Source organism: Phodopus roborovskii, unplaced genomic scaffold, assembly GCF_943737965.1.
Source record: "Phodopus roborovskii unplaced genomic scaffold, PHOROB, whole genome shotgun sequence".
NCBI lineage: Eukaryota > Metazoa > Chordata > Mammalia > Rodentia > Cricetidae > Phodopus > Phodopus roborovskii.
In genome coordinates this window covers 8,173,754-8,317,932 of record NW_026126461.1, presented here as the reverse complement: position 1 = coordinate 8,317,932, position 144,179 = coordinate 8,173,754, and the positions used below count along the sequence as shown (strand labels likewise).

At 37.6% G+C, this 144,179-nt stretch overlaps 1 protein-coding gene and 1 pseudogene across 1 annotated transcript; both read left to right on the top strand.

Moving 5' to 3' along the window:
* The first annotated feature begins 29,281 nt into the window (after positions 1 to 29,281).
* St8sia4 (ST8 alpha-N-acetyl-neuraminide alpha-2,8-sialyltransferase 4) lies at positions 29,282 to 116,102 on the top strand. The gene is made up of 5 exons (XM_051190854.1): positions 29,282 to 29,814; positions 36,038 to 36,169; positions 44,062 to 44,319; positions 71,715 to 72,008; positions 111,904 to 116,102. The coding sequence occupies exons 1-5, from the start codon at positions 29,417 to 29,419 to the stop codon at positions 112,184 to 112,186; spliced, it is 1,365 nt and encodes a 454-aa protein (XP_051046811.1). The 5' UTR covers positions 29,282 to 29,416; the 3' UTR covers positions 112,187 to 116,102.
* Positions 116,103 to 140,383: 24,281 nt separating this feature from the next.
* Positions 140,384 to 141,645, top strand: LOC127226596 (phosphoglycerate kinase 1-like; annotated as a pseudogene).
* The last annotated feature ends 2,534 nt before the right edge of the window (positions 141,646 to 144,179 follow it).

Sequence of the window (144,179 nt, the reverse complement as noted above, 5' to 3'; positions counted from 1 at the left end):
TGATTTTGTTTGTTTATTTTAGGCAGGGTCTCTCTTGGTAGTCCTGGCTGGTAGATAAGGCTGGTATAGAACTGGATCTGCCTGCCTCCTGAGTTTCTTTTTTCTTTTACTTTTTCTTATTCTTTTTTTGGTCTGTTTGTTTGTTTTTGTTTTTGTTTGGTTGGTTGGTTGGCTGGGTTTGTTTGTTTGTTTATTTGTTTTATGAGACAGGGTTTCCCTGTGGCTTTGAAGGCTGTCCAGGAACTAGCTCTTGTAGACCAGGCTGGCCTTGAACTCACAGAGATCCTCCTGCTTCTGCCTCCCCAGTACTGGGATCAAAGGTCACCAACCCCCAGCCCCTTAAGTTTCTTAATATACTAAATAAAATCAAGCAGTGATGCAAAACTGTAGAAGTAAAATGATCAAGCTCCACTCTCAAGAGGATAAGCTATTGTCAAAGGGTGCTGACACCAAAGGACCTGAGGGTTGGAATTTGTTGATAAGGATTTGGACTTCTGCAGCCAGGTGACAGGAAGTTTTACTGGGTGTGATCATGCTAGGGGCTGTTTTTCCTTATCTTTCCAGTGCTGAGCCGAAGGGTGTCTTAAAGGCACAGACACCTACAGCTGCAGCACACACATAGCCTCCTAGTGCCCTTCTTCCTCTCTGACCTGGGTGTCTGTTTCCCTTGTCCCACCCGCTCTCTTTCCTTATAGACCTTCAGAAAACAAATCAGTCACAACCATACCAGAGACTTAATGTTATGTAACCTTGGGATCCCCTCTGCCAAAGAAATTAGGTAATGCCTTTAAATTTAGCCCCAAGCAAGATCTTGAGACTTAGGCCAAAGGTAGCCACATTTTTTTCTTTCCCTTCTTTTCTTTTTTTTTTTTTTTTTTTTTTTTTTTTTCCCACAGGTGTGACTCTTGATCAGTTTCTGGTCAAATCTTTACTTCTCCTATAAACCGCACGAGCCTGGCCTTTACCATCCACATTACTCTCAATACTATGGTCTTTCAGGCTCCTCTAAGAAAGGCCCACTAATCTCTGTAGCATCCAACTGCTTTTCTAGTTCAAAGTGTTTTACATTCTTCCAAAGCCCCACATTGTCAGATCCCTTACTGTAACAGTTCATTCCGGATGCCAACTTCTGTATTAGTTATATTTCTGTTGCTATGAGAAAAATGCCATGACCAAAGGCAACCTAGGGAAGGTTCAGTTTATGTGGCTTGTGGTTCTAGGGGGAGCATCCACCCCGGTGGAGGAGGATGACAGAAGGGGTTAGAGCAGAAGGCGGACTGATCACATAGTCAAAGCCTGCCCCCTTGACTCACTTCTTCTAGAAAGGCTACATAACTTCACATCCAGAAAAACAGATAAAACCTTTGAAAGCTCTGATGTTAAGCTTGGACAAAGACTGGTTATTTGTGGGACTAAAGACATCTTAACAGAAGTTATCAGGCTGCTAAAGCAGCAACAGTCATGAATGTTTTCATCAGCCAGGCTCTGCAGGCACAGCTTTTTCTCAGGAATTCTTGTTCACACTTGCATGTCACCTATTCCTATTTTAAAACCTTAATTAAGTCATGAATTCTACCCAGAGTTGCCTCTAATTTTTCTTTAATGTTTATCAGTAGTGAAGCATAACTTTCTTTGTCTTGAAACAGAGTCTTGCTGTGTTTACCAGTGTGCTTTCAAACATTCTCCTTTTCTAGAAGGCCTTGGCCCCCGTGATGTTTAACTTGAAACAGTGAAGTTATCACAAAAGGAAATCACATTAGCTTGCTTCTTTGTCAAGCCGTGTTAAAAATATAGAAAGAATTTAGTACGGTTCCGTAAATTCGAGTAAAATTTCCAACTTCTGTGGTTCACTAAGAATGTTGTTATGAGCCATTACCTCTAAATACATAGACTTTGGAATCATAAAAACAAAGCTGCAGTAAACATAGATCAATTGATTTACATGGAGAATTTGCATCCCTCCACAGTTCTGTGCAGTATGCTCATTGACTAGCTGGCTTCAGTAATTTTCCAGGAAAGTATGTAGGCTTGTCTGCTAAGCATATATTTCATACTTGGAACTCCCCACTTTCTTCACGGTCCTGCTTTGTTAAGTATGATATCAAGAGACAGATTTCTTTTATCTGAGTTTAAAACTGAAATTGAATTCTGCGTCATATATTGGGTCTCGGCATTTCTTGTGTAATCCAAATAGACCCTCTCTTGCAAGATTAGCTTGAAATGATTCTGTACAGTAATATTGCTTTCTGCGGAGAAAATGGGGATGAGCCGTTAGATTTATACTAAAGAACTATATTGGGCCTTGTTCAGAGGCAGAATATCTGCATGGAAATACAAGAAGCAGTGTGAAGAAGAGAAAGGGAAGAAATTAGAAGAAGTGTGAATGGAAAACATCAAGGAACTCAGTAGAATGTCTAAGGGGCAACAAGGAAATCCCTGCCCTTTGTTTTCTCCAGTTCAACATTAACAATTTTTGGACCATTTTCTAAATTTGGGAGGTGCTATCTGATCATTGGTAGTCCAACTCCTCTTAGCCACAGGCATTTGTATAGGAATGATTCAGATGCTAGCATCTTCATTAGATAAATTTAGTGTCTCCTAGGGTACTCCTAAGAGATCTCATATCCATTTATGAGTAGGCACTGTGCAAAGAAATAATAAGTAAAACTAAAAACAGCGTATTGGCCCTGAAGACAAATAACAAGCCCACACAAAGATGAGGCAGATAGATAGAAGATACTGATAAATAGCAAAGTCTGATCTCAGAAAAAAAATAAATAAATAAAACTAACCAGCTACTGAAAGAAGTTATCACCATTATGACATGTATTGTGATTTATTGGTTTATTTTGATCAATAAATACTTTCATGTTTTTATCAGAATGACCACATAGATTTATAATGGAAAGATTTGAAAATAAGTTCCCATTTTAATCGTGTTACCATGATGTGTTTAATTGATAAGTACTGTTTTGATAAATAGGGAGAATGTTTAAAACACAGTCACTGAACAATAGTTGACAACGCAATTTTGAGTGACATGTTTATATTTGTTCAGTCTGCTCCTCAGTATATAAGGAGGCACTGTGGTAGGACATATCCTAGAACACAATTAACATTAGCACACTAAAATGGGAAATACTTAAACATGTGATTATTTGTACTGTTTATATTTTGGTAAGTTCACTTTTGCATTATTAAAGAAATTCAGCAATTCCTTCAATTTCCACAAAATGGGATATACACTCACTTCCCTAAGACAGATTTCATGTGACTAAATATTGTTAGTTTTTTTTTTTTTTTTGCCTACTTTAAATCTTCCATTTAATGAAAAAAATGAACAATACCACTTAAGTATTTAATTCTGGTTGGCATCTTACCACCATTGATTAAAACTAAAAGTGTATTAACCTAAGGAACTTAAATGCTGAATTTAAATTTAAATGACTCACTAGATGGGAAATGTTTGTATTCTTTTATAGTAAACTCATTCAATATAGTGATAAGCTTTTTTTTTAATTGTAAGAGAACCACCTGGCATGATTAGCATTATGACACTTCTCAGTATTTCAGTAGATCAGTGAAGCCATCACAGTGATATAATTTACATTTCTATTGCTCAAACTAAATGTTAGAACTAATTAGTTCTAAAATAAATTAGTAATTTAATAGACCATCTTGAAGTTAAATAACAAGATTTAAGACAAAAACTTTGATAAGATCGATTTAGAGGTTTATATATCAGTAGTAAGCATTTCAGATAACACATAAGACTTATATAATATAGAAAAAACTTTGAATGTTGTATTAAATATAAGTACAATACAAGGCTCAAGTTAGTACATAATCTATACATTATCTGAGAGTGTGATTATAATATGTAATACATGTATTCTACTTTTACTACTGTAGGTCTTCGAAAGAGGGAAAAAAAAATCTTAAAAGTAAATGTCTGTTAAACAGGCATTCCACATTAGTATTAATTACTATTAATTAACCTTAATAGTAATATTTTATATTACATACGAATAGTATTTTGTAAGATGAGCATAGCATTAGAGTCATTGAATTTAAATCAGCTATGATGCTAGTAAAGTAGATGTCAAGAATACATAAAGTCTGTCTTTTCTGACAAATTAATATCACATTTGTCCAAATGTATTTTAGCCACTTTGAGATATACAAATCCCATTAATCTCAAGAACCCTAAAGAAAAAGGGGTAGTAACATAATATGTCTAAATCTGTAAATTCTTTTCTTAAGCATCCCAGGAACAACTCTAATGGTATTAGCATAAAATTTCCAACGTAATAGAATAAACTGTCATGCACATCAATGAGTGTTTGATTCCAGCATGTAGTTATTTAATCATAATAAAATCATTAGTTTATAAAATAATTTTATTAGTGGCAAAGTATGTTCTTTCATAGAAAGCAATGGAAGATATAATGTCATGAGTGGAAAACTATTGCAAGAACTTAAACAAAATGAAGCGTGCATCAAAGAGATTGGTAAGGGATTTCAGTAACTAATAGATAAAGCAGGACAGATAAGGAGTACTTGTCATGTAAAACTTTTGAAAAGCTAGATCTAAGTATTTTATTCATAAATGAAATAGATAACTGTGGTGACTTGAATGAGAACGCCCCCATAGTTTCATATACTTGAGTGTTTGGTTCCCAATTGGAGGACTGTTTAGGAAGGATTAGGAGGTATGCCTTTTTTAGAGGGAGGCGGTGTGTAACCAGGGGAAGGGTTTAAGGTTCCCAAAGTCCATGCTAAGACCAGTTTCTCCTCTCATAAGAAGCAGCCCCCTACTTTTCACCTTTCCTCAGTTTCTGGAAGAAAGTGTTAATGAACCAAAAATCCCAGACAGCTTGAGAAACTGCAGGCAGGAAAGTTGGCTTACTACTAACACCTGTGAGCTATCAAGATCCCAGATGTGTCAGATAAGATTGCCACACCAATCTTTGTGGTCTCTAACACTTGGAGACCACAGGGTAACTGAGCTGCTAATGGAATCCCCCATCCCCGACCTTACTTTCCTGCCGTATAACATCCCCAAGCCCCTGTTCTGCTTGTACACAGTCTTTCTTCCAACAGAGAGAATGTCACTTTGAATTGTTCAGATTAAAGGACAACTTTCTACTGTTGTTGTTGGCGGCTTTCTTTTATTTTCACATTGCCTTAATCAACCCTGATACAATAGCGCCTACTTCCCCTTCCCATTGTGGGTAGTTTATCTGATTTGAACCTGTGCATGCCTTGGTTGTTCTGTCAGTCACATGAATTTGTATGTGCGTCTTTCTTGCTGTGTCTTGAAGACACTGCTTTCTTGAAGTCATCCACCATTTCTGGCTTTTACAATATTTCTACCTCCCTTTCCCCATAGGTCCCTTAGCATTGAGAGGAGGGGTTTGATAAATATATACATGTTCAGAGATGAGTGCTCCTGGGTTCTCCAAAGTTCTCACTGCCTGCTCATATTCCAGTTGTAGACCTCCTTGTTAATCACCATTCTCTTCAAGAGAAAGCTTCTTTGATTAGGATGGAGCGATGCTCTCTTCTATGGGTAGAGTTATTAGGATTCATTTAATTGCTATGTCCCTTTAGCAGAATAATTGTAGTAGGTTTTTACTTAGGTCTCTCTGTTAGTGTTCATGTGTGTAATAAAGTTGTTATACATCATTTGCAAGGACATGGGAGCACCCAAGGCACTCTTTGAGGTGCAGGGTTTTGTGTACAGGAAAGTTATTCCTTTCCTCATTTTCTTCTTTGCATGTCCTAAATTGAATTTGACTTTGATGTGAAAATTAATGTTCAGCTGAAGATGCCATGATCTCCCTATGAAGATTTGTGATAGGCCCTCAGATATGCCCTCCCCCAATACAGTATCTTCATGTGTGAAATTATATAATCTCAAGTCGAAACATTTATCCCAGCTCTTTTTCAGTGCTCATCCCTCTGCTCTGGAATTTAGAGCATTCTTGAAGAAAATGTTTTCCCTTCTTTATATAATCTGCCATTGGCCAGTACCTAAAGAAAACTCTGGTCTCCATTTCGAATTAATAATGAAACAATATAAGGCTTTATCTAAAAGTCCAAGTCCCCTATGTAATTTTAAAGATGAAACATTTTCTTATGAAACTAATTTTATATACAGTTTTTCCTCAGGAAAATTTTTAGATACAGCTAAAACATTAGCGTATTTCATTGTACCATTTACAAAGTGGCGATGGCATATGAAAATTTTGGTGTTTTTAAGATTACGGTGGTCTACTTTTGAAGGAATCTTAATAATTCTTTAATTAAATGGTATCTATTTGTCTTTACTCATTAGAGATTAAAACCATATTAAAAAGAGTTGCTAAATTCAAAATTGTATTGCATATTTAATTCTCCAGCTGAACAACATTAAGTAGATTTTTTTGGCAGGGGAAAGTCAAGTTTTGGCTGAGATTCCTGAGGTTTTGCCTTATTCAGACATTCCATAATCATATATGTTCACCTTCTCCTAAAAAGGTACTATTACTTATCATTTTAGTCATCTTTTTATCCCATTTTCCAGTTGATAGTTTTATATTCTGGGATTTCAAATATAAAGCAAATTGATTTTGTTGTCCTGTTTTTTGAGAACTATAACCCGTGTATAATAATACTCCTCTCCTGGCAAGGAAAGAAGAGTCTTGGTCTTTCCATTACAAAATATCTTCTCTCTGCAAAGGACCTAGGAAACAGGCAAAGATATGAGACAACAATCTGATCATAGACAGATTTCTGATTAAATGTGAACATCAAAGCTTTCTATGATAGCTCTCTTACAATTTCCAGGGGGGAAAGACAAATAATTGTATATTGAGGGATAAAATAGGTCTACCTACCATTCGACATTGGTTCATGTGGTTATTATTGAAGGTGCTAAGCTTAAAATTTTCAGTGTGAACTAGGAGTGTTGAGACCTAATGAGACAATAATATAGCTCCAGTCAAACGTCAGCAAAATAGAAATCCTTGAGACCCAGGAAGTACAGGGCAAAGGCTCCCACTGCAGAATCCTTTCTGCTCACGGGGCCTGGATTCAGTTACGTTCAGATATCCAGCTCTCCCGATGAGGTTCACTACACTAGACATGGCACTCTATGCTCCCCAAGGTATAACTTCAATGCTATCCCTATAAAAAGTCACATTTTAAGCAATAACATTTGTATTCCTTTGTTAAAAATTATAAATTATATGACTGGCAAACCAAAAAAAAAAAGAAGGCTAATTGAAGAAGTGAGGGTAATAATGAAGAAGGAAAATATTAGATGAAGTGCAATAAAATGTGAAATATTGCAGAGCCTGGGAGAATTGAAACAAGGATGCTATTCCTGTGTTCTGTTGGTGAACCTCTGAAGTGCTTGCTGTTGTCCCAAAGGCCTTTTACCAGTGAGAACTTAAGTGTCAGGAACACAAATTCTTGATGTTTCAAAGAAAAATGAGTGGAGGCCTTATGATGCATGTGATAACTTACTAGCAGTTATGATCATATATAAGAATAAGAAAAAAATCTAACACACTTTGATATAAACATCACACTAAAGAAAGTAAAAAGATACACAATAGTAATTAAACAATTATACTCTATTAATTACAGTCCTGTCTTACCCAAAGCTGCCTACATTTCTACATTTTATTTACTTATTCTTTATCCTGAAACTCTTTTATTCGTTTATCAATATGTGCTTTTTCTTAAGGGTGAGGAGGGTTTTGAAGACCATTTACTGTGTAGTCTTGGCTTTCCTGGAACTAGCTATGTAGATCAGACTGGGTTTGAACTCAGAGATCCACCAGACTCTGCTTCCCAAGTACTTTTTAAAACATTTATGTGACCCCAACTAACAATTTGAGCAACAGTGGAAAGGCTACCATAAATGTCCTTCCCTGACAATGAGATCAACGACTAACTTATCCACCATCATAGGGCCCTCATCTAGTAGCTGATGGAAACAGAAATAGATACCCACAGCTAAACACTGAGCCGAACTGGAATCCAGACACAGAGAGGGAGGATAAGACCAGGCTACAGAAACTCACAGAGACAGCTGACCTGAAAAGGGAGGAGCTAACGGCCCCCAGACTGATAGCTGGGAAACCAGCATTGGACTAACTCAGACCCCCTGAACATGGGTCTCAGTTAGAAGGCCTGGGCAGTCTAAGGGACCTCAAACAGTAGAACCAGGATGTAATCCTGGTGCACAAAAGGACTTTGGGAGCACATTCTCCATGGAGGGATAACTGCCTTATCCTAGAGGCAGGAGGGAGGGCCTGGTCCCTACTCCAAATGACTTGACAAATTTAGATGACCCCTCCTGGAAAGCATCACCCTCCCTGTGGAGTAGGGGGGGGTGGAGTGGAATGGGAGAGTGGTTGGGTACATGGGAGGGTGGGAAGGAGGGAGGGAGGGAGAGAGGGAAAGGGAACTGGGATTGATAATGTAAAATAAGAAAAATAAATGAATTAAATAAAAAAACAACCTAGAAGTACTTTAAAGGAATTATGTGTATATGTGAATGCTTGCAAGTATGTTATATGTATCACATGTGTGCAGCTGACCACAGAGGCCGGGCGAGGTCATAAGAACCCTTGGAGCTGGAGTTTGAGGAGACTATGGAAGTGTGTGAGTGCTGTAAGCTGAACCAGAGTCCTCTGTGAAGTCAGAAGTTACCTTAGCCACCGGACATCACTGTCAACACTGACATTCATCATTAGAGTAATGCATCGATGACAAATCAGGTTCTTATATAAAAGTTTGCTTCTTGCCTTTTGTTACTATATTATATGACTTTCTTATGTATTTGGGAAAAATTACTTCTCACAAATGCATTCTCATTCACACCTGACTTTTTTCCTTTTTTTTTTTTTTTTTTTTTTTTTTTTTTACTATAGTTATCCATCTTATACTATACAAAAGCCTGCTTGCTTGAAGGAAATCTCACCAGCTTTTATTGCTAGTATTTTTAGCATTGTCACACACACGCGCAAAAAAAAATCATTGCCCAAAACAATTTCAAAGTGATTTCCCCAATTTTATTTTAATTGTTGGATGCTTTGCAAAGCACACACCACTTAAGTCTGTTGTCTGTTTTGTGTTGATTTCCACATGTAATAAAATATAGGTGCATAATTTTCTTCTACCTATTAAAATTTCTCCAACTTTTATTGAACAGGTTATCATTATCCCAAGTGTTTTGTTATTTTAAAGGCAGAGAGACAACCTTAGCGATATCCCTTGGCAATAGAAGTGTTTTTGAATACTCGGTTTTTTTCTTTTTTTCTTTTTCATTGTTTTATGTATCTGTTTAAAACTAATTTTAAGTTTTGTTTTACTTTATGTCCATTAGTGCTTTTCCTGGTGTCCACAGAGCAATAGATGGTTGTGAGCTACCATGTGGGTGCTGGAAACTGAACCTGGGTCCTCTCCCAGAGGCAACAAGTGCTCTTAACTGCTGACTCATCTTTCCAGCATGTTCTTTCTGTTTTAAATGATAGCACTTTATTGTTGTAATTATATTTGTCATCATGGAATGTGAAGGAATGGATAAAGAACTCGAACAGATGTTTCTTTCTTTTTTAATTAATTTTTATTTAAATTAAAAACAATGTTATTTTATATATCAAATCCCAGTTTCCTCTCCCTCCAGTCATCCCATGTCCCCCACCATCCCCCCTTCCCACCCCCCACCCACTCCTCAGGGAGGATGAGGCTTTCCATAGGGGATCATCAAAGTCTGTCACATCATTTGGGGCAGGGCCTAGGCCCTTCCCTGTGTATCTAGGCTAAGAGAGTATCCCTACATGCGGAATGGACTCCCAAAGCCCATTTATGGAGTAGGGATAAATACTGGTTCCACTGCCGCACAGACGGCCCAAGACCCCCAACTGACATCCACATTCAGAGGGCCTGGTTCAGTCCTATGCTGGCTCCTCAGCTGTCAGTTTTGAATTGCTGAGCTCCCACTTGCTCAGGTCAGCTGTTTCATTGGGTTTCCCCAGCATGGTCTTGGCCCCTTTGATTGTCACTCCTTTCCCTCTACAACTGGATTGCAAAGTTTGGCTCAATGCTTAGCTGTAAATCTCTGCTTCTGCTTCCATCAGCTACTGGATGAATACTCTATGATGGGATTTATGGACATCATCAATCTCATTATCAGGGAAAGGCATTTAAGATAATCTTTCCACTATTGCTTAGATTCTTAGTTGGTGTCATCCTTGTGGATCCCTGGAGCTTTTGCTAGTGTCAGATTTCTCCTTAAGCCCATAATGGCTCCCTCTGTTAAGATATCTCCTTCCTTGTTGTCTTTCTCTGTTCTTCCCAAATCTAGACCTTCCTGGGTCCTCCTGTTCTCCTCTCCCCTCCCCTACTCCCCTCCTCTTTTTCCTACCTCCCTCCCAAGCCCCACTCCCATGCTCCCAATTTACTCAGGAGATCTTTTCCCTTTCCTCTTCTCTGGGGTGGGGGGTCTGTGTATGTCTTTCTTAGGTTCCTCCTTGTTTTCTAGCTTCTCTGGGGTTGTGGATTGTAGGCTGCTGATCATTTGCTCAATGTCTAATATCCACTTATGAGTGAGCACATGCCATTGTTTGTCTTGCTGTGTCTGGGTTACCTCATTCAGGATGGTTTCTTCTAATTCCATCCATTTGCTTGTGAATTTCAAGATTTCATTGTTTTTTTTTTTTTTATGTTGTTGTTTTGTTTTGTTTTGTTTTCACGATGAGTAGTGCTCCATTGTGTATATGTACCACATTTTCTTTATTCATTCTTTGGTTGAGGGCTATCTAGGCTGCTTTCAGGTTCGGGCTCTTACAAATAATGTTGTTATGAAGAAGTTGAACCTATGTCCTTGTGGTATGAATGTGCATCCTTTGGGTATTATGGCTAACAGGGTCTTGAGGTAGACTGATTTCCAAAATAGCCATATGAGTTTGCACTCTCACCAGCAATGGAGAAGTGTTCCCATTTCTCCACATTCTCTCCACCATAACACAATATACAAAGAACTCAAGAAGCTAGTCACCAAAACACCAAATAATCCAATTAAAAAATGGGATACAAATCTAAATAGAGAATTCTCAATAGAGGAATCTCAAATGGCAGAAAGGCACTTAAGAAAATGCTCAATATCCTTAGCCACCAGGGAAATGCAAATCAAAACAATACTGAGATACCATCTTATACCTGTCAAATGTTTCTTAAAAGAATGCATACAATGACCAAGTATATGGAAAAATGTTCAGTGTCATCAGAGAAATTAAAGTAAAACCAGAGGAGGCATCACCTCACACCTTTCAGAATGGCTTTATAATCAAAATGGACAAAAGATAAGGAATGTTGGTGAAGACACAGACAAAAAGGAATTCTTGCATGCTGTTGATGGAAATAGAAGTTGGTACCCCCCCATAAACAATAAGAGGAGTTTTCTTATATTGCCAGGTGATTCAGAAACCACCATTTTAGATGTATATCTGGAGGGTGAAAACAGTGTGATAAAGAGATATGCAATGCTTCCCAAAGTACAAGATCATTCCCTGTTTTCAAGATACAGAAAAATCTGCCTGTTTGTTGATGACTGGACATGAAGAAAATGTGCTATGTGAAATCAATGTGAGTGCATGTGAGTGTGCATGGTGTAGCACTGTTGATCTCCATAACTCATGCAAAGTCAAACATGCAAAGTCATAGAGGCAGTGAATTGAGTGGTAGGTGCGATTTAAAGGTACAGTGCATTAGCTGCAAAAGAATGTGTTCTGGTGGTAAAATATACAGCATTTTACTAGTAGTTGAATGAATTTTACACTTCCAATTTGTTAAAAATGGCTGTTCACAAGTGCCCTTACACACACACACACACAATAAACACATGAGACGATGAACATGTTAACTTGATCACTTATGGACTTGAATAACGAATAAAGCTGAAATAAAGCAAAGAATGGTGCTATCATTTATTTACTTATTTATTTATTTTGAGGAATTCATTTTTCCCAGCAGGATTCTGTGCTCTTTTGGTTCTAGCCCCCTTCACCAAAGCACCTGAGTGTTTTAATCAACAACAGGTGGTGCTCAGCCCAAGTAGGAGGTTACATGGGTGGAACGGAAGGGAACAAAGAGCCAGAATTTGTATTTCATGCCAAGCACAGCACATAGTCAGCCATCCCCAGACACTTCAAGGTAAATGAGTCATATCTGTTTCCACAAATTTTTAAAGCATTAAATGAAAGTCCGTCATTATAAAGTTCATTGCACTATGAAAAAATACTAAAATGACTACTGAATCTCTTGTTGTACTATTGTGTCATAAATCATTAGGAAAGACCCATAAAGTATTCTTAAAACTCTCATTTCACATTTTGGTTTTTTTAAAAGGCAATCAGAGTTACCCACACAAAGTTACACAGGCAGATGATCCTGGAGTACTATTTACATTTCAGAACCTATTTACATTTCTCTTAGATTCCAATGTGTGCTTTGAGGCTTGCTGTATGAATGTGTCTCAGAGCAATGTGGAGACATTCAGGTAAGTGCCACTGAATGCTATTATGTGCAGCCATGTGATTGCTTGTGAACATTTATATGAATTCCTCATTGCTCATGCAAATAAATGCCATATTGAACATTTAATATGTCTCCGTGTGCAATATCTCACTAAAAGTATTCCTTTTTCCAATCATAACATTATACATTAACTTACTATGGAGCTATTAAATATTTCTATTACTGTGAGATTCTGCACATCATCCCCGGTATAGTGTGCTATAAGCAATGTGATGCCTTTACATCCTGGTGCTTTGATCAGTGGAGCTAGGCTTTATTACCCATTGCATAGAAATTAGTAGAACAGAGATGCTCGCTATGAAGACAACTGTTCTTACTTAGATTGTTCCATCCAGACAGTAAATATCACAGACATTCATGGAGATCTTAATGTTAAATTCCATAACAAGTCCAAAATGAACAGTGACTTCTTCCAAACAACAAAGTAAACAAAATTCACTTCAAATTGCTATTGTAAGATATCTAAAATAATTTTGAATAATACATGAATTGCTGGAGATATTGTCATCCAATCCCCAAGTTGCACTAACACTAGTGAGTTACAGTAACAAAACAGCATGGTATTTGTATAAATCAAACATATTAATCAATAAAATTGAATTAAAGACATCAATATAATTTAAAATATACCTAAGGTCACTTTTATTATTTTTTTTAAAATAAAGATGTCAAAAGTACCAACTGGATGAAACATAGCATTTTCAACAAATGGTGCTTCTCAAAGTGGATGGCCACATGTAGAAGAATCAGACTAGATCTGTGTTCATCACTCTCCACAAAACTGAAGTTTAATGCATCAAGGACATTGGTGTAAGGCCACACACCCCGAATCTAACACAAGAGAGTAATCTTTAACTCATAGCAGTAGGAAAACTCTGAATAGGACATCAATAGCACACATACTTAAACAACTACTAATAATAACTAGTGGAACTGAAATTTTTATGTATGGCAAAGGACACCATCATTCAGTCAGGCTACAGAATGGGAAACTATCTTTACCTAGTATATACATGTGATAGAGGGTTAATATCCAAAATGTATAAGGAACTAAAAAGCTGGACATTAAGCAAACAAATAACCCAATTAAAAACTGGGCAAAGAGCTAAACAGAGACTTCTCAAAAGATGGAACCCAAATGGATGAGAAAACAGCAACAACAACAACAACAAAAACGTTAAACATCCTTAATCAGCAGGGAAATGCAAATCAAAACTAATTTAAAATTTCATCTTATTCCGGTTAGAATGGCCAAGATCAATAAAAGAAATAGCTCATGCTGGCAAGGGTGTGGGAAAAGAGGAACACTCATTCATTGCTGGTGGGAGTACAAACTTTTACAGCCATTATGTAAATCAGTGTCACAGTTCCTCAGGAAACTGGGAATAGATCTAGTTTAAGATACAACTATACCATTCTTGAGCATATATCTAAAGGACTCTAGATCCTTCTAAAGACCAGCCTGGTCTTTAGAGCTAGTTCAGGACAGCCTCCAAAGCCACAGAGAAACCCTGTCTTGAGAAAGAAAAAAAAAAGCCACATTGCAGAGCCATTTTGTTATAAACAGTTTTTCCTGCCAGCCCCAAATAACACAGGGATGCTGTATTAGATATAATTCTGTTGGCCTGTTACTAGCATGTCTTATTAGCTCTGTCTTAAATATTAACCTATTTCTATTAATCTAAATATTTCCATGTGGTCTTATTTTACTGGAGAGAGGGCACAGCATTGTTCTCTCTCAGTCATACATTTTGAATCACCTCCCTACTACTTCCTGCATCCTCCTTGTCTCCTAGTCCCACCTATCTTGCTTTCCTATTGGCCAACAGTGTTTTATTCATTAACCAATACAAGAAACATAATTACAGAATGACATCTCCCATCACAGAGTAAGAGCACAGGGGGCAGGAGAGGATCTCCCAGGAAGTGACAAGCAAAATATATAGTTTTGGAGAGACATGGGAAGACTAGAACAGGAGGATGAAATGGGAGGAAGATGAAAGATGGGGCAAGCAGGGAATACATGGAGGGACAACTAACACTAAGGGCCATTTGAGTGATCATATAAAAAACCTACTACTGTAGAAGCCTCTTAAATAATATATATATGAAAGAAATCTAAATGGGGTCACCAAATAATGCAGAAGGTAATGCCCCAACAGGACATCTTTCAATACTAAATGAAACCTCCAGTGCCAAGAATGGGCTTCATATAGTTGAGTCACTGGATGAAGGGGCCTCCTAGGAACTACTCAACATCTCAGGCTACAGTTTGCTCTCTACAAATTTGCATAAGGCCTTGTCCCTGAGGACACCACACTGAATGTGGAAAAATTCAACTGGTTCATACCTAGAGGCCTCAGCCCTATGGACCTGTGTTCATGGTACTGGAAGCTACTCTGCAGACTACCAGAGGAGAAAGGTGAACCAACCCAGCTTCACAATCCTGTGGTCTATAATGTTGGACTTCCTGAATGATACACTGATGAAATAATGGCACAGGCATTGTGGGAGTAACCAACTACTCTTTGACTGGATTTAAAGCCTACTTCATGAGAAGGGACATATATATGTCTGATACTGCTTGGGTGGCCAAGAACCTACAACTAGATAGGCCATGGACCCAAGGGAAAATCAAATAATGCTGTTCTGATAAAAGAACATAGATAAAAAGTGAGAACCAGTCCAATGACATTCTGCTATACCTATAGATTGCCTCATTCAGCCATAATCAGAGAAGCTTCCTCTCACAGTAGGTGAGAGCTAACACAGAGACCCCTAACTGCACAAAATAGAGAAAGTAAGAGACCTTGTAACACTCAGTCATAAATAGTATCTCTCCAACAAATACCACCCTTCAGAGTTCAAGAAACTATGTGAAAGAGAAGCTAGAAATAGTGTAAGAACCAGAAGGGATGTACGACATCAAGGAAATGGTGTCTTCCAGACAAAACAGGACTGACACGCATATGAACTCAGAGAGACTATTACAGTATGCATAAGGCTTACTCAGGTTCAAGCCAGCTGTTGTCCCAGTACTGAGAGGGGATGTGGAAGTTATCTCCAATTGGCATCTGCTTGCAAAGAAAAACTTAGTTTCTCTTCCAATAGTGTATCACTGGATAAATTAACCACATTTAAGAGTAGGCCCTATGCCCACCAGTAGATGGCCAACACAAAATGAACTCAATGGTATTTTTGTATATTTATTTTTGATTTTATATTGCTGTACATGGGCATTTTAAATCTAACTGATATTTTGCTTGTATATTGTTTTCCAATTTTGTGTTTCTGTGGTGTCTGTGGGAACACACATGCATGTGTTCTTTGCTTTTCCTCAATTTTTATTCTGGTGTATTTGCTTGTTTGTTTATTTTTAAGGGAAGAGGGAAAGTAAGAGTATGTAGTTCTACAGGTGGGGAGTCAGGGAGGATCAGGGTATTGGTATAGGGGATACTGTGATAAGATACATTGTATAAAATAATTTATAATAAAAATTCTTAGTGATTCTTATTTTTCTTCTAGTTCATTTTATTTTCCTACAAGCCTCCAAGAATCAACCCAGCATATTTATTTTCCTAAAGCCTTCAGTGATGTATAATAAACCGAAGCTAGGTGTTGGAAATTTGACTGAAATTCTTTTTGTCATAGAATAGTGACTTTCTTAAATGTATCTCTCAAAGACATGAAAATAACGAAATCCTATATTTTGTCTGAAAATATCCATTGTATGTGTCACCATTAATGACAATGGAGAGTAAATTTTAGGAGTGGCTTGGTCCACATCCTAACAACAGTTATATGGAGAATGTGAAATAGAAGACCCTAAAACTGTCCCAAGCATGACTTTGAGACATAAGCAATATTGTATTGTTTACAATACTTCCATATTATGGATAATAAGGTATACAAACCAATCTCCTCCCATTGATAAACTCTTCTGCCTGCCCTTAGGGACTGTCAGGAGTTCAGTTCCTGTCTTGATATTTTCTTTAACTTAAAAAAAAATCAGTGCTTGGATCAAAGTCCCTCCAATTATGAAAGCCTACTCATTGTGTGCATTTGAGTTTACCAGTATAACTTAAGACTATGAAGAGTCATCTCAGCAGCAACACATGCTATGTCACTACAGGAACCATCATTGTGACTGCTTTAAGGCTAAGCCTTTTATATATCCCTAATCTAGGAACTAAGATCTAAAAATGTTGCCATTGAAAGCACTGATAAACATTCTTTTAACTATCACGTCACCAGTGAAGAGAGAATTGATGAATTTTACTACCCCATTGGCGTAATAATACTCAAAGTTATCAGGTATTTTGTGTGTGTGGGTGCGATTAGAAGCATGGTTTGCTGACAAGGAGAATGCTGTAACTAATAAAAGGTGAAATATTGAATTTATAAGAGAGCAATTATTAAATTCTCACTTATTTTGAGTTAGGACGGTATGCTGGTACAAGTGAGAAAACTCCAGACTCAGTGTCTTTCAGTAGCTAAGGGGAATCAGATTATGTATTGTTACTGAGTGGCATCAGAGATGATTATTAAAAAGTGTATGTGATTAATCACCAATGGAGCTAAAGTGCAAAATTACAAAAGCATCTATGGCCTCTTACAATATTCATGACCTAAAATTCCAGGGGAAAAGTTAGTTTCTATTTCAGGAATCAGTTTCTAGAGAAGGTTGATGTGGTGGTTTGAAAGAAAATGACCCCAAAGGGGGTGGAAATAGTGGTAGGTGTGGCCTTACTGGAGGAAGTGTGTCACCGTGAAGGCGGGCTTTCAGGTCTCACATGTCTTCAAGGCACACCAAGTGAGAATGTGTGCTTCCCATTGCCCGCATACCTTGTAGAATTCTCTGCTACATCTTCAGCACCATGTCTGAAGAGCACTTTGACATCAGACACGGAGATGCAGAGGTTGGTTGCCCAGGTGGCTTTCAGTCTTGCTTTGGTCCAGTATTTCCTCTCTATGTTCCTCTCGCTGCAGTTTGGAATGTAATGTATATTCTGTGCCATTATGTGTTGGAAGTATGTGATCTGCTTTTTGATTTTGATTTTACAGGGGATTACAGCTGAGAGATTGCATGCATCTTAGAAGAGACTTTGAACTTTAGCCTTTTAAATAAATTTGAGACTGTTATATGAAACTATAGGGACTTTTGAAGTTGGATTGAATTAATTCTTGCATTGTGATATGTCTACAAGTCTTTGGGGGCCAGGGAGTGGAATGTAGTTGTTTGAAAGAAAGTGGCTCTTGAAGAGAGTAGCACTCTTAGGAGGTGTGGCCTTCTTAGAGTGGGTGTGGCCTTATTTGAGAAAGTACTATGCAGACAGCCTCTGAGGTCTTATGCATGCTCAAACCATAGTTAAAGAAAAAGTGTCCATGAATTTGAAAGAAACATGGGTGGAATTAGAGGAAGGAAAGTAAAGGAGAAAGATTATGTTATTGTATTATACATATATACATACATACCTACATACAAACACACACACACACACACACACACACACATATATAGTAAAAAATCTGGTAAAAGTTTATAATTCCCGAGCATGTCATTTTTCTTTTAGTATCATATCAGGTGACATATTTTCACAAATATCAATCATGTGCTCATAATTCTCTTGGAACAAGCACTATTTTAAGTATCTTAGTCTACTATGTTATTCTAATAAGAAGGCTGTGGAATAAATAGCAAATATCTGTTTCTGAAGATTTTGGCACGTAGGGATTTCAGAGTCAAGGCACTGGCAAAATCATGTCTAGTGAGGACACACTGTTCTGTCCAGAGGTATCCCTTCTTCTATGCCCTCATAAGGCACACACAGTAGGAGAGGTTAGTTAGCTCCACGGGCTACTCTCCTTAGGAAACTGATACCCTTACTTCCAGAGGCTGCAATCTCTAACATTATCATGATCCTGGCTTAAACTTTTACTATATGAAGGTAAGGTTGTTGTTGAAGAGGTGCACGCACATTCAAATCATAGAAAGATTTCAAATAAAGTCCTGCCACTCCAGAATTCATCATGGTTTGCTGTGGGTTGACCCTTCCGTATGCTGTGGATATATGTTGTTCATATTGGTTGCTAATAAAAGTTGCTTTGGCTGATAGCAAGGCAGAATATAGCTAGACTGGAAAACTAAACTGAATACAGAGAGAAAGAAGGGCAGAGTTTGGAGAGATGCCTGCCACCCCCTTTCCCCAAGAAACGATGTTGTAGAATATTATTTTAAGGTGTGTTACTTTTATTTATGCTCTGGAACATTTGTTTAATGATGCAAGGATGTGGTTTAATTAAATAAAGTTCACCTGCTCTCAGGAGGCTACATCAGCCACTAGCTGACAGGAAGTTGTAGGGAGGAGCCAGATGGAGAAGGGTTTATAAGGAGGGGAGAGAAAAAGCACAAGTACTTTTGGGGAGACAAGAGGAGGTGAACTAGGTGAGCTACTTGCTGTTCAGCCTCTCTGGGAAGCAGGATTCCACCTCAGCCCTTAGAATATTGACTTCATTCCTGGGACAGAGATTTAAATAAGTTCCCTTAGAAGCTTTGAAAGAGCCAGTGCCCCCAGGGAATTCTGTGTTTGCAGCCTAGCCACTACAGAGTTGCAGTTGCTGAGTAGGACAGTTGTAGCTTAAAAGGAAAAAAAAAAAAAATGATTTAAAAAATAAAAGAACAAAACAAGATGACAGCACACCGGTGAAAGTCATGGCCACATGGCAATGCACAGATTAATAGAAATAGGCTGATTTAAATCTAGAAGCTAGTTAGTAAGAGTTTGAACTACAGGCCAAACAATTTGTAATTCATATTAAGCTTCTGAATGATTACTAAGAAGCTGCCTCAGCATGGGATGGAACAGAGAAGCTTCCAATTACAATGGTTTGGCATTGGGTTGGGTCCAAGTAGACCACTCTGTGCTCCTCACTACTGTGATGAACTAAACCGGTACCATCTCGTTATTACCACTGTCTTAGTGAAAGATATCAAGATAAGATGAAATGAATGAGGTAATTATCGGACGAGACAATTAAAAAGAAAACTAGTGGGGGATGATGGTACACACTTTTAATCTTAGCACCTGAGAGGCAGAGGGAGATGGCTCTTTGTGAATTCCAAGCAATCCTGATTTACATAGTGAGTGCCAGACCAGCCAGGATTGCATAATGAGACCTGGTATAAAAGGAGAGACGAAAAAAGAGGAGGTGGAGTGGGGGAGAAGGAAGATGAAGAGGAGGGGACAGGAGGAAATAAGTGTAATAATAATAATAAGAAGAAAACAACAACAAAATTAGCCAAAGCAAAATGCATGATCTTCCTGTGAAGAAGAAATAGTTCCGACTCTCAGCATGGATTCTAAACAGAAGGAGGAAAAAGTAAGGAAGTGTATGGGTTACTGCAAAAGTACATTAGTTTCCCACTCTGTCCACTGTAATGATGATTTCTCAAAATAATGACATGTCATCATGTACACTTTTATTCAAAGTCATGAAAAAAAAAAAACCCACAGATACTAGACTGGCAGGTTCCAATTTCCAGCCATAAGTGAAATATCAAACTCGTCCCAAATTCATAAAAGTAAAATTTATCAAAACATATCAAATAATTGTATGCAGGCATTCAAATCCAGAAAATGTTACTGCACTAGCCAGCAGATATATTGCTTCAGGTGCCATGAATGATTGACAGTCCTGGATGTTGTGGGCAGAGTCGAATGCCCAGTTCATGCTGAGGCCATCCTTCTCACTACTTTTGTAAATGACTAGACAGTCACAGTAAGACAAAAGACAAAGAAGGCAACATAACTCAAATATTCCTCCGAACATCAATGAAATCTCATCAGAACAGCTTTGCCTGAATCACGCTTCTCCAAATCTTCTATCTCTCTTCTTTTCCTTACTGGGATCCCTCATGCCTCCTGTCTGTTTTCCTTTCTTTCTGCCTTTGTCATGAGAACTTTTCTTCAACATACATTTATAAGGTCAAATCTTGCCTTATTGTCTACCTCTAGATAATGTGAACTAATATAAGTGGTACTAGAGTTTATCTGAATGAAAAGACACCAAGAACAATATTTGGAACAAATATTTAACTATAAAATAAGAAAGGATGTGTCTGAATAGAAAGTTGGATCAAGGTAAGGTCCAACTCTTTAATATTGCACAATAGAAAAAAATACTTTTAAAATAATAATTAAAATAATGCACTTGAATAATGCACTAGAGACAGGGACGTTTACATGCCAGCTTGTGTGATCCATTTTGATATCTCCTTTTACTCATTTTCTGTAATCTACTGATGAGCAGACATATGCATTTACCTGTTCTCAGATGCACATGACTGTAAGTGTATGGTTTTTTCCGCCCGCCGCCTGGTCTTGTCCCGCCGCCGCGCCAGCCCCGATTAACAAACTGAGACTCTGTATTTGATACAATGCTGTTGGCCCGGTTACTTGTTTCTTATCGGCTAGCTCTGTCTTAATTATTAACCCATTTCTATGTATTTCCACGTGGTCTTACCAGCGAGAGGCGGCTGGCGGTTCTATTCTCTCCAGATTCTCCATCTTGACTCTCCTTACTACTTCCTCTTTCCTCCTTGTCTCCTAGTCCCTCCTTTCTCCTTTCCTATTGGCCAACAGTGCTTTATTCATTAACCAGTATGAGAAACATATACAGAATGACATCTCCCATCATCTCCTCTTTTCTGTCTAAATAAAAAGAAGGGTTTTAAGCTTAACATAGAAAAATATATAACACAACAGTTATCAAGTAAGAATCACAGTTAACAATATTTAGTCCATTAACATTTAGCAAGATTAAAAGAAACTATTCTATCATCTATCCTATATTTGTGAGTCTAAAATCCTATATGTAACTTATCTTTAAGCTTAACTAAGGAAAACTATAACCATAATTATCTGTCTATATATCCCAGGTAAGCATTCATATTATGATCCCCTAGCTTCAATCCCTTAAGTGCTGACTTTATAGGTGTCTAGATCAATTCCAGATCCATGTCAAACCAACCCAAGAAACGAAACAGCTCAATGCAATCAACAATAAACCAAGTTAAGCAAAACTAAAAACAGACACATAAAAAAATATCACACACAATGCAATGCATAAAAAGAAATTTAAAGTTTTAGATGCCTAAGTACTGCAATTAGCCAATAAATTAATTGGGATGCCAACAAAAGGCTTGCAGGCAGTAAGAACATAAATAAAACTTTGTCATAATAACAAAATTAACAAATCTTTTCAAAATAAAACAGAGGCAAAAAAAAATCAAACATATACAACAAAATACAAACAAAATTGGCTGTGGCTCCATAAAATGATTAATTTTGAAAAATTTATACAAGCAAATTGGTGAATTATACAAAAAAAAAAAAAACCTTTGTCTAATTGTTTTCTTAAAATCAGAGGGGTATTTTGAAACTTATTTTATGATTCTACTTACATCCAACCTTAAAACTTATTTCAGGAAGGACAACATTTAAAAAAACGTTCTTCCAAATCATACACTTAAAGTAAAAAAAAAAAAAAAAAAAAAAAAAAAAAAAATCAATGATGTATTGCAAAATTAAGTATTTCACAAGTTCCTGTGGTTTGCTCATGTAGTAGTCAGTTTTGCTGTAGCCTTCACAACGCTGTAATTTCTAGTCCCAGGAGCTCTGTTGTCCTCTTCATGTGCCTGGCAGGTAATGTACATGCATGCAAAGAAAGCACTCACACACATAAATAAATATACTTCTGCCTTAGTGACTCTTCTGTTGCTGTGATAACATACCATGGCCAAGGCACCTTATGAAAGGAAGTGTGGCCTATGGTTCCAGAGTCCATGAAGGCTGAATGAAGAAGCAATGGAGGCCTCACATCTTGATCCACACCACAGGACAAAAAGAAAGTGCTAAAAAAGTGTTGCTCCCTTGTGGCCCCCACAGCCTGCCCACTTATCTTCCAGCAAGGCCACACCCTCGAGTCCTTTGCAAATATGCATTATATACATTATGTAAGCCTCCAAACATATCAAAGATTAATGTTTTGCAAATATCCACTAAATGTGAGTTATGTAAGTCAAAGCAAAGGTTGTTAGCTCCCTCTCTGAGAAGACAGGTGAGAGTAAGTTTGTTCTTCTGCCCTTTGAACAACTGGGGGCCCACAGTTAATTTCTCTCCGTTTAAGTCTTTCTACTTGATTGGTAAAGTATTTTGTGTCCTTCACTTGTTGTTCCATGACTTCGGAAGAATATTTCCCAGACAAAATATTGTTTATTTCTAGAGGACATGTGACTAAGGACTCAGGGAGTGCCTCTGTGCTGTGTTTGTTCTCTCAAAGCCCTGGGAAGGAAACACTCATATCTAGAAAACAGTGCAATAATGGTTGTTTCCACAAATAAACACTTCAAATAAGAACAAAGAGACCAAGAGATATGAAAGAGTCAAGACAGCTGCATATAACCTGTACACATAGATTAGTCTAAAGAATAGACATGCTGATGAGAAAGGATTAGAATTAAAACACAAACTCTGGGTCATTGATTCTCAACCTGTTGGTTGTGACTCTTTGGGTTCACATATCAGATATCCTGCATATCACATATTTACATTATGGTTCATAACAGCAGTAACATTACAGTAAATTAGTAACAATGAAATAATCCTATAGTTGGGGGGATCACTATAACAAGCAGCTGTATTAAAGTGTAGCAGCATTAGGAAGATTGGGAACCACTGCTTTAGAGCAAAGAAACAAAAATCTTGTTTGCTTCTCACCCAGCCATCTCTGTGAGAAGAGGGGTTAGACTGTAGCCTTCAAGGAGATCATATGACCTGCATTTGTACCTACATGCTGTGGGCAACAAGAAGAGCTGTTCACTGTATGCATTAATAACACAAGCTTCTTGGATATGTAGAGTACTTGTCAGTGATGACAAAATGGTATGATTTAGTCCACAGATACGCTGGTGATATACTAAATTATGAACACTTGCCACTGTTTTAATCCTATTGTTTTTCTGGACAGGGGAAGCTAAAACCACAAAACAACTGGTCTTCCTTTCCAGTGGTGATATTCCCATTCTATTTGCTGTTTTATATTTTCTAAAGGGTTTGCAAACCAGTTTTGTCCTCTGAAATCCTGCATCTCAATGAGTAGTGTAGACTTGATCTGCAGTTTGATGCTTCTCTAGCAGATATCCTTATCATGCTTCTTATCCTTATTTCACTGTGTCTTTTTATTTTTGAATATCTATTTCTATCTAATGTGGAGAATTTATTGTACTGTGCTTTTCAGGGTTAAATCTGGAATTTCTTACTTTCTTTTCCCCCCTGTCTTTTCTCTCTTTTCCTGACTCATTTATCGATATGTGGGGAACCAAGAAATTCCTGAATGATCTCTTGTTTTACTATTTTACTGACTTTAAGCTTGACCACATGGCAAACTTTGGTAAACCTGTGCTAGGGAACATAATGTGTAGATACATTGGAGGAGAAAGCTGAGTGTTGCATAAAGAGTCTCTGCTATGACTTTTGCTGATGGTTCAGATGGAGTGCTCTGTATGTCTGGACTCTGGAATGAGGAGACAAGTAGTACAAAGACATAGGTAATAGCTGGTGACAGGTCATGAAGAAATTAGTAAATGTTATTACCTTCCTGGCTGGAGGGTTGTCTGTTAAATCAAAACCAAACAATAAAGCTCATATGATAGCTTGGGAAATAATCAAAATAAAGTATTTTAGTTTGACTTAATCTTGAATTGATGTCTTGGGTGCCATCTACACAAACAAAAATAAAGAAATAAAATAGCTCAAATATCACAGTAATAAAAGTGGAGGAAGCAAAGCTCTACAATCCATGCATGGTTACTAATGAAATAAGGTAAGGACACAATACTCTACAATCCATGGTGACGAAATGAGTATCTTTGCTCCTGTGTTGTGATATTGAAGATCAATCAACTAGTTCTGTCAACATTCATTTGCAGAGTCTTTCCTTTCCCAGCAGGCCCTCAACTCTGACCTTGTTGGTGGATCAAGCGGGTGACAGCCAGGCATAGAGAAAGCATCCTTTTGGATTTTCCATGGCAGTGCCACCCGGGATATTCCCCTGCACACCCTGTCCTGCTGTCACCTACTTACCCGTTTCCTCTTCGTAACTAACTGTCCTTTGCGCCGTCTGTACTTGCTCTTGTCCTCGTTTCTGGTGGCCTGAAATATCTCTGTGCTGCTTTCCTTTCTTACCTGTAGGAAGGTTGGTTCCTCTTCAGTTTGTCTCCCCATTTGTTCCTGAGCCACAGAGATCCAGGTTGTATCTCCTCACTTTCTCTAGTCTCCTGCTCAAATTGACGCCTTCCTTACTCCACTGAATTTTTTATTTTATGAATGAAGTCCTCTGTTTCCCACTTTTCTGCTTTAAACTTGGTGTTTTGTCTTTTATTTTCAAGAGTTTTATTGTACTTTTAAGGAACATATTCACTCCTTTTTTCCTTTTTTTCAAAGTTAACTGGTAGTATCAACACTGTTCCCAATATATAAGCTTTCTGTGACTAGGACCTGTTGAAATGAATGCTCTGTTCATATACCTATAGTGGGAGCTGACTTTAAAATCAAGGTTAGGCTCCAAAGATACACAGAAAGCTACATGTCTTAAGCTATTGTTTCTCAGATTTTACAAAAATATCTCAGGAATTTTTCATGCCAATCCATTTTTACACAAAATGCTGTGCTTCTTTTAGTCTAGAGAGCATCTTGCTCATATTTCTGACATTGATGTCATTTTCAAGGAGACTTCAGTATGTATTAAGAACCTTCATTCGCAAAACAGCATGTGACCAAGTTGTAGGCTTCTCAACAATGAGCATACACACTCTGAAATCTTCAAACATTCTAGTACTGTACATGTAATGCTACAATAAGTGTTCATTTCTGAGAGGTCACTGTAGATGTACTCTCTTGTCAAGAAGATTAAAAGGGGATAAATAAATCCACTATATATTCTTCATATTTTAAATCATATTTTGAAGAAATAATACTTCTACCTTTAAGAGACATTGAAAATTCTGCTATTTTTATCTTCCTTGTATATTGAGTCAAGTTTCACAATGCTCGTTTTAATGGGATTGTAATGGCAGCTAATATAAGTCATCACAATTGCATGAATGATGGATATGAGAATGTTGTGTTTAATGATAATGCATGTGATATCTGTAGGTGTTGACAGATTTTCAAGTGGGATATAGGGAATCACGATTGTGGCAATAGAGAGGAAAGATCAATTATTTATTTTATGTAGAGGAGTTACAGGTCAGATGTGAAATAGACTCATTATTTTTCTCTTATTCCCAAAGGCTTGTTCCAATAAGTGTCTATTGATCCATCGTCCCCAGCGGTATTCTCCTACTGATGGATTAGGCATTTTTTGTGCTTGAGATTCATGCTTCTTTTGTAAGAAGGTTAATTTTTTATTTGTTCAATTACTTACTTTTCAAAAATTTGGATTTTAGATAATCTTAGTATAGTAACAGGAAAAATAAAAAGTCTGTAACTTTTTAAAGAATTGTTTACTTTATACATTTAAATGCAAACTGATCCATCCTCAGTAGATAAAAGTAGGAAATAAAAATTCTGGAATAAGCAAAATGTATAAAAATTGAGACAGGACAGTTGTTAGTTGTTACTTATCTCCAAGATGTTGTCCAACTTCATTGTTTTCTAATTGTAAGCATGTGTGTGTGTGTGTGAGAGAGAATGTATATATTTAATTTCAACACACTTTTCAGAACAGCAAGTCTTTTGCATACTGTATTTACCAATAGTATGCCAGCTAATAATGACGATAGTATTATTTTTCTTAGCATATACAAATAATATTGTAAAATCATTTAAAATGTATTTTTGCTTATAAAATTTAATTCACAAAGAACACTGTCATGTAATTTTACAAGATATATTCTTTGAGGCAATGTTTTCCAAAGCTACTCATTATGAATTGTTAAAAGTAGATATAATATATATATGTATGTATGTATATATGTGTGTGTATGCACGTACACATATGAACATATCTGCAGTTTTCAAAAGAAACATGTACAAAGAAGTTCTTTTTGCCTTGAAATTTTATGCTATAATTTCTTCTTTTTGATATACTGTATTGAGAATAAAGGGGAAGTAAGATATGTAAGGAAAGACAATAATTCTGTCATTTAGTTGGAAAATGTGAGGGAAAAGGGTTATAAATGAAGAAACAAAAAGTAGACTAGGCCAGAACCAAGAAAGAAGAATGAAAAGCTATGCTGAGGAAATTACAACCGTAAATAATATTCCTCTTGGAGTTAGTGACTCAGACAATCACCCAGTGAACTGCAGCTAGTCACAGAGAAAGCTGGGTTGAAAAACATTAGTGTAACACTTACTATTTTCCTACCAGGCAGAAGCAGTCATCACGTTCCATCAGAGAAACACGGCAGAATAAAAAAGAAACAAAAACTAGGTAATAGGTAAGATTTACCAAACCTGAGTAAGGTAGTGCTTCTGTGTATTTTTAACATCTCAAACTGCTATGTAGTAAGAAATAGTAAGAACTAGAATCACACAACTCCAAGGCTCAAACAAGGGTTTACAAACAATAAAATTATTATTAAATGCCGAGGTGTTTCTGAACTGCACACTTTAAACAATTATTTATTACAAATTGCTAGTTCTTGTGTTGCCTATTGTAAAAGCCATTCATGCTTGGCTACAAGCCATGACAGTGTATGCAAAAGAATATGAATATGAATTACCCAAGCCAAACAATGATGAAGAACTGGAAATAACAATGATATATTTTTGTTGATTTCTGAGAAATTACTCTCAATGTATGAATGTGCATTCTAGCAAAAGTCAAGGTCTTTCTTGATTGGACATATTATATTTGGTTCCTATGTATGGAAACAACAAAAGGGAAACACATAAATAACAAAAATTAAGAGATTTTCAATGTGTCCTTATTGGGAAAAAAAGAATTAATGTAGAAATATTTTGGATGATATATTCTACATGTAAAACCAATTTGCCCTTCAATAAATAAAGTATTTTTTTAACTTTATAGTTACTATATTTCTTTTGAATTGACACATAGACACTCTCCTACAAATGTCATTTCCCTTTAACTCAAATAAGAAACTGTCTTATTCTTCTCCCTGCTGCTAGTTGAGAAGCCTGTTAACAAAAAATGCATTAAGGCAAGCAGGATTTGCGTAGACATCAATACATTGGAAAGGCTCCCAGCAGGCCACTTGTAGTGTCAATAAAAGCTCATCATGACTTGCTCCTTGGTGCATTTTAGACTCAGCCCTTTGCTTGACTGTGCTGCAGAGATTAGGCTCTTGAAACTTGGGAGATTTTTAATTTAGTAAACCTCAAGTAGAGATTGGCATGCATCAGCAAGGAAACCGGGTCTCACAATAAGGTTTGTTGTGTTATTTTTAGAGACATTAGCAGCTAAGCAAACTCCATCCCTGAACTTCTGGAACTCCAGATTTTAAGCAAGAGTGATGTCTTTTCATTTCATGCTGCTCTAGGAGTTATGTAGCAGAAGAATCCCTTCGCAGGTCTCAGGATGGCCAAGTTCTGGTGGTGACTTAAATGGTTTGAGGCAATGCTCAGCCTGAAGGAGCAGGAATCCAGACATCAGAGCCTAGGGCATCTTGGGGCTCAGTCATAGATAGGAAGGAGCCTGGCTTCCAGGCTCTGTCTCCTGCTGTGGAAGACTGCAGATGGTAAGTGTGATAAGCCTCAGCAGTCAGCTCTCTTGGATGTGCCGGAAACTAGGAATGGAGAGGTGCTCACACACACAACTCAGAAAGCGCGCCAGCTGCACAATACAATAGGAGCAAGGAAAATGGTAGGAGGGAGGAGGGGGCGGGAAATCAGAGGCCAAAACACTTGAGTTAGATTTTCAAGAGGTGGCTGCCTGTCCTGCTTTCTTTCTTCTTTCCTTGGACTGTGACTGTGTTTGTGGGTGTGCCGGAGTCCAGTCCGGAGGTCGCTTCTTTTTCTCAGAACCCTGTTTCTCTGCTGTTAAGTTTAAATGGCAGTGCACTTCCCTTCACTTCTTCGTGAGAGGTTTCCAAATGACAACTGGAGGGTCACATAAATATCCATAACGTTCACAACGCCACCTCTGACTTAACATGCTTACCGCAACCTTCAAGCTGGGATCCTCAGTACCCACCCATCCTGACCGAGACCAGCTCATTGTCTCCTGTGAATATTTGCGTTTTCCAGACAGAGTTGTGCAATGGAGTAATGAGCGTCCTCTTTCCACTTCCCCGCTGGATGCCACTCTACATCGGATGGGTTTATTCGCTAGTTGGATCATGTATGTTTAGCAAACACGCTTCCAATAGCAGGCTCCTTTCTCATCGCACCCCTAACCCTGTGCATTGCATTCCTCCGGTGGGATGAGTCTCTCCCCTTTCTCAGAGCACTCCTCACATTGATGTAGTCAGATGGTCTGGACGCCCGCGGATCGGGAGCTTTGGCGTTTGGGCGTCCTAGGAGACGCGAGGAGCGTATCTGTGGTGTGTGTCTCTGGTTTTTGGAGTATGTGCGCGAGAACGCGCGCGCGTGCGACAGTGAGCTTCCTCCCCCTGCATAGTGCAGACCATGCCCACAACGTTACTCTCCTCCTAGCAGCCACCAGCAACGCAAGGCAACAGCAGCCTCCGCCCCCTCAGCCCGGTGATTGGCTGGCCTTGCTTATCATTTCCCTGCTACAGTGAGGAAAGGGCCAGTGACGCCCCCGAGCCCAGCTGCAGAAGCGACCGCCACCTCCAATGCACAAGGTGTCACGTTTGAAAAGAAACCTGAGCCCCGGGGAGAAGGCGCCCAGCGACCCTGGCCTGGCTAGTGCAAACTGCGCGGCTGGGCGCTGGGCAGCGCTGGAGAACCCGGAGAGCTTCACCGCAGAACATCCTAGCGACCTGATTCTGGGATCTCGGCTCCACGCTCCCTTCGCAGTCTTCAGATTTCTCCCCCTCGATTATTTCCCCAAAACGGAACCTTTATACCAAGAGAAGGTGCCGGAGCTGGGGCAACCAGGACTTTCTCGGGCACCCAAGATGCGCTCCATTAGAAAACGGTGGACCATCTGCACTATAAGTCTACTTCTGATCTTTTATAAGACAAAAGAAATAGCGAGAACTGAGGAGCACCAAGAGACGCAACTCATCGGGTAAATGCATGTTTAGGATGTGACACAAAGTCAAGCTGTAGTGAAGTGTGCAGAGTGACGTCTGGGGAGTGCTGTGTGTGTTGCTTTTGAGCCTGCCTGTGTGACTAGTGTCATGAATTCAATAACAAAGGCTCTTTGGAGGCGTGTGTGTGTGTGTGTGTGTGTGTGTGTGTGTGTGTGTGTGTGTGTGTGTGTGTGTTTTTCCCAGGCTGTTTCCAGTGTGAGTTTAACTTGCCCTGTGCGGTGGAGATGGTGGTGATGACAGATGTACTGGCAAGGGTGCTGCTGCTCACTGAAAAAAGTCACTGCAGAAGTGTCAACCAAGAGCGGGTGTCCTTGTCATTTCAGTGCTTGAGCACAACTCCAGAGATGTTTTACTCATGGAGTCCTTGTCTTTCCCTTCCTTCTGTGCCCTGCCAGTGTAGCAGGACACTATAAAAAGCGGCTTGCTCGAAAGGCAGAAGTTTAAGTTCACGGAAGAGGAAATGGGTCTCTTTACTCTTTCTTGTTTGTTTGTTTATGATTTGGGTGGTGGTGGGAGGCGCCTGTGGGGTCCGTTTTCTTTCTTTTCTAATTAGAAAATACAGTGTCGATAAGGATAGCTCCCTATGTACTCCTCCGTGGAAAAAAAACTCCTGGCTTTTACGCTTACAGTTTTAGAAGGGAACTGTGCCTACAGACCATATATCATTGCTTCTTCTTGAGTTTATCAAGATGTGTTCAAAATCTCCGCCCCGTTAAGTTCTGTGAATACCACACTTCCTTCCTCTCTCCGCTGGCTTCTCTGCCTTTGAAGTCTGTTCAGAGCACAGCTCCTTGTAACTTCGTGCCTCTGACTGGCTTGGAAGCGTTTTGTTCTAAGGATATGGTCCTGCTTGTCAACTCTGTTAAAAGTCCTGTTTCGGAAATCCTTCCAAGCCCGGAGGTTTCCGCAGTCGGAAGCTGCCCTGGCTGAGATTTCCTTCTGTTCTTAAATTGTCTCTGACATTTTTAAAAAGAAAAGGGATGCTTGCCGTTTTTTATGTGTGCGCGGATTGTGTGGGGGCGGGGGCACGGGGCTGCTAAAATACACACTGTGAAACTTTATGCAGCTCTTTTCTTAATGCCTACCCCTGCTCCTCTCTGAGTAATCAGTCGCATTTAAGTAAGCCAGAGGCAGGTGTATCCTTGCAGCAGGACCTGCGAATCTGTTCAAAGCTAGCCTCACAGTACCACATTCAAGGGGGACTGTGGGAGAAGAGAAAGCGAATAAGGAGGGGGCTGAATGGTCCTTATGCTTCAACAAACCTATTCAGGGTCTGTATCAGAGAAAATACATACATACATACATACATACATACATACATACATACAATAATTATGTGAGGTCGTTCACACAGAAGTGGGTGGTTTGAAAATCCATGTCAATGGTGGAAAAGAAAAAATTGGGAGGGGTGTGGGCGTCCCTAGCAGACCTGTTTTTTTTTTTTTTTTTTTTTTTTTTTTGCCAGGCAGACAAAGGGGTCTTGAAGGTGGTGAACCCGTGCGTGGGAATTCCTGGGAGAGGCGGAGGATGGGGCTTGTGAGTAGAGGCTCTTTGTTCCCTTCTGAACTGATGGGTTTGGAAGATGAGCCTGAGCCTAGACAAAGCAGCCAAGCCTCTACAGGACTCCAGTGGTGTGGGACCCTGGTGAGCAGGAGTGGGCGTGGCCATGAGCACGGTCTCTAAATACTGGAAAGGAATCCGTTCCTAACCTGCCTAAACTGCCCTCAGAGAAGAGGCATACACCCCAGGGCCCCAGAGGGAAATAACAGATCCAGGACACTCCACGTTTCACAGCGACGTTTCCTCTGTGGCCTTTTTCTGGAAATCTTTGGAGGGTGGGAGCCGCCGTGGGAGATGGGGAACGGCTAGCAGCGCCACGGTGGCTGGGTAGCTCTGCTAAGCTGTGGCCTGCACCCTTTGCGCCCCCCCCCCATCCCCGAAACGCCTTTCCTTTCGTCCCAGTTCATTTGGGGAGGCTTGAGGCAGTCGCTTGAGGTGATACAACAGGAAGAGAGGTGTGCCCGGTGTATCCTCTCCTGTCAGAGAACTAGCTGCCAGAGCAGGATAAAGAGGAGACCGGGTAGAGGGCCCATCGCTTCTGAAAGGCATCACTTTTTGTAACAAACACAAAATTCACGTTCAGAGCTCCTCCTCTTGAATTAAAATCTCTCTAATTACAACTGCAGTCCTTTCGGGCAAAACAGGGACCTGGCTGTGGAGTCAGCCCTTGTACACGTGCTGGTGGAATTCTGACTGCCCTAAGCTTTCTGACTCAGTAGTGCAAGGTCGAAACAGCGTTGCTAGGAGCAGTGCAGGGTAGCTGTTGTCTGGACCTTCACTTCCTTTCCTTCAGAAGGAGAGATTTGGGAGAAAAGCCTGTGGCCTGAGCACGTGGCTTTCTTTCAACTCCCCCCCCCCGTGCAAGTCCTCCCCACCCCACCCCCGCCCAACACACACACACACACACACACACACACACACACACACACACACACACACACACGCCTCTGGCCGAGCAGCTGACTCATCAGCTAACTCATCTCCCTTCTCCTTGAAAGCTTATGTGGAGAGGCCAGTTTTGAGACGACTCACGGAGTATATACATAGGGGCTCTGGAGCCCAGAGCAAAGCTACGCTTAAAAGTGAAGTAACAGAGGCAGTCTACAGCCTTTGGGGGGCACTGCATGCCTTGCGGGTGGGCAGTAGTTTCAACCTAGTCCTTTACTCTTAACATTCCTCCCGGTTCATAGTCTACATTCCCGCTCCCATGAGCATTTCTCACTAGGTAGGCGGTGGCTCTATTCAACCCTTCTTCGGTTAGCAGAGTCCCCAGGAAAAGCCCCTGTGCAGCACCATTCTCCAGTATTAAACAGTCATGCTATGCAGAGAGGAAAACACTAGCTGAGAAACTTTGCAGCCCATCAGCAGTGTGTTCAACAGGCCCAAGGGATCATTCCCAATAATTCTAGCACTAGTCCGTGAGCACCTGGAACTGCCATTTCCATTTTCTTCTGTACAGACTTTGCTGATTGTTAGAATGACTTTCTTAAGTTTACCTCAGATGATCGGGAGCATTAAGTGGGTCACTCTTGACATTTTTCTTTTCTTTTTTTCTTTTCTCTTTTTCTTTCTTTTTTTTTTTTTTTTTTTTTTTTTTTTTTTGGTCTGTGCCTCACATTTGTCCCACTTCCCCACCCTTCCTGTATTCATCAGCAAAAAATACTGGAAATAGGTTTGAAGATTCCCACGTGCAGTATACCAACACGCCTATCTAATAAGAAAGGAATTAGAAAGTGTGACAAAGTTAAGTGATGTATTCTGTGTTCGTTAGATTCTCCGAAACTTTCTTGGCAGAGTGAAATGAGACTTAAACATACTTGTCTTAAACATACCTTTTTTTCCCCCGTATGTTACCAAATGAACAACAGTTATGAGTTCTGGCATTCATAAAGTTGACAGTGAAGCTAAACACTGACTGTGCATAGGATACCTTAGTTTTACTTTGTTTCAAGGCAGTTTGAGGAAACCAGCGCCCCATGGTTCCCACTTCATAGATTATCTTTGAAATTACACTACACTGTAGCTGATCTTTGTTTGTTTGGCACTTTGGGAATAAAATATAGAATCGCCCCCTCCTGCTTGGGTTCAAACTTTTTTTTTTTTTTTTTTTTTGATTCAAGTACTTTTGTCGATATGATTTTTAAAAGTTTAAATTAGTGAGGAAGTTTAGTGTGGTCACATTCATCCCAATGCCAAGTAGCCATTGGGAGCTTCAGTGGGATGGATTTAGCTGCTGAGACATAGCATCCAAAGGCATGCTTAGTAACCTTTGTTATGGATATCAGAACTGGTGAAATAAGGTTCTGCAAAGACTGGAAACTCATATCAAAGAGGAAACAGCAACAAAAGATTTGTAGATGTTAGGTGACAAAGTAAGACTATTCCCTTTTTTGATCGATTTTCACAGCACCATGTAAGCAGGAACACTGGGAGGTTGCCTTCTTTAGTGCCCAGTGATTTCTGTTATGTCTTTAGACTCTTCCCTCTTAAAATTGCATGCTGAATGTTTTGTAGGTATCTCCACTCGAGGAAAAAAAAAAGCTTTAGGTGCAGCTGTACAGGTGTCATGTTCAAGCTAGAAACACACAGTGGGTGGCAATGTCCTTCATGCCTTGAGATCATGGGAAGGGAGTCTAGGGAGTCTGTGTTAAGACAGAGGGAAAGCAAGATCATGAGCAAAAATATCCCCGGGGACCTGTTTAACTTTGCAGAAAAGAAAAGGAAAAAAGTATGCTCGCTAGTCTACACGATTTCCTTTTGTGTGAAGGAGAAGTTTGAGTGCCTGCACCCACCCTCTCCCACTCAAGGGTCTTTCCAGTGACAGAAGCCTGATGTGTGGCCAATCGCCAGTTTAAAAAGAAGCAGTTCAAACAGTGAAGGGCTATGTTGGCACAGTGTTCACAGAAAATGGATTGGGACTTTCTCAATTTTAATTTTAGAAGTTCTGACGAGGCTCTGTAGAGCCGAATATAGTGCTATAAAAACCACAGTGCCATAATACAATATAAATTTGAAAAGTTGGAGCTCATGTATAGTTCTTCTTCTGTGAAAATATATCGGTTGTGAAAATTACTATTCTAATCTTTGCAATCTGTGGCAGAAGAATGATATGAAGTGAATGAATGGAGGAAAGATAGAAATCTCCTTGCCTCCTGCCATGAGAATAGTGATAATTGACGCCGGCTTAAAGGTCTATTCCAGCGTGTGAAGGTTAACTTTTGTGCACAGCCACACTTTCACTCACATGTAATTATTACCGTTAAATGTATTATATGAAAATTGATGACTAGCTCACTGCTTGGTACAATGTACCCTGTTTCCTAACATCCTAAATGACCTATCTAAATGGTTATCATTAGCCTTGCACGGACATGCAAGTGTGTCACTCTAGTCAGCAGAACTGTGTAAAATACTAATTTGTACAGAGTTCCAAATTTCACAGGGAGTGCCTTTCATATGATTTCACAAGCAGCACAGAGAGCTGCTTCAAATTAAAACTACATATTAAAAAAAAAATGTAAAGCAAGAAGCAAACAACAAGCCTCCAGTTTTAGAATCCTCCAAGAGCTGTTAAAGGGCAGTGTTTCTGTTGGTGGAGAACATTTCCTAGGTAATACACACACATTCAAACTTTGATTTTGAACACGAATTTTACTTTTTAGTAGTGCTATTGAGAGGCAAAAAATTAAAAGGTTGCATGTAAATAATCAGTACAAATATTGAAAGCTAAGCTTTTTCTTTCTCTGCTACAGTGAATGAACTTCTATTTCTCTGAATCCTTCACCAGAAATCAGAATGACAAACATCTATCCAATAATGAACTGCTTAGCCCTACAGATCCTCATGGTTTAAAGAAAAAAAAAATAGATGTCTCTCTTCATCATGACAATACCAAACTCCTAAAATTACCAGTTCATATTAGAGAATATTGATAGAAAAAGGTAGTTGCAAAAGCATTAGACATGTGAGCTGAATGAATCTTCCTCTCTGCCTCCTGGTAATCTCACCCTTATTGTGTTAGAAAACAATTCTTCTTAAATTGGTACTTCAACAATGCTTGAAAAATTACTTTGTTATAGAGAAAACCCATAATCTTTGAAGTCATTGCATATTAAATAGCGCTACTGCTCTTTGTCAAGGCTAAGGTATGACCACAGTGACGTAGTGAACTCTCGTGCCCAAGCATACAGAGCATGCCATGAACTCAAGAGCATGCACAGATCTATTATGCACTAGATTTTCTTAATAGTCCTCAGCCAAACCTGTATTCAGTACTTTTATATGTCTTCTCTGACACAAAATCAATCGTGGTCCCCAAAGTTATAGGCTGGCAGAAGAACTGAGCAAACATCGTGCAGTGTAAACAGTGGGGGTGGGGTGGGGTTAGTTAGCTAGTTAGCATTGTAGCTTTGATGAGAGTTATTTTTCTTCAAATACTAATGGCGGATTCTGGTCTAAAAAATATGTAAAAGTTTGCTGTGATAACATCCACCACTTAACTCCTAAAATACCTGCCATGTTGCTTCTCTTTCCTTCTAACTTGCAAAAATAACATCCAACTTTTGCTCACTGATGTAAATGGAACTTGTGCCAAGCGTGTCTGATGTTCACATGGCTGGCCTGCTTGTTTTGTTTCAGAGATGGTGAACTGTGTTTGAGTAGATCACTTGTCAACAGCTCTGATAAAATCATTCGGAAGGCTGGCTCAACCATCTTCCAACATTCTGTACAAGGCTGGAGAATCAATTCTTCTTTAGTACTGGAGATACGGTGAGTTCCTTCAATAAGCGCCTGAAATTTCACATCATGTTTCTTAAACATGTTGGGTTTGGCAAACTTATATTGAACATTTGATTTATGGCTTGAGTGTGAATGTTTAATGAAAAAGTGAATCGGCTGTATTTAATGTTCCTCGTGGAAGAATGTAGAACAAAGAAGTAAAACCGTTCCTTAGTCAAAATTTCAAGGATGATGGAATTTTGAATATACTATCTTATTATCAGTGGAATAAAGTATTGAGCCAAGTACTGACCTTTCACATAGTTTTTTTTTACTCAATTATTCAGGATGAACATTCATTTTCAGAATCATTTTCTTAATCTTTCCTTATCGAGACTTTGTTTTGACCTGACATTTAACTGTATAGACCAGAGGTTCCTCAATTCCTGTTGTTTTAAGTATGGATTGGTTTGATTTAGTCAAGGTTATGCCTGTATAAGCTCATGCGAAAGAGGGAACAAAACGTCAGAAAATAAACTTTCTAAAGTTCTGGCTTATTCTTTGTCAGGCAGACATTTTATACTGGAATGAATTATTGGAGGAAAATCCAGTGACTCCTGTCCATTACAATGCTGTCTTCTATTTCAATCCTAAAGTTAATGAAAAAAAAAATGGGCTATACATTCCTAAGCATGGAGAGGGCAAGAACCACATTTTTCCTTATATATCCATTACGCCACTGCTTTGGTTGGTATGCCTAAACTAAAACATTTTGGTAATTCAGAACTAAAGAAGTTTGAGAGAATATATCCCACATACATACACACATACACATATACTCATTTCTTTTTTAGTTTTTTTGCATAATGCTAATTATTTATTGATGAGATATTGACATTGAAATTTTATAATAGCAGCCGACTGATTAAAAAGCTGAGGGTCACATCTATTTGTCAGCTTGATATTGTTGTCCTCTTGTGTTACCTGTAGAATATCTTCTTCTGAGTGTCCCTTAACTAGCTCTTTCTTTGAATCTAAAATAAGTTACCAATGAATTAATTATTAGGAATGAGTTGATAAAAGAGCATAACATTAGATCTCAGAAGTTGATTGGAAGGGAAAAGAGAAAAAGGTGATAAAAAGAAAAGAAGTTATTTACAATCATGACTTCAAAGAAAAATGATCTGGCAAAAAAGGAGTCATGGCTGCATGAATAGTGTAAAGGAAAGTGGTGGAGAGTCATACAAAAGAAAATTACAACAGTTTAACATATGTAGTCATGCTTAAAATGTGCCATGTATTTGAAAATCAAAAGAGTATACTAAATGAATAATATAACTCCATAATTAATACATCAGTCCATGCATTCCTGATGTCGTTTCAAAAATGAATGCTATATATATTCATGAGGCTTGAAATTTACATTTGCTTTGTTACTAAGGTAGCCAGTCTAAAGGTGTTAAGTATAAACTGACTCGAGTCCTTTGTTGGAACTTTATCAACTAATGAAGGCTGCAATTGTAGTTTTGAAGGTGAGCGTTTCCAGTTAACAACTGTTAATATGGATGAGATGTTAGTACTAGCTATGTTTATATTGTTCCCTTAACAAAGAGGTAAACAACGAAACAGTGAACAAATATTGAATAATACATACAAAGTTGTCATTTGTAAGGAAAGAATAATTTGTAAGTTCATTATTGCACAATGTGCAAACAGTTCATAAAAATTACAATTGCTTCTAGCAGCAATGACTACTGAGTATTAATCAGTTTGACACCTGTAATAAAAGATGTAGGATATGAAAACATCTTGCTGTTTGGCTTAGGTTTTACAAGTCTGTTGTTAACCACATGTGTGAATGGGTGGCTGGATACTGTTCAAGTTTTTGAATGCTTTGATTGGGCCATTATCTATAATTGTTATTTTGTTTTGTTTTGTTTCTCTCTTAAATAGTTGAATTGTGCTTTAAGGTTTTCTGGGTTTTTTTAAAAATTACCATTATACATTATATTTATAATTTTCTAATGATATACATAACAAATAATTTGTTAATATACATTAACATGTGTGATGGTTGTATAGGAAACTTCCCTTTTATTTTTGGACATGAATTTTGATTCTTGCCCTCAGTCTTTCAGCCCGTTGATCTGCATTTTTCATAAACACATCAGGTGTTGACTTAATAAACAATTGTCTGAGGATATTTATCCATTGTGCTTTGAAGACTCCGCAAGGTTTGAGGTGTTAATACACATTACAAGTAAATTCACAATCGAAGTGATTACCTTGTTCTGAGGTTTTGTTGTATTGACACTAGTTTTCTTCAGAAATGGTACATTTCAGTTTCACTAATTGTGAACAAACCTTGAATGTTGTCCGTTTCTGCCCAGCATCTGTCTCTTGACCTATTTCCTATTATTTTGGTTCTTTTTTTCTTTTCTCACTTTTCACATATTAAAAAGAAACAGAACCCTAAGACGTACAAATGCCAAATAAGGGTACAGAAATATATAAACTCAGCTACATTCCCCAAATAGATTGAATAGCGAACTATTTCAATCTCTCATATGTCTTAAATCTATGTGCTTAACTTAACATGAGTGCACATTTGTGTGTTTAGTTGTGTGAGAGAACTTGCTGTTACATTTATAGATTATTTTTTCCAAAATACACCATATACAATTCTTACAGTCTTATAGCTTCTGTGATCAGCTAGTGACAATAATGTTAATTGTGGCCTAAGAAGCTTATTTAGCCAAAGAGTCCACATTCCCATTTAGTGTTTTGCTGAGCTAGTTTTTTAAAGGAACAAATTGTAGAAGATTATATTTTGGTCCTGAATATGGATGGTTCTTTTATGGAGCATAGGATATTTATTTGATATGAAAATAAAAGATTACAAGTTTTTGTCATCCAGTTTCATGAAATTTATAGCCAAATGTGAAATGCTGACATGTAAAAAAAAACAGTGTTCTTCACATATTTTGGAACAATTTTAGTTTTCATGTGGTGTGATTGTTTAGCATTTTCCTCTTGATACTAAAATATCCTTCCTGTAACATGTTCCTCAGTTCTGAATTACTAAGTAATGAAAAGACTTTGTTCTTTTAGACCTTTGAGGCAAAATGCTTCAGAAGATAATCTTTTAGACAAAAAAAAAAAAAAAAAAAAAAAAAAAGAAAAAAAAAAAAAAAAACCAAAAACAAAAAAACAGTCATGTAGGGATATTTTTTTTTCATTTTACAGGCACAAGGCATAACAATGCAATTTCAAATTCTTTCCTTTTCACTTTAGTAAACTGTGTCATTATCAATCAGTTTTTTTGTTTTTGTTTTTGTTTTTTTATTTTTTTAAAACACAATGTTGGCTGAGCTCCTGAGGTTCAGTTGAAGAGAGGGAGAAGGGATCATAGGAACAAAGAAGTATAAGATCATGATGAGGAAAACCACAGAGACAGCTGACCCAAGCTAGTGGAAACTCACAGACTGTGGACTGACCCATAGTACCTGCATGGGAATAAACTAGGCCCTGTGAATGTAGGTCAGTTATGTGGCATCATCTGTTGGGGTGGGGGGTGGGGGGACTGGCAGTGCCACTGGGACCTATCCCAGGCGTTTGAATTGGCTTTTTGGATCCAATTTCCTATGGTGGAATATCTTGCTCAGCCTTGTTACAATAGGGAGAGGCTTGGTCCTTCCTCAACTTGCTATTCCCTGAGAAAGTTCTAAACCCCTCAGAGGAGTGGATGGGGTGGAAAGTGGGGAGGGGGGCAGAAGGAGGGGACAGAGAGGGAACTGGAGTTTGTATGTGAAATGAAAAATGAATGTGTAGAATAAAAACCTGAAGTTTGCAAACACTGATTCGCTTCCTTATCTTTTCTGTTTATTTACTGTGATACATTTACATGAATTTCATTATGAATATGTATATATGCATATACATATGTGTGTATTTATATAAATAACCTAATTTGATTTGCTACTTTTAATGTATCCCTGTTATAAAGTATGTTACTTGGTGCTTTCTGGTAGGACAAATGCACTTTCAATGAAATTTCAGTTGCTACAACACATACTGTTAACACAACATGTGCAGAGAAGACAGACTGGCATGTGGTGGTGGGTTAGCTATATTTAACATTTCACAGACAAAAACAATATGTAGTAAATTAGTTCTCTGGGTCTCGGCAGCTGCTGTTACCACTGCTGGCTGGTGTTCAAAGGGAAGCTCTCCTTGAAACTTCAGTTGAGAAGTTTCTGTATAGAATCTTTTCTGTCAGTTTAACAGTCCACCAACCTTTGGGCTTAAGCCAACTTAGTCTTTAAAAAAAGAATGGTTTTTGTGACTAAGAGTTTTCAATCTCACTGAAAATGAAACATGTTTTCAATCACCATTAACTGTAAGTAGCTGTTGGCTTAACTAAAGCTGCCGGAAGGTCTGAATTAGCATGACCTAAATGACAGTTGGGATCTGAGTAGTCTCCTACCTTTGTTCTTTGGAGTTAGACACAATCCCGGACTTTAACTCTCTCTTTAGTGGCTTGACCACATACCAAGAAAGCCTGCACAGTTACAGCTCGTGTCCAAAACTAGTTTTTGCTGACTTGTGAGTCTGTAAGCTCGGGCGTTAAGCTGCTGTTGACGTCTTTCTGATGAAACCTAAAAGTTTTTCAATTTACTCTAAGAAAAGGGACATCTCATGTTTTCAGTGACACTTGGCTAATTATATTTAAGTACCATTTTTTCCTCTCCCTCCATTTACATATAGTCTAAGTGACAAGAGTATTTAGGAAATCCATGGAATTTCTTGTGTTCCATTGCATCTATAATTGCATAAGGATGCTTTTAGCCTTCTAAAGTGAGAAGAAACCAGTTCCTCGCTGGTTACAAAGGAACTTTGTGCTTCTGAATCACAATATTCTTCACTCATAACAATAATTGTAGGGATGTTATTATGCACGTCTACCAACAATATTATCTCCGGTAACATTCCATGCATAAATTCCAGCCTTAAAATAGGAATCAAATGTTTGGCTAAGTATAAGAAATAAAACACACACAAATCATTTAAAGTCATTCAAAGGCTTTTCCTTTTAACCTTCCGGTTTAAAATAGCACATTCTACATTTAAAAAGTTTAAAATCTTCTCATAAAGCTTTTTCTAATTTTAATTTTCATTAGTCTATATGATTTGAATTTTTTATTGTCTTTAAAGGTACTTTTATTTTGTTTGGTTTTTAAAACTTCTTCTTTGTAAAGAAGAATAAATGACGGCTAAGCCTCATAAGCCAGCATTAGGATACATGACATTGACCTGTACCCTACTGCACTTGAGACTGTTTATTTCATTAGCTACTATTTTCTCCCTAAAGTTAACCAGCCTGTGCACCTTACAATTTGTTTCAACTTCTCAAACACCTTTTAAATTTTTTCCCTAAGTGTGTTTAAAATACATGTGTTCCTCTTACTTGGGTTTCAGATAACGCACTTTGAAATGATTTTGCTTCTAATTTTCTATTAACCAGAAAAGGCGTTACTTTTGGAAAGCCCCTCTTGTCGGTCTGCAGGCACATAAGTGTAACATTTTGATGATGTGAAAGGGGGTTTCCCTTTTTGGATTTCTAAACTACAGAAACTTCCATCATAGCTGCAGCTCTGATCGTCTCCTCTGAAGCTGCCAAACATGCTACTCCTTTTGAGCCCAATCTTTAAATGCATCTACGGCCGCCCATTTCAGGACTCTTCAAAGGGAAATGGCAAGATCACCCACCTCGATGATTTAACCACATCCGTGCACTCTTTTACTTCCACGACAGCCTTGGCATCTTCACAGCTAATGAAAATTTGTGTTAATATACACACATCATCACGCCCTTCCTATGTCCCTCCAGGCAATCAAGTGGTAGTTAATAAATGCGGAGGCAAGATTATTTGTGGCGTCACTTTTGATAGTTGGGGGTCACTTTTGGGGAGAAGAACTAGATCCTTATAATGTTTTGTCCTTATTAATGAAACTGACATTACCCAGTGTCACACAGCATAGACGGCATTAGCACAAAGGGAAACTACATCTCTGTATCTGACATATTACTACCCGGCGCTCACTTTTACCCCTGTGAAGACAGAAGCTTGCCTTGAGAGCTCACTGGTGAATAACATCTGCTTAGCAGCCTTTACTGTGGCTTTTCACACACTGCCTTTCGCTACTCCGTTTGGTAGCTGTTGGATTAGGTACTCATGGGCTTTTGGAGGCCACGTTCCTGAGTTGTTGTCAATATCATTTCATCACAAGCTAGTAGATCTTGTCATATTTCTTTGACATTAGTTACAAATGTGAACGAATCCTTCTGAAGTCCCCTTGTTATGTTTTAAAATGATCCTAACCTTGCCCTCCATCCCATAATTTGATCACAGATACCCCTTTGTATCATTGAAATCTGTGGATTTACATAGAAAGATAATTGTATCACTCTTGTGTGGCTAGCCATCATTTATATCCCCATTCCTCACTGATCAGGGTACGGTAAAAAGTGAGAGCTACAAAGCGCAGAGCCTCAGTTTGGATTACAGACCCTTTCGAGAGAGAGACACGTCCCTTGCTTCACTGCTTACCTCTTGGCTGTCGCATGTCTGATTCTACTACTTTACACCTTAAATAATCAACAGTTAAATACTTTTAAGCCAGTTTCCCACAAGAAATCAATTCGTTGTGTACAATATTCAGCTTCCAAGGTTTGAAAGGCCAACCACTTTTTTTTGGCCAACCGCTTTATTGGGTGCGTTTTCTCTTATGCCTCATCTCACCTGTGTATTTTCCCATTTTCTGCCATCTATTTGGAATACGCAGATATTAGTATTTGCACAGTATCCTATATCTTATGATTAACTTGCACAATAGCTGTAGAATGGGATAGGCTCAAAAATTAAAATATGGGATTGATATGTAAAATAAGATGTTATTAATTTAAATAAAAATTTATAAAGTTGAGAAAAATTACAGGCTTTAAAATCTAATCATACATAAGATGCATACACATCCGATTTGAAAAGATCAACACGACAACCAAAACAACTAGAGTTATGTTTAAATACTAAGAAATGTTCTGATTATCCAAGGGCATGGGTGTGCACACATACACGCACACAAATATGCTCACATGCACACACAACACACAAGTGCACAAACAGGCACACACACGCACACTCGTATACACACATGAACACACACAAACACACGTGCACACACACATACACACAAACACACGTGTACATACATGCATACGCATGCACACACACGCACAAACACACACACGTGCACACACATACAATTGCTATTTAAATATAATGGTGTATCTGCACAGCTCTCTTCATGGAAACCATCTTACTTCTTGAACTCTTAATCCTAAAGAAGACTTATAGACAGCTTTAATGAACCATTTGGGTATATATATTTTGGGAAGATCCTCACTAATTTAATGTTTCTGTCTATGGTCTAATTCAAAATAACTTCAAGTTATTGTTATCCATTTTAATGGACAATATTAAATAGAAGCAATGACTCCAGAATATTAAAAACACTAGGCAAGTATCTACTGGTACAAAACCCATCTATTACATAATGATTACATATATTTAAGTACATTTTGACAAATGGATTGATTTCCTCATATTAGATTATATATGTATGTGTATACACACACACACACACACACACACACACATATATATATATATATGACACCTACTTATAAAATTATTCTAAACTTACATGATAGGATTTTTAAAAAAATATATTTTGTATGACATTTACTTGATTTAAATATCACCTGAAACTTTAAGAGTAGGAGTTGCCAATTGACACTGTGTGTGCAAAATGTAAACAACCCCATGGGTTCTTAGATATGCAGGTCTTAATGTAAAGCTTTGCTTGCATTCCAAATATAGGAAGAACATTCTCCGTTTCTTAGATGCGGAACGGGATGTCTCTGTGGTGAAGAGCAGCTTTAAGCCTGGTGATGTCATCCACTATGTTCTGGACAGACGCCGGACACTAAATATTTCCCATGATCTGCACAGCCTCCTGCCTGAAGTTTCACCAATGAAAAACCGCAGGTTTAAGACCTGTGCTGTTGTTGGAAATTCTGGCATTCTGCTGGACAGTGAATGTGGCAAAGAGATTGACAGTCACAACTTTGTAATCAGGTGAGCATCCTTCTGTGCTTTTGAGACGCAAGCAAGTCAACAATATTTTAGTTAGAATGCTGTAAGGAATGTTTGAGATTCATATTAACATTAGGAATTGCTGATTACTGTTTATGTGTGATGTCCTTTTCAGTGCTTTATTTTTGGGCTAGAAACTTAATTACTGTATCATTGGAAGAACAGTTGATTTTCTTGTAGAATTTCACAACAGATTTTAAAGATGGGGTAATGAATATGTTAATTATATTAGTATGTACAGAGACAAACCATAGTTTCCCATACCTTATCTTTTAGTCACTCATTTCATATAACTTAATTCGTGGAAGGAAGATTATTATTTAGTGCTGTCACAGACATAAATTAATTTTACTACTTTATTAATAATAGCAGCTACAAAAAGAAGTTAAGTTAGTTGGTTTGTATCAACTATTTTGGGTCAAATTGCCTTTATTACTCTTTATTTGTGCTCTTGAAATTGTAGTTTTGTAAGTTTAGTTTCCTCATAGAATTGAACTTACTCATTTGTTATTTATTAGTGATCAATATATGTGATGAATCATGAGTTTGGTTAACTATTTATTAACTTAAAGGAGTAAGCAATGGGTCATATCTGAGAATTTAAGGAATTTTTAATGTCCAATTCTAGCATCTGTACAGCAACTTTTGTTGTCTTAGATCCTTAGGAAGCATGCTAAATGAATGAAATGGTTGTGCCAATGTGTGAAAAATAGATAATGTGACAGCAAAGGGTGTCCACAGCGAGCTCTAAACACTGCTGTCTAGGTGGAATATGGCTGTGAAGACTATGCAAGGATTCTGAACTCCCTCACACTCACACAACCACAGGGCAGGTAAAATAAGGCTGTGCAAGTGTCAGCGTGTGTTGGAAAGCATTGCGACATGAAGAAGTCGGTTTCACAGTGTGATTGACTCTGAAGGTAGTTGCTCCAAACAGGACTCACTTCTTCATCCTTCTCTGGCCGTAAACATTACATTACAGGCTGACTAAGCTGATACATTCGGCCCTATTTTGGATGCTGATAATAATACTGTTTTCTGTGTGACAGATTGCCTCCTATGGGTTAATTGGTGTCACTTTCTTTTCTGGCTTTGTTACCCCCTTTTACCGATTATTACTTTAAAAGTATCATTATTCTAATGAAAAATTCTGGTATCTTAAATTGCATTATTCCTTGGTAAGTGGGTCCCTTCCTCCTTTCATCGTTTGGTGACTGCCATCACTACGAATCACAGTCTTTCATTTTCGTTTTTCTTGCATTCATTTCCTAGAAGCTGTCCGTCTTTGTCCTGGTCTCATTCCCTTGAAACAGCCTATACGTTTGCAGACCCCTAGGACCTGATCCACTAACGATTATAGTTTTCAGTCTATGAATCTTAATGTCTGTCTTTATAAATGTCTTTGAAAAGACATTTATATAATGTCTTATATAATGTCTTTATAAAGATAAATTCCTCTTTTCTTGGTCTAGCAAGAACAGTAGGCCACACCAATCCATACACTGTCCTACTATGGACTAGCAGAACTTAGGTCACGTTGCTACCCTGCCTAACCTCTAGTTATACGCTGAGAAACTGGGGATTTGACTAATGCTGTCTTTTCTTTTTCCTTTAATGACTTGAGCACTTAATTTTGTGTCTAACTTTTAGACTTACAATTCATACATTCTGTTTCAGATTGTTAATGTCCCAGTGTAACCATTACAGACATTTTGATCATTTCTAAGGAAAGCAAAATTTGGTAATCTCCGGTACAATATTTTCATGTTTGAACTCTACACTCTTTGTCAAGTATATTTGGAGACATATTCTGTGTTCTGGAACAGAGTTGCCTCTCACCTGAAAAACAAACAATGAGAGGAATATGGTTATACATCCCAAGTAGGTGTCCGTCTTAATCCAGTTATATTTTACCCTCAGACTGTGGATGTAGCAGATGAGTATTTTGTCTAGTTTATGGATTCATGAGTACCCTGCTTTCACATAAAAGGTTAAATGTCACCATTCACTGCTTCAGTAGCTAACAATAATAATTAGTGTAGAAAACCACTTTGAAAACTCTGAGAATGAGATTGAAACAACTCACTGGCTGATGGAGGTTTCCAGTTGCTTTCTCTTCCAGATAAAGGACCTAGATGGACTATATTGCAAATTATTATATGTACATATGTGCTACAGAAGGGAAACACAGAAAGTTGCTGCACTATCAATTATTATATGTTACACACACACACAGGCACACACACAATTATTATTTAAGCCTCAAATTCCTTTTCATGGCAAATGTACATGAGGGAAATTATAGTTGTCGTAACGTGGCCCTATTCCTTCCCTGTCCTTAGGACTGCACGGTCAACATATCAGCAATTTCCCTGCATGACATCTTCAAGTTGAAAACTTTGGAATTATCACCCCACTAACATGCTCTCTTCACTAGAGCTTAGTCCATAACTTGTTTTCCTCTATTGCGAAGCTAGACTCCACCTTGATTGCAGCATCTGAGACACTATTGCTTTTCTAATCGGTCTCTGTATCTTTGCCTCCGACTTTTAAAAAAATTTAAATATATATATCTATATGTATTTGTCTTTTTGGTTCTTGCTAAATTTACTTTTTATTTATTCTTTTGAAGTTGTAATTTTTTGTTGTTGTTTTGGTTTTTGTTTGCTTATTTGATGGCAGGATTGTTTTTCAAGACAGGGTTTCTCTGTCTAGCTCTGGCTTTCCTGGAACTTATTCTGTAAGCCCTGCTAGCCTCAAACTCAGAGATCTTTCCGCCTTTGCCTCCCAAGTGCTGATATGTTCAGCTTTATAATCTTTTAACTAAATTGACTCCCTTTTTTCCTTCTAAGCCCTACGATGTCTCTGTCTTTTTCCATGCCTCCCATGCCCTCGGAAATTGATGGCCTCTTGCTGTTACTGTTACATATAAATGTATAGATATAAATACCACCCACTGAGTCCATTTTTATTGCTTGTGTGCATATGTTTTCAGGGCTGACCACTTGGTTTTAGATAACCAATTAAGGATTCATACTTAAAGGAGGCTAATTTTCTCTTTCAGTAGTCATTAGTTGCCTGTAGTCTTTTTTCTAATGTGATTTCCCCTTTTTAATGTTAGTGTGTAGATTACTATTGTCAATGTGCAGGTCTTATGTAGTTAGCCACACTGTTGAGGTGTTGGGATGTAGCACCCTTGTCATTTCTAGCAGACAAACTAACCACAGCCTTTTGGTCCTCTGACTCTTACATACTCTCTGCCTGCGTTGTGAATGTATCCACTGGAGCTGGGCTCCCTCCCCACAACCCAGTGATCTCTGCGATATGATAGATTGGTATTTCTGATATAGAGAACCACCAGTTGTGGTTTTCTGTAAGGCTACTCTTTGATGAGGGATGTGAACTTCTGCTGGACTAAGCCGGTGATGCTACAGGTTCTCTTTTGAGACCCATAACTTCACCAGCCTGAGGTAGTTAGCTAAGTTTCTAGTTTCAGGCATGATTTTCCTATGGTTGATGTGCCATAAGTCCAGTTAGATAGCTGTTGGTTCCCATCTAATATGAATACCACTACTGCACCTGTAGAGGTATCTTGTCATGGTCATCATTATCTTGATCCACATGGGTAGGACTACTGATTCCTTGCCTTTCCTGGGAGCTTGCATTGTACTTTCTGGTACTAAGAAAGCTAGACTGCAGGAAGGGGGCTTTCAGGTTATATCCAGCCAAATCTCCTGAGTCGTATGTCTCACGTCTGGGGTGTCAGCAGGCAATAGGGACTGCCGAGAGACAGTCCAAAGACGAGAAACATGCACACAAACACACACACACACACACACACACACACACACACACATGTGTGTGTGTGTGAGTGTACATATATACATAGATATATGAGTATAAACTTAAATGAAGTTATGTCACTTGGGCTGACAGTACTCCCTATAAACACAGAATATATATAAAACCTATTATCAGGCAAATTTACCCCTTCATTGATTGTCTTCTCATGCACATGCAAGAGAGAACCTCTCTGTGTAAGTTGTGTCTTCCTAAAAGGATCCTAGGACTTGTACCTCTTGTAATTCCTTATTCGCAAAGAAACACATGAAAATCTCTGTCAGCTGGTTCTTCCTTCTTATGATAGCCCTTTCAAACTTACAGTAAAATAGTTACTTGCTTGTAATTTCTAAAGAATGAATTATGAAACAATATTTATAAAGTTAAGTTCACATAAATCTAGTGTTCTCCAGCCTAGAGCTAGTCTAGAGGAAAGACACTAATGGGTATATGAATATTTGAAGTCTTTTCATAGCTAATTCATTTTCCTAAGTTGCTTTCATCTCTGTTGTATTACTCCCTTCAGGTCACAAAATTTTTAAAAATAATAATAAAACTAGGCAAAATCTATTGGGATGTACAAGTCAACTGCATATTAGGTTAACATTGAACAAAAGATTTTAAGCAGGTTTTCAACATTGAAATAATTGACAGCTCTTTGGGCATTTGAAGCTGGTTAAGACCCTTCACTCTAGAACTTTACATGCTTGTCTGTACTTTGTCAACATATGGCCATTTAATGTTTAATAAGAATTTAATAATGATAAGCTGTTGTAACACGAAAAAATAGAAGGGCTCAAGCTGAAGGTCAGAAAAGGAAAGAAGCAGGCTAGTAGCTTTTCCCACTGCCTCAGGCTGAATGGGCTGATCTGCTGCCTCTCCTCAAGTATGGCTGGAGAATCCTGAGACTGAATGTCTTCCTATCCCCAGTATGGCTGGAAAAGGAATGCATGAAACTGAGACCTTGTTCCTGTTTTATATACCTCCCTAATGTTGAGATTAAAGGCGTGTGATCGCAGGTCCTGAGATTATCTTTGTGTGAGAAGTTTCTCTTTAGTACTGCATCAATTTTGGGTGGCCTTGAACTCACAGAGATCCGTCTATCACTTAATCTTGAGTCCTAGGATTAAAGGTTTGTACTTGGCTTCTATCGCTTGTGGCTAACTTTGCTTTCTGAATCCTCAGGCAAGTTTTAATCAATCATAAGTAATTTATCACCACAAGCTGTACAAGCTCTTATTTGTGTTATGTAGGAAACAAACATATTTAAATTGACCACTTCCCAGTTTTGCACATTTTTTTGTTTGTTTGTTTTGTTTTTGTTTTTCCAGACAGGGTTTCTCTGTATAGTTTCATAGAGCAGGATGGCCTCAAATTCATAGAGATCCACCTGCCTCTGCCTCCTGTGTGTTGACACTAAAGGTGTGAGCCACCACCTTCTGGCTATTGGGAATTTTCTTTACTTTGGGAAATCAGCATAGGATAGACCCAGATCCCCTGAACATGGGTCTCAGTTAGAAGGCCTGGGCAGTCTAAGGGACCTCAGACAGTGGAACCAGGATGTATTCCTGGTGCATGAAAGGAACTTAGGGAACACATTCCCCATGGAGGGATACTGCCTTAACCTAGAGGCAGGAGGGAGGGCCTAGGCCCTACTCCAAATGAATTGACAGATTTTGATGATCCCTCATGGAAGGCATCACCCTCCCTGGGGAGTGGGTGGGGAATGGGATGAGAGGGGGTGGGGGGCATGGGAGGGAGAGGGAACTGGGATCGAAATGTAAAATAAGAAAAAATAATAATAAAAAAATAAAATAAAATTTAAAAACCTAGAAGTTGGTGTGCTCCAATCCAGTGAATTTTATGGAACTGTTGGCAGGATTTTCTGTTTTCCCAAGAGAACCAGAAGCACGTTATTTCTCAAGACACAATGAAGTATGTCCATTTTAGAAAGTATCTGCATTAGCTGAAGTGAGGCTTTTTATTTAATAGCAGTTCTGTTCATCCCTTTGTCTTTTAATTCATTAAGGATTTGGGGGGTAACAGTTTACTATACTGTACAAGAGAGTTGAAAAGACGTATTTGGGACTTGTCTTAAGCACTCAGGGAATGGAAGTAGTCATTTATTGGATGAAACAGTAAGCAGGATATTAGCATTTGGTTACCATTAAATACCACCTGCTTTTGCCAAATTTCAATTATCAGTTAAAATGTATTTTTCTGAACAAGAAAAAAAAAGAATGAGAGAAAAGCAAGCAAGAATAGTATATAAGAAGAAGAAACTCTTTGACACTTGCGAATAAAGGCTGTCACCAAGGGGGTTTGAATGAGAACAATTCTCATGCTAGTAATATCGTTCAGACCAGTGTAATTCTACTGTGTCTGGTCCTGTGGATGAAGAAGAAGGTTCTCCTAGTGTCCACACTAGTTCTTTGTTGATTGCTTCAAACTATCTGGGAAAATGAAAATAAGCAGCTGTGACAGAAGTAAGATGACCAAATGTTACCACATTTCCCTCCTAGAAGATAAAAACAAATTGAATGCAGCCCAAAGATAGCGATTATAGTGGGCAGGTGGAGGACCGTTCTTTAAATACAGGCTGAAGATTGAGATGGGGACAGTTTTAGCAATAAAAGGAACTACTCTATTACTCTACCCCTTTGGAAGGGTAGAGTCTATACATATTTTGGTTAGTTTTTACATTTCTGTGTTTCATTTAGTATATTTACTTCCTTTTTTTCTTTTCTTTTTTTTTTTTTTTATTCCAGTCATATTGTGGTAACTCATAGATACCCTGATGCTGGGAATAATCACTGGAAAAACAAAATTCTATTTTGATCCTTGAACACCAACCAATCACTTGATAAGGATATGTGCTCCTCTCTGAAATACTTCCCCAGAATCTTATCCCCGCCCTAGAATGATTACATTCAAGTGCACAATCATCTTTTGTTTCTGCAAATACCTGGGAACTTCTTCTGTTCCTGTATCTTTGTGCAATAGTGACATTATTTCCATTAAAGGTGAAGAATGAAATAGTCGTTTAGAGTTTATTGAAAATGCAATTCCTCCTTGAAATGTGTCCCCATTTATTTACAGCTGGCTAGAACATTCAGAACAGTTGTCTGACCCACTTGGAGATGGGCTGAACCTACACAGATGCACAGCTGTTTGAATGGTTTCTTGAGTAGCCTGTTTCCAGTTTGTTTGGTTGTTTCCCAGGTGCCTCAGTAGATAATAGGTTTGTTGAGGGAGAGATGAATTGTGTCTAGTCTGCTCTCATCAGCACTGATTAGTTAGTGAATTCACGAGATGGGATGTGTCTAAGTATTATGTTTAACCTGACCTCTGACTTCAAAGACAATAACCCTTTTTGAAGATTGGATCTTTATTCGGCATCACCCAGATTTTATTGCTTTTTTTTACAGTTACATTTAGAAATGAGCTGACATCTATCTTAGCAATGCACTAGTGTGTACAGTATGGCAAGCAAACAGCAGCAATCTTTCACTACAAGTAGTTTACTTCTGGGAGTGGGGATGGAGAAATGTAAATGGTATAAGTTTCTTGTCTTTGCTGTTTACTTGTAAGAACTACAAATATTAAGATCCCCGTGAAGCTTAAGATAAGCACAAGAAAATGCCCAAATATTTTATAAGCATAGAACACATTGAAACACACTTTTTTTTTCTGAAAAGGACACTCACAGTATCAATTTGAACAATTAATAAGTCACTTGAAATAACAATAGTTAACTATTGGACAAAAGGGACCTACGATCATATCAGTACAAGACGCTTGCGGTGTAAAAACAAAGATTAAAATGTAAGAATAGGAAAACCTATTGAGAGATTCCCTCTACTTTGACCGTAGTCAATCCTCCCTATCTCTTCCCAGGCCCACCCAACTCTGTGTCTTTCTAAAAATCCTTTAGGACTAATTTGTCCTGCCCAGATATTCTTGGATGTGTGCCCTTCTACTAGCACACACTGACTTACCAGAGACTGCACTCTTAGAGAAAACTGCCTCTCCTTCTCCTAGCATCTAACAATTGCCAACAACTTTAGAGGTGGGGGTAGAATTGTGAGTTCAACTTTCCTTTCCATCCTGGAATTTTTCTGTCTTGGGCTTGAACCAGCCTTTTGCATGCGTGCAGAGCCACAGTGAATTCATATGTATGGCTTCACTGATGTAGAAGATAATGCTTCATTGGACTCATCCACCAGTCTGGCTTTCACAGTCTTTATATTCCCTCATCCACAATGAACCCTGAGACTTTCTGGGGTGGGGTGTTACATGTGTTTCCTTTGGGGTGAAGCATTGGGCAGTCTCTCACTTTCAGCCCTTTGCCCGGCTGTGGGTTAACTGCATTACTCACCATTTACTACAAGTAGAGCTATCTCAGATGAGGGTTGAGAGATGTATGGGTCTATGTATCTATGGGACAACAATAATTTATTAGGATTCAGTTTAACACTATATCCATTTTGAACCATAATATCTGTGAGTTCCTCCAAGTGCTTTCAATACTTCTTAACCCAATAATACACTTTTATACTTATGAGTGACTAAATATTCAACCAATTTCTATACTAAAGCTTCCACACTCATGCATTTAAATAAAAAGAAAGAGAAAATATTTAATAAGCATTTCTAAAACTATAAATCAAGCAATGCTGTCAAGTGGATTATGATTAATGTCTCATCACGTATATGCCTCATGATACCTAGTCTATGATTCCTTAGTGAGACAATCTTAAGTTTCATTAAAGAAATCTTAAGACAATAACAAAGTCAGTCTCTGCTTCAAATTGGAAGTGTCGTGGCCTGTTATCTCTCCTGATGGAGATGGGGGATGAAATGATGAGGGCCCCTTGGCATTAACTATTCTGTCATTTTGGCCAGGAAGAAAATGGATTATTTTAATCTGGAACTGATACGTCAGTTATGTGCCTAATCCACCTCTTATCTGCTTAATAATATGAGCAAATAAAAGCATAACATGAAATATTACTTCAGATATACTTCTCAGAATCTAATTCTTGAAAGATTCATAGAAATTTTGCTTGCTTTAGATGTACTTTATTAAAACTTCAGGAAGCTGTGATTTCTGTCTTTCAGATTCTTTACTGGCATTGTAGGCACAGAATGAGTTCTATACAAAAGAATTTAGTTCTATTTATGATTTCATATCTAATATTTTCATTTCCTCTTGAGGATAAGTACTTCTATTGTTCAAGAAGCATTTGTTTCTCTGATATTGTTAAGTATAGCAAGGTTTAATTTGTGGCCTTACAGCTTTTTTTTATTAACTAATAAAAGAAACATCACAAATATTGACTTTTCTGAGACTACCTACAGTGATAGAACCAAGAGTAGCACTGTGTGCAAACAGGAAGAAGGAATGGGGAACTTTTAAATGTAAAATATTGAAATAGTTCTTTCTTTTAAATTTATCATATCAGTATATTTGTCAAGGCTAGAAATAACTTTTTTTTTTTTAAATTTTATAAAACTGGGGTTCTCTGTATAACAGTCATTGCTATCCTGGGAAAGTGCACTGTAGACCAGGCTGTCCCTCAGCTCACAGAGATCTGCCTCTTCTGCCTCCCAAAGGTGTGCTTCACCATACCTGGCAGCTAGAAATCACTTTGTAAAACTTGTGTTAAAGCATCCCTCACATTACCTAAAGAAATGGTGTTGATTAGAACAAATCAATTTTATATTATTCCTGTAGCCATTCAAAATAAATCTGTCAAACAGGAAAACACTAGTATATTTTAGGAAAACATTAGTAGGTCATGATATTAATTAATCACAAAGTAACACATGATATGTGATACCATGGCCCAGTAGATAGCAGATCTGATTAGAATACTGAGAGCATCTATGAACCCTTTCTATGGGAGACTGAGGCTCCATAGGCCAGGTTTAGTCAATGAAATAAAACCTCTGAAGACATAGTAAAGAAGCTCCACATGGAGTTTGAGTTCTTTGTGGTAAAGATAAGCATTGGACAACCTGAAGGACTGGACCGCCTTGCCTTGGCAAGGTTTGTAGTCACTCCTTTTGGTGTCCTGTACGTCCAGTTTGAACAGTGACAGCACACTGTCAGCAGTTGAGGCAAGGGCATGTTATTGCCCAATGGGTTCACAGAATGTCTGTCAGATGTGCCAGGCCTATTGGCTGAAGATGGATGCCCCAATGTTGCAGAGCAATCTTGGGTGACTGTCCAGGCAGCCAGCTGTTTCTGTCATTTTCATTCTTTGGAAGTTGATTGCTTGTACTTCCTTTACTTAGTTAATGTTATTTCCTTCTTGGGTCTCTGAGGGAGTGGAAGACTAAATAGTATAGTTATAGTTTCCCCTGTTTACCACAATAAGTAGAGAAACTCGCTACAGATGGATTAAGTGTAATAGGTTTAAAAGGCATTAAAAGATAATTTGTGAAGCATATTAGAACAGAAAGTAAATTATGTACAAGACTTTGAACTCATCAAGAAAGAATAGATGATGGGATATTTCTCAGAATTTGTCATATGCTTATGGACTAGACATTGTACTTGTTGCCATTTATATATTATATATAGTTATTGTTCTTATCGTATGTAGTTTTTCTCATATTGGTTATAAATTTTTAAAAACTTTAGACATGAAAGGGGGGATATGTGGTGATATCTTTCTTGCACAAATAAAACCTGTCTGGGAGTCAGAGAATGGAGCTTGTCACTAGCTAACCATTAGCTGTCTGGCATTCCCTGGTAAGATAAGATCATGTGGAAATGCAAAGATTAGTAGTTATGGGTTAATATTTCAGTTCCCTCTGCCCCCCCAACCCCCCACTTTCTAACCATGAGCTTCATACATTCATGCAGATTAAGTGGTGAAAGTTATTTTGAGGTTTTCATTAAAAAAATACTCTCATAAAAATCTTCAAAGTTATTTGAAGTTTTCAGAAGCCATACACATCTTCTGTTAGGTGCTTTACCTCTCTATGTATCTACACAAAGTGTATTGTAATATAAAAACACTCCAAATGTGGTGTCCCTGATGTATGTAAGAGAGTCTTAGTTTTGTGCAGAAGCACGCTTTTTATAGATCAGTGTGGATTTCTGTTTAATTATGTTAATTTGTTCCTCACTAAGCTTCCTTTTATCCTTCCTTCCTTCCTTCCTTCCTTCCTTTCTTTCTTTCTTCTCTGTAGCCTAAATCACTTTCTGTTAATGTCACCGTTTCCCCCCAACCCCCCCCCCCCAAGTTACTTCTGTCCTCACCACGTGCCTTGAATTGCATTGTAAGGAATAGTTTACTTTAAAAAACAAGGAAGTCTCAGATATACAACAAGATGCTTCATCCTACACTGAAGTTCATGATTCCAGTGCCAACTGGATGCTCCTTACAAATGTGAACTCTTAGAACTAAGCCATCCCTGCTGATTCAGAATGTGTGTATAATTAAGTGTCTGGGTATAGATGCCCTGGGGGATCTGAAGCAATGTGGCAAAGATGATCCATCTTTCCATGGAGAGGGATGCTTCACCGAGGAAAGAGATGGGGGATGAAAGAATAGGATGCTCTAGAGAATAAAATCATGTGGACTTTCCACTGGTATATAGATTATGACAAACTTTACATCACACCGCTGACCTTTACTGCATGTTGTCATTTATAGAAATAAAATTTGCTAGAAGAAACAAAACAAAGTTTCCTTGTAATTGCAAAGGATATCTTCAGTCCTTTCACACATGCACATACATTTCTTAATGGCAAATAGAAAACTATGAAGTGTGTGACAGAAATGAGGAGGGTGCTTAGTATTTATAGGGATTCAAAAAACAACTTGTGTTTCAGAGACAGGACCATGGCAAACATAACTTTTGCCATTCAATTTTAGATTAATTTTTTTTTGCTTAATGTATTTTCATATTTATTTTTGCTCGGTAGACTTTTACAGCCTTAAAATAATTATCTATATGTTTTTATCTACTGAGTTTAATGATAACATCCATGTCCTATGCACAACTCAGAATTTAATTTTATTACAATCAAACATTTTAAATTTTAACAATGCCAAATAGGAAGGTTATTGTGGATTGTTGTGTGATACACATAGATTAGTTTTGAAATTATGTTAGTCCCAAAAGAAAGGGACTTTTAAAATAAGACATAGTAATGAAAATGGACATGGAAAATACTGCAACTATTTAAAACATGTTAACTAATTTCTAAAAATAAAGATTATGTACATGTAATGTTAAAAATTAATGTGAGCTGGGGGTTGGTGGCACATGCCTTTAATCCCAACATTCGGAAGGCAGAGGCAGATGAATCTCTATGAGTTCAAGACCAGCCTGGTCTACAGAGCTAGTCCAGGATAGGCTCCAAAGCAATGCAGAGAAATCCTGTCTAGAAAAACACAAAACAATAACAAAAACAAAAATTAGTATGTAGAAAAGCTTCACTGATACTCATTTCTCAGTAAAACACATTCAGAAATGTAAGTAGATAGAACTTTCCCAAAAATCAAGTTGATGATGTCTTCCAAGAACCCTAAAGATATTCATATTTATTTACATGTCATTTTGAGTTGTAGAAATCCTGCCATGGAAGCAATTGTTTAACCATAAAACATTGTTACAGTGCATAAAAAACAACATAGAAATTGCTGGAAACTCAGATGATTAGTCCTTCTCAGGGCGGAGAAGTGAATTGGAGGTAGTAGAACAAAATGCAAGTGTTTTTCAACATCATCAGATAACATAAGAGTTTGGGTTGCCTTCCTTTTGGGTCCATAATGGAAACTACATGCAAAAGGCAATGTCAAGTTTGGACATATATATTGAAGAAGAATCATGTGGTATTAATTGTTTTCATGGCATTTTGAAATATCTGAAGACATACCCTTCTAGTTCTTTGGAGGTTTTGGTTTATTTAATTTTGTTTGATTTGTAATTGCTATAAATGAAAGGGATACATCCAGAATTCTAGAAATAAGTATCTATAAGTGAAATTAAAACAGTATAAAATGGTTATGAAAAAAACATCTCTCAATAAGGGTATCTAGAGGAAGCAAATTTGAATTTCATGTCAGAGTAGAAAAGAAGAGAGAAAATTGTGCTGGCACAGCATGATTCACGATGGCACAGAGTTTCTTCTCTAACCCAAAGTGCCACCAAATGCCCAGTTTATTAGTCTTTCCATACATTTCAAAATATGGTGACAGTCTTTATTTGAAATTAAACACCCACCTATTAATCCTTTTGCACCTGGGTGCTATATTTAATTTTTGGGGGGTCCAAAGTCAAAAACAAAAATTTCAGTACACAGTAGCTTTGGATTTCTTCTTTGTAATAATTTTTCTTCAATCAGTCACCTAGGTATGGAAAAGTTATCTGGAAGTAGCTCAGAGCAGACATCTCTACTTTTGAAGCTGCCGGAGTGTAGGGAAGGGTGTAAGCTCATGAAGTAACAGTGAAAGTTGAAGTGTAAGTGGGTCCTCACAGAACGCTATGATGAGAAGGAGAGGGGGTGCAAACTGTCCAGTTGGAAAGGCTTGCTGAAGCTGCTTGTGTCCGGCTTTAATTGTAAAGGGGCAGCAGGTGAATACAGAAGGGGAACAAGCTAAACGATGTGGTCCTTTTCAATGTCCTTGGGCATGGATAATAGTTTTGGGGTGTGTCAATGCAAGAGCACACTGGTTAATGAGATCTAGTAAGACTGGAAAGGGAGGTGAAAGGGTCTAAGAAGCTTGAGATTAATTGTGCACATGTTCTGGGAAGGCATTCAACAAAACAGTTGTAGGAGTAAATGTGAGACACATTAAGATGTTTAAGCCAATTGATTAATGCAAAGGAAATAAAATTGATTCAGGGTGCATATGCATATCATACAATAATGATTAATACAGAGCCTGCAATGGCATTCAGTTTTTCCTCTAATTTAAGGATATTTGTACATATACAATGAGGTGTTTTCAGCGATGGATCCTTGTCTGAGCATAGATGCTTATGTCGCCCTTACATTTTTTAGATATTCTCTGAGGGTATTTTTAGTGAATTAATAGGGCATACCATTTTGACTGTGACTCATCATTTACAACATCATGATAATGTCAAAAAGCTTCCAGATATTAGAGCATTTAGGCTTTGTATTTTCTCATAAGAGCTCTTCAAATTAGAACTCTGAAAACAGTCTGAAAGTTACCAAGATGAGGGAAAAATTGAGAGACAGATATAGGGAGGAGAAACTGAGGGCAAGGAAAAAATAAAAATCATAACAATGCTGTGAATTTGCATAATGAGGAAAATAGACATAGCAAGATGAGTATGCAACTCTGAGGACAGGTTAGATGCTTTTATAATATAGTGAACCCAGTCAGGGACAATTTGAATTAATTCTAGCCTAGTGTTCTAAGGCTCTTTGTACATAGGTTAATCCTCTCTACATTTCCTCTCGAAGTTTAGGGCCTCCTTGTAGCTACTCAGTGAGTGGACAAAAGAACAACACAGCCTTCTTTCAATTCAAATTCCAACAATATTCATTTTTTTCATGGTTTTTCAAGACAGGGTTTCTCGGTGTAACAGTCCCAGATGTCTTGGAAATCACTTTGTAGACCAGGGTGGTCTCAAAGTCACTGAGATACCCCTACCTCTGCCTCTCAAGTGTTGGAATTAAAGGCCTGCGTCGCCATCACCTGGCTCAACAATGTTCCTAATGCAGAATAAAATCACTGAGAACTCACACTGGTAAAGATATGTCAGGGCTGTTACAGACTGAGTAGCATTAACTGAATGTACTATGAAACTAAGGCCCTTTCTAAATTATATTCTTACTTTCAGGGACACTGTGAAGGACACATGAGAGAATCCCATTTTAATGTCTGATATTTTCCAAAGTTACCAGGAAATCTCTAATTGTAATTATGACTGCAAACTTTCTTTTTAAAGCAATGAAATCCAAAGTCAAAACCATCAATTGAAATTTATGTGGTTGAATAGTTTTTTCCCTTTATGATGTATAACATGAGATCTTCTTTCCATTAAGTTCTTATTATGAACAAAAGATGTATTTGAATATTTTTTTGATAATTTTTTAATTTAAATTTGAATCAAGTTTGTTTGACATGTCAATCCCAGTTCCCCCAATCCTCCCATCCTCCCCTCCCCCCCCAACCCCTATCATATCACCTTTCTGCTCCCCAGGGAGGGTGAGGCCTTTCATGGAGAGTCTTCAAAGTCTGTCTTATCATTTGGAGCAGGGTTTAGGCCCTCCCCTATGGGTCTAGGATGATGGAGTATCCCTCTATGTGGAATGGGCTCTCAAAGTCCATAACTACCTTGTATGCCATCCTAGAGCCTTCATCGAGTAGCTGATGGAAGCAGAAGCAGACACCCAAAGCTAAACACTGAGCCAAACTCCTGCAATCCAGTTGTTGCAGAGAGGGAGGACTGATGAGCAAAGGGGTCAAGACCATGCTACAGAAACAGCTGACCTGAACAAGGGGGAGCTCATGGACTCCAGTCTGAGAGCTGAGAGAGCAGCATAGGACCGACCCAGACTCCCTGAATGTGGGTGTTGGATAGGAGTACTTGGCAGTCTATGAGGCCTCTTGTAGTGGATCAGTATTGATCCCTAGAATACACATTTGAATATCTTTAAAGCAAGTAACCAGGGAATTTGTGAGCTTCTGCTTAAGTTAGCATCTTAATCAAAATGATACAAACTTTTAAATCAGGTATTCATGTACTACCTCTTCAATTTAACATTCATTCAAACCAAATCACAGATGTTTTCAAGTATGTTGAAGAAATAATTTGTGTCTAGTAATTCTGTCTGGATTTAGAAGCAAAATAAAGGTTTCTAGTGTAAATGTAGCACACTGTGGTTATTAAACACAGTTATTCAATAAACAAATAATATCCTTCTGATGACTCACAGTTAATATGCAGTACAGCTGCATACTACGGCTTATGCACACAAAAAATGCCAGGAAATGTCCCTTTGTGCTTTGTTGAATGCCCAATCCCAGGAAGTAACAGTTGAAAGGATAATCATTTGACAATACGGAACCTGGATTCTACTGCTGGCATGGCTGTTAAATGCCATGCAACTTTGAGCAAATGATACCAACTCTGTGGGCCTCATTTTCTCCAGCTGATTTGTGTAATGGGGAAAGTGAACTCAATGGTCTCTTGGGCTTCTTTCTGTGCCTGTATTTCCCATGATTCAATGGGAACAAGGCCAGTGGGCTTACCTTGTTTGGAATTTCTACCCTCTAGTCACTACAGTTTATAGACAAAATTCTTTTCATCTCTGAACTTAGGGAACTGGTATATATTGCTGTGCTGTGGTATTTGGTTCAGAATTGTTGCCTTCCTTCTGATGAATGCCATCAGCTGGGTAAGAGACAAAATCAAGAGATGAGCACATTTTTTATTTTTTTAAGGAAAAAAAAAAAAAAAAAAAAAACAACCTTGTGTAACATTCAGTGATTCAGACAGAGGTCTGTAAGTGTGACCAGATCAGGTTCCAGGGAGTTGATAGATTATAGGAAAGGGGTAAAGAAGAACCAAGTAACACTAGAATAACCAAAGAAAGAGAAGTAGCTCTGCATCACCACTCCGGGTAGCTCCGGGGAAAAGACTTTCACTTTTCTCGGGGTATATCCTAGTTCCTGTATCTTCCACTTTACAGGCAGCCATCAACATTCCTGGAATATAGAATGCAAATACCAATTGACTCATCTGTTACTAGAAACATAAAATTATGAATTAATTGTCAGCATGATGCCAACTATTAACAGTAATCATGTTTAAGAGGACTTACAAGAATTATGTTTGAAAAACAAAATGTCTTTCTTTTTAGGTAGAATGTTTTCAATGCTTCATGTGTGTGTCCCCCTCTCTCTGTGCATGTGCATGTAAAATTAATACATGGACCTCCATGCAGTGCATATGGATTCAGTTTTAAAAACTGCAAGAATACTAATTTTTAACTGAAAAGTTCAAATAGAAGCTTGGACTATCTGAGGGGCCCCCAGCAGTAGGACCATGATACAAACCTGGTACATGAGCTAGCCTGTTGGAGCCCATTCCCTTTGGAGGGATACCATGCTCAGCCTTAATGCATGGAAGAGGGGCTTGGCCCTGCCCCAACCTACTGTGCCGGACTTAGTTGATTCCCCATGGGAGCCCATACCCTTGAGGAGGAGTGGATGCACTAAAGGTGGGCCGGGGGAGAGGTGAGGGACATGGGAGGAGCGTTGAGAGGGAGACCTGTGGTGGAAATGTAAAATAAAATTTACAAGAATAAATAAACTATTTTTTAAAAAGTCAGAAAAAAATGAATAGTGCACATAGGCTCGATGTGCATACAGAGTAAGTTTACATTTGAGTTTCTACACAGAGATTGGGCACTTTTTAATTTTGCTAAAAGTTATTTTTAATCTAAATATATGCTTATGTGGGAGTGGGGAGTGTGTGGGCTGGGGTGGAGGCAGAGGTTAGAAACATGGACCCTCTTGGAATTAGTATTACAGGCCCTTGTGAGCCACCTAGTATGGGTGATAGGAACTGGACTTGGGGCCTTGCCAAGAATATCACAGTTCTTAATTGCAGAGCCATCGTTCCAGCCCAAAGAACTTCGTTTTAATTAAATATTGAACTTTTGAGATTTCATGAACTATAGTTTTATGTACTCATCCTTGGGTTTTAGCACTGCTGTGGATACTATTTTGATTATTTTTATTTGTTTTTGTGAGGTAGAATATATTATTAAAGGACTGAACACCATTGAAAATTGTAATGTTGAGAGTGAAGTTTTGGGTTCAGTGCTTTTAATTCAGTACATAGCTTACACCCCAGCTTCCAAGATTTGCAAATCAGTGGGACATCTCTTCTCATTAATAGAACATGACTACTAATTCTTAGTCATATTTGTAATTCTTATGATCTGGGCAATTCACACAGGTACCATCTTGTATGGGAAGATAGTAACTGATACCTTTGTGATAAGCAATTTATTTCTCACTATGACTATCATATTAAAATACTTATTTGAGTTTAAAATATAAGCAATTATTTCATTAATTTAATTCATGTATTTAGCTAGTGTTTTACTCATTCCTCAAGGTTTCCAGTTCTGGACCACATCACAAGTATCACACATATAAAGACAAAACTGTATTTGGAGTTCGGAGTTTAAAGGAGGAGTCATATAAGTATAATAATAAATAAATAATAAATGATAAAATCACACATTGACAGGAATAATTGAAGTAGGAATAGCAGATTACTGGAAATGAGACATAGGAATCCATTATAAAAATGAGAGTTCCATATTGATGATGATTCTGATAAAAAAGGAAAACAAGTGTCATTTAAACAAATGTCTTACATTTCAAGAACTACTTGCTTCCATTTTAATTAATGACATTAATTTTACAAACTAAGAGTTCCTGTAGCTTGCTCTACTCCATACATGCATGTTAATGAAGAATTGTATGAGTACATTTACATTGTATGTTTTTGTTTTGGTTATTAAAATCACTAATTTTCAAATACATTTTATTTTCTTACACTCCTCAGATATAATGCTTTATATGCAACTTAGGAGAGCTCTTCCTATTTGGAATGCTTAACTTTGTGCCCTTTATATTAAGTAGTTTCTCACCTCTTTACTCATATAAAGAACTTTTTACCATATTTCAAGATCCAATGTATTCTTCCACACAGCGCAGGGCTTAGTAAATGAGCATTTGTACTTTCACCTTTTAAAAGAACAAATTTTACCTGTTACAATCTAATTAAGAGGGAATCCTAAAACTTAGAATTACTTTCAACACTACAGTTTTTTTTTTTTTTTTTTTTTTTTTTTTAACCTTATCATCACATCTAGACCATGCTTGGCAATACTTGAGGCCGACTTTTATTAAGAATGATTTTTGGTTTAGGGTTTTGTTTTGTTTTGATTTCTTTTGTTTTGAGGGAGAGCCTTCACTAATCCTCAGTATCTGTCCAGTTTCTCCAACTTGCTTTGAATGACCTTGAACACACCTACAGAAACAACTGGTCACTTGAAGTAGGTGCATTGGTGTGCCAGACTGTGTTTCTTATTTTAAGATAGATAATTCCTGCTTCAAGGTTCTTTTTCAAGCATGTTGAACTAAGTTTACACAAATTCTGAGACCATTAAAAGCTACTTTTCAAATTAAAGAGACAATTCATCAGCTCTCTGTGCTACCCTTGGTTCCAAATGCATGGCACAAAAATACACCGTGGGGACAAAGTGAGTGTCGGGCTGGAGAGATGGCAGTGTGCTGAACAGCATTTGCCTCTCTTCCGGGAACTCTGAGTTCATATCCTAACACCCGCATCAGGTTGCACATTGCTATCTGTAGCTGCACCCCCAGGAGCTCTGGGCCCCCTGGCCTCTGCCAGACCCCTGCACTCATCTGCCTGTAACCACATGTAGACATATACACCTACGTGTTATTAAAATTAATAAGAATAATCTTAAAAATGTGAAGCAATTATGCATACAATGAGAAGTGTCGATATAGGGTTTACAAAATGAAATTCTAGGGACTCCAACAAGGTGATAGCATTGTTTTCTTTGGTTATTCTCAACACAGGTCTAAAGATATGTATTTTTATTAAATGAGGAGTCTAGGAAAAAACTGTGTTTTATAAGAGGTATGTTATCATACCAGTAGAACTTATGTTTTGAAGATATGGCTTGGAACATAGGTAGTGCCTCTGAAAATTCAAGAGGAGTGTTTGTGGATTGTTCAATGAACACATTCACATATGAAATACATTTGATGATAGCTATCCATCATTTCTTTTGTTTTATAATTCATTAAGTATATTTCTTCCACATAACTTGTTGTATTTATAGCTATAAATGAATACTTTAGAGTAAGCCAGTAAATTAATGCTATCAGTCTTCTCTAAAACACCATAAAGAACAAAACATATATTAACACTTATTAAAAACAGGATATTTTCAAGTTAACAGGTAATGTACACATTGACATGCATAGAGTGGTATAAACTGCATAGCACATGGATCAGGCTTCTGCCATTAGACTATAATGTAAGGAGTACGGTTTTTCCTCCCGCCGCCTAGTCTTGTCCCGCCGCCGCGCCAGCCCCAAATAACACACTGAGACTCTGTATTTGATATAATTCTGTTGGCCAGTTATTGGCTAGCTCTGTCTTAAGTATTAACCCATTTCTATGATCTATGTATTTCTCTTACCAGGGAGCCGGCTGGCATTCTGCTTTCTCCAGACTCTCCATCTTGACCCCTCCTTACTACTTCCTATTTCCTCCTTGTCTCCTAGTCCCTCCTATCTTCCTTTCCTATTGGCCAACAGTGCTTTATTCATTAATCAGTATGAGAAACATATACAGAATGACATCCCCCATCACTATAAGATATAGAAAGTACATATAAAAGAAAACTTTGGGAACTATGTGGTCTGCAATGAAAACCACCATTAGTCTTGTCTGCAGTACCTGACAATTTTGAGGTATGAGAAGAGCATGGCAAAATGTGCATTTTACTAATAGAATTACTGCTAGCTAGAGTGATGACTTTGAATATTTTTTAAAATTATGAATAATAAATAATGTATTTTACATCATTATCTGCCCCTGCTGTAACTCTTACTACCACAACTCATGTATTTGGACACAGGAATGGTAATTAAAATGATTACACCAAATTTTCACAAAGCATATGAAGGGAATACTCTCATTTCTATCCTAATCTACTGTATTCTTTCATTTTCCAAACGTGTTCATTCATGACCCCAAATTAACTCATGATCCACCACTGGATCTAGCCAATTTAATGAAATTAATAGAAAACTAATTGAAGTAATAGTTCAAAGATATGTGGTAGTACCTTACCCAAAAATATCAATAGGGCTAAAGATGACAATATATTCAGGGAAAAATTTTTGCAAAGGATTTTCAGAATTTTATAAACAATAAGATAGGGAGAGTAAAAACAGTATCACCCTACAAGGGGAGGGGGGTGGGAGGGGAGGGTGATCAGGGGCATGGGAGGAAGGGAGGGGGAGGGAGGGAGAGGGAACTGGGATCAATATGTAGAATAAATTAAAAAAAGAAAACAATATGGGAAGGGATAAAGGCCTTTAAGCCATGTTAACATGTGACTATTGACAATGCCTACACCACATGTTGTTGAAAAAAAAAATGATGTAAGTGATGAAGTCAAAATATCCATGCTTGTAAACTAATGACCTCAGAGTGTCCTGGAGGCTTAGATAGTATGGGAATGTCTGATTCTTCTAATAATTATAGTGACTTTCTAGGACCCAGTGGTTAAAAAAAGTCACATATATCATGTTAGAACACATCCCACTTTCTGCTCCCCAGGGAGGGTGAGGCCTTCTATGGGGAGTCTTCAAAGTCTGCCTTATCATTTGGAGGAGGGCCTAGGCCCTCCCCCATGTGTTTAGGCTGAGGGAGTATCCCTCTATATGGAATGGGCTCCCAAAGTCCATTCATATACTAGGGATAAATACTGATCCACTACCAGAGGCCCCCCACAGTCCTCCTAACTAACACCACATTCAAGGAATCTGGGTTGTTCCTATGCTGGTTTCCCAGCTAACAGAATGGAGTCCATGAGCTCCTCCTTGTTCATGTCAGCAGTTTCTATGGGTTTCTTCAGCCTGGTCTTGACATCTTTGCTCATCACTCCACCCTGACTACAACTGGATTTCAAGAGTTCAGCTCAGTGTTTAGCTGTGGGTGTCTGCTTCCGCTTCCATCAGCTACTAGATGAAGGCTTTAGGATGGCATATAAGGTAGTCATCAATCTCATTATCAGCAGAGGGCATTTAAGGTAGCCATTCCACTATTGCTTAGATTGTCTTTGTAGATCTCTGGACAACCTATAATGGCTCCCTCTATTATGGTATGTCTTTTCTTGCTCTCCTCTATTCTTTCCTGGACTCAATCTTCTATTGTACTTGCAACACACACACACACACACACACACACACACACACACACACAAATGTATATACACAGAGGGAAACAAATGTTTATCAAATTGCAGGTCAAGAGAATGTTCAATTTTAAAGTTTTTTAAATAAGCAACTTAAATGTCAAAGCAATGTGGTTGTGATGAGTTTTATTTTCTACTCACTAAAAGCCAGAGAACTCTGAGGTACACTTCCTATAAGCTCTCTAATGACCTTAAAGGACATAATTTATTAACACTGACTTGCAAAAGGAAAAATTATGAATTTTCTAGCATAAGTGATTAGAGTAGCAACTGAAATATTTCATGAATGTTCTCCTCCATTTAGTACAGAACATATTTTTTAATGGCATAAATTTCATGATTAGCCAGACACCCTTCTATCAAAGTATAGTGACTTCCCAAAGGCTGATATCAGGGGAGAAGTTCAATTCCCAGATAATCATGGACAGAATACAAGCAACACTTCCTGAGAATTCCTGCCTAGTTCCCAGCCCCAAATTTGAAATGCATCAATCATGACTTAAAAAGATCCAAACTGTTATAAGTTTGTTCTTTGTCAGACAAAAAGAATTAAAGTTCTATACCACACATGAATCCCACACATTCTTTTTAAAGTAAATATATACTTTATATGTGTGCAAAATGAATGTACAGACTAGGACATTATAAGTATTGTAAGTAGAGGGCTGAAAGAAAAATGGAGGACAGGCATGCATTCATGCCATTTTAAAGTCATCTCAGTGTGGAGGAGCAGGGTGACCTTTAATTGTTCAGGAGCACAGCATTTGAGAATGAGCCAAAAGTCTGCATTCAGTGTTCTAGACTATACTAATTATGACTTTTTCAGGGAAAATGAATGAACCTCTAGAATTTTCCTGTACCCCTTACACACACACACACACACACACACACACATACACACACACACACGATGATCATTTTCATGAAAAAAGAATGAATTTAGCAGATAAGCTTGATTTTTAAGGCTATATGTAATTTCAGAGAACATGATGTTTACAATGAATCAAGTAAAAACCCCTGTGTTCATGTTTGTGAAAAGTCAAGTTAGTCATGTGATAGATTTTGGAGATCCATGACAAATGGTGGAATTAAAAGGTAATTTTTAACATATTTGTCAGTTCAATAGCATAATGGTAGATTTCTACAGCGATAATGAGGGACATAAAATTGAAGATTAAATCTGAAACATATATTTTTAAAGCCATGTATTTAATTAATTCTTTCATATCTTAAACATGTTTAAGCATAGATTCAGTACTTGGACAGCTCCATTGCTCTGGATCTAAGATGAATGCCCCAGGACTTCTCAAATCCCCTGTGTGCCTCAGGCTACTCAGCAGTGTAGTATATTAACGACTCTGCTACTTTATCACTTTATTGCATGGATGACAAAATTAAATGTTTACAGTTTTGTTGATGTGTGTGTTTGTGCTTATTTTATGAATGTATACAACGATCTTTTAGTATCCATGGATACTGAATATTTCCATCTATTTAGTCAAATATATTTATATGAACATATGTTCATATAGGCACACTTATGTGTGTGTGTAAGAAAATCAGAAAATAAACTTAGATGCCATCCTCAAAAATACTATTACTTTTTTTTTATTTTTTAGACAGGGTTTCTCATTGGCCTTAGGCACACTGAGTTAGCTAGACTGAATGGCTTGTAAGTCCCAGAGATCCTATGTTTCTGCCTCCATGTCACACAGTGATGTATGTGTTCTATTACGCTTGGTAGTTTTTGGGAGTCTGGGAATGAAACTCAGAATCTCATACTCCCAAAGCAAGTGATTGAACTAGCTTCCCTTTTTAGCAAATTATTTACCTTATTATTAGTGTGTGTTGGATTTTGAACTGGTATGCATGAGTGACACAAAGAATAAAGTTAGATATGAACTAAGGAATACATAGTCTAATGCTAAAACTAATAGCAATAATGTGATAGCAATGTAGCAATGATACACACAAACACACACACACACAGATTGAGAGAGAAGGAGAGAGAGAGAGAGAGAGAGAGAGAGAGAGAGAGAGAGAGAGAGAGAGAGAGAGAGGTTGTTGTCATTGTCTCACATGAAAGCAAGATAGCTCCTGGTCAAAGCTTGATAATTTACCTAATCTAGGATTTGAGACTTCTGACCTTCTTGCCAATGAATGCTCAATAGTAACTAGTCCGTTTGTCATTTGTAAAGAATTCTGAGATAAAGTTGGGAATGTAAGTATTTCAATCTCACTGATGTGAAGTCTTGTGGATGGGAATTCTCACTGGTAGCAAATGTTAACCAAAGATAGGAATGTGAGATTAGAAATTACAAACTCACTAAAGTTATAGCAAACATTTAGGCAAGATGTAGCTGAGGTAGAACAGTGCTGAGTAAAAGGGCAGGGTATGGAGGAATGTGAGGCAGAGCGCCGTCCAAGAGTGTAAAAAGAGGGCCGGCTATAAGAAGGCTCTCAGAGTTTTTCCTATTGTAGGGGCAGCAGAGGTGACAGTGGCAGTGTTAGGGTATGGAAAATGGCTCAGAAGAGTGAAGAGGACTCTGTAGACAGTGTCTTCCTGTATAACTGCATATCTGAGAGGCGTTCAGAGACAGCTCATATCAGTAGGCATCATTATGGGGAGATTTATCTCTCTGTGTTAATTGAAAGGCTAGAACTCATCATTAAGCTTACTCAAGAGGCAAGGCACGTACTGACAATGAGGGCGCCTGGTACTGATTCTCTAAAAATGGCAGCACTGCAAATGAATGCTAAGTGACCAATTGAACCTATGTTGTTCTCTGTAACAGCTTGAAATCTGACTCGTTATCCGGGATAAACCCACTCCCATAGTAGAGGGCCTGTTGCCAATTGCAAAATGGAAACAAAGGTATCACGTTAATTCTGTACCTGGCAACAAAGGAAGGGTAACGTGACTAAAAGTTATCTAAAGAGATGTTCCTAGGCATGGCCTTAAACAATGAGTGGAAGCCTGGAAGACAGTGAGATTTCCAAAGACCTGCCAGTGCCCTGGTGGTAGGGAATCAAGGGTACCACTGGAGACTTAACAGATCTAAGGAGCTTTGGAAATGTTACCATCTTTTCAAGAAAGAACTCTCCATCTAAGTTACTCAGGGTTGGCTTGTAGTGATCTTCCACAAACAGAAAAGTGTTGAGTAAAAGCAGGGAAAAAAAAAAAAAAAAAGAGCCCTGAATTAGAAAACATCAGGGGAAGTCCATTTTACTAAAATATAGTTCAGGCATTGCTTACTTTCTTAGGAACACTCTTCTAACAGTTTTTGTTGATTTACATTTTCTTGAAGCTATTTGTCCTTATGACTATTGACAAGTGAAGAAAGATAGCCTGAACAGTCCCCGAGTTCATGCAATGAGACTCTCAGGCAATGAGGACTATGTATTGAACCAGGGAAGTAGTGTCCGACTCTGAGTCCAACCGTTTGTTGACATTTGAGAATTTTCTTCTACAACTATAAAAAGACACAGAGAGAACGGCAGTGTATATCCTTGACTCCAATACTGCTTACTACACAATCTTTGATTACTAAATAATCAGTTAGATTGTATTTGAGGAAAATAGCCATTGCTAGTCATTGTCCATGTGGCGTCTACGCCTCCTGTTTTGTTCCTGTTTGCGTCTCCATTGAGGGTTGAGAGTTGCACTAATCTACGGGGTCTAAGGTTAAGATTTTACAAGTTACTTAAATTTATGTCCATTTATCAGGCACATGACCACATAATTGTGTGCCAGAACTATGTTAAGTTCATGTTAATGTAGTGCTTTCAGGGAAATTATGGAATGGGATGGGAGCCTCTATGGGACAAGGAAATAAAAGCATGGAGTAATCTTTACTCTTTCTCCCTAGTAGATGATTTAACAGTACAAAATTTCTCTCTCTTTAGCAGATTGTTTCTGATTATTTTTATGTTCTTGATATTGGGAAGTATAGATGCTATCTACAATGAGAAAGCACTCGCTGAAATTTTGTTGGTTTCCTTCCTTCCTTTCTACCTTCCTTCCTTCTTTCCTTCCTGTCTCTCTTTCTTTTGCAGTAAGATATGTACAGTGCCATCTGTCCTGACAGCATCATGTCAGTTTTACTGTTAATGTGAGTTTTCGGATGTTGCTTGAGGTAGTATCTATAATAATAACCCTTAGAATACCCCTTTCCATACAGGATCCCAATTAATATTAATATCAGATTAAGATTTTTTTTAAAACATTGGTGTGATGCAGTTAGAATTTCTGATGCTTCTGTAGACACTTGCAGTTGAGAGGTGTGGGTAGAAGGATCTGGAGTCCCAGGCTAGCCTTTACAATATAGACATTTAAGGCTAAAACTGTCCATATGAGTTTGAGAACAAATTGGGCCTATGGAAATTCTGTTATGTAATCAGTTCAAACAAAATAATAATCAGATATCAGATCCTCAGTATGCCATGAAGTATTAGGTGAAATATACTTTCTATTCATTTGTATACCATCCTGGAGTTTCCTCCTTTCCTGAGAATAGCAGCCGTTCAGGGCTGTCCTCAGCTGACCGTCTTCATTAGAAAGGAAATTATTTGTAGTCCACCTGAATTTGTGACATGGACTAAGGAAAGCTAATATCTCTGCTTGCATAAAGATATGTATTAAAATATAACCTCTAATTAATATGCAACCAATGCGTTAATATTTTCCTTTCCCCTCTTTAATAGCTCATTCTGGAGAGTAAAGACTTTACCTAATAGTGTGAGGTAGAAAAGATTTATTATTAGAGGTAAAGTTGTAAGAGACCTATGAATTAAATATATGCTAATTACGAGAGATACAGGATTATATCTAAGACAACGTTTCTACAACTAGATGCATATGTTCTTTTATAATTTAAATTTAAGTTGTTTGAGAGTGTAATTAATGTGGCAAAAACACAGGAAGAGAAATATAAAGAATGAACTATAAGATCTATTTTCATTCTTCTGAGAGATAGACAAAAAAAAGGGGAAAGCTATACTTTATAAATAGGTAGGTATGTTTTCATGAAAGCATGAATTGAATACATTTGAAAGACATTTTTCTTTTGCATATCAGAAAGTCTAGTTTGAAGAAATCTAAATGATCTTAGATCTTTTGCAAACTGATTAAAACATGCATTTCAGCAAGCTCCTATTGTATGCATTGTGAAGGTGAAGACTATATATATATATATATATATATATATATACATACATACATACATATATAAATACATACATACATACATATCAGACTGGCTAAACTGGAGCCCTACTGGGAATAAAAATCTTTATTGAAAGCATTGTTTCTAACATTTTGCTGATTTATTGAGCATGTAATTTTTGCCAGGCATGTTATTTGGGGAGGTTTTTGTTTTTGTTTTGTTATGCTTATTGATAAAAACATGCTAGCTCCTCATTCTTTTCTTTTGCACCATTTTAAGAGTGAATTTTTCATATTTATTTTTCATTTTTTCCACTAATTTTTCCTCAGGTGTAATCTAGCCCCTGTGGTGGAGTTCGCTGCGGATGTGGGGACTAAATCAGATTTTATTACCATGAACCCATCAGTTGTGCAAAGAGCATTTGGAGGCTTTCGGAATGAGAGTGACAGAGAAAAATTTGTGCATAGACTTTCCATGCTGAATGACAGTGTCCTTTGGATCCCCGCTTTCATGGTCAAAGGAGGAGAGAAGCACGTGGAATGGGTTAATGCGTTGATCCTTAAGAATAAGCTGAAAGTGCGAACTGCCTATCCATCATTGAGGCTTATTCATGCTGTCAGAGGGTAAGTGGCTGGAAAGGACCACGCTGTCCTTGGCACAATGAAACACATAACTAAAGATTTTCTCTAGCCAGGAAAGAACATTGGGTAGACCGCCACAACAAACATATTTTCACTATTTTATAATGCTTTCCATATTTTCAGATATTAATTTATATGCATACTTAGTCTTTTCACTCACCCACTTTGGAAAAGAGAATTGTGGAATTTGACATCGATGCCTGCTCATGAACAAAATACTGATTTTAATTTCTTTCTGTGACTCAGGGTAATAAGAGTTTGCGATAACACTGATGGCGTTTCAATGACAGGTGGCAACAGAAATGCTAAAGGTCTTGTAGGCGATGTGATGGGCACACAAGTGCTAGATTGTTAAAGGAGCAATTAAGGTCTATCTACAGCTCAGAGGTCAACCAGTAAAACAGAAGGCTAGCTTCATGCTTCAGACCAATGTCACACTCGATACTTTTACATATAAGACACTTGTTTAAGAAAACAAGTTAGTAACTAAAATTACATAAGGAATAATCTATTATATAATTATATACTTTAATATGTAATCCATTATGTATATTACTTCTATAAAGAATAATCTATAAACTCCTTTCCTTATATTAGTTACTTATAATACATTTTTGAATGCTAGTGTACCTTTCATAATACATTATACTAAGTAGTATATTTAAGAATTACTTTTTACTTTTTTCTTTAATTTTGATCAAAAATATAAAAACTAATATTGTATTTGGAAAAATACATAATATTTAAAAGTTAATATAATCACACAAGAAATGTTTAGATAAAAGACAAACTGGTAATAGCATAGACATATATAATCTATGTGATCATATATATATATGTATATTTACATATATATTGACATTGCATACTTGGTATACTAGTATTTGCACATATAGTAACAAGTACACATGATTTGCTAATATTTCATACATTAGTTGTATTTTATGTAACAGATAGTAATTATCTGTATTACTCCATTAATATTGTTTTGTTATCTATTGGCACACAAAACAGTGCCAGGGTTTATTATGGCCTGTAAGCACAACACTGGGAAAGCTGAGCTTAAGGGATCTTCAGCTCCAGGAAAGATTGTGCTACAAAACAAGGTTGTACAGGATACAAAGTTAGATTTCACCTAAACAAATATATACACAAACTATGGTGTGAACATACAGTGAATTTCCACAGTCTCGCTACATTACCGACTTAGATGCAACCTGGAATATCTTGCAGTTCTCAAAAATTCATTTTGTCATTGTCAGATATGCAGCAAAAATTCCCTACTTTGTAATTATGTTGTGGCTACTTGATATGTTTTATGAACTTACTTTATCTTTTGTTGAAAACATATTCTTTTGCATTGGTTACTTCAAGTGACTACATTTTCCACTATTTGTCTCACTCAGCATAGTTATCTAACTCATCTACATTTGAATAGACAGCATCATCACTTCTTGCTTTATATTTTTTAAAATAAACTTATGTTGAAGAAGACAGTTTTGACCTGAAGTTTCCAGGAATTTGCCGAGCAATTGCTATAATCTCTTGTCATTCTTTCTTTAAAGGGCCTGTATTGCCAGGCATTGGTGGCTACAGAGAAACCCTGTCTCAAAAAAGGGGGGATGTGCTGTATTAGTACCTTACAAATGTCACAGGGACATAATTCTTTACTAAGGTCCAAGACAGTCATTAAGTTAGAAGGAACTGAACATGGACCATTTCTGCCCCCATCTCTCTGCAGGAGGTATCTGTGTGTAGCAGACTGTTATCTTGTCAGGGTCATTTTTCTATAAATAAAAAAATAAAACACACAGAACTTGGTGTGATAGACCTTGTGGCACTTATAAGTCTTGACAAAAACAACAAAAATTTCCTCATGCCTTATAGAATCAAACACTTCTTTTTTCAATTTTATTAATGACACAATATCGATTTCAAATTTCAGTTTTTGAGTTTGTCACTCAGATGTGGAAATCTGCCCATTTAAGCATGTGCAAAGATAGGTAAGGTATTTCTCTCCAGGAAAATTTCATGTGTGCATTTCTAGCCTTCAGAAGTGTGAATCCCAGCAGAGTGTCCAATCAAACATAGGCAAAATATCTCCTAGGTACCCTTGAGGATATTGAGTTTGTTGTAGTCATTGTTTTGGAGTATTGAATCAACTCAAGTCATGTAAAGAAAAGACAAGATGATAAGACTTTGGAAAAGGAAAATAGTCACCACAAGTAATTTCTGAAAATGGCTTATTTGTTTTAATTTTAGCTTGTTCTAAAACATTCCCATATGGTTTCTCTTTTGACCTATGTGCAATACAGCTAAAGTATTTCTCTATAAAACATGTGGCCTAGTTTAACCTTTTTGACTAACAATACAATGCATAGTAGTTGTTTTAAACTACAGGCAATTTTTTAGGAAAGAACATTTCTCTCCATTTCTCTAAGAATATTTATACCCGAGGCAGCATCATTTTGCCAATTAATTAATCTTTAGTCACAAATAATTTCCTTGCAGCTTCCATTATTTACACTACACTAGAAAATATGACAATGTAGATGGGTTGTATCTAAAAAAGACATTTGTAAGTGGGTAGGTTTAATATGATCACAATGTCAATGACACATTTTCAAAATTATTGACTTCTGGGACCAAAAGGTTTTTCAAATTTTATTTAGACAAAGAGGAATTTATTTATGACATTTATTTTAGAAAGCGAAACCTCCAACACACATCTTTGTCATGAGCATATCCTGGGTCACTTCATGGACATGCATATTCCCTCTGGTCTGTGTACAGTCTGTGATTTCTTTCTTGATCTCAGTTTAAAAGTCCCAGTTACAAACAAGTTGTTTCCTTCTTCCAAGAGTGGAGACTTCCGTTTCTCTATGTCCTTTTCACAAGTTGTATGTGTCTCTATTGTAAGTCTTTAAAATGTGTTCCTACTTTACATGAGAGCTAGGATCAATGTATTAATATCTCCTTATACATAATAGAAAACAGCAAGTTCTCTTAACATGTTCTGTTTGATGGTGGCACAAATGAGCAGAGAACAAGATGTTGTCTTGCAAGAGACAACATATATATATATATGTGTGTGTGTGTGTGTGTGTGTGTGTGTGTGTGTGTGTGTGTGTGCGCGCGCGCATAGCTGAGGGTCATCTGCAGAGCTATTAAGGATACAATGGAATTAATAAAAGTGAAGGAATGGTTTACTAATTAGGAATTATATTCTCTTTGGAGAATTATGATGGAGAGAAAACCTGTCCCTCAAAGTCTTAAATGCAAATAATGAGAGCAGAACTTTATAGCATCCTCTGTCGATAAAGTAATAAAGCTGATATGTATTAGTTGATTCACAGTATCTACTAAGTTACAAAGTTGATACTTAACTAAGTTATACCTTCTTATGGCAGTATAATGATAAAATTTAATAGCAAATTGTGATTAAAAAGTGACTGAGTGTATCAATTGGGAGTGGGCGCCACAATATCTCCTAGGAATGGGAAAAACTACACCATTGAAGTCTTAGAAATATATACATGTAAACATGACCTGAGCAATTATGATAACAGTAAACAAGCTAGCATGGAAGACACAATGCACATAAGTCCTAACTCCTAGACAAATAACTACAGCCATCTAAGGTAGGTTGAAAGAGGGAGAAATAGCCCTCCTCAGCAAATAGCACAATCGGTTTTCCAACAACAAATGGTCATCCTGGAAAAAATACACACAGGTAAAACTTCACAGATGGAGAGGTTGTACTTGTGTGTTGAGGAACATTCACATGCAGGTACATGTACACAAACACACACACACAGAGCAACAATCGTAGAAAAAGAGGCCATAAATTATAAGATAACAAGAGACATAGATAGGAGAGTTTGAAGTGAGTAAAGAAAGGGGTAAACTATGTCATTATATTGTAATTTCAAAACCATATATATATATATATACATATATATATATATATGAGAAAAGCAATTGAGCAATATAATTTAATAATTTACTTTTCTTTTGCACATTATCTGCTAATATCCATTAAACATTTTATTTTTAAGCAATTTATTTAATCCATTCATTTTAATTTAATAATTTAGAATGTATTGTATGATTGTGATACTTTTTGGAATTATTGCAAACATTTTAGTCTTGGGGGAGAAAAACTGATTTTATTACATTTTTTTTTCAGATTACATGTCTGAAATTTAGTAATCACAGCAGAAGTTCATACTATATATGTAACTATATATTTTAAGTGCTACAGGAAACAGATGCCCTTTCTTCATAAAGTATATTCATTACAATGGATTTTATCCTGCTTTCTACTTGTTTGACTTTTTTGCTCTTTTGTCTTTTTTAAATGAATAAATTATTAAATACCTAGTGATATGTTTTCCCATCCCCCAACTCCTCCTAGATCTTTTTCATGTAACTCAAAGATCTTCCTTTCTCTCTCTTTCTTTAGAAAGCAAACAAATCTACCTTTCTTCTTTAAGATTGACTCCAGCTATCGGTACCAAGTTCACAGCTAACACCAGAAATGCCGTTGTTTCTGTCAAGTCTTAGGAAGAAAGAGGAACAATAAACATGCAGTTTGAATTAATCTGCACTAATCTAGTCTAATTTATATACCAGAAAATGGCTGTCTAGTCTATTTGGATCATTCACAATGCACATTAAATTATCAGTTATGGACTTCAAGCAAACAGCAAATGTGTCTAATGAGCTTACACAGTGAGTATAAGTACACACTGCCTAAGTGTATTCAAAAAAGATTATTGAATCAAACATCCAATAAATCTTTTAAAAGTGTCAGTGTAGCTGGTGGTTCAGTGACAGAGTCCTTGTCTCCCATGTGCAAGACCCTGGTTTGTCTTCCATTGTGAAGAAGGCCTGTAGTGAGATAGTCCTTCTGTGGCACTGACCACACCCATTGGGGGGTGGAGCCATGGGCGGAAGTGACCTGTGGATGGAAGTTGGAGGGAGAGCCGGGAAAAGCTCTCTTGCTGGGGTGAGTCAGACAGGAGAGGATCGGGTTGAATTTCCTGGTGTTCATCTGTCTAGGTTGTGAGTTACTTCTCCCTGAATAAACATCTATTCGGCCTATTTGTTTATCCTGATCCTTATTTAACCATGATAACAGCCTTGTCATTTGCCTTGTTTCTGAAGTAGTTTAGCTGCAGCTGAATATGATACTAGTAGTTTCAGAGGCTTTCCTGGGAGGATGACCATATGCAATCGGCTCACTGGTGCTGCTAAGTGGTCCATACCATGGTCAGATCCTCAAGCCGAATGTCAAAATTATAGAGATAGTTATTGGTAATGCAAGATCTATAAAATCAGTAACGATAATAATGAAAACATGTGAGGTGAGGTGTCTTGACCATGAGATTAGCCATGTAGAAAATTCATTCTGATAGATTCCGTTTGTTTCTCAGACCATTGAGAGAGTACAGCGTGGGTGGTCCATGTATGTGAGAGATGTCCAGAGAAGTCTGCTTTCTTGCTACTCCTACTGTCTAATCCTACCAACCTCCCTATCTACCCAAATCCACATCCGTATGGTTTTCTCATTAGAAAACAAACGGGGAGGGGGGGGCGGACTGAGGCTGGCATGTAAAATGAATAGAAAAATAAACAACAAAAACAAAAAACCAGGCATCTTAAAACACAGAAAAGAAAAATAGTAAAATTTTTTGTCTTCTGTCATTACCTTGTGAATATTTGTAAGTTAAAAAAAAATGTACAACATGGGAGAATTTATTTTTGCCTGAAATGATATTCTAACCCTAAAAATATTTTACTTACACATAACTTGGAAGGTACTTAGTCTCAATTATAAAAGTAGTACCTAACCTTCAAGTAGATGAGAGATATAAGAAAGCAAGTTCTGTATATAGAGGACAGAAATCAAATAGCTTATAAGTCATCCTTGGTGGAGGGCTACTAAGTGGTTGGAGTAAAAAGAAAACAATCACAAAGGCTTTGAGTATGTATCCATGTGGCTTGGGGTGTAAGAAGTTGAAAGTATATGGCAGTGTCAGACCTTCAGACTCCCATTCCTCACAGTAACTCTGGCCCTGTCCACCTTCACACGACTGTGTCAAAGGCATCTCTGTGGGACTCAGAGCCAAAAGCATGGGGGTGATAAATCACGACTGTGTTCTGAGCAAATGAGCAAACGCTTGATGCATTTTGTTTCCATGGGAGGTTTCAATGCGGTCACAGCACTGATTAGTTATATTCCCTTGTAAAGAATTTTATTTTTGATGAGAGTATCAGTCAAATGCCAGCATCCTAAACTGTCAGGCACAAAGCCTGAATTCTGCCCTCCTTCTGCCTCTGTGTCCCAGAAGGACCATGTGGGTGAGTACAATGAACTATGTGATGATGTGAGGTCTAGGCTGACAGTACCTCTCTGGCGAGTCAGGTCCTAGGAAGCATAGACTGCTTTTATTTCATACAATATAGACTTTCATAGTCAAGGTCAGATTGTTTTCATAGTGAAAACAGACTGCATTTCTTGAAGCACACGCCTGTGGAGATATAAGGCTCTTTGTCATCGCTGTAGACATAACATCAGCAAAATGACCTATTCCCTCTTTGGCAGAACATAAAGGTGTAAAGCAATAGTGTCATGAAATAATTAATAATTTGTTGGAGCAGAGTCACGCTCGTCAACTATGTGGACAGTGATTCCTTGGTCGTTATAACAATTTTGTTTGTTTCTGATTGTATTTTAATCATGTTTAAATTCCTTCAAACCACCTTATATAACCTCTGCACTCCTTCAAAGTCTCAGCCTCTTTCCTCATTAGTATTATTGCATACATATTCATTTGCAAATACATAGCTATTCATAAATAAACCAACTGAGCCCATAGAAGGTTACCTGTTTACAGGGCCAAACATTTGTCACTAGACAATCATTTGGTGTGCATTTTCTCATCCTAATCCCAACTTTACTTAGTTTTCTGTTGTTCTTTGTATAGGATTGAGGCCTCCTGGGACTTTCACATTCACTTTGCCATGGTCATTGGTATCTCCTTGCTTATTTCGCATTGAGGCAGTCAGTTTCAATGACACTTGACAGAACTATTTAAACATTAATACCAAGCACTGAGTTTAGACTCAAATAATCCTATTAGAGATCAAAATATACTTGAACAAACTGCAAATGTGAATAATGTTTGGGAACTTGTTATAATTCAGAACTACAGGGTTGATATGACACTTTTAATATTTTCAATTTTTGGTGTGGGAAATACAGTATTTTTATTTTTTCAAGTTTATTTTACCAAAAGTTCGATGATTTATTGCATGAAATTCCTATTCAATACCTTATTCCATTGACAATCTTATGACTCTCAATACAATTTTGCAAGCCTACTGAAACATCATGGCCACATAGAAAATATTTTCATACACCCCACTGATTTTGCATGAAAATATGTTTCTCAGTATTTCTTGAAACCATTTTACAGAAATCATAAATGTGTAAGAGAAATCTTAATCTTTAATTTCTATTTGTTAACTGTAATTATTCTTTTATAAACTTTTGAGTTAACTGATATATGCTGAAGCCAGCCAGGCCATCATGAATAGCCTTTAAGAAAAGTCCCTCCAGCAAGACCAACTCTTGTATCATTTTTTAATTTACTGAGGTGACTAATCTTATTTCATTTTTTCCCATGGAAAATATTACTATGCAGCAATGGTTGCTAAGATATTTATTTTATAAGAACTAATTGACACAGACTGTGTTCCTAAAAATACTTTATAATGTACAAACTGATAAAAAGATAAAATATATTTTCTTAAAGAAGATTTACTGTAGTAGAATAATATGTAAAATTTCATGAGACCCAAACATTGATATACTATAAAAATACAGACCCCTGCTAGTGAGCATGGTCATTCGTCCTCCCAGAAAGATGTAGTTGACTTCTTTGGCAAGGAGCTTTGACTAGTCTGAAGTTACAAGGAGGGAAACAAATTTCTGTGCTTTCAGGAGTGACAGAGTTCCCAGACTAATGGAGCAGATGCAGGAAAGGCAGTTTGGAGAGCTAGCCTAAAGATTTGTTGAGGACTTGAGTTATATCCTTTAGTTGTGTGAGCTGTCGCTAGACAGAGAGTCACAGAGGAGTGTCAGGATTAAAGGGCAGATAGCAGTACAAACCAAAATTTGCAGGAATTCCAGCCCCAGTGCTGTGTCATAACTGTGTGCTGAATACTAGACATATTACTAAAGTTCCCAATTTATTCAAATGCCAAAACCCAAGCTGTTTCATTCTACGTGCTAAAGTGTACACTGCAGACTAATAATACAATAAGAACAATTACACAGCTACTGAAATGAGGAACACCTTTAGAAATAATTCTAGCTGGAAAAGTATGGTCAAGTTAGATGTATGAATCACTCTGCTCTCTCTACTGTGGCACATGGGTAGGCTTTGGTATTTCACCATCCTGGTCTACTCATTTAACTTTGTGTACATAGGAAGTATGTCATTGTATTTCTCACTGTTATGGAGTGTGATAATGAGGAGACACACTGTCATTGCCAACAGAAGGGTGTTTTCTGAATAGAACATGCAGATGCCATTGTAAATGGGAAAAACTAGACAAACTATTGTATTCTCTGGGTTTTATATAATGAGAACACTTATGAAGATTAGGGCTTTACACCCTGAAGTAACACAGAGTTCATAATGTTCTCAGAGTTTCCAATATAACTGAATAGGAAATACTCTTACTAGAGAAAAATTTGTTACAAGTTGATGCTACCAAGACTGGACAGTTTGTGATGATGGTATCCAACATCCTCTCCAGAAGTTTGCATTGGGACATCATTTACACCCCCACCCACCCATATGGATGTGACTCACGATGGCATGAATTGCTAGTAGGGAATTTTGTGACCATGTGAATGATCTCAACTTTTTCAGATGAGACTTCATATGGTGGCTGTTGATATTAAAGAACATTTCCATAGCTTGTTATTTATTATAACCATAAACTGCTTATGTAACCTTTCGATTTCCCCATCATTTACCCTAAGAAAACTCCAGGACTGATCACATGTATGTGGGTGTAGGTGGGTATATAGTCAGAAAATCATACTCTACTTCAGACTTCATATATAAGAGCCCTGTAGTAAATAATGTTCCCCAGAAAACAAGTATAAAATGTCTTAACATATTAAATCATGTAGGAGAAAAAGTATAACTGCCTGAAATATCTGAGCATACTCAAAGACAATATTAATTTTAGGCATTAAATGAGTTGTTAATCATTGCTAAAAATGAATATAAAATGATAGTCATATAAAAGTTCAGGATAGGAATGGGTAATTTAAAATTATAGATGTGTTGAAAATATTAGATATATAGTTTTTATAAGGACATCAATATCATTTGCATAGCTAATAAATACATATTGAATTTTTAAAATAAATTTTGAGATAATCTAATGAAGTGTCTTATTTCAAATACCAGGTTTTGAGGCTGACTCACCATTAACAAATTCTTATTCAGTAGCATACCCAGAGTTTGTGATTTAAGGATTAGATTATATGAGATCTTGATCTGTTTCAGGCTTGTGTTTGTTTTTTGAACAAAGATAAAAAGAAATATTTTTTTTACAGACAAGAAGAAATAACTAAATGAACTGTCTTCCTTCATAAGGATTTATAACCCAAACTCTAAGCCCAAGTTTTCAAATAATTCTAAAATAGAATTTGAATGGTTATTTTTTCCAACTGTAAAAGAAATAGCACAATTTGGATCACTGCATCCCAAAGCATTTCATTAAATCCGGCTTCATTTCTCTGCTCACACTTTCCGCTGACGTCTGCAGAGCAAAATCAAGCTCTCTTTCAGAGAACTGACAGATAGTGTACTGTGCTATTTACAAAGCTCAACCCATCCACATTAGAAATATTTTTCTGTAAATGAAATTTAAAATAATGTAAGAAAGCTTACAGTGTATATTTGCCCAGAGAAAAAGTAAATTTTATATAATAACTAAACGTTTCTTACACTGTTTAAGTCAGTTCAAGACTTATTAGAATATATAAAAATTTTCTGTTTTAGGGGTTTGCCTTAATGTGATTTAGATGATTTTCTTGTTGAATATCTTTTCCAGAAAGTTTAATATTTATGACACAGTGTAAGAAAAATATCACTTTTTTTTATTTGATGAAATGGCACAGAGGCAATTTTGTTTTCACTTGTAAATATGTAGAGTTCTGTCCAAAGCAAGTATTCATGATGGTAGAGTTGAAATTTTTGCAGAATGTATTGTAAATACCTACAATTTGTTTCTCTAAGTTGATGACTTTGAGCTGAGTTTCTGAAACATCAAAATTAATTCTTATTTCAATTTGTAAACTAAGTACATTTTTGTGGGAAAATATTTGTAGTAATGTGGCTTTTAGTTTAGTGCTTAATTTGAGTGCTTGGTTTCACCTGTCATCCATCTATATAAGAAAGAGGTATTTGGACTTGAATGATCAAATTATGGTGTAGGTATTATTCCTGATCAAGTCTTTAAAAATATATCATTACTCAATGTCTACTGATTATATATCTAGCTGATACCAGTTTAAGACATAATCTCCCTGACTGATTCCATAGACACCTTCTACTGACATTTCTGTTCCTTATGGAACATAAGTAACATATTCATCATTAACAATTTAATTCTAATCTATAGACATACTTAACAACACAGATATTTTTAAAATGAATTTATTGACAACATTAAAGAACCCTGGAGTTTCAAATAGAAATGATGCCTGTCAGTAGTGGCACATGCCTTTAATCCCAGCACTTAGGAAGCAGAGGCAGGTGGATCTATGTGAGTTCGAGGCCAGCCTGGTCTAAAAAGTTCAGGACAGCCTACAAAGTTACAGAGATACCCTGCCTTGAAAAACACATTAACAACAACAGAAATAGAAATTTTATCTTATAATTCTCTAATAAAGTCAGAATATCTTCATGACACTAGTGAGACAGAGTTAAATGACAAATATCTACAGGTTTTAGGTGTTGATATACACAACTTTCTGGCCCATTGTGACACAGCTATGTTCCTCATCTAGGTCTCTGTTTTTTCCCAGTTCTTTAACCATGCATTCATTATTCTGTTTTTAGAGGTAGAATGGGTTATAAATATATATAATAATTGATTTACATACTCTTAGGAAAGAAGACATTGCATATGATTAGGTCTTAAAAAATGGAATCAAGTTGTCTTTAGGATAGTGAGTTTTTTTCAAAAAATGATTAAATTCTTAATAATTTTTCTTACTTTACATATCCATCCCAGTTCCCTCTCCCTTCCACCCTCTCATGTCCCCTAATGCCCCTCCCATCCCATTCCCACCCACTCCACGGGGGGGGGGTGAGGTCTTCCAGGAGGGACCAGGGCTTAGGCCCTCCCTCCTGCATCTAGGTTAAGGGAGTATCCCTCCATGGGGAATATGCTCCCAAATTCCTTTTGTGCACCAGGGATACATCCTGGTTCCACCATCAGAGGTCCTGTATACTGACCAGGCCTTCTAACTGAGACCCATGTTCAGTGGGTCTGGGTCAGTCCTATGCTGGTTTCTTAGCTATCAGTCTGGGGTCTATGAGCTTCCCCCTGTTCAGGTCAGCAGTTTCTATGGAGTTCTCCAGCCTGGTCTTGACCCCTTTGCTCATCACTACTCCTTGTCTGCAACTGGATTCCAGGAGTTTGGCTCAGTGTTTAGCCATGGGTGTCTGCTTCTTTCTCCATCAATGACTAGACGAGGGCTCTAGGATGGCATATAAGTTAGTTATGATTCTTAAGAATACAAATCTTTGTCTATAGTCTATAGTACATCTGTTTTGACACAAATATAGGACACATTATGTTAAATGGGTTACAGAAAGTTAAGCAATGTCAATTCATCAATGGAATTTTCTTTCACGCAATGTGTGACAGTGACTGTTTAACAATGAGCTCTCTGTGTAAAAGAGAAATATCTGAAATTATAACAATAGCTCATCTTCATACATCATGTGCTTCCAGCATGTCTTATTTCACATGAAATACAAAATACTAAACAGTTTGCAAATTTCCAGAAAATTTACCTGTTGCTTTGTGAATGAAAGAGGGTAAGCAGCAGGACTGGAATGGATATCCATGTCAAAGAGAGCCTTGAGCACTGTTGGAGAAGTCAAATTGGAGCAGCTAATGTATCTTGTTATTAAATGAAATGTTTGCAATGGTGGGCACTCTAGTGAAAAATATCTATTTCATTAGTAGAATATTTTCTTTTTATTATGTCTGTCATCACAGTTTAGACTGGCTAGCATGAAAGCACTGGCCAACTAATGTCTGGGAATGAAAACTCAGCCACTTTTACTTAATGCTGCCTGTCTTTCAGTTTATTATGATAATCAAATATAAGCACGCATAATGGAATTTTTATATAATAATCCTTAAGAGGAGTCTGTAAGTGTTATCGACTAAAGAAGAGGTACTTAAATTACTCCCTCTGCTACTGAGTTTGTCCTAGGTACAAGCTTTCCAGTCTTGCAGTGGTTTTCAGAAATTGTGTATAATTAAATCTTTTATAAGCTATGAAATCTTAGGATTCATAATCATCCTTAAATAGTGAGTTCAGATTATAAATTATTCTACTATAAATATTTGAGATGATTTTTGAATATTTTTGCTATTTTATTCTAAAAGCATGATTGTTGTTATGTCATTAACTTTCACAAGATGTAAATTTATTTACATAATTTGAAAATTTTTATTCCAGAGGACTTAACATGAAATCAAATGTAGTAGTAAATATGGCTCTAGATTACTTGAGATGATAGAATTATCATTTCCTTTCCTTGCACCTAAATTTATTGAAAGGAAAATAATTTGTGATAAAATTCAACACAAAGAAATATGCTTCAATTAACAATAATACATATCAATATGGCAAATGTCCATAGCATAATATATAATATAGTTTGCATATGTACATACATTTATTTCCTGCATGTATATGTATTAAAATTAGTATACATGTTAGTTCACATACATCTAATTATATTTCTAATTCAAGAACTTTTAGTGGTAATTTTAGAAGATTCTTTTCCAGAAGGAAGTGATATTTATGTCCAACACACACGCTAAACAGCTTTCAGAGAAAATAGTTAATAGTTTCACTGTGGTGTTTAATTATGGCTCTCATCTGCTCATGGACCCTTTAGGTTGTGTATTCAGTAGCATGTCTTCCTCATTCCACCACGAAATTATTCACAAAGAAAGTGAATTAGAACCTTAGTGCTTCCACTGATATTTAAAGTCAAACATAGCTCAGCATCATTCTTGTTTCCTTTAGTTGTCATCTCTATTTCCTCAACTGTTGAATTTAATATCTTAAGTGATTTAGTTAATACATGATATCACCAAATTCCACCCCTCTCTCAGTCCTCTGACTCCTGAAGTAGCCCCCCCAGCCTTTTTCAAATTCTTTCCAACTAATCTTAAAACCAAAAAGTGTGTGTGTGTGTGTGTGTGTGTGTGTGTGTGTGTGTGTGTGTGTGTGTGCTTGTCCGAACTATTACTTTCCAGGACTGTGCTAATAATATGCTGGCTGTTTTCAATATTAAACTTATCCTCACATTTGTGTAACTGGTCCATCACACCCCTCACATCTATAGTATGCCATTCTTTTATTAGAAGAATAATACCTTGTGTTGCTTAAATCTTAGATGTTACAGATAGATGATATTCATTATTTGTTTCCATTAATGCACTGTCTCTAGAATATTAGTCATATGAGAGTTGAAATATAAATCATTTGGTTTAGGAGAGGTAGTGAAAGGTAAGCTTTGTTGATGGATGTGGAAGGGATACTAACAGGTTGCTACTGATAATAATGTCCATGCAATACATACTTATTTTTCATATTATCTATGGAATTGTTTGCAAAATAAAAGGTGTGTGTGTGTGTGTGTGTGTGTGTGTGTGTGTGTGTGTGTGTGTAACTGGAGTAGCTGTTAAATGCTATTTTGTTGTTGTTGTTGTTGACAATTTCTCATCCACAAAATAAAGGTATTTCCCCATCCCAGCTGCCACGACCAGGATTTAGAAAGGGTTAGGACTTTGTTTCTAAATTCCAGTGTATGAAGACATAAGAGTGAGAGTTTACATGCTAGTATTCTAGATTTGTCTATGAAACAGAATTTGAAACTGATTTATGAGATCAAGAATACGGTTCAAACTAGCCTATTATTTTGTTGCATTTTTCTGGAAATTATTTTTATGAAAATTATGATAAGTTCCAAAGATTCTTGCTCATAGTCTTTCTCTCTTCCTCTCCAGGCTCCCTCCTCCTCTCCCTCCTTTGTCTTCCTTTGCAAAACAGTTCCCTACTTATTCTTCAAACCACCTTTGACAGATTTTGATCTTGTAAGTGGCTGGTAGAATCAGTTCTCAGAATCTTGCTTCCTTTCAGGTCCTCTCTCTCTCTCTCTCTCTCTCTCTCTCTCTCTCTCTCTCTCTGTGTGTGTGTGTGTGTGTGTGTGTGTGTGTGTGTGTGTGTGTGTCTGCACGTGTGTTAAAAACCAATGAGAAAATTCCCAAGGCTTTCTTTAGAACTCCTATGAGTAAGGTCAATAATGGGAAACGGTGAGAGAAGAGAGGGTGTTTCTACCTCTAAATGTGAGTCTCCACCGTTTTCCCCTTAGCGGTTAGCTCTGATGGATTCATTCTTTTCAGAGGAGAGGTGCACTCTATCAAATCTAAGGAAAAGTAAAAACTAGAGATGATGTCATCTTCTCAGATGCTTTTCTAATTATACATATTTCAGACCAATAAATTATTTTTATTTCTAATTACAAGTTGTTCCTCTTGAAGATTCAAAATAAAAACTGATTTGGCAATGTTAGTATATATCAGATTTGACATTTATCTTACAAATGTGAAGTTTAATAAAGTCCGGGTTTCACTTAGTAAGGAAAACTATTTACTTAACCTTTTTCTACATTTGATTTTTGAAAGTGCTTTATTGCTTTAGGTTTTTAGAAGTATACATATTGCTATCTTTATTTTATCAGTGTGGACACTGCCACAAATTGCTGCAGTTAGGACACATCATACTTTACATCTCAAGAATTATATACTTGATTTTGCAATAATATAATGGACCTAAAACAATGTAATTATATTAATAGTGCAGAGAGATCCAGCTCTACAGTTGTTCAGGTCACAGACTTTGCAATTTTCAGTTCACATGTTCTTAGCTCTATGACTCAAATCTTAGTTCCTTTTTATCATTCTTCAGATTTGTAATATCAGGTATTAAGAGTCCCTACATCTAAGGTCTTGCTGAGTTCAGCATCCAAGTTAGATATAAATTTACTAGGAAGAATTTTTAGAGAGAAATGACTGCTAAGGAAGGCTTAGCACAAATTAAAATGGCATTGAAAGTGATTCAGTAAATTCAATTTTTTTTTTTTATTTCTTGCAAAGTATCTTGAAATCACTGAAAAGGATTTTGATTGGAAGACTTAGTGAGTATACCTTTTGTACTTCCTTCATTTCAGAAAGAAGTGTGGATCTATGTTTGTTTTCCATTTTACTTCTGTATCTCTCTCAATTTGAGCTTGAATATGTACAACTGATGTCTATCTTTCCACTCTTCTGAATGTTAATAATAGATAAATTCGCCTAATATGTTTCCCAAAGAAATACATCCACTTTAAACTTGGCAGATTCAACGAATACATGATGTGTTGGTGAGCCCTGATAGTCTCTCCATAGGTTATTTCTGAAATACTTATTGTCAATCAGAGAATCAATTACAACTTGGTTCCTTCTTGAAATTCAACTTAAACCTTTTCTAGGTGTGATGGCCAATTTTTGATGAGATTTGCCATGACTTGAAGTGAATCAGTAAAAAACGAATCTCCACTCTTAGTAATAAAACTGTAATACAAAAAGTTGGTTGTTCAATGCTTATCTTTTATGGCATAGAATGTTTTCAAATTTCAAGAGACCACATTTATTTGACTATTAAAACAGCAATAGCTTTTCTGGTGTATGTTCTCCTTGTTGAACTTTATTTATATAACACAATTTATTTATATTTGAGAAAACTGGCAATTACTTTTCCAAAATATATATCTAACGATATTTGACTGTGATAATATCTCACAGCTCTGTGAGCAAGTGACTAACAATACAAGACAGTCCAAGGACAAATAATGTTTATACCATTAGTATAATTCTATCTACTAATAGATATGAACTTATTGGCCTGTTATTTTTAGTGACTGGGAACTTTGTATGCCTAGGCAAAGAAAACAAGTCATATGGCACCTGAGATAATTTTGCGACATAATACCAGATTATAGTTAATTTTCAGTATGAAAGTGCTAGTAAGGCACTAGAACACAAAATAAATTCATTATAGTAGGTCTCCTTTCCTAGCGCAAATTCATTATAGTAGGTCTCCTTTCCTAGCGCAATACAATAATTAAAATTATGGTAGATAACAGCTCTAAAATAAGTAACGTCCTGCCTGCCATTCTTCATGATTCCCGAGCAGCAGCACAATTAGAAATTCAGTTGACTTTAGCAACATTGTCTTTCATATGAAGGTTCCCTGCGGGAGATCAAGGATAAAAAGATACATTGTTTTCACCTCTGCCTTCCACTTGTTGACACACTTTAGACTCAGTGCTCTCTCTGTAATTGATAATGTGTAACACTTATGGACAATGGATAATTCGGTACATGAATGTGGTAAAGTGCAAAGCTTTCATCTCTGCCACCTTGAGTCTGTAATACAAGTCTAAAACCTGCTTAAGAATAGGACAAGTAGCTAAATACCACAAAATGATATAAAGGGAAGAATTAGTTTCATTAGGACAAATCAATAGTTTTTCTTTAGGTGGCATTTAAGAACCTGGAGAGTAGGTTTTAATTCCCTGATGACAGCATGAATGAGCCTTGGCACGTGGAGGAGGATGAATGAAAATATCAGAACATTTACACACTGGGACAAGAACAATGACACCCTCCTACAAGGTTGTGTAGTATAAGTTTTCCACTCACTAATCAAGAAACATTGTTCTTTCTAAACAAGGAGAATTAGCCATTAGAGTTTATTTATTTGTTTTAGCTAGTAGTAACAAAATCAAATCTTTACTTTAAAAACAAATTCTGTTTTATTGGCTAACTGGAGCCTGTAAAATATTTATTGGGTGATTTGTCTAACTTCATATGATTCATTGATATCTAGGTTTGACCAATAAAAACATAAATAGAAGAAGACTGGGGATGGAGGGCGGGGAATTAGTTAAGGGTATATGGAGTAGAATTACAGAACACATTTTAGTTCAAAACCCACAAAACTGAAAAAGATCATCAAATCTGGAAATAAGAACATCTTTCTTCCTTCATGTCATTGATGGAGACAGGAAATCTTTCTAAAATTTATGTCAGTTTCTGTTGTCTAAAGCGCGTTTGAAAATGAAACATCTGTGATACAGAAATATCTTCAATAGGAAGCATCTGTGATGCAGAAATATCTTCAATCTTTTTTTGTAGATTTTTGGGAAGGCTTCCCTCAGGCATATGCCCCAGATACACTGCTTTATATTTCAGTGATAATTGCAAAGACTGTGGTGTCTTACCAGACCTTTGAAAGAATGACTGGTTCAGAGAGAATTAATGACAACAGGAAAATAGATGGAACCTAAGCTGTGAACTGACTTTTATCAAAGTTCCAGAACTGAGTCTGAATAAACAGCCTATTTTATTATTTGTTGCCATTCAGTATCTATTGAAACAGTATTTCAAAATATTTAAACTAAACCGGGTCTTCTGTAGAATTCACAGTTAAACCATCCCTAAGTATTTCCTGGGTCCAATGTTTCAAATACAGTTTTGGTTCTGGATCCAAATAATACAGTCAAGTATTTTTGACAGAAATATATAGATTCTTCATATCCTGATTTTTTATTGTGACTCTCCAACTTTATTGAAAAATATTTTTCTGTCATTGGCAACTAGGTAAAACATGATTAAGGAAAAAATGTTTGTCTTATCTTCCTTAAAGTGATGTAACAGTGACATATCGATGTTTTGTCAATGTTAATTATATTGATTTAGTTTTGAAAATTGTATATATACTTATACTACATTCTAGTTACACCTACACTTCACCTTTCATTCTCTCTCCACCCCTACCAATCATTTACTTCCTAATCTCCTACCACCTGTTCATGCATTCATAACTTCTCAAAAAAAAAAAAAAAAAAAAAAAGGCAGACAATTTAGACCAAGAGTTGCGTGAAGCAGATTCTTTAAATACAGCCTTTTATTTGCATCCCCTGATTCTTGATCAGACATGACTTTCTAGGGCCAATTTAGGTAGATTGCACTGCAGGTGCAACGGACCATTAAAGACTGAAGAAAACATACAGGGGATTGAAGTGATGACATAGGATCAAGATGACTAGAAATGGTGAAGAGCCCACTGTCTGCATCAACAGGACTGTGACCACACATTTATGGTTTATACACTTATTACTTAAATGTTATAACCAGTGGATTTTGAGAGTCTCCAATAAGAGCAGAATTGAAGCCTAGAAACCAGAAGAAGCAGACGAATACTCGAGACGGGAAGAGGAGAACATGGTAAAGTGCTTTATTTCTTTAGCTGTAATCCTAATGTTTTCCCAGTAGCACTCTGGAGGGTGTTCTGATTGGCATGTACAAGCACTCCATACTTTTCTCTGTACTTGTGCAACAGCTTTGTGAAATCTCACTGATGAGATAGCACTGGGGAATGAACTCTGCTTGTCCTTTTCTTCGTTTATTTGGCAGAAGAGTAATTGTCAAATAAAGATCCTCCAATCTAAGTGACTGATAGATGACTAGATGAATAAGTGAAAAATAATTCCGAAATGAATTAGCATTGATGCTAGTATCGCAGGTGTAAGCAAACATACCCAGTGTTGTACTATGTTCTAAGTAGTATTCAAAACAATGTACAGATTCTAAATTTACTCTCTGTAACAATTTATAAAATACGATGCCAGTGGAATGAAGTCTCAACTTAGATGTAGTGTAAAAGCTCACACAATATATATGTTTCATTATAACAGCTTTAGGGATGGTAGAAAAAAAATTCAAAGCATATCTGTGGCTGACAACTGCAGAAAAAATGCTATGACTATACTCTGTAGTATAAAAATAAATAATAAATAAAAGCTTTCTATAGCTTCATTTTATCAAACTGTGATTTAGCAATGCCAGTCTCTCTTTAATGACATCATGCTGTTAGGCAGAAATGTGACCATTCTGAGGGACATACTAGCATGCACACTCTTAAGGATTGAGGAATGACCATCTACTTCCTTATTCACTTACAACTTTCCATTCTTCTACTACAGACGGTTCACTATTAATAGTCTTTGTTTTTCTGCCTTTTCATTATTATGCTTAAATAGAATCCAACAAATGTATCCAATGAACAGAAATGTTAAAACATTTAGTTGAGAAGATCTAAGGGAGGAAGTGATAAAAAGATATTTTTTACCTATGTGGGGCTAGACTTCCAAGTTTAAAGAAAAGTGTTTAGAAGGAGAAGGAAGAAGTCCGAGAAAAATTCCTGGCTCACAAAGTTCCTTGTGGACTACACAGGTTCTCAAAACCTCTGAGTGACGGGGCATAGTGATAGAGTGAGACAAAGTACCAAGGGGACAGAGATTCTGGTGTGAGGGATGTTAGTCACATGACAGCTTGGAGGAATCACCATGCCTACAGTTGCCTAGCCTATTTTCAAAGTTACCGAGCTGCTTTGCGGTGAAATGCATCAGAATTCATACTTAGGTTGTTTAAGGATCTAAAGCAGGGCTTGTTCTTTTCCTATTCCAATTAAGCCAATCAAAGGTTTCACAATTCCCTCAGGACAAATTCTCAGTGGAAACTGTACCTCTGGTGTGAAACTTTTGTCAAACAAAATACAGTCTGACTTCTTTAGATCTGAAACCATGCCTGTTGCTTAAGAATCCACCATGCACTTTGTGATCTGTTGTCCACCTGGAGAAGTCTGTGACCTGTGTACTTAGATTCTCAAGAGGCCCAGTTAATATTTATTCCTGTGACATGGCTCCAGATCTCTCAGTGGTCTGAAAGGCTGCATGTCTGGCACAAGGGAGTAACCCTGAAGGGCTGAGAGAAACGGCCCTTGTGTTAGCACATACTGACTCATTACCCTTCGAGCAATTATAGTGTGTTCGGTGGTTGGCTTATGTGCCCCCAGCTGGTGTTATACAGGAGACACACAACTAAAACAGGGAACGACATGTTACTGGTGGGAGTGGACTCGTGTTTCTCAGCTGTAGCTGCAGCAGTATTCTAGAACTACAAATTAAAATGTCTTAGTTTTTTAGTTTTGCACGCGCGCACGCACGCGCGCGCGCACACACACACACACACACACACACAGACACACACTCATAACTGCACGCAGAGATTTCTGTCCGAAGCTTGTACTCCTGACTGGTATGTATTCACTGTAGCTGCTGTGTTCCCCGTGCTGACACTGTATCTGGCATCAGTAAACAGTGGCCACAGTGAAGCACAGGGCACAGTGATCCCGAATGGCACCGTGCTATTCTTGCAGAGCCAGGGATATTTCTCCCTAGAACGTCACTGCTACTTAGAGCAGAACTAGAGTGCTAAGGATATGACCTGGGCTTCTTACAGTTATGTGGACAACCACATTTTGCTTCTGAGGCCGAGAGAGCTGTAATAGATGTGTGTACTAGATGCCAAGCTGACCCGGTGTAAGAAAACCCCCTGGCATCTCCCAGCTGCCACTCGGAATGTGCAGTCCAGGACGTGACCTGTCAGCTTGAGCCTCCTCAGCATATTGTGGCGAGGCAGCTGTCCCAGAGATACATGAGCCTCCCAAGAAAAGACCCAAACTGTTTACACCGGGAGGGAGAGGGAGAGGGAGAAGGAGGAATGCAATTGCACGGGGTGTGATGATTTGGCTGTGCCATTTTGCCTACAGAATGCTGTTTATTAGACACGCAGACACTTGAAGTTGACCCCTGGGCTTTTTCTGCTCACTGATTGCCAAACACTTTATGGGAGCAGATTTGTCTTGATTCTCATCGGAGAGGGAGAGGGATAGCGTGTGTTTTTAAGCTCCCAAGTTCACATTGTGTTTGAGTCAACCCAGGCAAAATAGTTGCAGAACTTCTGAGCCAATAGGAGGAACATCTGAAAAAAACGAGTGCTTCGCTGTTTGGGTTTATTGTTTTAAACTTCTTAAAGATCCTGCGTGTGGATATTTTGCCTGCATGTGCATCTGTACCACATGTGCTCAGTTCCCATGGACGGAAACAGCCTTGGACCCTCCCGGACTAAGGTTACAGAAGATTGTGAGTTCTGGGGGAATCTACTTGGATCCACATGAAAAGCAACCCATGCTTTTAATTGCCAGCTCATCTCTCAAGCACCCACTATTTAGATATTTAGATTTAACACGGAGATTTTGTATTTATTCCTTGGTGATTAACTTATTCGATTCAAATTCTATTCAATGCCATTTCTCTCTCTCTCTCTCTCTCTCTCTCTCTCTCTCTCTCTGTGTGTGTGTGTGTGTGTGTGTGTGTGTGTGCATACGGTTGGTATTCTATTGTTGAGTAAGGGGGCTCCCTTAAGTGTGGTTTCTAAGTCTAGTGAGAATCTATTGGGAAAAAAAAAAAGTGGTTGTCTTGTTAGTGGTTATCAGTTTGAAATGCCTTCTTTGTTAAGGATGGAGACTTGCCACCTCCCTTCTCAGTACTGGAACCCTATGTGGCATGGATCTCTGCAGGCTGTGTGCATGCTGCCACAGTCTCTATGAGTTCTCATATGCATCAGTCCTATTGAACCCAAAAATCGTATAAAGACTGAATTTATATATCCATCTCAGTAACTTTCCAAGTCAATGATTGACTCATTGACTTAAGAGCATATTCAACTTTGCTATGAATAATGATAAGTACTTATGTTTACCAGTATAGAATTGTACATCTCAAAATAGGTGAAAACGCCCATGAACTATAATATAACCTTGAAACTTTACATACTATTTCTTTATTTCACTCTGACTCACTTGGCTTGAGAATGCAGCATATCTCCCAGAAGACTTAGCCGTCAACTTTGGCAGATCATGAATAGTATTTTATGTTGAACACATGTAGGCGATTTGTAACTCTTCCTCTTTCTTTGCCAGTTGTTTTGATGATCAACTAAAGACTGAGACTTCTGTAGAGCTCTTGTTTGTACACCAGTGATGTTCTCCAGCACTGGGATATAGAGTCAGTTGTTAAATGCATAAAAGATCAAAACATTAAAAAAAAAAAAAAAAAGGATCGGCTATGGCAGACTACAGGCAAACCTGATAAAAATGCTGTGTTGTAATGTGGTCCCACATTCTTTAGTTTATATAAAGCATATTTACAAGTTTGGTATTTTTCTTGACCCATCAAAATTCCACATTTGTTTTCTCCAGCCAGAATGACCTTCAGATACACCAGAGCTGTGAAAATACAGTGGGTTTGGATGACGTGGTAACAGAGGCTAATGGTGTGTTATGAGATCACCCAGGTGCCTCTTTGTGTGGGGCTGAGGGTTGAGTGAGGGGTCTTGAACACCCTGGGCATGTTCTCTATTTCAACAGCACGTCCCCAAGCCCCGGGGTACAAGCGTGTGAATATGGCCACAATAAGAAACATTTTCTGTGTGTTTTCCAATTTAATTCAAATGAAGAAGTGATTGTTCATCTTGTAGACTTTTGTTTTTTAGATTCTGTTTATCTATATGGATTAAACATAGACTCAGGCTGAGTTCTTGACTTTGCTCTAATCCGCAGTTGTTATAACAGAAATGAAAGACCCTGTTAGGATGTTGTCATTTATAATTTCGGAGTTTCTTACATGTATATAATGCCTTTGGTTACTCTTCATTCCAGCCTCTCTTATCTTGTTCCTTATCACCCTTTCTTTCCTGCCTGTCTCCTTTCTATACTGTAGTGGGATATTCACTTTGTCTCCTTCTGTGGCACTGACCACACCCATTGGGGGGTGGAGCCAGGGGCGGAAGTGACCTGGGGAACTAGGTCAGAGGAGGCCCAGGAGAGCCGCAGGGGGTCAGGAGGACATCCAGAGGAATTCTTGGAAGCAGGAACCTGTTGGTGTTTACCTGTCTGTGCTTCATTCGTATCCTTTATATCGCGACACACTGAGTTTAAGCAGAGCCATCTATTTGCTAAATTTTTAAAACTAAAGAACTCTGGATAATTCTTGGAGTTCCCACAAAGGATTTTCATTAGTGCTGAATCATTCATCATATATCATTACTGGCAGTGAGTGGATCTTATAATAGCCACTGAAATATTTCAGAAATATTAGTTAAGTAACAGTATTAAAACTTCAATAAGTGGTTTATTAATATTTCATAATTTTGTTATCTTTAATATTTCAGTGGTAGTCCATGTCATATTCTGAGCCCTTCTATAATCCAGATTCATTTATTGTTTTCTGTACATGACACATATTATGTAGATTACCAGATTCTATACAAGGAATTGGAGGCAGCATACATACAAAACAGTTACATAGACCAAGATGATCAGAAATACTGTACACATTCTTTGTAAAGCAACACCTCCATATTGCCTGTCTTCAGATTCTTTTCCCCATGTAAAACCAACCTTAAACAAAAGATTAGAGATGGCTTTGTCATGGAAATATTCCTCTTGAGAAATCACAACAAAAAGCCATTTCAATCACATTGTCTTTGTCAAGAGAGCTTTGTTTCATCCTTTTCAAGTTTTTATTGTTATGAAATCTGAGCTAATTTTCTCCATCAGTTTGTATTCTTATTCAAAGTATCTGTTGAAAAGACATTTGCGACTCTCCATGCTAAATTTTTACAATATCTGTATAGCTAAAAGGAATCAAATTGTATGAAGATTGTGGTTGTCTTCCTGTTTTAAATTCCCATGAATTTCATGATTGGTATATTAAGCTGAATTGTATAGTTCACTGTGAAGATGGATAGATATCTCACGACTGGTTTTCCATTTTTTTTTAAAAAAATTTCCTAAACACCAAAAAAGCAAACATTAGATTTTTTGTTTGCTCGTTTATGTTATTTTGTTTTGCCAGATAATTTTCCAGCTCTAGTTGTACAATATAGACAATAATTTATCAAATGTTCTAAACAAAAACAGTAGCTAAACTCAAATCAGACTCACAGTTAGGTGTCATGTGTGTGTACTTGTAATAATGAGTTAGAACTTTTATAATGTAGTTATAGCAACATGGTACATTGAATTTCACTTATCTGTGAGTTCATAATTCACTCCATTACTTATATTATAGGTCTCAGTATTTCTGTATTCCCAAAGTAAAATATTTACCCATGATACCAGTAATAAGGACATCACTCTGAGGGCTGACAGGATAATTTTCATTGCTACCAAGCTGCCAAAGTTGAATATGAAGCTGACATATCAAATCAAGAGTAGGGAGTCAGGAAGATCACAAGTTCCAAGCTAGCTAGAAACACCTGTCATGACCCCATTAGAAAAGCAAAACAAAACAAAAGCTTCCCATTTATTTAAGAAAATGGACAATTTTTTTCCTTCACTGCCACCCCCCCCCCCACTAGTTACTAAGTCTTCCTACGTAGTGCAAGCTGGCCTCGATCTTATGATCCTCTCTCCTCCACATCCCAAGTACTGGGATGCCAGGTACATGCCACCATACTAAAGTTAATTCTTACTTTCAAAGTATTTGTTTTTTTTTAACTCTTACTCTGAGAAACATGACTTATAGAACTATCGCTACAATTTTTCCACAGGTATGTAGATGATGATTGTAAAAGCATTACTGTTTTGTACCTTTAGAGTTCTGTTTCCCACCCATGCAGTTCTTGACCACTATAGAGCATTTGTGACACTATGAGAAAGCACTGTGTTGGACACAGAAACTTCAGGTATGAGCACTCATTGGTACCTTTTTATTAGAACATCTTTCTCTGGGTTTATTTTACTTACGCTTTTAAACTATAAAGTCTGATGGTTTTTCATTTTGAGGATCACGTCATCATTATTATCACAGACAAATTTGGGATGTTGTTATCATGCAAAAGAAAGTCTTCATGTGTCCGCAGCCATTCCCACATTCCTCTGTGCCTCCACCTCCAGTTTGTGGCCATCTGTAATTAACGCTCTGTTTAAATGAACTCTAGCACTCCATAAATTTCATTTAAATGGAATCATATGTTGTCTACTTGTGTTGTAACAGCCATCATTCACTTACCATACATTTTAAAGATCGGTTTGTGTCATGGCACGTGTCATCCTTTCATTTTAAATGGCAGATAATGTTCCCTTACGGTATAGACTATGCTTTTATTCATGGACTTTGAATCACTTGAGTTTTGGGACCATTAGAGTAAAGCTTTTTATGGGCACTTTTTTTTTTTTAAAAAAAATTCTTGGAGTCATGCAAGAGAAGATTAAAAATAACTCTAAATACAACTTTATTCAGTATGTTTAAAGATAGATGAGAAATAAAATATAATCAAGCTGACTTCTGGATATAGTAAGGGACAAATGGAGATTCACAGCAAAGGAGCAGACTGAAGAATGAGATTGCTAAGGGAGACACAATGTTGGCTTGTTGGGAAATGTGCTGAAACGACCCTGTGAGCATGGGGGTGGGAAGGAAAGCAGTCCCTGCTTCCATCAGAAGAGGGCTCACAGGAGCCCGACATTGGCTAAGGCACACATTTCAGTAAGCATATACTTTGGAGTACACTTGTTACAAAGTATAGCAACACAGTTTGATCTTTCAGAAACATTCACACTATTTTCCAAGGGACTTGACCACTTTGCTTTCCCACCACCAGTTACAAAGGCTACAATTCCACTATGTCATCGTCAGTACGCGATGGCTTTTATCGTGACTGCTTGCTAAGACATACTATCTCATTTAGGTTTCCACTAGCATTTCCTCGATGAGTAGGGATATGAAACATTTTCGTGCGTATATTGGCCATTTGTAAATCTTCATTTTAAAACTATCTGTGTGGATATTTTTCATTTTTAATTGGTGTCATACATAGGCAGAGTTTCTTTGCTGCCTGATCCCACAGCTATTTAGCCCAAATAAATACACAAAGATTATATTGATTATAAACTTCTAGCCAATGGCTCAGCCTTCTTACTGGATTGCTCTCTCTTAATTATTAACCCATAACTGTTAATCTATGTATTTCTACATGGTTTTATCTTACTAGAGAATGCCCGGTGCATCCTATCTTCTCTGTAGCTTCATGGCATCTTTCTGGAGACTTCTCTCTGCCTTCTCTACCCAATATTCTCCTCATCAGGTAGACCCACCTATGCTTCCTCCCTGGCTACTGACCAATCTGCATGTTTTTCATCAACCAATAAGAGAAACATATTAATAGAAGGATGTCCCCCATCAGTCATATTTCATTATTGAGTTGTTGATAATATTTAAATACCTTAGTCAACTGTTATCATAAACGTTATGAGAGTATGTCAAGTAAACAGCCTATCATAGAAGTGCCTGATTTTATAGTTATATTTTTACTTCATAGTTTTCCATAGCAAAATGCAGCATAAGCTAGATTGCAATTATCTTTTCAGCTACAATTCTCGTTGCTTCCTTTCTTCACGGGAACACTGTTTTAAAACTCTATATAGCAAGAGCTATTTCATAGATGTGGCTTGTAAATTAAGTGACTTCGCCCAAAGGAGGGAAAAGTAATGGGAACAGCTGACATCTCAGGGGTGAAGGCTGCATGTGACATGAAGAAGTACTTTAACATATGATATAATAAAAACTATTATATGCTGTCTTATAATGTGGCAAAATTTCAGCAGTAAAATACTGTTAGGTATTTTACCTTCATGTATCCTGTGGAGCAGAATGTGCTATGATAGCATTCCAGATACACACATATCTTTGCAATATGCGTCAAATGCCATTGCCACAGCATCACTCCTTCATGGGATTTTCTCTCAACTAAAACCCTCTTCTCCATTTATACATTCATACATATTCCTTTATTGAGTGATAAATTAATGCAAAGGACAGCACAGTTGTCTAAGTAGGTATGTCTGTAGTCTTGCAGCCCTCTACGGAAAGTATAAAAAGTGTGAATTATGCCTAAATTGCGCCCTTTCAGACAGGGAATTTTAAAGATGGGAAAACTTTAAAGACCTTGTGAACTTTGCTGGTGAGAATTTTGCAACATTGATAGGAATAAGGATTTGTTCGTCTTGTTCCCTTTGAAGGAAGTTTTAGCCCAGCTTCTTCTAGGAGCTTTATGTCAGTCATTTGTAAACAGTCCAGTGTAGTCAGAATGAAACCACAAGCCACAAGCCATTAGAGTTGTTTGCATATTGTTTTCATAGTAAAATTGACTCTTGTTGGGAAAATCTACTTCTGATGTCTGGAAGTGTGGTCTTAGAGTTGTTTCTTAGACTAAATATTAATGCGAAGGAAACATTTGCATGGACCAAACATGCCCCCCACCCCCCAGTTTCCACTACCTAACTTAATGTTAGTAAATCTTTGGGTGACTTGACTCCCTCCCCTCAAACCACTTCCTCTTTTTATAGCCTTTCATGTCCCAAGGTAAGTGTTGCATTTTACTTCCATTCAGCCTTAGGAGGAGAATCCTAGGCTTTCGTGATTTGTGTTATTAGAAGTGACCCCATAAATGTCATTGAGGGGACATTAGCCTCCCTTTTCTTTTTCCCCAGGTTCAAATGACGGTCCCATGCCTGTGCCCAGTATTTCCCTGTTTATACATCAGTACTTCCTCATTGTGCAGTTCCAATTACGTACTTAGTTTTCTCTCCGATGAAAACTGGGTTAAAGGGCCCACACACTGTGGCATGGTATGACATTTTCTTCTAGAGTTTCTTCTAGACTCCACCTGCTAGTTTCAAATTTCAAGTATTGTCTTTTTAAGATTCCCTAAAAGTTTTTAAGTACAATTAGAAACTGTCTATGGATAATTGCTTTTTAAAAAAATCTCCTTCATTAACCTCTTTTCATACTAGATGTAATGATCTGAAACACTCATTCAGTTTGGATAATTTCATTTTTGTTTCTTTCAGAATTTTGATATATAGGTAGTCCCTCTGGATATTGTTGTTTCATTTCTTTCATTTTTCGGAAAGATTTTACTGCATCATTTAAGATATTAATGTTAAAGTTTCAATATGTGTACCTTTATATCATTACCCCTCTCATCGCTCCCCTCCAACCACTCTTCATCATGTTAATGCCCTCTATTATATATAATACATATTATATATATACATATATATACACACACAGACATACATACAATATTGTGTGTGTGTGTAAAATCTGCTGTGTTTGTTTAATGTTGCATGCCTGCACATGTTTTTAGGGCTGATCACTTGGTTTTTGGTAACAATGAGTTATCATCCCTAGTAAAGACTATTTTTCCTATCACAGCAGCTATTATGTCTATAAATATTCATCGATGTGTTGGGCCCTGTGAAATTCCTCCCATCCATGTTATCATATAAACCGGTGTCAACACTCAGGTCTTGTTTACATGGCTGTATTGTTGATACGTCATGGGTGTAGCTTCCCTGTCATTTATAGATGACATAATTTTACAGCAAATTTCTCAGTTATTTGGCTCTTATAATCTTTCCACCCTCCTTCTGTGGTGTTAACTGAGCCTTGGATGTAGATGTTGCGTTGTGGATATTACATCTAGGGCTGGGTACCCCCTGGCCAATTGCTCTCCGTATTTTCTAGTTATGGATCTCTGTGATGATCATGTATGAGGTGAAAAGAAGCATATTATATGAGAAGTGAAAACTATACTAACTGAGGGTATAAGGCTAAGTACTTAGAATGCAGTTATAAATAAGACTTGTCACTAAAATGGCAATAGTTCTCTTTTAGAAACATAAAGCATGCTCTACATCCATTTCCTTTCTTGAAAAGTAAGAAAAACAGTTTAATGTTTAGACATTGTTATGCAGTGTTTAATTCATATTGAAATGTAGTTTTCAGATTGAATAGTATTGCGTTTATGCAGAAGTGTTTTTGCCTCTCTCTGGTATTGCAAACATATGCTGAAACTGGATGGTATTGTTTCTTGGAGAGCTGGTTGTAACATGTCTTCCAAATTAAATATTCAGTGACATCAGGGTACTGGCTTCACATAAATCATCTGAGGGACATTTCCTCCACACACTGACAACATACATGAGAACAATAGCTTTCTCTCCTCTCTCCAGCCGGTCTTCTTAAATCGTTAATGGACCACAGATAGCCAGCCTGTCAGCTAAGCTGACTTTTTCATTGAAGCCGTGAATTTAATCTCTAGGGATAGTCTTTAATACATGAGAATTCACCATGAGATGTTATGAATATCACGTAGTAGTTTTAATCCATGAGTATGAAATGAAACTCCAAGAGTTAGAGTAATAGTTCATTGGTAACATATGAGGCACAATCTAAAACACAGCACTGTATAATCTGATCTAGGATTTAACACTGTGTTTAAAGTCAAATGAATTGTGTACTTAGACCACAGGGAATACAGCAGAAAGATTTTTTCCACAGGTTACACTGTTTTGTAGCATCCTTAATCTAATTCACTCTACTTAAAGATTAGATAGACTTTTGAGCCTCAAGAATATTGTCATGCTTTCTCATTCCACAAGGGCCCTATATTCATAATGAATTTAACTTCTAAAGTTTGGCCATTTTTCTTAATATTATGTGAAAGACTTCTACGCAAAAAGATTAAAAAAAAAAAAAAAAAACAAATCCTTCTTAATAAAGGACTTGCATAGAGAGGACACAAGAAAAATCGCACCAATACATGACCTCTAGAGATTACAAATCTGTCTTTTCATTTTAAGGAAATTTGAAAATATTTTAAGAAACATTACTCAGGCCTCAGGCCCACTTGGAAATTCTCATGCTCTGGTACGAGGCCAGTGCTTCTGGTATTCGCAATGTGGTTAAATAAGTATTAGCACACTTAAACCAGAGACTCAGCTTTTAACACGAGAGCGCACGCTGGCTGGTAAAGCTGGGTTCCATTTACTATTGAGGAAAGCTACAAAAGCCCCACGCAGAAAGCACAGCACTGCTGACATCACGCCCTGCCTTCATTTTCCTCCATCAATTCTCTTCCGTGTTGAAGGATGCAGAGAATGTCGGGAACCCCAGTCCACGATGTTGGAAATTGAAATAACTGCAAGTGCGGAGAAAATCCAGGTCCTACCACCTTCGTTCTATAGGATCATCGACTGCTCATTTAATCTTCAGTACTCCCTAAGCACTGCCGGCCTATGTTGTGAAAACAAAAAAACAAAAATCTATGTTCATAATTTCAGAAACTCCTAATGGAGAGTGCACTCTAGTCTCCATTCAGCAAACACTCAGTAGCTTAGTATTTTGGTCCCTCTGAGCAAACTGTGATTTACCACTGACACTTTCTTAGCTTTGTAAATCGTGCTAAAACCCCTTCTCTGTGCCTGTGGTCCCTCACAGTAGAAGCAGGTATGGGATCTATGCATTCCTACCACATAGGTGAAGTATAAGGATTAACCCACAGTTAATTGTTCTCATTGAGCCAATACAGGAACATTTGCTTTTCTCTCTCTATTTTTTTAACTAGTTAATTTTTTTTTTTCCTGATAGGGCTTTTCTCTTGCAGCTGCAGCTATCCTAGTACTCACTCTGTAGACCAGGCTGGCCCTGAGTCGCAGAGATCAGCCTGCCTCTGCCTCCAGAGTGCTGGGAATAAAGGCATGGGCCACCACCACCCGGTGGTGGAACATTTGTTTCTCTTCTTTAAGGAATTTATTGCCAATTGTATTATTGTGGCAACTCAAGCCATCTCATAATCCTGAAAAGTATTGTGAGCTTGGCTCTAACAGTTTCAAAATGATACCAAAATTTATGTTCTTCTCTATTACATCAAAATGCTAAAATTCTTATTTAAAAATAAATTCAGATTGTTACTCATAACCTGACAATTTGCTGAAAGGCACATACTAAACAAGACAATTGGACAATGAAATTGAAATTTTTTGTTTTCCGTCTTGAAATTGTAGTTCTTTAAAATCATCACATATTTTTATTTCAGGTGATTGTTATTTAAAATACTTATATAAATATCTAAAACTACCCATATTTAAATAAAAATAATTCATCAGTCATACACATTGACTTGTGATGTTATAGCTCAAAAAAAGGCAAAAACTGAATGGTTGGGTTGAAGGCTATTTAGATTATTTGTCAAAATTTCATGAAAAAAATATTTTAATCTGCAATGGAATTTAATTGACTATGCAAAACCAAAAGTGCAGATCCAAATGTTTATGGTTCTCAGCTGAAGAAACACGGGCAATGAAATGAAATGACATCATCACAATTGTTTGGCCAATATGTAACTTGAAGAGATAATTTGTAAGAAGTTTTTTCCATATGATTTGTACATAGGGTTGAAGAATAGTGTCCTTTATAACATGCTGAGCGCCAACAACTATTTTTCACTATGTGTTAATCTCTGTGCTGTATTCATTCATGCTTACCATTTCTTTATATCTTAACAACGTTAAGCGATGCTAAATATTAACAACTGGGTTACAGACAGGTACAGCAGCTTCTTCCTAGAATGATGGGATTGGATTTTATCATCATAAATACAGTCTTCTGTAGCATCCCAGATTTTAGTTTGCTTGAAGAAGGTGGTTATTATATTGGAGGAAGAGTAATAAGCTGTCTGGTTAGTAGGAAGTGACCTTTCATGTGTGGAGCAGTGATGGGAACTATTTATTTGGATTATGGGGGACCTATAACTTTTTCTACTTAGAAATATTAAGTATGTTATACATGGATATGTGTCGATAAATTCAGGAGTGACTTTATTTATTTATTTTCCTTTGTGTTGGTTTTTGAAGACAGGGATTCTCTGTGTAACCTTGGCTGTCCTGGATCTCTCTCTGTAGATCAGGTTGGCTTTGAACTCATAGAGATCCACCTGCTTCTACCTCTCAAGTGCTGGGATTAATGGCGTACATCACCACCTTGAGGCAGTGATTTTAAAAACTTTTCTTGGCGTGTAGATTGCAAAGCTGACAGATATTATCTAGCTGACTATGCAAATGAGTTGAAGAATGACCCTTCCTTGTTCTTTTTAGAACAGAAATAAGTTGTGGTGAAATAAAAATCAGTAATTTAGATTGGCCTGTGCAGTTTCAAGCATGCCATTAGATTTCTATAGTATGATTTTTCTGAATTTATAGACTTCTGTTAGTATATACCTCATTGTTTATTTAGATAGTTTTGTTACCAGGACTGCTACAAGTGTTAAAATGTTTGATCAGCTTGATAGTGGAGGTAATTATATAGAAATACACAGCAATAAGATTCAAATAATTGTCAATTTACAATATATGTCTTTTTATCTACAATACTTTAATTAAAAACCAAGAAGATTCCTTCTTCAGAACGGGAGCAAATATTACACAAAGGAAGCAACCCACTATCCCCATTGTCCACTATTCTTCAAAAAGCACCAAGGACATACACAAATGTAAATGATCAGAGTAGAGGTTTTTGTTGTTTTTTGGCTTTTTCTGGGTTGCTAAAGTGAGGAACTCTGAGATTCTTTTTCAAGTAAATAGAAAGAGTTTTGATCTTCATTCCCCAGTCTGTTTAGCAAATTAAGAATGAGCAGAGCAACATGTCTGTTTCCAGAGAGGTGCTGTCACAAAGATACCCCTGGGTGTGAAATTTCCCTGTACACAGCTTTGAGGTGCAGATCATTGGAAAGTTACAGACCTCACATCAGAGCCATGAATGATGCCTTAAAGAATGGAGAGACATTCTTTAAAACCTGGAGACAGCTTCATTAGGTGAGGTAGGAAATACTAAAAGGAAGTGAGGTAGTCATCATGGGCTGAATGACAACCAAGGTCCAGAGGAGGGCCTCAGAAAAATCTACCAAAATAAAATATGCCCTCTTAATCTATTCAGAAGTTGAAGGGAAACCACACAATGGGATTTAGCCTAAAGGATCGCCTGGGTGACAAAAGGCATGGAGGAGCTAGAAGTTGAGTTGGACTATAAATTAAGAGGTGTAAAAAACAACAGCACAGATGGCCTTTTAACTCTGCCCAGAGTGAGAGCTGCAGGAGGTAATGGATTGCTTTCTTCCTTGTGCAACTCCAGTGACTACTGTCTTAAAGGGCCAGGCACCACACTGACATTTCTGATGGGAAAAGAAAGAACATTAGTTTTGAAAGATTCCTGAAGTCATTGTAGTAACTGGTTGGTGGGAATCTTGTGCTTTTCATATTCTTAACAGGTATGCATTCCAATAACATCTACATGTGTGTCCTGCATTTGAAAATTAAACTTAATGTCTTTGAGAACTGCATGCCTTGCATTCTGAGCCTACTCACAGCCTTTCCATATCCACTCAAATTTTGCCCTCACTTAAAAACAAACAAACAAAAACAGAAGCAAGCAAACAAACAAATCCCAATTGAGTCCAGTTTGTGCTATCAGCTGTCAATAGTTTCTCATTTGGGGGTGAGAATTCTTGAAAACCTCCTGCCCATTATGCTGGAATTTCATCTGGCTTGAGATTGCCTAGGTCTTAGACATGTAATCACAATCACTGGGTTCCTGTATGAAACTGTTCTGTGTTTTGAAAACATTGTTTCTATGTAGTCATCCACCACACCTGCTTCTTACCATTTGCCTGCATCCTCTTCAGCAATGAACCTTGAGATGAGGTAATAGTATGTTGAGCTTCCATTTAGGGTTCAACTCCCCATAGTCTCTCATTCTCTATATAATGACTTATTGTGGGTCTTTGTGCTAATTGTCATTAGTGTAAAAACTAGAATTAAAAACTAGAAGTGAACAACAATAACAACAACAAAAAACAAAACAACAATAGCAAAATCTCTGATGCAGTTTGAGAAGTGTACTTTTCTATGGGTATAGCAATACATGTTAGTATTCAGGCACCTGTAGTAGCCTGTCCTTGGGGTTCTGATAGGATCTGCCCTCAGCTGCAGCCACTAAGAGCACCACCTGTGCACGTTCACTATGTTCCCTTTTAAAAGGGCCCTGCCCACCTCCCATCCTTCTCTCTTTTTCTTCTCCCCCCCTCTCTGTCTCTCTCTGTCACATGGCATCTTTCTCTCTTGCATCATTTTTTGAAATTACAACAATAAGTCATTATGAATTAGTTTAATATTGGTCTATGTGCCAGAATAATAATAGTAATACCATTTTTAGGGCCTATGACTTATCAAGTCATGGGGTTTGGGTCCTAATAATGGTGCTATGTGTGGATTTGTATCTTGTGATACAAATAATTAGAAAGAAGTGATTGGATACTCCTATGTCATTTGTGTCATTATTGCCTTGTTGGAAGTGTCCTTCCAGGATGGTTGTTATTGTAACTCACAGGGTTCACAGCTTAGTAAGGTTGATAATTTACTATTCTCCCCTGGTAGTGACCACAGCATATTTCAGCACTGTGAAATCGAGCAGCAGGGATAAGTTTCCAGGTAACAACAGCTTTATATCTTCATGTTATATTATTGGTCTTCAGAAATGGTGTTTTACTGTAAACTCATGGAGGGTCTTTGAGAACAATAGTAATAACCTGTGATGTTGGGGGTCAATGGAACACATTAACCAGCAATTCTAAAATGTAACCCACTTGGACTTTTTATTTCTTTAACCAGTTGTATCTAGCAGAGACACTTTCACATTGTAAAATGACTTCTTTCTCTCTCTCTCTCTCTCTCTCTCTCTCTCTCTCTCTCTCTCTCTCTCTCTCTCAGTCCCTTTTTATATGTTTTATGTATATATTATAGGAAGATTTTGCAACATTAAAATTTCATATTACTTAAAATAAGTATTTAGTGTTAGTTTATCCATCCTATATTTCCTCCTCTGCCTAGATTATCTGTCCCATGTTTCCTCCCCCACCCTGTCCTCCCATTCCACAAACACTTTAACCCTTCCTGTTCCATTAGCTCACTCTGGACACCATCATTTGAGTGAAGAGAGGTAGCCTACAGAATGGGAGAAACCATTATTATTTACAAATCTGACAGAGGGTTAACATCTAGACAATAAAGAACTAAACATCAAGAAACGGATCCAGTTGCAAATGGGGGCATGAACCTAAACAGAGAGTTTTAAAAGATGAAATACAAATGTCCAAGGAAAAAACAAGTGAAATGTTCAAAATCCTTAGTCAAACTAAAACCACTTTGAAAATTTACCTTTCCCTTATGACTAAGGAAAAAAAAAAAAAAAAGCTGTGAAGCAAAATCCCAAATGAGGACAGAAGTTGGCATGGATGTGGAGAAAGAGAAACAGTCATTCAATGCTAGTGAAAACTGCCATAGCAGCTATAAACATCGTATGAAGGTTGCTCAAAATATCCTACCATTGGAACTACCGCATGGTCCAGCTACACCACTTTGGGCATATAGTCAAAGGCTCGTCTATCCTACTGTATAAACAGCTGCTCATCCATGTTTATTTCTGCTCTATTTATAATGAACAGGAAATGGAAGCATAACTACACTTTCGTCAAGTCATGAATGGGCAATGAACGTGTGGCACATTTAGACAATGGGATATTATTGACCTGCTAGGAAAAAATAAAATTATAAAAAAAAACAATCACAGAGGAATGGATGGATCTATAAACAAGCATTCTGTAACATAATCTGGACTCAAAAAAGCAAATATCATGTTTTCTCTGATATGTGGATTTGAACTTTGAATCTTTAAATACCCACATGACAAGCTTTGGTGTAAGGGGCTTTCAAGGAAGGAAACATTTTAATTTGGTTTAAATTCTTTGTAAAGCTATTTTACGTTATCACGTCATTTATTATGTTCTACTTTCTTAGTAATATTTAAAAGTAAATGAGTAGTTTTCTTCTTGCACTATTTGTAGGAACATGACTGGACAATGGGTGTTTAAGTTTTCTTTACAAACGCAAGCGAAATAAACGAAGCCTCACTAATGGGTTGCTTCTCTGTTAGCATTGCCAATGCTAAATTATTTAGTCTATATCATTAATGACATAAATCCATTTTTTTTGGATTACAAGTTTCCAAGACTCTATGTTTCCAAGACTCTATATTTCCAAAGAACACAGGTTTTAGGACTCTTTGCTACAATGTTAATTATTTTTGGAGTATCCTATTAAGAAACTCTTGAGCAAAAAAAAAAAAAAAAATCCTTGGAGGATGTTACCCTCTGACCCTGTGTTGAACCACTTCTGTAAATAATTTTCTTTCAGCATTTCTTGCTGGCCTTGCACTTAACAATGTGGATTACAAATGTTGCTTTACCATATGTTTATGTCCAGTTATAGTTACAATAAATTCTAGAAATTTCTTATGAATAACAAAATAGAACATATTTATTGATTAAAAAGAACATGAATTGTCAAAAAATAGCAAACAACTACACTATTTCTTGCTGGTAACATGATTCTCACTTTAGAAATAATTCACAATAGCTTTTATTGCTGATAAGCATTTGTAGTCAGTGCCACCGATGGGAATATTCATGGCTCAGACTTTGTATTGGCTTTGCTAAGCTTAGCTTCAACAGTTCTAAATAACACAAGCATCTTTTGAAAATTATCTGTTTTATCACCTGATCACTGTGATCAGGTATATGCAAACCATACAAACTTTTCCTGTGATCATCATATCATTTTACAAACATCAGCTCTACAAGAACACACAGAGCCTTGTGATCTTTGGACATCTTAAAGAGATCACATTAGAGTTTAACATTAGAATCACCTTGGTCCCTGGATGAATTTAACAACACAGGGACTATGAGTCTACTTGGTTATTATGCTCCTTTTGATCAAAAGAGGGTGCAGATAACTCTGCTTTTAAAAAATACTTATAAATCATATATTTTGAAAACAAGGATGCTCAATTGTAAAGGTATAAGCATTGCAACGTATTTCACACATCTCAAAATATTTAGCATTATTGTTTATCAAATGAAGAAAACTGGAAAATGTATGTGTGTATGGGCTGGTTGGTGCATTGGGATTATTCTCCTGCCACATGTAAGACACTGAATTAAATGCCACCACCAAAGAAACAGCAGAAAGTTCAAGACTAAATATGTCAGTTTTTCAGTCGACATGACAAAGATCTCTAACAAGATAAAGAATGGAAGGTTTGTTAGACGTCCATCACGGCAGAGAGGGCATGGTAAATGAGTTCATGGCATGAGTTTCCAGGAAGCAGGGGAAAGGGAAAGCTTGTGCTCTGCCTTCCTCATTTATTTTTGCCTTTCTCCATTTATTCTGTAGGGATTCCTAGCCCATGGCATAGTGTCATCCAACCAAGGTATGGGTCCTCCATGTTTAGGAAATGCCCCACCCCCACACCAGAAATGCTCACAAATAGACCCTTGGGGATTTGAAATGCAGGTAGCTGGGACTGAGGGTTGACTGACATACCTATCATCCTTGAGATAAACAGGAGAAGGTAGGAAAAGTTTCATTAAGTCTTCTAAAAGGAGGTACTGAGAGACGGCTCAGTGGTCCAGAGCAAGGGCCGCTCTTCAGGAGGATATATGTTCAATGTTCCTCATCCATCTGGCAGATACAACTGTCTGTAACTCTAGCCCTTGGGGATCTGATGACTTTTGCTGGCCTCCAAGCATGCATGTAATAGGCATAGTACACAGACATACATGCAGGCAAAGCAAAAAACAAAACAAAATGAAACAAACATGCACTTATTCCTTTTCAATATCAAACAAAAATTTTAAAAAAAGAAAATAATACATAAAAACCAAAGGTAACATATTAAAAGTTGCAATGAGCAGTATCTGAAATTAATCTTTACATTTGGAAAATAGGAACAGTTCTAGAAGTTTGAGGTGATAGTGAGAACAATAATTTAAAACCCACAGAAACAGCTGACCTAAACAAGGGGGAGCTAATGGACTCCAGACTGACAGCTGGGAAACCAGCATAGGACCAAACCAAGCCCCCTGAACATGGGTGTCAGTTAGAAGGCCTCAGCAGTCTGTAGGGCCTCTGGTAGTGGAACAGTATTTATTCCTAGTGTACAAATGGACTTTGGGAGCCCATTCCCCACAGAGGGATACTCCCTCAGCCTAGACACATGAAGGAAGGCCTGGGCCCTGCCCCAAATGATTTGACAGACTTTGATGATCCCCCATGGAAGGCCTCTCTCTTCCAGGGGAGCAGAAGGGGGTTGGGATGGGAGGTCAGTGGGGGGCATAGGATGATGGGAACTGGGATTGATATGTAAAATAAGATTGCTTGTAATTTAAATAAAAAAACTAGCATATATTAAGTATACTGTTTTTAAACAAGACCCATCTAAAGTATCAGGGGATTCATACTCTTCCTCTTTCAGTCGTTTTCACATGACACCATTTCTTTAAGGAAATGAGTGTGCCCATAGCATTGGAAACTCCCTTCCCTCTAAAGGCGATGGTTAACTGTGGACTTGCATGCTTTTCGGGCCAGCAAAATTTGACAACTATGGGTCTGAACATTCTGAAGCATGTTGTTATTGTTTCGAGTTAATACTATAAGGTAGTTTTCACTATAGAAGTACCTTTAACTCATTAAAAAGAAACTCGTGGTCTCACAGATGGTCCTGGTTAAAACCAAGTGGTCACAATAACTAACTAACTAAATAAGTAAAAAGGCAGGAGTGTGGGGAAAGGATGCCTAGGGAGGATTAATAGGTGACAGAGGTGGCTGGGAGCTAAAATGGTGGGGTAAGAACAAACAGAAGTTGCATAAAATTTTCAGGGAATACATTTTTATCAATAAAAATTGTTACTGTCAAGTTATACAGTGTGAACTCTTCAATAATTTTTATAAAATTAGACTTATTTGTTTTGTTATTGTTGTATTGGTTGAGGTAATGGAATGTCCGTCGCTAAAATATGGCTTTATGTCTGTAGTTGAAAAACTCAGTTGTCATAATTTCCTTGTGCATTTGAGGCTGTTCTTGTGTATGCCTGAGGCTGAAGGTCAGTTTTGGGAGCTGCTCCTCAACAATGTTTCTCTCTCTCTCTCTCTCTCTCTCTCTCTCTCTCTCTCTCTCTCTCTCTCTCTGTCTCTCTCTCTCTCTCTCTCTCTCTCTCTGTGTGTGTGTGTGTGTGTGTGTGTGTGTTTGTCCCTGTCTGTCTTTTTCTCTCTCTGCATCTTTCCCTTCTTCTTTTCTTGAGACAAGTCTCTCTCTGGCTATCTGGACTCAGAGGCCCATGGCTCATCAATCAGGATAGACAAAGTGACCATAGACAATCCACCTGTCTATGCACACCATGCCAGGCCTTTTATCTGACTGCTGATGATCAAAGCTGTGCATGTCCAGTGATATTTACACCTTTCTGGGAAGTTTCCACTCTGAATATTGCATAAATGTTTATCCCTCATTGGAACTGGATTTTATAGAACAGAATTAACCTATGCTTTTAGTCCCTTGGCTGTTGTTATGAACAAAAGAATCTATCTGTAAGATAATAAACATCACAGAAAACTTGGAAGTATAAACTTTCCTAAGTTCATTAATATGGTTTTCAGTAATCACTCAAAAGTTTATAACTGTGCACTGTGTTTGCTACATGAGGTAATTTCTATAGAATATACTATATATTGCTTGCTATACGTTTTCTTCTGCCTCACTTTTGCTTTTGTTTCTTCTAGTTACTGGCTGACCAACAAAGTTCCCATCAAAAGACCCAGCACAGGCCTCCTCATGTACACACTGGCCACCAGATTCTGTGATGAAATTCACCTGTATGGGTTCTGGCCCTTCCCTAAGGATTTGAACGGAAAAGCTGTCAAATACCATTACTACGATGACTTAAAATACAGATACTTTTCCAACGCAAGCCCTCACAGAATGCCGTTAGAATTTAAAACCCTGAACGTGCTACACAACAGAGGAGCTCTGAAACTGACCACGGGGAAGTGCATGAAGCAGTAAAGCACACATCGAAGGATCAGAACTGGATACAAACTTTTTCTAAAGATGCTTTGGAGATTTAGAAACAGGATCCAGAACAAGGCTGGGTTTCAGTATCCACATGAACCGAATAGCTGCACCGGAAGTCCATGTGAAGCCACCACCAGCTGATGAAATACCTGCCAAGTGCTCTAAACTATAAAATATCCTGACTTCAAGGGTCCTAGTAAGTGCCACTTCCAAGAAGAATACAGTCTGAATGTATTATCAGTAGTGTTTACAAGATCCAACAGTGCACTCATCATTAATTAGCAAAGCAAATATGTTCGTCACTGTGGGGCAGCCATTGCAATGCCAAGCACACTGGAAGAGGAACTCAGGAGCGCCGTGACGGAGCTTGGGAAATTCAAACACCCTGATCCACAGAAATGAAGAAGGAAAAGAATTCCATCAGTGAAATCCATGAGATGAAGCAACTTGAGGGAATGCCTTCAGTCAGGACACTGAGAATGATCATGTGTGTGTGTTTTGCTTGGATTTTTGTTTGTCTTCTGAAACTTGTTTCCTTTTGAGTATGGGGTGAATAGAAATTCATTTGAGGTACAGAAATGGGAAATACATACGACTGAGAAAAGCAAGCATCAAACAGTCCGTCCTGAAATTATTTTACTTTTTAAACAGCAACCACACCAAATTTTGTCTTACTTGTTTTATTTCACACAACTCTAAATCTCTGAATTTTGTATCAACGGTGTAGCAGGTACCAGCCAAACTATGGCACTCAGTAAGAGAGAACCATTGTACAGGAAAAATGGTAAATTGCTCTTGGTACCAAAGAGTGTACCCTGTTTCCACACAGTAAACCATTCTCCTTTCATTAAAAATAAATATCACTAACATGAATACATCAATAGGCTATTACTATGAAACTCGGTTCTAAATATTTTAAAATTTTCAAACTCACACATTATTTTTAATTTATACCTTTGGCATTTCACAATAGTTTTGTGGAAACATGTTGCCCTGTAGCATAAATGTTGGGTTGATGTAGCTGAGATGTGACTCCTGGCTCTATAGCATTATCCTAGATATTCAGATGCAAAGATCAACATGCTCCACCTAAGTATCATTTTCAAAATTTCTCTCTACAAAGTAGCATGAAAAATTGAGACTTGTTTTCCAAACAGGTGACTAACCCAGAGCGGTTTAACAACAGTGTATCAACACTGTGTGTTTAAAGTGAATACAATTGACGAGGGTGTTCCTGCAGTGAAGTGCAGTTCCATTATTACTGCAGTTTTAAAGAGACATGAAGTTATTCATAGAGTGACAGAGTGATTCGATACGTGACTGAACTGCCTGGTGGGCTTGTTTTCTGTTTCTTTTGAAAGCAGAAGCTCTGTAGCCTCACTTCTGCTTCCCCTTTCTTGGGGGAAGGCAATCTGAAGAAAGCAGAAATAGCACAAAAACTATGAAGGTTTTGTTTGTCTGAAAAATGAATGAAGAGTGTAGGGAAGGTGTACATATATATATATAATATATCATATATGTATTCGTATTATGGAAAATAGTCACAGTACTGCAGTTACCAGTATTTTTAGCAATAGTTGGACTTGTTTTTAAAAATTGGCAGAACCTCAGGATAAAAAAGAGCATTTTCTGATAGTCCATGTCTCTATCAGAGAAAAAAAAAGAAAGAAAGAAATTGAGTGCATACGGTAATCTCATAACTAACATGAATAATCTCCATATACTTTTGTCCTTAAAATCTTATCTATTTGAAAATTTGAGAGCATTAGATACATATTACATGACTGTCAAATTGGAAGCCTAATTTATTCAACAGATGAAAAGTGGGTACTGTATAAAATTGATTTTGAACTCTGTGAGTGTTCCCAGCAGTACCTATCATGCATTCCATGGAAATCTAGAAGTCACGAGGAGAAAAATTTAACTTGTAAATACTAAGTTGGCACTTAATCAAAGTATGTATTTGAAAACAGAAGCATACCATTGTGACAGCACTTTCAAAGAGAAAAGAAAATGTGTTTGAACAAGCAAGCACACCCAAGCCCCCCACTGTCCCATGTGTTGATGCTTGTCTCTTAGATGCATTGGGTAGTGCCTTTTTAACGTCTTCACGTTCATTTTTCACCCCTGTTTTGTGTTTTCTAAATGTTTGCCCAGTTAGGAAAATGCTCAGCATCAAAAGGGCTTCAGATTTGAAAGAAAACTACTTTTGTTCATCTCAGGGAACTTTCAATACGCAAGAATGAATTCAATTAAAGGTATTTAGTGCTCAGAGGAGAAGTACTGTGTGAGACCATTCCATTCTCTAACACTTCAGTCTCCATCACGGCCTTCTTACGGGAAAAAGGCAAGCAGAGTCATGAAGGCTAACAGTTCAGTGAGGAAAAGAGTTACAAGTTAACACACATGATGGCATAGGGGATCATAGCAAAATCAAATTTGAAGTATATACTTGAAGTATCTGTGTTTTCCTTAATATGATATGCTCACAGCTTTATGGTTTTATTTACTTTTTTGTGATTTAACCATGCACCTGGGAATGCCCAGGCAGCTGACTGTGATGTATCCCAGTCATTGAGATAACACGGTTCTTATTGTGCTATTGACATGAGTAGACCGTGGAAGCACACTCGTTATTATTACTCAGCATGACCTATACTCAATAAATTGCTGAAAGAAAATGTGAGTCAGTAACAGCTCTCCAGGGCAAATCTTGTGATTCAGCCCACAGGAATAATGAAACTACTGTACAAGATTTTCTCACTGGGAAAAGGTGCTGGGCATTCAAATGTCTTCATGTGTTGTATATCATAGAAACTGTGTATCTATTGTTAAAGGAAATCTCTACATATATGCTTACAGAAATGCTTTATTTAACAAGTGCTAAGGGAAATGTACATAGCAACAAGTTCCTCAGCTACTACTTGGGAAGGGGTGAGCAAAGTGGTTTATTTCTAGTTGTGTCAGTTAGTCATGATACATATTATTATGTGATAATTGGTTCACAGATTTGTTTTTATGTGTTTATTGTAAGGACTATCTATAGTTGTGCAAGGGGGATGGGAAAAGTTGTGTATAGTTAGCTGTTATCTCCACAAGTTTGGAAGCTTCCCCATTAAATGTTATCAATATACCAAGGTTTTAATAAAGACAGGTAATGGCAATTGTTTGTATTTGATAAACAAACTCCAAATACAACCCATCTAGAAATAGATATTTTATTATATCTGTGCTATAAATATATCTCTATAGTACAAATAGACATGTGTGATGCATATATACCATGTTATATATGTATATCTGTGTATACACACTGAGTCTTTAATATGTGCACAAATAGATGTGTGTTATGCTGATACCTTCGGGGTCTGCCCTGTGAACTTCCCTGGAGATCACGGCCACCTTAAAAACAGACGTTCTTTTGAGACTTCATTTACTACTCTGCTTTAAGAAAGACCTACTTTATAGCTAAATTATATGTTCTTTCCTAGCGTAATAGCAAGAGACTAGTATGTTTAAATCTTTCCAGATAAAAGTAAAGAAAAAAAAAATGTCTTCAAGCTGGCAATGTATTTGAATTGCGATTTTCTGATTTTGGGTCTAGGCCATGTGTTTCTCCTATATGTAGCACCTTTTAAGAAATGCTGTTTCTTTGTGTAGGTAAAAGCACAAGAGTTTTAAATGTATATAGCAGGAAGAAAAAAAAAGGGAGTTTACAGATAGCTCTGTTGCATAGGATAATTGCTACTGAGTCTTTCTTATACCATCCGTGGAATGAGAAGATGAAGCTTATGCTGTAGGGTCATTCTGGTCAACACTGTTCCCTGTCATCTGTGTATAGTAATTAGCTATTCTTGTTTTATCGTTTGTACAATTGTAAAATAAATTAAATTACTTTTTTTTCCAATTTTTCTCTCTTTGATGTCTGTGCCTTCAATTTCCCTTCATATGCCAATACTAGGTGACCACTTTTATGGAAACCTTTAGTGCTGCTTAGGTCTTCTCCATTTCAGCGTCACTGATTGACAAATTTAAACACTTATTTTATTTTTATTTTTTATTATTCATTATTTTATTGCTAAAATTTATGATTAAATAATCAATGATCTATTGACTTTTGCACAATATTTTTTTTTGTTTTTATTTTTTTTATAACCAACTCCATTTAAATGAAAACATTTATAAACATTATTTGGGAATTTGGGCGTCATTCTTTCCAAACTACTTCCTGCTGGTAAGGGGTGCTGTGATGGGGGATTCTAAGAAGATGCAGAAATCCTGGCTGTAGTCTGCAAGGCTGCTTTGTCCAGCTGTTTTGAATGTAGGATCACCTGGTACTCTGTTTCAGGCAGTCTGGCTTGATCAAACCACATTAGTCTGGAAGGAATCCACATCTTTTCATTTTCTGTGGAAACAAAAATAGAAATCCTTTTCCCCAGTAACTTAAACACTTATTTTAAATGCATTTATGGATATATGAATAATTGCAATGCCAACATTAGCATCATTATATCCTTAACAGTATTTTTGTGTGATTTAGAGTCTGGAACATTTCACTACATGGGTTACCGGAGTTCATTTCTAGTTTATATTCCTATTAACTGATATAGCTGAGTCATTTAATCTCCTTGGCTAAAATGCTGCAGACTTTTTACACACAAAAGTCTCTAGGGCAGATGACTTGTGATTTCATCTGCAAATTGCTGCCATTGGCTTTTTGCCTTCCCAAACTGTTTTAAGGAAGGACTACTTACTTAAATCATTTTCCACACCTTGCAATAATTTACAAATCTATGTTTTCAGACATAACCTCTCTTTTCTTAAAAAAGTAATTTTTTGTGAGTTCCCTTTCAACATTCAACAATTTTGAATCATTGTTGGAGCCCTTTAAGGAATCATTAGAGATGGTTCATAAACTTGGATGTCATTTTTATTTGTTCTTTCATTCATTTTCCAGTACCTATAAATAAATGTTCATGCTATGTGTTCATGAGGTGTGGACATATCACATCATGCTGAAAAAATACTACTTTGACAGTCAAATATTATGGGTTTTAATTTAAAATAGACTTGGATGTCTGAAATTGTGGCTGGATTTCCTATCATTCTATTTAGTATACTGTTAGACATGCTTTGTGAAGGACCAAATGGCTTGTCCTTGCACAGTTCTAGTACATACACAGGGGAAAACAAAGCATTATAATGTGATACAGACCCTGAGGCACAGAGAAGCTAAAGCAAACACTAAACTAATTTACAAGAGATAAAATTTTAGCAAAAAACAGACTGAATAAATCCTTAAAGTGTCTCAAGATTTATTAAGCTGATTCATCTTTTACCTATCTTGTATTAACAGTGCTTCAATTTTTCAGTTCTTAGAGCAAATACTGTTCCAACTAATTTATACATATTAACTCAGTGAGTCTGAATAAAAAGTATAAGACTGTGAATATTCAAATTTGACACACACTATTTAAAAGATTATGAGACGTTTTTAGCAATATGGTCTTACTGTTAAATTTTGACAATTCTATGATGTTTGGAATCTATGAAACCTCATTGGACAACAACTACAAAAGAGGAATGGGCCTTTTATGTGCACTGAGGATTTTTATCTGTTAGCTTATAGTATTTTGTGGGGGTATACTTACCCCCAGTGAAAGGAAACTCCATTTGAACTAACACTGCCCCCACATAAATATATTTGGAAACTATACAGCAGTAGATTAACCCATGACTTTTTTTCAGAGACACTTAGCATTATTTGTCTCTCCCTGTATTCCTCTTCTAAACTGGTAAAGCGTGGGAATTAAGATTCACTGAATTCAGAATAGGTTAAGTGAGGTTTATACATGGAGAATTCACTTACACATAAAACAGGTGACCTCTGCGGGTTACCGATCCACGGATGCCATCTTGCCACCCGGATGCTCTCTGCAACCTGACCAGGAAGCAAGAAAGCAAGCTGTGGTTCTGGATCCCAGACCTAGCCTTCCCCATCACTTCTGCACCTGTGACCTCTGCCAAACCGGCATGGTCAGTGCGACAGGTGCATTTGAGGTGGATAGCTCACTAGAAACTGTCCTTTCTTCCTTGAACCCAATTCAACCCTCCCTCTTCAATTCTTTCCTTTGGTTTAGTTATGCTAGTGCATTCTGTCTTCATACCCTGAGAACTCTTTGCTTCCATGATTCCTTACTAATTCCTTGATATCTATTGGCATTCCAAATGAAAGACACATATTTGAAGATTCAAAGCTAACATCAGCAAATAAGAAATAATGTTACATCCTGTGGGGTTTGGGTGACTTGACTCAGGATCATTTTATTTTTTTTTCAGTTCCATTCCTTTGACTCTAGATTTCATAATTTTATTTTTCTTAACACTTCAATAATATTGAATTGGGCAAATGCCAAGTTTGAATTTCCATTCATCAATTGATAGGAATCAAGGATATGTTCACTTTTAGAAATTCAAAATAATAGTCAATTAAATGTACCTGAAATTCCAAAACAAAATTAAATGAAAATATTGAGTACTGGTGTAAGCACAATAATTATTTATTTGCTTCCAGACTACAGATTTCTGATAAATCACCAATACCGAATTCCTAAAGTAGACACAGAACTGTACAAATCCATGATGTCTTTCTCCAAATCCAGAACTACAAATGGCAGCACTATAGTTCTCCTATAAAATACAGAAAATTCAACAACACAGTAAAGGAACCGATATTTCCCAATACAGGGAGCCATTTTGTTTTTGGTTTTGTTTTAGAAGTCAGATAATATTTAAAAATTGTTAGATTTGTAATTAGTTTCCTATCATCACCCTTGAAATTTTAATAAAAGGAAAAGCATACAAGAAGGGGAAATAAATAAATTTCACTGACAAAACTTAGAAATAAATAGAAAAATAAAAATAAGAATGTATATGTGTTCATTGGTATACAGGTGCGTGTGGGGGGTTGGGTGTACATGTGTGTAAACAAATGTGAGGTCCAAAGAACAGTTCCAGGTGTCATTTCTCATCTGCTATGTCCCCTTTTTTTTTGAGCTAGAGTATCTTGCTGTATCGCAGTTTAATAAGGAACAGGATAAACAATTAGGCGGAACAGATGTTTATTTAGGGAGAAATAACTCACAACATAGACAAGTGAACACCAACAGGTTCCTGCTTCCAAGAATTCCTCTGGATGTCCTCCTGTTCCTGTGTGGCAGGAAAGAGAGCACTCTCCCGAGCCTCCTAGGACCTAGTTCCCCAGGTCACTTCCACCCCTGGCTCCACCCCCCAATGGGTGTGGTCAGTGCCACAGAAGGAGACAAAGTGAATATCCCCCAACATTGCTGAACTGGCATCATCAATTAAGCTAGATTGTATGACAACAGTGTCCCAGAATTTTGCCTTTTTGTATTCCCCCCAGTGTTGAGATTGCACATGCAGGTCTGCCGTGCATGATTTCTTTACAGGTGTTCTTCATATCAAGCCTGCAACATCATACTTGCTCAACAAATACTTTATGCTCTAAACTATCTCTTTGCCACAAGTAAATGTACTTAGTGTTTTATTTTCTCAAAGACCAAATCTTTTCTTAATAATGTTTCCACTTACTATCTAAATTACTTTTGTAAAACCAATCATTCTCATTCATAAAACAAACAAACAAACAAAAAACACCTACAAAAACTAATCTAGTACTGTGCAGGTTAATGAAGGAGAAATGTGGGCACTAGTCCAGACACGAAACCTTTGACCTAGAATCTGTCCTGCCTGAAAAATATGCTAGCACAGTGGTGGCACAGAATTTGTGGGAGTAGCCAATCAATGTCTGATTTGCTTTGAGACCCACTGTATGAGAAGGAATTCAGGACCCAAGACAGACAATGCTTGGGTAACCAAGAACCAGGGACTAAATAGCCCAGAGATCTAGGCTGATACTACTGGTTAAAAAAAAAAATCAATAAAATGATTCCTAATGATATTCTTCTATACTCATAGATCAGTGTGTTATCCAGGCATCATCAGAGAAGCTTCCTTTGGCAACGATAGGAACAGATGCAGAGACCGCAACCAGACATTTGCAGAAAGATGGTCTATATAAGAGGTCAAGATCAAACCCCTCCCCTGAGAACTTAGGGAATCCCACGGAAGAGGAGGCAGAAAGACTGAAATAGTCAGAGAGAATGGAGGCCACCAGGAGAACAAGGAGCACTGAATCATCTAAGCAAGATGCATATGATCTCTCAGAGACTGAAGCAGCAAACATGGGTCCTATGTGGGTCTACACCAGGTATTCTGAGTGTATATTTTAGCTTGTAGACTAGATTTATTATGGGACCCCAACTATGAGAAGAAGTGGGTCTCTGACTCTTGTGCGTGCTCTTGGAACTCTTTTCCTCCCATTGGCATGTCATGCCCAAATTTGATATGACAGTTTTTGCTTAACCTTATAGTTTGCATTGTTATCTTTAGTTGTTATGTCTTAGACGTTTGTTCTTTTCCAACGAGAGACAGAAAAAAAAAAATAGAACAGATCTGGAGGGGAGGAGAAGTGGGAAGGAACTGGGAGGAACAGAGGGAGGGAAAACTATAATCAGGACACCTGGTATAAAAAAAGAAACTATTTTCAATGAAATAATAATAACTGATCCTGGCTTGACTCCATTTATGCGGAGTCCCACTATTGAAAATGATACTAGCTTTTGTGTACAAGCCACATGGCTTACGGCATCAGCATTGCAGGAAGGATTAGGTTTCTGTGAGGTGCCAATTTGCATTTTCTACAACTTACTATTTTGGAGTACTCTCACTCTTCAATTTCTGTCCACCATTGCTTTCTCAGCCCCAGGCTCCCAACACCACACAGATGGGTTGAATCTAAGCACATCTGCCAGTGTTGCCAAGAAGTAAACACACTCAGCTGGGAGCAGATGTTTTCCGTGAAAGAGCACTACCACCAGAGTTGTTCAGTTCTGGCTTCTATGTTAGTTAGTCTTTATGCTTGGCCACCGGCCATTCTGTTCAGAAAGATCCTTGACACTCGGGCCTAGAACAGTAGCAAGGTTGATGGAGGCTCATTCACCTGATGTTGGTCAGGCACAAGTATACAGAAACATGTATAAAAGTTGTCCCTTTAGGTTGAGGCCTTTCAATGCTGTGCTTTTTTATTTAGTAAGTCTTTATTTTAATGTTAATATCTTATTTACGAATATCTTAAAAATAAAATATAAACCCTAGTTGAAAAAAATAAACCCCATTTTCCTATGTTAGGGGTATAATTAGTTAGTGTTTTTATGTATTAATAATTCTAAATTTTGCTTTTTCTAGAGTATCAGAAATCTAGATATTTTGGGGGCATAAATTTATTTTACAGACTTTGTTTACTTCTTCTAAGAGGTTATCAACTATTTTTCAATGTGTGTATTTGCAAATCTTGATTCCATATAAAAATAAAAAAATACTTCAGCTACAAAATGATTACATCTATGCAGCATGGATATGGTAAGAACCCTGTGAGATACTCTGTTACGCATTAGTTGTATCTCCTGATCAGTACTGCTTCAGTGAATGTCAAGTCAATTTGACCAGCATTCATTAACTGCTGATTACATCAATAAAGACATACTAATAGTTGTAAGGAGTTAGGGTTTTCCTCCTGCCGCTGGTCTTGTCCTGCTTGCCCCGCCAGCCCCAATTAACACACTGAGACTATGTATTTGATATAATTCTGTTGCCAGGTAAAAGTTTCTTATCGGCTAGCTCTGTCTTAAGTATTAACCCATTTTGGTTAATCTAAGTATTTCCACTTGGTTTCATCTTACCGGCAAATGGGCTAGCATTGTGCTCTCCCTGGTCTCTCCATCTTGACTTCTCCTTCCTACGTCCTCTTTCCTCCTTGTCTCCTTCCTAGTCCCTCCTCTCTTGGTTTCCTATTGGCCAACAATGCTCTATTCATTAGCCAGTATGAGAAACATATTTACAGAATGACATCTACCATCAAATAGTTTCATATCTATTGCTTTATTTTATTTGGTGGAATAACAAGGAATATAGAATGCTGATCACCTACAGTTTGACAGCTGATTTGAGAGGGCAAGAAGCAAAGAACCTTCAGAAATGATCTATAACTAGTAGAACAGGACCCATGTTTCTGGAAAAGATGCAGTGTACCTCCTCTGAAGATTGAGATAGCCAGAGACGAAGTCAAGATATTAGAGATAGGAAAAAAGATATTTTGCTAACAAGAAGAAAAGTAGTAGATGCTGGCTTTATTGTTCTTCCACTATTATACAAGATAGAGCTTGAGAAAGAAATAGCTATTAGCTTAGAGAACAGAGATCACTTTAAAACTTTCCTTATAAAAATTATATATTCTATCTCACATTACTGTCCTACAGTCATTTTTGAATTTTAAATTTAAATAAAATCAAAGTCAAATATAAAACAAGGAGTTGCCATCAAAAGAAATTAACATTTCTGAAATTATCTTTTACAAAAATCTCAATAGAACCACATTAGTGCATTTTGTTACCAACTTAAAGCAATATACCACAAAAGAAAGTTCCTTACTTCTAAGTAACAAAATTTTAAATAGTTTTCTAGTCACTCTAGTGCAATTTTAAAGTATTATTTTATTTATTTATTTATTTTATATAACCAAGTCCATTTAAATGAAAACAAACATTTATACACAATATTTGGGAATTTGGGGGTCGTTCTTTCCAAACTACTTTCTGCTGGTAAGGGACGCTGACATGGAGGATTCGAAGAAGATTCAGAAATCCTGGCTGTAGTCTGTAAGGCTGCTTTGTCCAGCTGTTTTGAATGTAGGATCACCTGGTACTCTGTTTCAGGTGGTCTGGCTTGATCAAACCACATTAGTCTGGAAGGAATCCACATCTTTTCATTTTCTGTGGAAACAAAAATAGAAATCCTTTTCCCCAGTAACTTGTCCTTGAACTTAAATTTTGGAGTCAAAGCATTTTTTTTTAATTTAATTTATTATTTTACATGTCGATCCCAGTTCCCTCTCCCTCCCCCCTTCCTTCCTCCCTTTTACCCTCTCTGTCCCATCACATGCACCCTGACCATCCTCCCCTCCCCTCCCCCACCCCAATTCCATATGTAGGGGAATGCCATCCAGTTGGGGTCATGTAGATCTGACAGGTCATGTGAAGTAAGGACTAGGGCTTCTCTCCTGTCTCTAGATTAAGGCAATTAGTTATCCCTCCATGGGGGATGTGTTCACAACGTCCTTTTGTGCACCAGGGATACATCCTGGCTCCACTGTCTGAGGTCCCTTAGACTGCTCAGTCCTTCTGGCTGAGACCCATATTCAGGGGGGCCTGAGTCAGTCCCATGCTGGCTTCCCAGCTATCAGTCTGGTGGCCGTTAGCTCCTCCTTGTTCAGGTAAGCTGTCTCTATGTGTTTCTGCAACTTGGTCTTGTCCTCTCCAATTTTAAAGTATTATTTTATGAAGACCCATAACCTGAAAATCCACCATCTCAGACTCTCAGAATATAGCAGTGTTAATATTAATTTTGACTTCATTACAACTATTTCTTTCTCTTATGTAGGTTTCCTTACATATGTTCTCTAAAATATGTGTTCACTTTCATCTTTTCTCCTTTTTTAAAAATGTGTATGCCTTTATATAATCAATTCTTTTTTTACTTTTGTTTATTTATTTGTTTATTTTTTATTTACATGTCGATCCCAGTTCCCTCTCCCTCCCTCCCTCTTACCCTCTCTGCTCCATTACATGTACCCTGACCATCCTCCCCTCCCATCCCCCCACCCCAATTCCACATGTAGGGCAATGCCATCCAAGTGGGGTCAGGTAAATCTGTCAAGTCATTTGAAGTAGGGACTAGGACTTCTCTCCTGTCTCTAGGTTAAGGCAGTATCCCTTTATGGGGGATGTGTACGCAAGGTCCTATTGTGCACCAGGAATACATCCTGGTTCTACTGTCTGAGATCCCTTAGACTAAACAGTCCTTCTGGCTGAGACCCATATTGAGGGGGGGCTAAGTCAGTCCCATGCTGGATTACCAGCTGTCAGTCCCATTAGCTCCTCTTTGTTCAGGTCAGCTGTCTCTATGTGTTTCTGCAATCTGGTCTTGTCCTCTCCCTCTGCATCTGGATTCTAGTTTGACTCAGTGTTTAGGTATGGGTGTTTGCTTCTGTTTCCAACAGGTACTAGATGAGGGCTCCATGATAGTGGATAAGTTAGTTGTTGGTCTCACTATCCGGGAAGGGCATTTATGGTAGCCTTTCCACGGTTGCTCAAATTGTTAGTTGGCAGCAGTCTTGTAGGTCTCTAGACCTTTCATAAGGTTCAGTTTTCTCTTCAAACCAATGTTGGCTCCCGCTTTTATGTTCTCTCTCTCTCTCTCTTTCTCTCTCTCTCTCTCTCTCTCTCTCTCTCTCTCTCTCTCTCTCTCTCTCTCTCTCGTCTTCTATTCCTAACCGGGCTCAATCTTCCTGGTCGCACGTGTTTCCCTTTCCTCCCCCTCGTTTTCTCCTACTTCTCTCTCCATTCGCTGCCCCCCACTTCCCCTGTGCTCTGGGGGACTTGTCCCTTCCCGGTTCTGTGAGGGAGTTTATAAATCTCTTAGAATACACTTTGTATCCTAGTACCTCCTGGTGGTATGAATTATAGGCTGGTGATCCTTTGATCTAGGTCTAAAATCCATATATGAGTGAGTACATACTGTGTTCCTCTTTTTGTGACTGGGTTACCTCATTCAGGATGGTTTCTTCAAGTGCCATCCACTTGCCTGCGAATTTCAAGATACCATTATTTTTTTTCTGCAGAGTAGTATTCCATTGTGTAGATGTGCCACATCTTCAATATCCATTCTTCAATTGAGGGACATCTAGATTGCTTCCAGATTCTTGATATTACAAATAGTGCTGCTATGAACATAGTTGAACAGATGTCCTTGTTGCATGGATGTGGATCATTTGGGTATATGGCTAAGAGGGGAATTGCCGGGTCCTGTGGTAAACTAATTCTCATTTTCCTGAGGAACCGCCATACTGATCTCCAAAATGGCTGTACGAGTTTGCACTCCCACCAGTAGTGGAGGAGTGTTCCCCTTTCTCCACATCCTCTACAACACAAGTCATCATTGGTGTTTCTAATTTTAGCCATTCTGGCAGGAGTAAGATGGTATCTCAAAGTTGTTTTGGTTTGCATTTCCCTGATAGCTAAGGATGTGGAGCACTTAAGTGTCTTTCAGCCTTTTTGATTTCCTCTACTGGGAATTCTTTCTTCAGTTCTGTACCCCATTTTTTAAATAGTGTTATTTGGTGTTGTGTTGACTAGTTTCTTGAGTTCTTTGTATATTTTGGAGATCAGCTCTTTGTCGGATATAGGATTGGTGAAAATCTTTTCCCAGTCTGTGGGCTGCCATTTGGTCTTGTCGACTGTGTCCTTTGCCTTACAGAAGCTTCTAAGTTTGAAGAGGTCCCATTTATTAATTGTTTCTCTCAGTGTCTGTGCCCCTGGAGTTATGTTCAGAAAACGGTCTCCTATACCAATTTGTTCAAGGGTACCTCTTACTTTCTCTTCTAAGAGGTTCAATGTGGCTGGATTGATGTTGAGGTCTTTGAATCATTCTGACTTGAGTTTTGTACATTGTGACAGACATGGGTCTATCTGCAGTCTTCAACACACCCTCATCCAATTGTGCCAGCACCATTTGTTGAAGATGCCGTCTTTGCCCCATTGTATAATTTTAGCTGTTTTGTCGAAAATCAGGTGTTCATAGGTGTGTAGGTTAATATCAGGATTTTCAATTCGATTCCATTGGTTTACCTGTTTAATTTTGTGCCAATACCAGGGTGTTTTCAGAACTATAGCTCTGTAGTAGAGCTTAAAGTCAGGGATGGTGATGCCTCCTGAAGTTCTTTTATTGTACAGGGTAGTTTTGACCATCCTGGGTCTTTTGTTTTTCCATATAAAGTTGATTATTATCCTTTCATGGTCAATGAAAAATTGTGCTGGGATTTTAATGGGGATTGCATTGAATCTGTAGATTGCTTTTGGCAAGATTGGTATTTTTACTATATTTATCCTACCTGTCCAAGAGCATGGGAGATCTTTCCCTTTTCTGGTAACTTCTTTAATTTCTTTCTTTAGAGCCACAAAGTTCTTATTATATAGGTCTTTCACTTGTTTGGCAAGCATTATCTCAGCCTCTGTCATCTGAATAAAGTAGGGCTACTTTTTTTTGTTTGTTTGCTTTTGTTTTTTATCTTGTATCCTGCTAGTTTGCTGAAGGTGTTTATCAGCTGGTAGAGTTTATTGGGTCGCTTATGTAAACTATCATATCATCTGCAAATAGAGACAGTTTGAGTTCTTCCTTTCCAATTTGGATCCCCTTGATCTCCTTTTGTTATCTTATAGCTTTAGCTAGAACTTCAAGTACAATATTGAAGAGATATATAGAGAGAAGGCAGCCTTGTCTTGTTCCTGATTTTAGAGGAATCGCCTTAAGCTTTTCTCCATTCAGTTTGATGTTGGCTGTTGGTTTGCTGTGTATTGCTCTTATTATGTTTAGGTATGTCCCTGTTATCCCTGATCTCTCCAAGACCTTTATCATGAAAGGGTGTTGAATTTTGTCAAAGGCGTTTTCAGCATCTAGGGAGATATTTATATGGTGCATCACGTCGATAGCTTTTGGTATGTTAAACCATCCCTGCAATCCAGGGATGAAGTCTACATGGTCATGATGGATGATTTCTCTGATGTATTCTTGGATTCGGTTTGCCAGTATTTTATTGAGTATTTTTGCATCAGTGTTCATCAGGGCTATTGGTCTGTAGTTTTCTTTCTTAGTTGTGTCTTTGTGAGGCTTGGGTACTAAGGTTATTGTGGCCTCGTAGAAAGAGTTTAGCAATGAACCTTCTGTTTCTATTGTGTGGAACAATTTGAGGAGTATTGGAATTACTTCTTCCTTGAATATCTGGTAGAATTCTGCACTGAAGCCATCTGGCCTTGGGCTTTTTTTGGTTGGAACACTTTCAATGACTGCTTCTATTTCATGGCAGGTCTATTTAAGTGGTTTGTTCTTGATTTAATTTTGGTAAGTGATAGTTGTCCAGAAATTTGTTCATCACCTTTGAATTTTCAATTTTTGTGGAATACAGGTTTTCAAAGTATGACCTGAAAATTGTCTGGATTTCCTCTCTGTCCGTTGTTATGTTCCCCTTTTCATTGCTGATTTTGTTAATTTCCTTGTTCTCTCTCTGCTTTTTTATTAGTTTGGATAATGGTTTGTCCATCTTGTTGATTTTCTCAAAAAGCAACTCTTTGTTGCATTGACTTTTTTGTATTGTTTCCCTGGTTTCTATTTGTTGATTTCAGTCCCCAAATTGATTATTTCCTAGTGTCTATTCCTCTGGGCGGGGGTGAGTTTGCTTCTTTTTGTTCTAAGGCTTTCAGTTGTGCTGTTAATTCTCTTATGTGACTATCCGCTGTTTTCTTCATATGGGCACTTAGTGCAATTAACTTCCCTCATAACACTGCTTTCAAGGTGTCCCATAAGTTTAGGTATATTATGTCCTCATTCTCATTGAATATTAGAAAGTCCTTAATTTCTTTCTTTCTTTCTTCTTTGACCCAGGTGTGATGCGATTGCACATTGTTCAGTTTCCATGAGTTTGTAGCTTTTCTGCGATTGGTGTTGTTGAATTCCAATTTTAATGCATGGTGGTCTGATAAGATATAGAGGACTATTCCAATTCTCTTGTGTCTGTTGAGGTTTTTTATGCCACCTAGTATGTGGTCAATTTTAGAGAAGGTTCCATGTGGAGCAGAGAAAAAGGTATATTCTTTTGTGTTTGGATGGAATGTTCTATAGATGTCTGTCAAACCCACTTGAGACATAACTTCTGTTAGTTCTTTTATTTCTTTGTTGAGTTTCTGATTTGTGGTCCTGTTTAGTGGTGAGAGTGGTGTGTTGAAGTCTCCCACTGTAAGTGTGTGAGGTTTTATATGAGCTTTGAGTTTTAGTAGCGTTTCTTTTACAAATGTGGGTGCCTTTGTATTAGGGGCATAGATGTTCAGAACTGAGACTTTGTGTTGATGGATTTCTCCTGCAATGAATATGAAATGACCATCTTCATCTCTTTTGATTAATTTTGGTTTGAAGTCTAACTTGTTAGATATTAGGATAGACACACCTGCTTGCTTCTTGGTTCCATTTGATTGGAAGATCTTTTTCCAACCCTTTACCCTGAGGTAATGTCTATCTTTGAAGCTTAGATGTGTTTCTTGTATTCAGCAGAAGGATGGATTCTGTCTTCGTATCCATTCTGTTAGCCTGTGTCTTTTATAGGTGAGTTAAGACCATTAATGTTGAGGGTGAGTAAGGACCATTGTTTGTTGAAAGCTTGTTTGTTTTAGGTTTGTTGTTGGCAGTGGTGTTGTGAATATATTTGTTCTGCTTTACCCTTGGTTTCTGGTGTAGTTAGATTGTCTGTTGCCTACATTTTTGTGGGCGTAGTTACCTTCCTTGGGTTGGAGTTTTCCTTCCAGTACTTTCTGTAGGGCTGGATTTTTGTCATTAAATATCTTGTTTTCTCCATCAATAGTGATTGAGAGTATTGCTGGGTATCGTAGCCTGGGCTCGCATCCGTGGTCTCTTAATACTTGTAGAACATCTATCCAGGACCTTCTAGCCTTGAGGGTTTCCATGTAATTTTGATAGGTCTGCCTTTATATGTTACCTGTCCTTTTTCCTTCGCTGCTCTTAATATTCTTTCTTTATTTTGTATGCTATGTGTTTTGATTATTATATGTCGAGGGGTCTTTTTTCTTTGGTCCAGCCTATTTGGTGTTCGGTATGCTTCTTGTACTTTCATGGGCATGTCCTTCTTCAGATTGGGAAAGTTTTCCTCGATGATTTTGTTGAATATGTTTTTGGCACCTTTGAGCTGGGCTTCCTCACCTTCCTCTATGCCTATTATTCTTGGGTTTGGCCTTTTCACGGTGTCCCACATTTCCTGGATGTTTTGTATTAAGGATTTGTTGGATTTATGATTTTCTTTGGTTGACGAATCTATTTCTTCTAGTTTATCTTCTGTGCCTGAGATTCTCTCTTCCATCTCTTGAATTCTGTTGGTTATGCTTGTGTCTGTAGTTCCCGATCTTTTGCCCAGGTTTGTGTTGCCTTTATTTTCTCTATTTCAGTTTTCAAGTCTTGAACCGTTTCCTTCACCTGCTTAATTGTTTTTTTTTTCTTGGCTTTCTGTACTTTCTTTACTTTCCTTAAGAAATTTGTTCATTTCTTCCAATTATTTTTTTTGTTGTTTTTTCCATTTCTTTAAGGAATTTTCTCACATCTTCTTTAAGGGCCTCTGTCATTTTTATGACGGTAATTTTTAAGTCGTTCCCTTCTGCTTCATCTGCTTTGTTGTTGTGTTCCGTTCTAGTTGGAGTAGATTCTCTAGATTCTGGTGGTGTCATGCTTGTCTTTCTGTTGTTAGGTGTTTTCTTTTATTGCCGTCTTCCCATAGCTTCTTCCAGTAGGTGTTGGTGGGGTTTCTCCCTCTCTCTATGGTATTTCACCGGTGGGCTTAGGTGGGTCAGAGGTTTGATGTCTGTAGCTCTGTGTGGTCCAAGCTCTCTAGGAGGTCTCTCCACAGGCAGTGGCCCAGGGATGAGTATCAGTGATCAGGCAGCAGCAGAAAACTGGCGATGGGGGGGGGGTCAAAGATCCCGAAGGCTGGGACTAAGGATGTTCCTTGTGCCTATAGGCAGATCTAGCCTGGGATTGTCAATCTCTCCAGCTGTGGCCTCTTTAGCAGAGTCCCTGCAATGGGGGTCAAGGATCCTGCTGGCAGGAACTCAGAGTGGTCCTGCAGAGATAGGGGATCTCTGGGAGGGGCCTGGAACTCCAGTAGAGGACCAGAGGTGGGGGGTCAGAGACCAGGCAGGTGGAAATTACAGGTGGTCCCTTGTGGATAGGCAGGTCTCATATGTTCAGAGCCGCTCCTGGAAGTTCTGGAAGTTCCCCAAAGGTGTCTAGATTGTTGGCTCCACTCTCTGTCCCAGTGCTCAACCAGAGAGGTGGGACAGTGGGCAGGGTAGGGCACAGGATAGGGTGAGGGCAGGCTCTTGGTGGAGGGTGGGTGGGCTGTATCAGAGCTCCAAGAGCGTTCTGGATGGGGACAGGACACAGGGGCAGGGGCTCCTGTGCCAACCCAGGGAATTCCCGGGGAAGGATGTAGGGGAGAATCCACCCGAATTGGTCCCAGACTCACCTCTAGCCAAGGCCTGGCAATAGGGGACAAAGGCTGGGCTCATACTCAGGATGTTTCTGCACGGATAGGCAGATCTAGCTGGAATCTGGCACTCTCCAGTTGAGGCCGCTTTAGCAGAGGCCTTGCGATGGGGTCAAGGCTATCTTATCAATTCTTAATGTCTATAAAGTTCAGTAGATTAAGGTCACCCAGGAGTAAAACTGAACAAGATAAAGTATATAAAAATGTACAAATAATAAATAAATAAGTTCATAATCTTTTTTAGGTTCCACTTAAAAGATAGCATGAGGATGTTTTTATGGGAAGATAGTTCAATTGGCAAATGGTCCCTGAACCAGGCACAGTTGACAGGATATGAGATAAAGTCCACATAGAGGCACATTTTAAGTTGATGATTCTATATGCTGGGATTCAATTTGACTTGAATAATTTGAGAAGCTTTGTGATAAGATCTTGATTCAAGGAACAAAGCAATAAATTGTTCATACGACCCCATTCAGTATTTTCATAATTCTTTTAATATCTCACTTGTATTTTACAAGTATAGATTTTAAGAGGTACTATCTACTCTTTTTTAATTTTTGATATTTTTTTCAATTCAAATTTGAAACAAGCTTGTTTTGTATGTCCATCCCAGTTCCAGAACCCTTCCTCCCCAATACTCATCCCATCCCCTTTCTGCTCCTCAGGGAGGGTGAGACCTTCCATGGTGGATCTTCAAAGTCTGTCATATCATTTGGAACAAGGCCTGGGCCCTCCCCCGTATGTCTAGGCTGTGTGTAATGGGCTCTACAATATTACCCGAACTAACAATCTAAGCAATAGTGGAGAGCCTACCTTAAATGCCCTTCCTCAATAATGAGATTGATGACTACCTTATATGCCATCCTAGAGCCTTAATCCAGTAGCTGATGGAAGCAGAAGCAGACACCCACAGCTAAACACTGAGCCAAACTCCTGGAATCCAGTTGCAGACAGGGAGGAGTGATGAACAAAGGGGTCAAGACCAGGCTGGAGAAACCCACAAAAACTGCGGATAGCTGGGAAACCAGCATGGGACTGATCCAGACCCCCTGAAGGTGGGTGTTAGTCAGCAGGACTGAGCAGTCGATAGGGTCTCTGCTAGTGATCACTATTTATCCCTAGTATACGAATGGACTTTAGGAGCCCATTCCATTTACTCATTTATGTTTGTTACAACAGTTTCTGGATCTCATGGGTTGAGGAAAAGAAACAGAAAAACAGTATTCAGGTTCCTGAATGACAACTATAAAGCATTTTAAAAAATAGGTTTGTTTTTTTCTATCAAATCTAATCTAATAACCAATGTTCCAGTTTGGTACAAGCTTGTTAAATTAACAAAATACTAAAGAAGGCTCATTGGAAATTGTAACGCCATTATTGACAAACCATCTCAAGTTTGTTGCTAATCACATTGTCCTTTTCTCACTCATTTGAGGCCTCACACTTCTTCAAGAGTCTGAGCATTTATTGGATTTTTGTTTTCTAGACATTGCCACAGTTGTGAACTGAGATTCATTTCTGAAATGAATAACCAAGAGATCCTAAATAAATCTGGGTTTCATACTTACTCTCCTTTCTATGCATTTCTCAAGGTAAACTACCTTCTTGTTACCATCATTGTCGATTACCTCTGCCAGAATGAGAAGTCTTTTACTTTGACTAATGACCCACTGTCAGGAAGAAACCCAGCTTAATGAAGCTGCAATCTTAGATGTAACTTCAGTGAGATATTTATTGTGTGCCTTGACAAAATCTCAGAACATCCAAGCTAATGGACTTTGAATTATGAAGACAAGAAACAAATTTGTGAAAATGAATTATCAAAAATAACTGGAAGATAGGTACCATTCACCTACAGAGTGTTTGTAGGATTGAAACTAGATATTGAGTCTGATCTTTTAATGCTTATTTAATTTGAAAAGCACATCCTTGGATACATGCATAATGTTTTGACCATGACCTGTCATTCTGCTGAGCATTTAAGACTTCATTCCATTATATTAGGCTAGTATGCTTTTTGCTAATGAAGCATGTAGTGAAATGTTGTCTACAGCAGTGGCAAAGTACCCCCTAGCCTCTCTCTCTCTATTGGTTAAGAAAATGTACATCCATCTATGAAAGTGAAATATAGGACCCTTTTTCAAATAATCTAGAGATTTTGAAAGCACCTGCATAGTAAACCTTCAATAGAGTTAAGTCTGTATATATAATTTGCATTCAGATTCATCAATTCTGATAAGGTTAGGTTATTTTCTCCCCCAACAAGAATGGAGCCAATGTAATCCACTTTCTCTCATTACAACATACATCTAAGTTGTTGAACTTGTATTTCTGTCAGCTTGGTAACCTGACACATGTTAGAGCCATTGGCAGTTTGCCCATTGAGTTACTGGAGTAAGATGGAACTTCACTCTTAGATCTATGCATAGTTCCATCCCTACCAGTATAGGCAACTTGTGCATGGTCTCATCCAAGAGTTCATGAATAAAATAAAGGCCTGGGCAGTCTAAAGGACCTCTGACAGTGGAACCAGAATGTATCACCTTGTGCACAAAAGGACTTGGGAGCACATTCTCCATGAAGGGTCCTTAACCTAGAGGCAGGAGGGAGGGCGTAGTCCCTACTCCAAATGACTTGACAGATGTTGATGACCCCTCCTAGAAGGACTCACCCTCCCTGTGGAGTGGGTGGGGAATGGGATGGGAGGTTGGTCGGTGGCCATGGGAGAGTGGGAGAGAGGGAAGAGAGAGGGAGGAAGAGGGAACTGGGATCAATATGTAAAATAAGAAAAATAAATAAATAAATTTTTAAAAAGTGTCGTTATTAATAAGATCAAGGGAACCTTGTTCATCCATTATGAAGACAGAGCAAAGGAAGAGAAAAGCTGTTAATGAGGAAAATAAAATGTTTTATTAGCAAAAATTTCCCCCCTGACCTTAGTAGATACTGCAGTAATACGAATAGCTGATGGTCATATAACTGCAAGGAGAGCAGTGAATGACAGCAAAAGTACTGGTAGGTGGAAGTCCCATCGGGTGGAGAAGTAGGATGAAGAGTGACAGCAACAAAGAGATATTACAAAGAACATGGCAAGTGGGTGGGAAGTAGGAAGAAGTCTGATATTACCTGGTCAGACTTAAAAATAATTAGGTTCTCCTGGGATACCTACTTGTCCCTTTTTCTTTCTTCCTTCCTTTCTTTCTTTCTTCCTTCCCTTCTTTCTTTCATCCTTTCCTTTTATTTCTTGTGAAGCAAATAAATGCTTTAATTAATATAAAATGCGAATATGTGCATATTAATGAAAGTGACCTCCATGTTATTATAGTCTGTGCCCTGTTGCTATAATAAAACACTACGATCAAAAGCAGCTTGGAGATGAAAAGGCTTATTCAATCACACACTTTCGAATAACAGTTCATCATCAAGAACAACCAAGGGAAACTCTCAAGCAATACATGAAAGCAGAAATCATACAGGAACATTGCTTACTGGCTTGCATACGAAATCATATTCACCTATTTTCATCTACTGCTCAGGCCCACCCACCTAGGGATAGCACTGCCCAGAATGGACTGCTTCCTCTGTTAACTGCAGAAAGCTGTAATACTGTCACATCACAGATTCTATTATGTGGCATGGCTAAAACTCAGTAATTGATAAAATACAATATTAATGTTGGGAAAAAGTTTTATAGTGCACTGCAAAAAGTACCAAATATAAAGAAGTCAGCTTCTTAGAGCTTACAGAACTTAGAAATATTAAAATGTAATTAAAACATGGTAGAATTTAGAGCCCTTAATTTTCCTTAGCAATTTACAGCATATATGTATTTTTTCAATTATATGTGGATTATTTTGCTTGTTTTTTTATAATGAATAAAAATTAATGGCATCATATACTGTTGCATGTCTCTTATAAATATGCTTCTGGGTGGTATTCCTATGAATGCTTATATTTTTAAGTTATTATTTGATACTCTAGTCCATGAATAAACATTTTCAAAATATTTTTCTGTTGGAATACTCAAACTTAAGACTGCTTCTCTGGTGACAACCTGGTGCTGGTTTTCCAGATGCAACACCCATCTCTCCGCATGGGTCACAGTGTGTTCCACACGCACACCTGCATACCTCAATGGAAAAACTCTGTTAATTACAGGCTGAAACTGTAGGTATGCATTTTTTCTCTCTGCAAGCATTTAAATCTGTTAGCTCTAAAGGAGACTGACTATCTTAAGGAGAAAATGCACACAGGGTGACAAGGACCCTGACTGTATTAAATGATAGCTATTATAGATCTAAACGTAGTCTTGTTACTCTGTGCCCATCACTTTTCAGAAACTTCTTTTGGTCTCTTTAATTTTGTTTCTTGGTGCTTGAACTTTATAAGGTATAAGGGAATTTTATTTTTTTCTTTTTGCTATCCATAAGTATGTTCGTGGCTGAGAAAATTGTAACAAAAGGCTTATGAACAAGGGGAAATGCATGAGTATGTTGAAAATACATGTCACGTGACATAGTAGCCTTTAGCTATGAAGACTCAGAGAAATAGACAAAAGTGAACGCCATGCTTAGATTTGGTGACCAGTGAGTGGTCAGTCATAGAAAAGTCTTGACTAGTTATTATAAAGAATCCAGAAATAACTTAGTCTAGCCTGTTGGTTTTTTTTCAGATTATTTTATTCATCTTAATATTTTGAAAGATAAGGTGTTTCTTCCCTCTGAGAATAGGAAAGATTTCTTTGAATTAGGAACATATGGCCATCTTCTAAAGAGAAAAGAATGAGTGGCTTCTTTAAGGTTTATGATCTATTTCAAGCAAGAAGAAAGGACCATCCTTCTGATAGTTTCTCAGTACTCCACAGTAACATGTTCTGAACTTATCACACCTGAGCATTATGTACTTGCCATAGGCCACTGCTTTAAGTTCTTTACTGTTCCATAATTTTTCTATTGCCTCCAGTTAATTTCTTTAACCTAAAAACACCCTTCCAGACACCAGAAAACAGCACGTTATCTAGCTAACATACAATGACAATTGTGTCTCAGTTCCAGGATCAAATGCTTTTCTTCTGTCATCATGTTGCCCAAACTCTATTGTTATCAGTTATTTCTCTGTTGATTAATAACTCTTCATAGTTTCAATATATAAAGTATTTTTGTAAGTTCAACTTTTGTAAAAAGCCAGATACAAAACCATGTAGAAAAAGGCAAATGTTTGATTCTATTATGTAGAGAGCCACCGGTGCCATTCCCGAAGATGGCGCCGGTTTCCTGTCCATAAGCCAGCAAGGTGCGGTTGTTTTTGACAATGCGCTTGCATGATCCACATCATGGGGTGACCATTACGAGCGTTGCGGGCTGCACCTGTCAGTAACGGACACGACTCCCTAAAGCATATATAAGCAGTGCCTTTTTCCTCCTTTGGGGTCTTCCCTCAACTTGCTGTAATGAGCCGTGCAATAAACATAGCTGCAGAAGAATCCTGGTGTTGAGCGTCATTCTTGCAGGCGAGGTGATAGCGCTCGACACTATTAGGTAAATGAATTATCGTTTAATCATCAACTCCAAATCTCACTGTTTTAAATTTTATTTTTAAATTTTACATCTCTGAAATGAGAGTTCTGCTTAACATTGGTGATGACATAGTAATTTTTACTAAAATTGAAAGAGGGTCTTAAATGATAATGAATGTTTGCAGTTTGGAATTATGTATTGTCTGTTTTGTTTTATATTTGATAATAATGTGAAAATGTTTGATTATTAGTCATGAGGTACTATTGCCATAGATATCTCTACCCCATCCTTATTCCAAAGACAAATGACTTCACTATTCCATTCAGCTTACACTTCAAGGGTATCAACTGCCACAACCAAAATTTAATCAAAGTTATACAACCAGCTTGATAACAGGAATTATCTGCAAATATAACCAGGAAATCTTGCATCCTGAGACAGGAAATGAAGGTGTATTGTCAAATTTCTAGAGTTCTTATCAGTAAATATTATTTTCTCTCACTCACTTGTAATCAAAGCTGGAAATACTACTCTGTAGTAAAAAATAATCAAAATAAAGTCTCTGTGATGTGTTTATTCATTTAAGCACTCAATTATTAAATACTACAAATAATTGTCCTAGATAATGAGGCTCTGGACATGATAATCAGGCAACTTTGAAAAGAAGACATTTCACAGAATATTTTAATTAAACTACTTCAATTTTTAGTGTGTATTTATGTATGTATTTGTATATATGTCGAATCATAATAGCCTGCAAAAGATTCAGAACATATTATTGCATGTGAAATTACTATTATGGACTTCTTTTGAAGCCAAATTCTGCTTTTGGCAGAATGGGACCTGGGGAGGTGTTACAAGTTGTTGTCCGCCAGCCTGCTTGGTCCCACAGCCGTGCCAGCCCCAAATAACACACAGAGATGTTGTAGTAGATATAATGCTGTTTGTTTGTTACTAGCATTTCTTATTGGCTAGCTCTGCCTTAACTATTAACCCATTTCTATCAATCTAAGTATTTCCACATGGTCTTAACTTACTGGAGAGAGGATCCAGAGTTCTACTACCCTGTTGGTCGTACATGTTGAATCTTCTACTCTCTTCCTGAAACCTCCTTCTCTCCTAGTCCCACCTATCTTGCTTTCATATTGGCCAACAGTGCTTTATTCATTAACCAATAAGAGCAACATATTTACAGTATGACATCTCCCATCAGGGAAGTGTCCTGAAATCCACAATCCCAGAGCTTAACCAACAGGAAAACTATGTTCCTTATTCTAAGTACTTATTGTCAAGGGGTGTGCTATCTCTTGGTCTGTAGGCTTTCCTAAGGAATAATACTCCAGATGATGAACTACAGAGCTGTCCCTGAGATAAAGGCCTGCTGATACAGCATAGGGTTCCCACACTCTGCCTTCCATTGTGTGTACCAGCCTTCTGCACACGTAAGCTTCTTGAGAGACTTTCCCTCATGAAAATCATATCTAGACATTTTAGAATAAATTAGAACTCAACTCCAGCACTTTCACTCTATTGTTTCTTATCTGCTGCATATGCATTGGGAACTCAAATAGTATGATACTCTACACTGTTCCTCACAGTTCAAGAAGCCAGAGGACGTGCCAGTATTTGCCCTTGTTTGAGTTCATGCTGAAAAGTGAATCTCTCCAATGAACGACCATGACATGAAATGAAATCTAGAGATTCATGGATTGGGTTACGTCTCAAGGCACTTATACATAGTGCCAGTCCTAACCAAAGCCTTGCAAACCTATGGAACTCTCAGCCACTCACATACTGTCTTTTATCCTACTGCAATACCCTGGCTTCCAAGAGTTCTTCTCATCAGTCAGCATTCTGCTGCAGGGTACTTGGTCTCCTACCATCTTCCTTATTACCACCCCAAGAGGTCTCTGTGGCTCATACATTTGTGTACTTTTGTCCAGTATTTTCACCTCAGTAAACCTTGACAATGACACTATATTGAAGTTGAACTACCTCTCTCTCACTGTATCCCCACCCCCCTCAGCCAACACTGATTTCTGTATGAGCTGTAGTAATTTAAAAAGTAAAGACCCATGTGACAGAGCTCACACAGATGCGTTTTTTTAATTAGGGAAAGGGGAGTGAGAAAAAGGAGGGAAGGGAGAGGGGAGACTGGCCTTTGGGGATAGGAGCAGCAGAAGAGAAGAGAAAAGAGAAGCAGAGAAAGAGAGAGAGAGAGAGAGAGAGAGAGAGAGAGAGAGACAAGAGGGAGGGGAGATAGAGAGACAGGCAGAGAAACAGTGTGTGTGTGTGTGTGCGTGCGTGTGTGTGCGAGAGAGAGAGAGAGAGAGAGAGAGAGAGAGAGAGAGAGAGAGAGAGAGAGAGAGAGGATGGGAAGTGGGCAGGGCCCTTTTAAAAGGGAGATTAGTGAATATGGTGCTCTTAGTGACTGAAGCTGAAGGCATATCCTGTCAGAACCCTAAAGATAGGCCAGTAGAGATGCCTGAATACTAATACCAACTCTACTAATAGTAGTTTACTCATATCTAGTTTCCTTCATAGAGAAAGATCAGATATATTTATTGAACTACCCACTGAATTTCAGTGTCTATCACACATTGTAAACATTAAAATAGAAAGTTTCTGAGAGAAAGTAGTTAAATAAAGGCCCAGGATTACTGTAATATTTGAGCCCTTAATTTTGGCCACTGAAAAATTGATGAAATGAAATTGTCATTACATACCTTATGCTTAACTCAGCAACCCCTGTATTTATGAGTAGAATTTGTTCACTTTAACATTGAAATTTATAGTAATATTGAATGTTCACTTAAGAAATTTGTAAACATTTCAGTTAAAACTAAAGCTTGTCATGTGATAACATCATAATTTAATATTAATGTATAAATGAGTTATTCGTCCATGTATTAATGCTTTTCATGCAGGATTATGAAATATTTCCTTAAGGAAATATCCTTAACATATTTACGGTGCCATGAGGAAGTTGGTTTTTCTTATGGTAAAAAGACTTAAAGAAACAATGTGTCACATACTTCCTGGTTTTGCAAAGTTTTAGATCATCAATCCAATGTAAATAAGACAAAATAACATTGATTCCTATCTATTCTCTTCTTCCCTAATATTATACATATAACACAGAGTTCATTTTCTAAGACTTGTTCTCAGGGGAAGAACAGAGGTGATCAGGATAATATATGATTCTGCAAGTGTATGGGTATAAAATGATCAGTGCAGGCATATGCATAACAGTACAGGTTGATTTAGTCTGAGCTTTAACTTTATCATTTTATATTTTAAGAATTTATGATGAAAGTACTCCATAATTTAACTAAAAATGAGTAAAATGAAATATTTCAAACAGGACCAGTTATGTATAAAATGTCATGATAGAACAGAATTTAAGTGACAATGACATCTTGGATAAGCAAGATTTATCACTACTAAATTCACCTTACAGGCAATGCCTAAGGGAAGTCTGAAAAAGAAGCAAAAAAGACAATAATTGCTTACGTGAAAGCATTCAGGAACATGATATTTACTACCGAGCACACAGTTAAACCCCGGATACACTGTTATTATTCATTTAACTATACTCTGTGTTTTGAATTCTGTGTGTGGCACACAATAATTATGAAGTCACACATGTTCCCAACATGTAAAATGTCAAAAAGTAAAACCATCATAGCTTTAAGTTGTTAAGGAAACTTTTAATATCAACTGGAATAAAATGTAGACTATAATTTTAGACATAAAAGACTAGACCACTCCTCTGCTCAGCTGTGCATTCTCCCTTGTCTCCAAGTACTTTCATCAACAGAAATTAATGTATGCTATATCAAAAGTCAAACATGAGCCTATTGATCAAAGAAAGCAAGGTAATGTGTTATAAATGTAGTGCTGAATTAAAAATAACTTATCCACATCAGCACCAAAACATTTTGTTTTAAATAAATATCTTTGCTCTAAAATAGTTTAATCCAATAGGATATGAAATCTAGAAATATCAAAGCATTTAAACATATAAAGTAAATATCAATGAGTGTAAATATGTAACAATTCAGTAACAGGAGATGTCAGTGCTCCCTTTAAGCAATACACACATCAAACTAATAGAGTATTAGTGAATACATTCTGCAAATAAATCTCATTTTATACTAAATAAATACCATATCTAAAGAATGTTCTTTAGACTGGCATGAGAATATGCATTCTTCTGTAGGAGCATAGCAGAGTACAAAGTTGGGGAGGGAAGGAAGTGGAGAAGGATTAGAGAGGAATTGGAAGGTAGGGAACAAACATGATCAAATTCCATTGCATGAAATTCTCAAAGAATTAATAAAAATTATCTCTTTCTCTGGCCTGAGTGTCTCGTTCCTACTGTGTTGCCAAAATGTCGCTCTCTAATAAGCTGACTTTGGACAAGCTGGGCGTGAAGGGGAAGCAGGTCGTGATGAGGGTGGACTTCAATGTTCCTATGAAGAACAACCAGATAACAAATAACCAAAGGATCAAGGCTGCTGTCCCAAGCATCAAATTCTGCTTGGACAATGTAGCCAAGTTGGTGGTCTTTATGAGCCACCAGGGCCGGCCTGCTGGTGTTCCCATGCCTGACAAATAATCCTTAGAGCCAGTTGCTGCAGAACTCAAATCTCTCCTGGGCAAGGATGTTCTGTTCTTGAAGGACTGTGTGGGCCCAGAAGTAGAGAATGCCTTTGCCAACCCGGCAGTTGACATTGTCATCCAGCTGGAGAACCTCCACTTTCATATAGAGGAAGAAGGGAAGGGAAAAGATGCTTCTGGGAATAGATTAAAGCTGAGCCGGCCAAAATTGATGCTTTCTGAGCCTCACTGTCTAAACTTGGGGGTGTCTATATCAATGATGCTTTTGGGAATGTTTACCAAGCCCAAAGCTCCATGGTGGGTGTGAATCTGCCACAGACAGCTGGTGAATTTTTGATGAAGAAGGAGCTGAACTACTTTGCCAAAGCTTTGGAGAGTACTGAATGACCCTTCCTGGCTATCTTGGGAGGAGCTAAAGTTGCAGACAAGATCCAGCTGAACAACATCATGCTGGACAAAGACAATGAGATGACCATTGGTGGTGGAATGTCTTTTACCTTCCTTAAGGTGCTCAACAACATGGAGATTGGCACTTCTCTGTATGATGAAGAAGGGGCCAAGATTGTCAGAGATCTCATGGCCAAAGCTGCAAAAAATCGTGTGAAGATTACTTTGCCTGTTGACTTTGTTACTGCTGACAAATTTGATGAGAATGCCAAGACTGGCCATGTACTGTGGCCTCTGGTATACCCACTGGCTGGCTGGGCTTGGACTGTGGTACTGAGAGCAGCAAGAAATATGCTGAGGCTGTGGCTCGCGCTAAGCAGATTGTTTGGAATGGACATGTTGGGGCTTTTGAATGGGAATCTTTTGCCAGGGGAACCAAGTCCCTCAAGGATGAGGTGGTAAAAGCCACTTTTAGGGGCTGCATCACTATCATCGGTGGTGGAGATACTGCCACTTGCCGTGCCAAATGGAATACAGAGCATAAAGTCAGCCATATCAGCACTGGGGTGGTGCCAGTCTGGAGCTGCTGGAAGCTTCCTGGGGTGGATGCTCTCAGCAATGTTTAGAATTTCCTGCCTTTTGGTTCCTGTGCACAGCACCCAAGTTAACTTAGTGTGTTTTCCGCATCTCCATTTGGTGTTAGCACAAGATTCAGCTAGTGGCAGAGATGCAGAGCCAGGAACCCTTAAACAGTTGCACAGCATCTCAGCTCATCTTTACTGCATCGGGATTTGTCTACATTCTTCAAGATCCCATTTAAATCCCTTAGTGGTTAAGTGCATTCTAGAGTGCATCTGTTTATATTCTGCCTGTAAAAGAAAGTGAGCTATAAAAGCTTAGTTCTCTTTGACTAGCTTCTGGTTAGCTTGGTCACTGTTTATGATGCAGCATGGAAATAAGATGAAATTCCAGCTGTAGGTTTGGAGAAGTTGATTAATAAAGATGTCCACTGGGGGAAAAAAAGAATTAATAAAAATTCATTTAGAAAACTATGATACAGAAAAATCAGTTCCCCAAAGGAAAAGTCATAGCAATATATATCTACAATAAAATAGACCTTTTCAATGACTCTATAACTCTTTGTCTCACAATTCTATAAATAAATAAACTCAAAGATAATAAAAGGCTGCTTTGTCCAGCTGTTTTGAATGTAGGATCACCTGGTACTTTGTTTCAGGTGGTCTGGCTTGACCAAACAATATTAGTCTGGAAGGAATCCACATCTTTTCATTTTCTGTGGAAACAAAAATAGAAATCCTTTTCCCCAGTAACTTGTCCTTGAACTTAAATTTTGGAGTCAAAGCATTTTTTTTTTAAATTTAATTTATTATTTTACATGTCGATCCCAGTTCCCTCTCCCTCCCTCCCTCCCTCCCTCCCTTCCTCCCTCCCTCCCTTCCTTCCACTCTCCTTCCCTCCCTTTTACCCTCTCTGTCCTCTCACATGCACTCTAACCACCCTTTTCTCCCATCCCCCCACCCCAATTCCCAACTGAAATGCCATCCAGTTGGGATCATGTATGTCTGACAGTTCATGTGAAGTAGGGACTAGGGCTGCTCTCCTGTCTCTAGATTAAGGGAGTTATCCCTCCATGGGGGATGTGTTCGCAAAGTCCTTTTGTGCACCAGGGATACATCCTGGCTCCACTGTCTGAGGTCTCTTAGACTGCTCAGTCCTTCTGGGGGCCTGAGTCAGTCCCATGCTGGCTTCCCAGCTATCAGTCTGGTGGCCCATTAGCTCCTCGTTCAGGTAAGCGGTCTCTATATGTTTCTGCCCCCTGGTCTTGTCCTCTCCATCTGCATCTGGGTTCTACCTCGACTCAGTGTTTATGTATGGGTGTTTGCTCCTATTTCCAACGGGCATTAGTTGAGGGCTCCATGGATAAGTTAGTTGTTGATCTCATTCTCTGGGAAGGGCATTTATGGTAGCCTTTCCACGGAAGCTCAAATTGTTATTTGGCAGCAGTCTTGTAGTTCTCTAGACCTTTCTTTGTGTTCAATTTTATCTTCAAACCAATATTGGCTCTCTCTTTTATGTTCTCTCTCTCTCTCTCTCTCTCTCTCTCTCTCTCTCTCTCTCTCTCTCTCTCTCTCTCTCTTTCCTGTCTTCTATTCCTAACCAGGCTCAATCTTCTGAATCTTCGAATCCCCCATGATAGCGCCCCTTACCAGCAGGAAGTAGTTTGGAAAGAACAACGCCCAAATTCCCAAATATTGTCTATAAATGTTTGTTTTCATTTAAATGGACTTGGTTATATAAAATAAATAAAAAAAAGAAAAAAATTTAAAATGTTAACGTATGTGTTGACAAGTGTGTAAACTCATGGCACCCCCAACATCATTAAGGTATAACACATTTCCATCACCACAAAGAGTATTTCAAATGTTCTGTGTAGTCAATACCACAGTATAGTTAAGATTCTGGGTATCCATCGCACTTTTGTGTCTGCCACTACATAGATTATCTCTGTAACCTTAGAAAATATCATGAAACTGTAGAGATGGTTCTATGGTTAAGAGCACTGACTCTTCCAGAGGACCCAGGTTCACACCTGTCAGTAATTGGGAGGTTTGACACCATCACACAGACATACATGCAGGCAAAACACCAATGCAAACAAAGTAAAAATAAATGGAATAAGTATCAGCGGAAGCATGCAATATGTACTCTTTTGATTTGTCATCTTTCATGCAGTACAGTTTGTTTTTGACTTGATATACCTGCCTTGCATGGATTTCTAATGTTCTCTGTGTTGTGCAAGTTATGAATAAAGCAGCTAAAATATAAAAAAAGATAATAAAAGGAAGGAACATAAATCAGAATACACATATATCAATAAAAATTGAAAAAATCAGTTTTAAATCAATAGACTTTCTTTAGAAAATAAAGAAAATCAATAATTTTAGGCACACCAAAATTAAATAGTATAAATATTTCTAATTATAAATGAAAGTGTAGACATTACAGAAGAATTTTTGATATAAAAAGTTCTTAAGAAATAAATTGAGTATAACAATAAAAACCAGTGAGTATAAAATATCATATGCTACACAAATTTGATAATCTTAAGGAGATGGGGTATCAGAAGTTCAAGTCCCAC

What these genes read in the sequence shown, in the direction of transcription:
- St8sia4 (XM_051190854.1), top strand. Translation starts at nt 29,417, where the DNA reads ATGCACAAGGTGTCACGTTTGAAAAGAAACCTGAGCCCCGGGGAGAAG. An exon ending in TCTTTAGTACTGGAGATACG is followed by an intron (nt 36,170 to 44,061) that starts GTGAGTTCCTTC and finishes TTCCAAATATAG; the next exon opens with GAAGAACATTCTCCGTTTCT. An exon ending in CTTATTCATGCTGTCAGAGG is followed by an intron (nt 72,009 to 111,903) that starts GTAAGTGGCTGG and finishes TGTTTCTTCTAG; the next exon opens with TTACTGGCTGACCAACAAAG.